The 139,385-nt window shown below is 50.7% G+C and overlaps 3 protein-coding genes and 1 long non-coding RNA gene across 10 annotated transcripts; 3 read left to right on the top strand and 1 right to left on the bottom strand.

Annotated features, from left to right (window-relative positions):
- Window positions 1-29,027: 29,027 nt before the first annotated feature.
- HMGXB4 (HMG-box containing 4) lies at window positions 29,028-68,195 on the top strand. Of its 5 annotated transcripts, XM_079142235.1 has the most exons (11): window positions 29,155-29,235; window positions 33,682-33,780; window positions 34,388-34,536; window positions 34,768-34,846; window positions 35,601-36,556; window positions 51,191-51,272; window positions 58,456-58,520; window positions 59,527-59,632; window positions 60,108-60,277; window positions 65,478-65,600; window positions 66,048-68,195. In XM_079142235.1, the coding sequence occupies exons 2-11, from the start codon at window positions 33,750-33,752 to the stop codon at window positions 66,090-66,092; spliced, it is 1,806 nt and encodes a 601-aa protein (XP_078998361.1). In that variant the 5' UTR covers window positions 29,155-29,235; window positions 33,682-33,749; the 3' UTR covers window positions 66,093-68,195. The 5 variants fall into 5 exon arrangements, with proteins under 5 accessions (XP_078998358.1, XP_078998359.1, XP_078998360.1 ...); XM_079142232.1 differs by lacking the exon at window positions 33,682-33,780 and having other exon boundaries at window positions 29,028-29,235; XM_079142233.1 differs by lacking the exon at window positions 33,682-33,780 and having other exon boundaries at window positions 29,120-29,235; window positions 51,200-51,272.
- Window positions 68,196-71,144: 2,949 nt separating this feature from the next.
- TOM1 (target of myb1 membrane trafficking protein) lies at window positions 71,145-101,241 on the top strand. Of its 2 annotated transcripts, XM_079140152.1 has the most exons (15): window positions 71,145-71,299; window positions 82,882-82,966; window positions 85,309-85,387; window positions 86,177-86,326; window positions 86,607-86,741; window positions 86,852-86,995; window positions 88,953-89,069; window positions 91,389-91,522; window positions 92,863-92,896; window positions 93,203-93,296; window positions 94,202-94,322; window positions 97,900-97,975; window positions 99,453-99,512; window positions 100,557-100,596; window positions 100,672-101,238. In XM_079140152.1, exons 1-15 carry the CDS (start codon window positions 71,248-71,250, stop codon window positions 100,824-100,826), a joined length of 1,476 nt encoding a protein of 491 aa, XP_078996278.1. In that variant the 5' UTR covers window positions 71,145-71,247; the 3' UTR covers window positions 100,827-101,238. The 2 variants fall into 2 exon arrangements, with proteins under 2 accessions (XP_078996278.1, XP_078996279.1); XM_079140153.1 differs by lacking the exons at window positions 71,145-71,299; window positions 82,882-82,966; window positions 85,309-85,387 and having other exon boundaries at window positions 86,187-86,326; window positions 86,630-86,741; window positions 100,672-101,241.
- Window positions 101,242-113,607: 12,366 nt separating this feature from the next.
- Window positions 113,608-115,446, bottom strand: LOC306661510. Its single transcript, XR_013763888.1, has 3 exons — window positions 114,938-115,446; window positions 114,177-114,237; window positions 113,608-113,748 (listed from the first exon to the last, which is right to left on the bottom strand). It is a non-coding gene; the product is annotated as an uncharacterized lncRNA (long non-coding RNA).
- Window positions 115,447-123,575: 8,129 nt separating this feature from the next.
- On the top strand, window positions 123,576-138,297 carry LOC306662113 (heme oxygenase 1-like). Of its 2 annotated transcripts, none has more exons than XM_079141674.1 (5): window positions 123,576-123,598; window positions 130,921-131,041; window positions 133,878-134,369; window positions 135,716-135,815; window positions 137,663-138,297. In XM_079141674.1, exons 2-5 carry the CDS (start codon window positions 130,922-130,924, stop codon window positions 137,791-137,793), a joined length of 843 nt encoding a protein of 280 aa, XP_078997800.1. In that variant the 5' UTR covers window positions 123,576-123,598; window position 130,921; the 3' UTR covers window positions 137,794-138,297. The 2 variants fall into 2 exon arrangements, with proteins under 2 accessions (XP_078997800.1, XP_078997799.1); XM_079141673.1 differs by lacking the exon at window positions 123,576-123,598 and adding an exon at window positions 129,602-129,639.
- The last annotated feature ends 1,088 nt before the right edge of the window (window positions 138,298-139,385 follow it).

Consider the following 139,385-nt stretch of genomic DNA (forward strand, 5'->3'; position numbering starts at 1 on the left):
TTCCTCAGCAAATTACCTGTTCACCGCAGGAGAAATGAGGCGAGATAATGTCGATGGGAGGAACCAAGTTACCCTGTGACCAGATCCTGAAGTTCCGAGATCAGGACACTTCCTCCTAACCACACCATCTGTAAGAATGTGTGGTTAAGAGTCCAGGTAGAGCTGGTCAGCGTGGGCCAGGTGGCCTAGAGCTCTTGTGGCAGTGGGGCCTGAAAGTCTGGAGCAACCCTGCTGTCAGTCAAAACTCAAGAGGCGGCCCTGGTCAGAACTCTCTGGAAACTTTCTGGGGTCCCTAATAAAACTGGAGGGCAGGAGAGGCACATCCCTCTCCTCTCTGAAAGGACCCTCTCTTTCCCTTGCGAGTGTCCCCTTTCCCTTGTCCTATCCCTTCAATAAACTCACTGCTGTTCCTTTGAGTGAAATCCTTCTGGCTTGATCGCAAGAATCGGGACTTGAAGGGGGGTCTTCCCTGTGCTTCAGTTTCTCAGGAGGCCCCAGCTCCGCAACACCCCGACGTCCTTACAGGTAGTGTGAGGCCGAGGAAGGACCTGGGCCCACGTGGTCTGAATCCAAACATGACGTCCATGCCACCGTCCAATGTCAACCAGAGGCAGGAGCGCTTCAGGCAGAGGAACCGGCGAGGGTCAAGACCTTGCAGTGAGTGTGTTGTGCCCAGGGTCAGGGACAAGGTCAGTGTGGCTGGGGCAGGGGACAAAGAGGAAGTAGTGTAACGTAAGGCCTCTGCCTTCATGAGTCAACTCAGAGACACCTTCCTGGGGAAACCGGCTGTAACCCAGCCAGTGACCATTGGGTGGGATTTGGAGAGGGGGCACAGAAATGGAGGGGGCCTTGACCATAGTCCACCTCACCGAGACAGCATCCCTCAGCGGTGGCGAGGCCCGTGGTGATGTTTTCTCAAAGAGCTGCTGGCCCCAGGGCTGCCTCTAGGAACACGTGGTGAGGGGCTGCCGGCTGGGGGCCCAGGGCCAAGGGGGAGTGCACCACACTCCCCTCGTTCATGGTGCCTTTGTCTAAAAAGGGGTTCCCCTTACATCAGCTCATCTGCTCCTCAGTGGAAGCCCAGAAGGTGGCCGCTAGGCACATCCCCATTTCACAGAGGAGGACAGAGAATCAGAACGTAGAGTGCTTGGCCCGGGGACGGAGCCAGGAGGCCTACGTGAGAATTTCCAGAAGGAAGATGGAGTTGCTTGTGCCAAACTCAGCAGAACGTCATGGTAAATAAACCCGGAGCTGAAGGAGAGGGTCAGCCCACCTGGACTTGGAAGGTCTGGCCTGCGCGAATGGAAGGGGGCTCCCTTCCTTCCACCCCCTTCTCAGCTGAGGCCCCCTGGACTTGACTTGCCACAAAGCACCCGCCACGCCCCAGCTCCACCTAGAGAATCGTGATCACCTGGAGGACCCAGGGAGTGAAGGTCCACCACGTTCGTCCTCCAGAGAGAAATGCGAGTCATCTTCTCTGGAAGAAAAGAGAAGACTGGCGACAGGAAGTGGGTTTTCAGGCCTCTGTTTCCAAATGCAGGGTTTGGGTTTGTTGTGGCCACTTGGGTAAAGTCCCCAGCAGGCCCTGCTGGAAACACTTGCAGGGTTCCTCGTGTTAGGGTAGCGGGCGCAAATATCCCGGAGGGACACAGTGCTGAGTCCAAGCCAAGGCTCACTGACGGAGAGTCTGCCAGGCTGCCCCTCTGCAAGGCCAGCAGCCTGCCAGAGAAAACTTCTCAACCATATAGTCATGTCCAACGGAGGAGATGAAAAATAACCCATCCGGTCCTGGACCGTTCCCTGGCATCTGTGTTGTGGTTTCGGTAGCTAGGGACTCTTTGGGGGTGGTCCTAACGGGAAGGTCATGCCTGGGTGAGCAGGTACTGATTTTCAAAATGGAGTCGCTTTGGCCCCAGGACCTAACACTTTGGAAAACCTCAGATCTCGACTTTAGAAGGATTTTTTTTTTCTTTTTAATTAATGATTGCCACAGACGAGTCAAAGGACTAAGCTTGGGGACATGGAGAGGTAGTGGGGGGTTGGGTGCCGCAGGAGCCCCTTCCCCTCTTAGCCCAAGCTGCTTCCTGGAGCATTTTTCGCATCACCCCACCATGGGAGCTGCCCCCTTCCCCAGCCTCTCTGCCCTGGAAGCCCTGACTCTGGGAGGGTCACAGAAGGAGTTCCCAGAGAAGGGACGCAGGACAAGCAAGGTCCTTGGCATACACGATAGAAAGGAATTTCAGCAGGTGCCAGGCGGAGACACAGACAGGCCTGTTTAGGTAGGCAGAGACCAGTTCAAGGGAGAACGTGGGTCAACTGCAGAGCAGAAGCTGGGTCCCCTGGGTCAGCGACCCCTGGGCCTTTGGTGTTGTAGAGGGACAGTCCTTGGGGGTGGGGAGGCTGGACTAGAGGTGGAATCGGGCAGAGTCGCACGAGTTCGGGCCAGTTCTTCCTGAGCTGGCCACTGCCCGCAGGTCACGTCACTTCTTGCATGCAAGGATGCCGCGGACGTGGGCCCAGGAGGACCAGGAGGCTCAAGGTTGCTTGCTTTGCCTTTCGAAGGTTCACGGGCACTTCTCCTTTGAGACCCGGTATCTCTTTCTTTTTCCACATCCCCAAATTCCTCAGTAGGACACACCCGCCTCAGCCGTGCCCTGGCTTTGACTCTGCTCACACAGGGCCAATCGGAACCTGTCTCTGGGATGTCAGGCCGAGCCAGGGAAGCAGATCTGTGTCCCCTTCTGGTGTGAAACTGAGCTCCGTGAGGACAGTGTCTGCAACGACGGTCCCTGCTACCCGGGTGGAGAGTCAGCCTAGAGGGTGAAGCTGAGGTACCAGTACACAAAGATGAGATGGGGAGAGGGACCTTGCAAACATCGAGACCCCCTTCCCATTGTCCCCAAATCACAGCTGTGCCTTCCCGTGCTTCAAGGTCATTTGAACCAAAACATCACCCCTTTTTTTTAATTTTGATTCATTGTACACAAATGGGGTGCAGCTATTGTTTCTCTGATTGTACATGAAGTAGATTCATACCATTTGCATAATCATATATGTACGTAGGGTAATGATGTTTGTCTCATCCTATTACCTTTCCTTCCCCTGCCCCTTCCCCACCCCTCATTTGTGCCTATACAACATCCTTCTTTCATTCTTCCCTTACCTCCTCCCCGCCCCCATGATGTATCATCATCCACTTATCAGAGAAATCATTCGGCCTTTGGTTTTTAAGGATTGGCTTATTTCACTTAGCAAGATATTCTCTAACTCCATCCATTTACCTGCAAATGCCAGAATCTTATTTTTCTTTATGACTGAATAATATTCCATTGTGTATATATACCACAGTTTCTTTATCCATTCATCTGTTGAAGGGCATCTAGCTATTGTGAATTCAACTGCTATGAACATTGATGTAGCTGCATCACTATAGTATGCTGATTTTAAGTCCTTTAGGTATAGGCCAGAACTATACTGCACAAAACTCAACTCAAAATGAATCAAGGACCTAGGAATTAGAGCAGAGACCCTTCATTTATAGGAGAAAAAGTAGGTCCAAATCTTCATCATGTCAGCTTAGGACCAGACTTCCTTAACGTGACTCCCAAAACACAAGAAATAAAAGCAGGAATCAATAATCAGGATAGATTCAAACTAAAAAGCTTTTTCTCAGCAAAGGAACCAATCAACAATGTGAAGAGAGCCTACAGAGTGGGAGAAAATCTTTGTCACACATACTTCAGATAGAGCACTAATCTCCGAATCTATAAAGAACTCAAAAAACTTTACACCACAAATACAAATAACCCAATCAACAAATGGGCTAAGAAATGAACAAACACTTCACAGAAGACCTACAATCAATCAACAGATATATGGGGCTGGGGAGATAGCTCAGCTGGTAGAGTGCTTGCCTTGCAAGCACAAGGGCCTGGGTTCAATCCCCAGCACCACCAAAAAAAAAAAAAACAAAAAAAAAAAAAACAAAAAAACAGATATATGAAAAAATGTTCACCATCTGTAATAAAAAGAGAAATGCAAATCAAAACTACCCTAAGATTCCATCTCACCCCGATTAGAATGGCAATTATCAAGAATACAAGCAACAATAGGTGTTGGAGAGAATGTGGGGAAAAGGCGCACTCATGCATTGCTGGTGGGGCTGCAAATCAGTGCAGCCACTCTGGAAAGCAGTGTGGAGAGTCCTCAGAAAGCTTGGAATGGAACCACCATTTGACCCAGTTATCCCACTCCTTGGCCTGTACCCAAAACATCCTGGTTTTGGTTCAAAAGAATGTTATCGAGTATGAAAGCGGTCAAAATCGAAATGGAGCCACTGGCGTCACATTAACAAAATAGATATATAAGGCTGGTCCCTGTGAAGGGGAGGGTCCTCACGCACGATCGCCTCATGGTAACTAAAGACTCCGCCATAACCACAGTCTTTCCCAAGGCCACCACAGCCCTACACAGGAAATGACTTCTGTACAACCATCCACCAGCATCTGTTCACCCCTGAGTTGCAAAAGGCAGACCCTGTCTGAAAGGGTCCCCTACGGACCAGAGCTCCCTCTGCCACACCCAAGCTGCAGCTTTCTTGGGCGGGACTCGGGAAGGAAAATGAAGAGTCCAAGGTATTCTGCTTTGATATCACAGGAAAGAGGGAAAAGCATGTGTTAGTCACGTTTCTGCAGCAGTAAACCCCAAACCCAGAGTCTTGCTGCAAGCATTTATTTGCACATGAGGTGACGCATTCTGATGAGATGAGTTGGATTAATGATCCCAATCCTGCACCCTCTCCTTGAGATAGAAGCACATGCCCTCTGCCATGTGACTCTGCAGTGCCTCCCTATGGAGTTGACGTTTCCCCCTGTGACTTGCCTGGCCAATGGAATGTGTGCAGACACGAGGCAAGAAGAGACTTGCAATGTACTTGATGATTTAACCTGGTTTTTGTTGTTGTTGTTGTTGTTGTGCTCTGTCGTTGGCCTGAGAAGAGCTTGTCCTAGGTAGCTGCTACTCCCAGAATAGACTTGAGAAGAAATCAGTGCCAGGAGCCATGCCCAGAAATAGCCCAGCAGAACCACAGCTGACCCTCTGGGCCAAGCAAGAAGTAAATGCTTGCTGTTGAGTGCTCGTGAGTTGAGGGACTTTTTGTTACTGAGCATTGTTTCAACAAACAACTGACTGATACAGGCAGCACAGGTGGTTCCCAACTTAACCGTCATTTGACTTAGTAGGTTTTTCAACTTTATGATTGTGCCAAAGTGACACACATTCCATAGGACCTGTACTTCATTTTGAATTTCCCTCTTTTCCTAGGTTAGCAAGCGCAGCATCACCAGCAGAGCCCTGGCTCCCCATCAGCCACAAGATCACGAGGGAAAGACAACCCGTACCTTCTGCGTTGCTAAGCTACCATGTTAGTAGGTCAGGTGTATCCAACACACTTTCCACTTACGACATTCGCAACTTAACATTGGGTTTACTGGGATGTGACCACATTTTAAGTGGAGGGACATCTGTGCTCACTACACGTTGCGTGCTGTGCTAGACATTCAGCGCCTGGCTTCTAATTTAATCCTCACGGTAACCCCGAGAAGTAGGTACTAGATCCCCATTTTACAGTTAAGGCGGTTGAAGCTCAAGGGGTTATTTTCCAAGGTAACACTGCAGATAACAACAGAACCAGAGTTGACACCCGGCTCATTATATCATGTGCACCAGCCTCTTGTGACCCTTGGGCATTTGTTCTATCTGAGTTAGAGGGGAATAAACATGTTCTGCCGGATCCCATCCCTGAGAATTGGACGTCAATTATTATCAGAAGCGTTACAATAGGGAAGAGAGGAGACCAGCAGGGGCAGGAGCTGTCAGCCAGAAGGAGAGGAAGTTCCTCCAGGCTCCTGCCCAAGTGCAGGCCCAGTGTGGAAAGGTCGCGTGTACCCCGTGGACAGGCAGTGAGGCCCGCAGGTCCTGAGGGCAGCCTATCTAGTGGCCATTCCTCCTCCTTCCTTGTTAATGAGGTATGAATATCATTGAAGTGGCCGGGCGGGAGGCTCAGGATAGAAACCGTGATGAGTCCAAGCTGGTTTTATTTTCCTTTGCCAGGTACTGGGTCCAGGTATGAGCACTTGGCCCAGTTCTACAAGGTGAGCTGCTCGGAGGTGCTGGGTGCTTCTGGGGAAGCGGATCCTTCCTAGTCAGAGAGCCACCCTCTTCCTCACTGCTTGGTCCTTGGGGTGAGACTTGTGCCCGAAGCAGAGGCCACCACGCTCCCATAGTAACAGAACTCATCCCCAACACGCTGGCAATGACAGAGCAGAAGGTAAAGGTTAGTACCCAGGATGCCATCACTAAACCCGTCACCAAATAGCCTTGCGACTAGTTTCCAGGTACACGAATGATAAATCCCTTCCTCTTCAGGCCACTGCTAGTTGGGTTTTCTGTTACCTGCAGCCGAGCACATCCTCACTGGTTAGTGACTGCATACAAATGACCACACACATAGCAACTGAAACCAGGACACATTTGCTATCTCTCGCCTTCTGTAGGTCAAGACGCCAGATCCTGTGCTCCAGGGTTTCTCAGAAGATGGAGTCCAGATGCCTGCCAGGCCTGAGCTCTCCCCTAAAGCACTCAGGTTGTGGCAGGATTCGGCTCCCAGCAGGCTCTTGAATGGAGGGCCCAGTCCCTTGCTGGCTGAGGACTGGAAGACACCCTCAACTCCTTGCCACTCCATTGGGAAAATTCGAAAACATGGCAGCTGCTTCATGGAAGCCAGCGGAGGAGAGAATCCACTAGCGTGGTAGGGCCAGGTTCTTAGGCAACCTAAGTGCAGCAGTGACGTCCCTGCACATTCGCTGTTAAAAGCAAATACTTTCGGTTAAAAGCAAGTACCAGACACTCATGCATTGCTGGTGGGGCTGCAAATTAGTGCAGCCACTCTGGAAAGCAGTGTGCAGATTCCTCAGAAAGCTTGGAATGGACCCTCCATCTGACCCAGCTATCCCACTCCTTGGCCTATACCCAAAGGACTTAAAATCAGCATACTACAGAGATACAGTCATATCAATGTTCATAGTTGCTCAATTCACAATAGCCAGACTGTGGAACCAACCTAGATGCCCTTCAATTGATGAATGGATAAAAAAACGGTGGCATATATATATATACAATGGAATATTACTCAGCTATAAAGAATAATAAAATTATGGCATTTGCAGGCAAATGGATGAAATTGGAGAATATCATGCTAAGTGAGATAAGCCAACATCAAAAAACCAAAGGACGAATGATCTCCCTGATAAGCAGATGATGACACATAATGGGGGTGGAAGGGGGGCAAGAATGGAGGAAGGAGGGACTGTATAGAGGGAAAAGAGGGGTGGGAGGGGTCGGGGGAAGGAAAAAAATAACAGAATGAATCAAACTCCATTACCCTATGTAAATGTATGATTACGCAAATGGTATGCTGTTACTCCATGTACAAACAGAAACAACATGTATCCTATTTGTTTACAATAAAAATAAATTTAAAAAATAAAATAAAATGTATGTTTGAATATAAAAACAAAAAACAAAAAAAGCAAGTACCAGGTCCTGCCCACTCAAGCGGAGGGGAATTAGACAGCACGTGGCTCCCAGGAGGTGGGACCACCAGGAGCCAGGACACCCTCGTGACCCATCTCTCTGTCTGATTCCCCAGATTAAGATGCTCCCGCCACCCTGCTGGGATCGAACAACCCAAGTCCCCAAAAATACTTTTGAGACTCATGCGAAACGTTTATTATAAACCAGGTATGAGATGAAGGAGAAAATCGTACTGATTTTACTAGGTGTATTGATGTTGTGACTATATAAGAAAATGACGTTTCTATTCTAGTGACACAAAATAAAGTATGTTGAGGTAAAAGGCCAGTGTGTCTGAGGTTTGCTTTAAGACACTTCAGGAGGAAGGGAAGGGAGGAAGCGTGGCCTCCTGGTAACCCTGAGCCGAATGGCAGATGTCTGAGGGGCTGTTGGACCTCCTCCTCTCGACCCTGTGGTATCTTCACATTTTTTGAGCCTTTTTTAAAGTCTGGCTACCCCTTGCCGATCTCCTGAAAGCCAGTAATTCCACATAAAACATAGGGAATAAAGTGAAATTTTTTGAGAATGCAAAAAGTGTCTCTGGGCTGCTGACAGGCGCGTCCCCTCCCATCTGCCGCTGCTGCCATCCTGTCACTCATCCACACGCTCCGTTATGGTTCGGAGGTGAGGTGCCCCCCAGAAGCTCATGCGTGAGACAACGCAAGAAAGTTTAGAGGTGAAATGACTGGGTTCGGAGCGCCTTGACCCAATCAGGGCTTTAATCCGCTTGAATGGACTAGCGGGGTGGTGCTGTGGGCAGATGGGGGGTGGCTAGAACAGGGGGTCACTGGGGCTGGGCCTTTGGAGTTTGCATTTTGTCCTTGGTGAGCAGAGCGCTCTCTCTCTCTCTCTCTGCTTCCTGATTGCCACATCCTGTGCTGCTTCCCTTCTCCATGCCCTTCCGCCATGATGTTCTGCCTCACCTCGGGCCCAGAGCTGTGGAGTCCACCGTCTATGGACTGGAACCTCTGAAATCATGACCATCGAGTGAACTTTTCCTCTTCTACTTTGTTCTTTTCGGGTCTTTGGGTTTCAGTGATGAAAACCTGACTGAAATACACCCTAAGCCCGCTGTACGTACGCACTGCCTCGTTCCCCCAGCAGATGGCTTTCACGCTAGCCCCGAGCTTTTGCTTTTTCTGGACCTTTTTCTTTCATAGGAATTTCTTCCAAGCCCTTTCTCAATACCATCCACCTGCTCTACCTCCAAAATCCAGTTCAAGTGTCAGTTCCTCAGTAAAGACTTCCCTGACATCATCTGCTAAGCAGCCTGGACCTTCCTCCCTGGGACACCCTCTGTGTCTGATGAAGATGACGTTTATGGTATGCATCTTGCTACACTGCGATTACTTATCTTTATGATGTCTCCTCCCCCAGGCTGAGGTTCTTGAGAAAAGGGGCTTCCCATTCATTAGTGTCACAATATTAATATAGGGCTTGGCACATGCGCTAAATAAATGATGAATGAATAAATGAATTTTTAAAATCTACCACTAGCAATGATATTTATGCACCCAATTGCAATCTAAGAATCAGATCATGGTGAGCCCTGGAGGACATTCAGCTGACTACAGAATTTCTCCAGCCCTGCCACTGCCTCCCCAGCCCTCTGAGTCTCCGTCAGTCCGAACATGGGATCACTACAAATCCAACACAGAGAAGACTCCAGAACGCTGATAGTAACACAACACACCAAGTTCAATTACTTGCTATGGCTAGGAAATAAACACCAAAATTAAATCCTAAAAGACGTTTCCAAAATTATCTTAGAATCCATCTGAGAAGCTGGGCGAGGTGGCGCATGCCGGTAATCCCAGCAATTTGGGAGCCTGAGGCAGGAGGATCATGAGTTTAAAGCCGGCCTCAGTCATTTAATGAGGCCCTAAGCAACTCAGAGAGACCCTGTCTCTAATAAAATATAAAAGAGACCTGGAGATGTGGCTCAGTGGTTAAGAAGCCCTGGTTCAATTCCCAGGACCAAAAAAAAAGAATCCATCTGCGAGAGAATCCATACCGCCGTTTACCGGTGACAGTTCTGCTCCTTCTAATGTTGAAGATTGAACACTAGAGAAGCAGCCAAGGCAAGCAGATTAAGCAGGTTTTATTTAAAGGTAATAATACAGACTTCTCCCAGCATGAAGAAGGGGGCCATGGCTGATGTTCTAACGTCCCAAGAAGTGAGCGCACCCCACATCTTTTATAGGTTAAATTCTCTTTTGTTCTCCAGTTCTCTCCCCCCTTATCTCCCCTTCCTGCCTAAGTGACTAGGCCTGGTTTTGCATTAAGTGAGAAGCCACGGGCAGGGGGAGGGCCAAGGTGATTCAGGCAGGCAAGGGCCCAGGGGCATCAATTAGCAGCTCCTGCCTAATAAAGGCAGGTGAATTTGGTAATCAATGGGCTCCGGAGATCCTCGACATTCCATTCTTCCAGGGGCAGTCTCCAACTTCCAGAGGCAGATGGCTTTATGGCTTCATTTCCTCGAATTGACCCGATTCCCTATTTCTACACTAACTACCTGTCCTTAATTCTGGCTTCAAGAGGACACCTGTGTCAGCAGCGTCATTACCAGGAGGTGGCGCTCAGAGCGATGAGGTCACCTTCTAGGAAGGCAGATGCGGGCTCCACACCAAGAACTGTCTGAAGGTCTACAGCAGCTGGGCTGTGGCTCAGTGGTAGAGCGCTTACATAGCAGGCGTGAGGTCCTGGTTCCATCGCTAGCGCTGCACCATGGCTTACCTTTAAAAGTTAGGGCTGTAACATATTGGAACAGGAAGTGTCCTAGAATCTGGAGTTCCCCATTCATAGCTTATTTACTGGGCACCTACTGGACACCCAGTGTTTCAGGTAAACCTCATCTTATTGCTCTTTACAGATACTGTGTCTTTACAAATTGAAGGTTGGTAGAAGTCCAACATTGGACAGTCTACCAACACCATTTTTTCAACAGCTCAAATGATCATTTGCATTTTCAAGTCATAAAGTATTTTGATTAAGGTATGTGCTTTTTTTAAAGATACAGCACACTGAACAGACCACTGTGCAGTATAAACGATACCTGTGTGTGCACTGGAAAACCTAGACGTTTGCACGACTTGCTTTATCGCAGGGGTCTGGAACTGAGTACACAATGTCCCTGAGGTATGTTCACACAGGAAAAGTCACAAGTCCCTGCAGGCGACGTGCTGGGTAAGCCAGAGCAAAGCCTGGTGCTTCCAAGAATACTGCAGAGGGGCCCTCACTGTCTAGATCCCCAGACACTGGCCAGATTTCCTAAGTTCCTTCCAAAATTGGATCTATTTTTTCTGTCCAAAAGATCCTTTCCAAGTTGTCAAGTCCATGTAGGACTAGGATCCTGGAGATCTTCAGGAGAGGGTGCAGAGGATACTGGATATCCACTACCAAAGGACATGAACTTGAGGAAGCCAGGACGATATGTCTGAGTCTAGCCATGGTTTCTCAGTTGTATACATTGGTCAAAACTCATCCAAGTAAGCACATTACCTATGTGCAGCTTACTGTGCATCCATCAAATTTCAATAAGGCTGCTGGGCGTGGTGGCACACACCTGCAATCCCAGGGGCTTGGAAGGCTGAGGCAGGAGAAGCGGGAGTCCTGAGTTCAAAGCCAGCCTCAGCAACTTAGCGAGGCCCTAAGCAACTTAGCAAGACTTTGTCTCTAAATAAAATAATTAAAAGGGCTAGGGAGCTGGGGAGATAGCACAGTCGGTAGAGTGCTTGCTTTGCAAGCATAAAGCCCTGGGTTCGATCCCCAGCACCATGAAAAAAGGGGGGGGGGTGCTGGGGATGTAATTTTGTAGTTAAGGACCACTGGGTACAAATTTTTTTTTCCAATAATGCTAGGGAAATTATGCAAAAAAAAAAAAAATCATGTGCCTCTGGTCTGCCATTTATTCACAGATCTTGACATATAGGAGAGACATAATGCAAATTTAGAAAAGTAAATAATTTAACTACATGGTGGGGGGGTAGGGCAAGAAAGCTCTGTCAGAGTGGGGAACACCAGTCTGGAGAAGAAACTAAGAGCATGCAAATCAGGATAAAGAAATTTTAAGTTTTTCTAGGCCTTCTATGTAAATTCCCTGCATCATTCTTAAAAGATCTACGAGAAAAATTTAAATTGTCTTTTCAATTATTTTTGGATCATGAACCGATATTTCTTTGCTTGGGGCTTGTGTTGGCCTGGGTGTGAACTGGCCTACAATTTAGATAGGTGATGATTTTTTTTTTTTAACATTCCGCGAGACCATAGGCATCAGTCAGCATTGACATGATCCAGATCTGGTCTGACTCCGGATGACGGACTCGGGCCATTCTGCACCCCTAGAGGTCATCCCTGGGGTTGATGTGTCTGTGATCAGCTTGCTGTCTGGTCTCCTTGGCTGTCTGGGTTTCCTTTCTGCGTTTCATTCACACATTGCTGAGGAAGAAGGCAGGCTGTACAGACTTGAGGAAGGACTCCCGAGAAGGTCAGGGTCCAGTTCTGAAGGGCTGGTGATGCATACCACATCTCGTGACACCAGAGATCTCCCCAGCTTTTGCAGTGTGGGTTGTCCCAAGTGCAGAAGTGGGAGTCATGGACAGATTCACTTACAGAGGTCAGACTTCTGCAGGCACCTGGGCACTGACCCCTCCAGAGTCTCCGAGACAGGTGACTGCTCTGCTCACGGGCACCAAAATGTCCCTGCACTCACGTTTGCCTTCTCCTCCATGTAGCCAAACCCTGCTCCATCGTATCACCAACTAACATTGGTGAAACAGTCTTCAGCATTTTCTTTCGCTCCAACACAACATAGGCCTGAATTAACCCAAGCAGAAGTCCCAAGAGGTGACCATTATTGACTGGTTTTATAGATCTTGATGTCACACCGCTGGGAAGGAAGGACACACTGGCATTGGACCCAGGTGCACAATGATTCTGGTAGACTAAATGAAAGGAAGAGACGCCAGCGATCACAATCTCTCTCTGCATGGGCACAGGGGAAAAGCTGTGGCAGGACATGGCAAGGTCATCTACCAGCCTCCAGAACTGTCTGTTGTTTAAACCACCCAGCCTGTGGTGTTTTGTTACAGCAACTGGAGCTAACTAATACAAACTCCAACACCCTCTCTGTAAGTGCACAGGCCCGGATGCAGACCTCAACAGATTCAGAGAAGCCATTTATTCACTGGGGCACCATAAGGGCTCATTTTCCAGATGCGAAAATGGTCATTGGTTACAGAGGGGATTTTAGTTTTATAGGGTACAATGATGATGGTTTACTCATTGGGAACTGTGGACATGCCATCTGGACAGTCAGGGGCTAGTTGTGCAGGTTAAAACATTAACTTAGGAAGATAGTTGTAAAACGGTTGAACCTCATTGTTATCTGGGAAGACAGCCCAGATCCCGAGGGATGGGTCCTCTAATCTTGCTCACTGCTTTTCTTTCTCTCGGGGATCCATTGTTTCCCAGAGTTTCGGATTTGCTGTGCCTCTGTTTAGGACTAATTTGCAATGGGGGAAGGTCAAAGTCCAGAGCTCAGCATTCAGTATCCGCCCCTTCCTTCAGGGCCCATTATTATTAGGGAAGGATTTACCTGGAGGTTAATGCTTGGCTAGTCCTCCCCTTCCCCACATTATCCAGGGGCTATCTTGTAGGAATATTATTTTCCATAGCCCTTCGCTCCCCAGGCTCCCCAGTGTGCCCTCTGTCTGAACCTCTGCTTATTTTACCTCCTTTGCACTTAAATCCCTTGCCTGACTTAACTGTCCCAGCTTCATCCAAATCTCTGAACAGCGTCATATTTTCCATGACAGTATCTTTGACCTTCTCTTACATTGAGCCCTGTACAGATGTCAGTAATAATGATGACAATAAATATTATTTACTGAGCACTTACTATAGCCTGCACTGAATGCACGATCTGTAACACAAGCACTCTGCTACCCATACTCTGCCATGTATGTGATCCTCACATCCACTCTCGGCTAGGTACCATTTTCTACACACATTTTACAGATAAAGAAACTGAGGTTAAGCATCTCACCCTGGTAAGTGGCAGGCTGGATTCCAGCACTGGCAGTCACTCCAGAGCCTATGACCTTGCCTGTGCTCATTACTTGTCACACTTCGTTGCCTGAACTGCTTGTCCCTCTGTCTGTCGCTCCCTCGCCACACTTCCAGGTATGATTTGTTTGACTATCTCTGTGCCTCCAATACCTAGAGCAAAGCCTGGCATGTTGTGAGCCTGCAGAGGCTTGGGGGATGGACGTATGGATGGATGGATGGATGGATGGACACTCCCACCCCACACTGGTAGCCACCTGTCACAGTGATCAGAAAACACGCAGTCACTTTGACTGTGGGATATTAACAAAGAATCCCAGTGTGGGATAATGAACATTACGGCATGCATCTGTCTGACCGCGCATGCCAGTCTGGGTGAACAGATAACTCATGCTGAGATTTACTTAAAAGGCATTTAACTCAGCTCACACGTCTGCCGACCGAGCCTATTGCTTGCAGAAATCTATTCCACGCATTTCCATTTTGATTGCCAGCACCGAGAGACAGTGGTGGGTTAGTAGGATCTTTTTTTTTTCCCCCCTCCTTCACCAGTTGAGTTACTGTCTGCTTTTGTGGAATAAATTGCTAAAAATTGAGTTACCAGTGCTCTAAAGTGGGGAAATATATTCTGGTTCTATATGGGCAGCTGACAGCATTACAGAAATCCACCAAGCGTGTGTGGAAGTTTATGTGGATGTTGATGGGCCCTGACGGATGTGGAGGAATGGGGCGGGTGGTGGTGGCCTTGGCCAGAGACACTCTCCTTACACCTTTCCCAAACTGCACCTGACCTCAGGGAGTTTCAGGGGTCCAACCCAAGGACCAGGATAAACAGGAGGCTCTGACTGTCGGCAAAAAAACAACCCGAACAATAAAACGGCCCCCAGAGCCCAGGAAAGATGGAGCTGGGGACACTGGCACTGCCCTATGGCAGCGCCCACCCCCTGCTTCCAGGTGCTTTGCTCCTACAGGCTGCCCTGCAGAGTCTCTCTGGCAGTCGGTCCTGGGGTGACTGGTGTGGCTTTGCAGCTTCACAGCCCCACAGGGGCAGTCCTTGGCCAGAGGCATGTTCCATGGGAATTCCAGAGCCCACAGCCGGAGTTGGGAGGAACTCTGGGGTCCAAGACACTGGCCGATCCTCCCCCATCCCGCCGCACGGGGTCTCACCTGAGCTGGCCGCCGCGCTCGCCCCTCCCTCCCCGCCCTTTCCTCCTTTCGCAGCCGCCCAGGGCTTCCTCCAGGAGCACCTCCCTAGGGAGCCACTTCCGTGAGCCTTCACCCAGGGCCAGCCCGTGGAGGGTCGCAGGTCTGCCGGCTGAGGGGGCGTGTGTGCGAGACTGCGGGGCTTCCGGAGGGATGCGAAGCCGGAGCCTGAGATGGAACTAGATTCTCTCGGCTTCACTCATTTCTTCCTGGGTTCTTGTCTCGCAAATTTAGAGAATAAAATCCACGGACAATAGCGGAAGGCGAGTGAACGGAGTAGGATTCGTTAAAGTGAGAAGGGGCGACCCTGGCAAGGCAGGAGGTGCGATGGAAAGTTTTCCCCTACACGTGCCAGCCCAGGGCTGGTGGGCAGGGCCCCCGGGCAGGCCCTGGTCCACTGCAGTTGGACACTATTGGGAAAGTTCCAAGGCTTTTGGCCTGTGACCTTCTGGTTGGCTCTGCCCTCCATTAGCCCTGGAGCTTGAACTTCCATTCAGGTTCGGCCGCTTTCCATTTTCCCTGCGGCTCCCGGACAGGCTGGAATGTTTGGAATGTTCCCACAGGTTGACCTCAGGGACTGGTCTTTACATTTGAAAAAAAATCTTAACTGGGGCCCACCCATCTCCCTGTGGGGCCTGACCACTGACTTTTCCTGTTCAGTGGGGCAGCAGGGCGCTAGGATGGGGGTTCAGGCGGCCGGGGAATCTTCAAAAAATCCACCCGGGGCCCGGCAGAGAGAGAGCAGGCCCCGAACTCATGCTAGGCCTCAACTATGAGGGCCTGATGACGTTGACCTTTATGGAAACCTTCTTGACCCTTCTTTTCTTCTTCCCTCCAGATCCCACTACCGAAGCTCCACAGCCCTGGGGGAGGAGAGAAAAGGGCTGTCCCCTTCCCCTGAGGGGAGGAGAGAAAAGGGCTGTCCCCTTCCGGAGCCAACACGCGCGGGTTGCTGCTTCCTGCCGCTCCTGCCCAGGGTCCTGGCCATCACAGAAGCCCCTGCGGGCAAGGAGGAGCCGGGGCTCCCTGGAAGCCAAGGGAGAGCCAAGGGATGTGGGCAGGAGGCCCAGGGCAGCCGCGGCAGACTTGGGAGTGACCAGGGGCAGGGAAGGCGTGTGGGCAGCAGCGGTCACTCCCACTGCAACACCAAGAGGAGGCAGGGGTTCCCCACAGGTGAAGAGAACATGCCTGGGACTGAGGTGCGGCTGTTCCCAGGCCCCACCTGCCATCGGGCCATTGCCAGGGTGACTGGCGCAGCAAGCAGCTGTGGGCCACCCTGAGAGTGATGGAGCCAAGGAGTGGCAGGGCCCCTAGGGGGGCCGAAGGGCCACCTCGAAGGGCAGGACAGGCAGGTCCACGGGGACCTGCGAGGACCCACGCGGGGCCCTCAGGGAGTTTCCCGCCATCCTCATCCGCCCCCAGCCCAGGTTCCTGGTGAATGAGGGTCATGGTCAGACCATCGGGTCAGGGGATTCAGTTAAGACTTTTTTTTTCAAATGTAAAGACCACTCCATGAGCTTAATCTGTAGAAACATTCCAAACATTCCAGTCAAGTCCTTTGTCCTGGAGCATCAGGGGAAACGGAAAAGTGGTGGCAGACCTGAATGGAAATTTCCAGAAAGCTCAGGCTCAAGTGCTAAAGGACCTAGGGTGGCAGACCAAGCCAGTCGCCTTGACACTTTTCCAGTACCATTGAGCATGGACTTTGATCAGTGCGCCTGCCTGGAAATTACCTATGTCCTTAGACCAGTGCATTCAGGCGGAGAAAACTTGCTATCAGCTCCCCTCTCACCTCGTGTGTGGAGTTCTCTCTCTTTTCCAAATAAATCCTGCTCCGTTCACTCTGGCCTTCCATTATTGTTCATTGGGTTTTTATTCTCCAAATTGGTGAGTCAGGAACCCAGAAAGAAATGGATGAAGCCAAGAATCTAGTTTCACCTTAAACTCCAGATTCAGAATTGAAGCCCTTGGCAGCAAATGGCCAACAAAGCTTCAGAACCAGCCCACAGTAGTAGACATAAGGTAGGGCGAATGTGCCCCCACCTGCTCCAGAAGGTTCCGTCCCTCCCTCCCTCGGGACAACTAGCTGTTGAGCACCAGATGCAGAGCTGGGTACCTCTCACAGGTGAGCTCACTGACTTCTCTGGACATCGTTAGGGGCGAGGGATTACTGTCCCTTGGAACGGCTGAGGGCCTGAGGCTTGGAGAAGCTGCAGGTTTGCTCCAGGCCACACCAAGCAATGCAGAGCAGACACCAAATTTAAATAGAGGCAAGTTTCCTTTGGAGCATCTTATTCATCCACTGGTAGATACGCACACAAAAATGGTGCATCCAAACAATGGGATACTACTCAGTGATAAAGGGAAGGAACAACTACCGGGGAAAAGACACGGACGAATTTCCAAAAATAGTACTCAGTGAAAGGAGGAAGACACGCAAGACCACCTTCTTTCTGTGGGATTCTGTTTGTGTGAAATTCTAGGAAAGGCAAAACAGTGTCAGAAAGCAGATTGGTACTTTGGGGAGGCACGAAGAGCCCCTTGGGAGTGATGGAACGTTCGATATCATCATGGCAGCCGTGGTGTCACGCTTCCAACTGTCCACTTTAAGTGGCCGATCGCACTGGACACTCTTGCACTGTGCACAGTACTTAGGCCTCGGTAAGCTAAAACATGTTAGAGGCCTTGAGCTGCAGGTACCAGGTGATGTGATGGTGGAAAGCGGGCGGGAGCTGAGAGGAGGCTCAGGGCTGCAGAGAGACTCTGCAGAAAGACTCGAAGTCCTCCCAGACACCCTGTGGGGGGGCTTCCAGGGAGAGAAGGAGGGTAGAGGGGAGGGGGCACAGCCCCGCAGAACCCCCAAATGCAGAGGAGCTCAGGAAGGGAACAGCAGGAGACCCGTCAGCAGGGGAAGGACAATCAGAAGCCCCAGGAGAGGACACAGGGCCCCTGTGTGAGTCCTGGCGTTCACAGGCCTCCCCTCTTCTGTCCACCCTGGCCACCCGGTGCTGTCTCTGGCTCCTGAAGCCCAGGAAGCACACACCACTGAAGACTCCATTCCTTCCCGGAGGCCACCAGAGGCTGGGCTGGAGGAGAGTGCAGAAGCAGGGGAAGAAAACTAACCAAATGACCCAAGTGGCAGGGTCAAGAAAGGGGAGGGGACCAGGAAGGAAGGCAGAGACAGGGTGACTGGAAGGAGCCTTGGAGAATCCAGCCCAACGGGCCCCCACCCTTAGGGTGGGAACCTGAAACGCAGAGAGGAGATTAAGTCACGACAGTGGCAGGAGGGGAGGGGACAGTGGCATTTCATTCATTGAGCAAACGTTTGCAGACAGCTGACAGGGATCTAACACAGCAGAGAGTCAAGGTCGAACAGGGCTGAGTCCAGGCTTTCCAGGAGCCTACAACCCAGAGGAGGAGATAGCCAGGTCCCCTGGAAATCCACCTAAGTAAGATCCAAGTTGCTCAGGACCCATAGGGTCCCAGCTTCCAACAGTTAACAAAATATTAGCATAAGCAAGGGAGAACACAGATTCAGGGGCCCAAAGCGTATTTGGGAAACCCTTCTGTGCAAAAAGACCACAAAATTATAAATGGAAAATTGGGTACAAAAGTATAAGTCAATGCAGGTGAGAGACCCTAAAGTTTTTCTTTTAGCTCTTACAGCAAAAACTACTCTCCAAAAACAAAATGTACTTTGGAACTGGGCCAGCAGCGCCCTCTAGTGGCTCCAGGGAGGAAGGAGGCACCCACCAGGTGTCCAAAGACCCAGTCCCGGCCTCCTGGAAGCCCCCATCCTGTAGCGCAGGAGGGTCAGAAGTCATCGTGCAGATTGGTTACTTGTAGTTTGGGGGTGAGTAACTGTATCTTTGTGAACTTCCCTTTCCCCACCTGTAAATAAATTGTATCTTTTTAAAAAAATTTTGTTGTAGTTGTAGATGGACAGCATGCCTTTATTTTGTTTATTCTTATGTGGTGCAGAGGATCAAACCCAGTGCCTCACACCTGCTAGGCAGGTGCTCTGCCCCTGAGCCCCAGCCCCAGCCCCAGCCCCAGCCCCAGCCCCAATGAGTTGTATCTTTATAGGTTTAAATAAGTAACTCCTCCCGAGGATGGTTCTCAGGATCAAATACCAGGACTCAGCAACGGCCTTCTGCAAAGGGCGCTGTAATATGCTGGTTTTTAAGGATCACTTATGGACCTTTTTCTGCTTCTGCATCAACTCACCTGAAGGACTTCCCCTTACTATGGATTGAGGAAGGACCACCCAAGGCAGGTGCTCTGGAGGGGAGAGGGGGCGTCCATCTCCTGCCACTCCCGACCCTCTGAGGCTGAGGGAGGAGCTTATCAGCTTTGCTGATCCCAGTACCTCCCTGGCTGGGGGACCATCATGGGTTTTAGAAAAAGTCACTGCACAAATAAATGGTGTGAGATGGACCAAACTAAATGAGCATTTTCTTGTTTTGCAGCCTACCTTTATTTGTTGACCTAGTTGAGAAAAGTTGAGACAATAACGAAGAATTTTCAGGTGCCCAAATTCCCACATGGGGAGGTTCCCACGTAAGCCCGTGTGTTTGCACCAACCACTGGACCAGGTCCCGTTCAGAAGTGTTCCTTCCTTGGTCCCTAAATCTTGACTACTAATTTTCTTAAAATAAAAACATGCACTTACATCATCACATTTCAAGGATCCAAAGCAGTGTTGTGGTTTAGAGATGAGGTGTCCCCCAAAGTGAGACACTGCAAGAGAGTTTGGAGGTGAAATGGTTGGGTCAGGAGAGCCTCTAACCTAATCAGCGCATTAACCACCTGATAGGGATTAACTGGGCGGTGACTGCAGGCAGGTAGGGTGTGGTGACTGTGCAGGAGGCGGGTCGCTGGGGGCAGGCCTGTGGGGTTTATATTTTGTCCTTGCAGACCTGGAGGTTTCTCTCTCTGCTTCCTGAAGCCATGTCCCCTGCTGCTTTCCTCTGCTACACCCTTCCGCCTTGACATCCTGCCTCACCTGGAGCCCTGAGCAATGGAGCCTGCTGGCTCTGGACTAAGACCTCTGGAACAGTGAGTGCCTAATTAACTTTTCCTCCTCTAAAATTGTTCTTGTCAGGTTTTTTGGTCACAGTGGTGAAAAAGCTGACTAAAACAGTCAGGAAATTAACAAAAACAGAGTAATATTCTTATTGACCCTATGAACCTGTTAGATTTCACCATTGTTCCAATAATGTTGGTCCCGGCACGTGGCGCATGCCTGTAATCCCAGCAACACGGGAGGCTGAGGCAGGAGGATCGAGGAGGATCGTGAGTTCAAAGCCACTAAAGCAACTTAGTGAGACCCTGTCTCAAGATTAAAAAATAAAATAAAAAGGGCTGGGAACGTGGCTCAGTAGTTAAGCGTTCCTGGATTAAATTCCTCGTACCAAAAAAAAATATATATATATATATATGTGTATATATATATATATATATATATATATATATATATATATCCGAGACCACGTGTTGTATTCAACAGTGAACTCTCTGTCTTTGTCGATCCGTTCCTTAGGGGTGTGTGTGCATGGGGCACGCTTCACGGCGGACAGGTTTAAGTCCGTGCTAGTTATACAGTAGGATGTCTTTCATCTGAGGTTTGCCTGAGTTTCCTCATAATTAGATTCAGATTGAGCACTTTGGGTAAAACACCATAGGATCAATGTCATCTCAGGTCCTTGTATCAGGAAATGCCTAGTGTCCAGATGTCCCATCCGAGGTGGTGGTAATGCTGATCCCTGGTGTACAGTGGTGTCTTCACTGTTATGTTGCTTTTTGGCACCAACCTCAGCTCCACTGAACCACATACATATGGGTCCACTGGATCTTGGAACATAATCCCCGCAGATGGGGCGGAGGGTACTGTAATTTTTTACTACATTATTTATTTTTATGCTCAGTTTGTCCTAGATTTGAGCAGCGAGAAAGACTGGGAGAGGCATAGGTGTGGAGGGCAGGGAACTAAGTAATTTCTTAATGTCACAGGAACTTGGTCCTCAGTAAACACCTAGAATTTAGAGACCTGCAGGAGAGTGGGTGATGGGATGTCTGCGGTCCGTCATCATGACACTTGATTTTTGCTTATGAGAAGCTCCTCCAGAGAGTATAGGGAAAGGAACTCTGATCCCTTCCATCTGAAGTTTAAAGAAATTAAAATACATCTTGCAGACTGGAATGATCTCAACTAAACCTGACTGCAAGAAAAGACAGACTTCGGGGGTGTGTTTGCCCTGGGATGGGGAGCTGGAAGTTAAGGCAGGATATTCACATCGATAAAACCAAAATATAGACTATTTCCCTCTCCCCGAGGATCCTCATATTGTTCTTTCTTTTTTTTTTTTTTTTTTTTTTTTTTTTTTTTTTTGCAGTGCTGGGGATTGAACCCAGGGCCTTGTGAACCTCTACCAACTGAGCTATCTCCCCAGCCCCCCTCATATTGTTCTTTCATGCCCTCCGCACTTCCTTCCCGACCCAGCTCCACCTTTAATTACTGGTAACCTCTAATGTGTCCTCCTTTTCCATAATTTTGCCATTTCAAGAGTGTAATTTCGGGCTGGGGTCGTGGCTCAGTGGTAAGCACTCGCCTAGCATGTGTGAGGCACTGGGTTTGATCCTCAGCACTGCATATAATAAAGAAAGGTATTATTTCCATCTACAACTAAAAAAAAATTTTTTAAAGAGTATAATTTAAATGGAATTGCATAGCCCGTCATCTTTTGGTATTGGCTTTCCTCTCTGGGGATCCATCCAGGTTGTCCTATCAGAATTCACTTCTTTGTACATCTGAATAGTGTTCCGTGGTGTGGGGGAACATCTAGGTGGCCTCCCGTTTGAACGACGGCAAGGAGACCTGCTATGCATGCGTGTGTATGTGTTTTTATGTGAACATAAATCTTCATTTTCCTGGGATAAATGCCCAGGAGTACAACCACTATGTCATTTGGTAGTTGCATGTTTATTTTTTCTAAGAAGCTGCCGGCCCTTTTCTGAGTGGCTGTGGCCAGTGACGGAGCCCCTCTGCATCTTCACCTGCATTTGGTGCCGTCGCCATTTTTTGATTTTTAACCACTCCAAGAGGTGTGTCGTGATATCTCACAACGGCTTTGGCTGGTGGCTGATGATGCGGCGCCTCTTGTTAAACACTTACCTACCACCTGCTAGTCCTCTTCAGTGACGTGCTCCTTCCTTCTTTTATCCATTTGCTCCTTGGATCGTGGGTGGGCTTACTTGGTTTTTACTATGGAGTTTTTCCACTATTGAGGTTTTCAAGTTTTCCCCATGATGCTCAGTACATGCAGCAAGATGCTGTGTGTCTCAAGCAAATGAACGCAGCTGTACCTCACCTAGTTTTGTGTATAGGAGAGAAAGAGAGGGGAAGACAGAAGGAGAGGGGGAGAGGACACTTAAAAATCTCTTGCCAAGGGTCAGTGTACGGTACAGCGAGATGAGGCACCCGTCAGAGCTCCCGTCAATCTTCCCTCATCGCTACAAGTGTGCATTCTTCCACCTTCACGCTTGTGGCCCATTCTCTCTGCTCTATGTACTCCAACTTTTCTGATTCGGGAGGTGAGGTCATGCAGTAGTTGCCTGTCCATGTCTTGTTCATTTCCCTTAATCTCACGACCCCCAGGCTCATGCATGCCATCAAGACGCCCCCGTTTAGGGCTAACCCATAGCCACAGACACCCCAGCTCCTCTGTGGGCTCCTCTGTGGATGAACCCGCAGGTGCTGGCACATCTCAGCTGCTGGGAAATAGCGCCACGGTGAACAGGGGCCCGGATGTCTCCGAGGGGCTGACTCCCTTCCCCATAGGTGTATGTCCAAAGGCGTTGCTGCTCACGTGGCCGCTCTGCATTCCCATACTGTTTCCCAACTGGCTCACCAGGTCTCCTGCCCAGCAGCAGCGCCCAGGGCCCCTTTCCCCCACGCCCTCACCCTTGGGTTCCCTTTGGTTACAGTAGTCATTGAACAGGTCCGGGGCGACAGGTCCTCATGGTTTTTGATTGATATTTCTCCTGATCGGAGATGTTTTGCACCTTTAAATATCTGTCGTATATCTTCTTTTGGAAAAATACCTATTGAGGTTCTTTGCTATTCTTTATTTTAGAGGTTTTTGCTCCTTGCTTGTTTGCTGCTGTTGAGCTGAATAAGTTTCTTATATACCTTGGATATTAACCCCTTATGCAATCTTGAGAGACAGAAAAACAAATGTAGGCATCATATTTCCTGATTCTGAGTTACATTTCAAAGCCATAGTAATCAAAACGGTATGGTACTAACATCAAAAACGAATACTTAAGCCAATGAAAGAGAACACAGAGCCGAGAAATAAACCCAAATATGTACAGTCAACTAATTTTTGACAAAGCTCTTAAGAACACAATGGGGGACAGGACGGTACCTTCATTAAACAGTGTTGGGAATTCTGGATTTCCACATGCAAAAGAATGACACTGGACCCTTATCTTACACCAGACACAAAATCAACTCAGAATGGATTAAAGTACTAAACATAGAAAAGGAGACAGAGAGGGAGGGAAGAGGGACTGAAAAGAAGAGAAAATGTAGGATGAATGTAACAAAAATCATGCTATGTGCACATATAAATCCACCACAGTGAATTCCATTTTTTTTTCTTTTTTTTTTTTTTTTTTTTTTTTTTTGGTACTGGGGATTGAACTCAGGGATTGAACTCAACAACCCAGCCACATCCCCAGCCCCTATTTCATGTTTTACTTAGACAGGGTCTCACTGAGTTGCTTAGCTTCACTTTTGCTGAGGCTGGCTTTGAACTATTGATACTCCTGCCTTAGCCTCCCCAGCCACTGGGATTAAAAGTGTGCACCACCACACCTGGCTCACTGAATTCCACCTTTATGTGTATGTATAAAGCACCAGTCAAAAGTATATCACTAAGGCTGGGGACATAGCTCAGTTGGTAGAGTGCTTGCCTAGTATATACAAGGCGCTGGGTTCAATCCCCAGCACCACCAAAAAAGGAAAAGTAAATCAATAAATGAGTGAAAGGGAGATCAGTAGAGTAGAAGAAGGAGAAAAGTGACAGGGAAGAGGGGAGGGAAAGCCTGCAGGGAACAGGAACTGAAAGGGAGTAAATCAAATTCCAGGTTAGTCTGACTTTGTCAAACTGAACCCAACTAGTACATATAACTATAATGTTCTAGTAAAAGATAAATGAACTAAACATAAGATGTAAGACTATAAACTCCTAGGAGAAAACATAGGAGGAAAAGATCCTTCATTTTGGCTTTGGCAATGATTTTTTTGGCTATCACACCAAAATCTCCATCAACACAGGCAAGAAGTGGAACCGCACACACCCAACCAAAAGGCTTCCATACAACAAAGGAAGTGATCAATGGAAAGGCAAACAGCCTACAGATTAGAAGAAAGTATTTATGATCATACACTGTTGAGTTTTGAGAAGTCTTTATCTATTGTAGGTACTAGTCCCTCTTGCTACTATTTTCTCCCACTGTAGATTGCCTCTCCATTCTCTTAATGGGTTCCTTTACAGGCAAGCGTTATTAATTTTGAAGAAGTCCCTTTAATCAGTTCTTTGCTCTTATAAATATTTTTGGTTTCAAGTTTAAGAACTCTGTGCCTAGACCTAGGTCCTGAAGATTTTCTCCTTATGTTTTTGTATGAGTTTTGTAGAGTTGCATTTTACATTTAAGTCTGTGATCTGTTGAGTTAATTTCTATAGATGGAGTGAGACTTAGTTCAAGATTTTCTTGTTATCATGACTAATGTTGCTGCTGCTTCTTTTGCTGATGATTGTTGTTGCTCCAGCAGGATTTGTTGAAAAGGCTATCTCCCTCATTAAGTCACTTTTCCACCTTTGTTAAAAATCTTATGGTATATTCCTTCCAGTTAATTTCTGGTTCTACAATCTGTTCTAATGATCTACGTGTCTCTCCTTCTGCCAATATCACAGAGTCCTGACTGATGTCTCTCTATGTCCTGAAATTAGACAGACTAATTCTTCTTCCTCTGTCATGTTCTTCTTTTTTTTTTTTTTTTTTTTTTTTTTTGTGTGTGGTACTGGGGATCGAACTCAGGGCCTTGTGCTTGCAAGGCAAGCACTCTACCAGCTGAGCTATCTCCCAGCCCTGTTCTTTTTTTTCAAAATTGTTTTACCATTCTAATTTGTTTGCCTTTCTACATAAACTCTAGAATAGTCTTTCTATATAAAAATAATATTGATGAGATTTTGATAGGAATTTCATTAAACTTACATATCATTTGGGGAAAACTGGCATCTTTACTACTATGTTGAGTCTTCCAAACTATGGATACATGTCTTTCCATTTATATATGTAGTTTTTAAAATCCTTCACCAGCATTTTTCACAAGTTTCATGAGATTTATACCTAAGGGTTTCTCTTTTTTTTTTTTTAACTATTGTAAATGGTACTTCATGAATGATTTTGAATTATTATTAATTGTATCATATTTTTAATTTCAGTATCTGCATGTCACTTGCTAGTATATAGAAATACAGTTTTTTGTATGTTGTATCCTGTGATGCTGATAGCCTATTAGTTTAAGAAATTTTTATACTGTCATATTTTTATGTAAATATCTTCAGATTTTCTTCATAAATAACCATGCCATCCTTCCTTTTATTTCCTTTTCTTCCCTTATTGCAGTGGCTACAGTTTCCAGCATTGATTTTTTTTAATGAGAATGATAAGAACAGCCATCTTTACCTGGCTCCCAATTTTAGGGGAAAAGTTTTAAGTAAGTTAGCTATAGGTTTTCTGTGAATGCTTTTAATCAAGTTGGGAAAGTTCTCTCTTCCTTACTTTTTAAATCACAAATGAGTATTAAATTTCATCAAAAGCTCTTCCTGCATTGACATAGGATCATGTGAATTTTCTTCTGTAACCTGTTATTTTGATAGATTATGTTGACTGATTTTCAAATACTGAAACAGCCGTACATCCCTGAAATAATTGTGCGATTATTTTATAGGTTACTGAATCCTCTCTGTTAATAGTATTTGTGTCTACACTCATCAGAGACATTGACCTGTAATTTTCTTTTTTGTACCGTCTGTTTGGTTTTGCAATGACAATAACACCAGCTTCATAAGACGAATTGGAAAGTGTTCCTTCCTCTTCTATTTACTGGAAGAGATTTTGGAGAGTTTGCTTTCGTTATCTTTAAATATTTGGGGAATTCTCCAGTAAAACCATCTGGGCCTGAATATTTCTTTTTGGCTTTTTTTTTTTTTTTTTTTTTTAATTTTAAAATTGTAAACCCAATTTCCTTAACAGTTGTAAAGTTAGTAGAACGATTTGTTGGTAGTTTGTGTTTTCTGAAGAATCGTTCTGCTTCATCTAAGTTGTCAAATGCTTAGTACTCTTGGAGAATACTATGAACAACAACACACACACAAGCACAGTGTTCTGCTCTCTCCCTCCCCTTCTTTCTTTCCATCTGCCCCTCCCCCTCTTTTATTAATCTTATTGAAGAGCTAGACTTTTTGTTTAATTGATTTTTCTGATTCTCAGGTCCCCCCCCCCCCCCATCTCAAGCTACCAAGAGGGTCCTCATTTCTCTCTCAAGTTTCAGAAATACAAAAGAATCGCTGTCGACCTCCTGGCTCCCACCACTAAGCCCCTCTTGTTGAGTTAGCCTCTAGCAGGTACCTGATCACTGTTTTAAAGAACATCCCTTCCTACCCTTCCGCCGCCTGGTGGTACTTTCTTATCTGACCTAGCATTATTTTTCTCCACTTCTGATCATCATCTCACATAGTGTCTTTTCTCCTTACAGTGATTATATTCAGCCTCCCAACCCAACTAGAATATTAGTTCCTGGGAGTCAAAGACTAGATTTTGCTCACTGTTCTATTTCCACCACCTAGGACAGTGCCTGATGTGTGCTGTGTCTTCAATACAGATTTGTTCAGTGAGTGAATGAACGAACAAATGAATGAGTGTGCCGCAATCCAAGATTAGGAGCAAGATAATAGTACTTTGTGATCCAGGGAGCAGGCTGTGGAGCCATGTGGAGTTTCAGATGAGCAACAACCTGATATGCCCTGTCCCTGGTGGGATGAAAGAAGAAATAGCACAGTGGGCACCCAGACACACTCTGGTCCACGCTGGTGGTGCATGGGGGGACAGCTACTCTTTTGCTCACTCAACATCCGTTCACCCTTCTAACCATACATCCTGATTTCCCTGGGTCCACCCCTACTCTACTTTTGGGGGTGAGTATCTGAGATAATTTAGTCACTCAGGACACCCCACATTGTTGCTCATGGTGATTGTTTTCTGTTTGGACACATGACCCGATTCAGGCAATAAAAGTCAATGTCCCATGACTTTTGCAAAAGCAAAGGGGGAAAAGTAACTCCCTCCCCAGGGACACTGTTGGCAGCAAAGATGAAGACTGGAGTTGTTGGAGTCACCACCCGAGTCTGAGCACAAAGCCAGCTCAGAGGAAAGCACCCCAAAGACTAACTTGAGTCTCTCCCTGGATCTAGCCATGCCTGAAGGCACTGGGCATTTCAATACCATGAACCAATAAATTCCCCTTTTCTAGTGAACTATTTTCAGTTGGGTTTCTGTCACTTAGAACTGCAAACATCCTGACCAGTACATCCAGAGTAATAAAGAACAAAAAAGAAACACAGTCCTAAGGCTAAGGCTCTTAAACATCTCCAAGGGAAGTCTAACATCAGACACGGTGTCCCAGAAATGCCATTTCTCACCCTTGCTTTTTTTTTTTTTTTTCCTTTTTTTGGTACAAGGGATTGCACCCAGGGGCACTTAACCACCCAGCCACATTTCTGGCCCTTTTTATGTTTTATTTTGAGACATGGCCTTGCTAAGTTGCTGAGGCTGGCTTTTAATTTGTAATCCTCCTGCCTCGGCCTCCAGAGCCACTGGGATTACAGGAGTAGGGCACCACACCTGGCCATTGCCTATCTTTTTGATGAATAGGACAAAGATGAAGGAAAATAAGGTCATGACATCAGTTTTAGTTATTATTTGTGTCTACATTTTTGAGAATAAACTCAGCAACTTTGTCACAGGTGTTTCAACATCTCAGCATCTGACAGATGAAAGAGCAGCAATTAAACAAATCCAGTCTTCTACTCCACACAGAGGCAGGTAGAGCAGGATAAGGCCAAAGAGGACAGAGTCAGAGTCCAATGTTCTGGTTTCTAATCCTCATCTGCTCACTCACTAGCTGTGAGGCCTGAGACCAGCTGCCTTTCTCTCCTCTTGGTCTTGGGGCTGCATCCTCCTCAAGTACTCATCCAGCTCTGGAATGGCTAGCCTGCTAGGACAGGATTTCTTAACTTTGATGGGGCCTAAGTCCCAGAAAAACATACAGGTGATTTTGCACAGTTTCATGGGGTTCACAACTCTAGAAGCCAGTGTGTATCTCTAACCCTGCTTTACAGTAACTAGGACCCCAGCGTCTGCTTGGACTCCTCCCATGATTGAGAGCTCACTACTCACAATGTAGTCCGTAATACTAGTGCTAGGAAAATAAAGTCTTCATATTAAAACAAGTTGTGTACACTGTAATGCCTAACCATCTGTCCATGTTCTTCACAGTAAATAAGAAAAATAAAGTTCTCTCCTGCATATGGCATCTCATCTCTCTGAAGACGGTTTCTAACTTTTAAGTGAACATAATTTATGGTGGGGAAACGTGGATGAATAGGCATGCAAATTATTTTACAGTGTGTCACTGCAAAGCTGTTCTTCCACCTCACCTCCCTGCCCTAATATCCAAATATAGATGCTAAATTACAAGTAAGTGGCATTGCTGTTACTCTGCATGACTCTGAGTTTTGCAAATTGGGGAATTACTGTTTAAAAATATCTCGAGAGAAATACTATAGTCTTTTGGAGAAAGCACTGAATTAAGAGTCAGAAGACTTGGAGTAGTATCCTGCCTCCATCTCATTCCATCATTGGGTAAGTCACTGAACCTCTCTGAACCTACTTCTCTTCTGCAAAATGCGACAAAACCGACCTTACAGGGTTGCAGTGCGTTTTGAACCATATACTATTCAGAAAGCTTCTAGCCCAAACCTGGCACAGAGCAAATTCTCACTCAACACCAGCGCTGGGCTCCGCAAGCGCAGATTCATTCGATGCGCTCGGCGCTCTTTCTGAGCGGGATTTCCCCCTCTGGAGTCGGAGTCTGCGCTCTGGGCTCGACTGAGGCTCCCTGGCCGCTCGCGCTTTTCTCTCCTTCTCCAAGATGGCGGCGGTCGGCGGCGCTGAGGCGGGATCCGGGCGAGCCGAGTGAAGGTAGCGGCGAGCGGAGCCCCCACGAGGCCGGGCTGGGCCCCCACCCCGAGGCGGCAGCGGTCCCGACCCGGCGCCACCCGCCGCCCTGAGCCCGCGACAGCGCCGCGGGGGCGCCCCAGGCCCGCCGCGGCCTAGCCCGGGGGCCGAGCCGGGGACTGGAGTAGCGGCCGCAGCCGCCCCCGGGAAGGGGCTGGAGCGGGCCGAAGGAGGAAGGCGGGCGCGAGCTGTTCAAACGGGGAAGGCGGGAAAGCTGCGGGGCCGGGAGGGGGCGTGCGGCCGCCCCGGGGGCCTGCGGGCCGCGGCCGCCCCTCCCCCTGCCCGCGGCTCCGCCCTCGGGGGCGCCGGGCGCGCGGGAACCGGGCCGGGTCGGGCGGGAGGGCGGCGGGGCGCGGGGTCCCGGCGCCCGGGGGAGAGGGGCGCCGGCGGCGACGGGAGGGCCGTGTCCGGGCCGGCGGGAGAGGCTGCGCGGAGCTCCTCGTCGCCTCTTCACAGAGCTTTGTTGAACTAGCTGTTGCTGCACAGCTGCCGGGAGAACCCCATGGGTTTGCCGTGCGGACCCCACAACTGGTGGTCCTGGGGCGCAGTTTGCATAAATTCCCTGGTACTGTGTGCATCCTTTGCGTGCCACCTAAGGTGTGCCTTCGTAGCGGGAATCTTCTCCATACAGGCCCCTTTTCCCTCCGCAATTACTACTCGTAGGTTCACTTTATTTTAAATCCTGCAAAAGAGAAGAAACGTCTTCCCCTCTCCTCTCCGCCGGCCGAGTCGGTGACTGTTTCGCCTCGTAGCAGAATAAATAAAATACTCAATCCAAAATAAAGCCTGTTGATCGCACAGGGCTTGTCAAAATTTGTATCGCTGGTCTCATGGAAATGTGTCTTGTCAGCCGATCTGTGCGGTGGTCCTGGTTCTGCTAAATTGCACTGCAATGAGAGAATTCAATCCTCATCCCGGGCTGTGGGATCTGCAGCTTCCAGAGCTGGCAGGGGCTGTGAGTGCTGCATAGGTAGGTTCTTGGACAAGGGAGTGGCAAGAATTCCGAGCGACTGGGTTCCAGAGATCGGAGGAAACCTCCTGAAAATAAGAAGACATCTGCTGCTTCTATCCTCCAACCAATGGCAATAAAATTTCTGCAACTGGCAACAACTGGATGTGCATCTGTCTGCTTTTACCTGCAGGGAGTTCCTGAAAGGCGTGTTGGAGGAAGAGGAAAAGGAGAACAATCCTGGACAAAGTGCTCACCGTGGACTAGACCTGGATCTTAGGGTTTCACCTCCTGCCCAGTTCACAGTGCTTAATTTGTTTCCTTTTTTCAGTTCTTATTTATAACCTGGGATGATGAAGCTTGGGGCTCAGATTATTTCAAAAGATCACCTTCTGAAACTTTGTATTTACAACTTTGAATTTTCCAAAATAACAAAATGTTGCATCTGATGACTTTGATTTTTTTTTTTTTCATAAATACTTTGGTCATCCAGAAAACCTGTGCCTGAATGCAAGTTGAATCTTTATCTCCAAGTGGAAAAAGCAACTCCACCTCCCCCGTGTCCATGGACTGAAGAAAGTCCCAGCAGAGCCAGTGAACAGTTTGAACGTTTCCTGCATGTGCATTTTTAACAGTGGCATGCTTACTTCCATAAACAGTATAAAATAATGAACTTTTACTTATGTTGTCATTCCTTAGCACACTGAGACGAACGTAATTGTAAAACTGTCCCTATCTCCTGAAATTGACAACATTAAATTTTAAAGTCCTAAATCGTGGAATTCAGGAGAATGTGTTTTAGCACCTATTTTACATTTGCCAACATTTAATGTAGTTATGTTTTCTAATGTAAAAAGCAAAGTTAATTTTTTCTTTTTCATTAATCTCACACTCTCCTCCCTCCCCCTGAACCCTGAATTTATCTTGGATAATATTCAAAACCAGGAAGAAACATCAGGGGTTCATCCAACCTTGTATAAATGTTGCCTGAACTCTGCCTCTCTTTCATCCTGTTGCTTGAGACTTCTTTATCTGATATCATCTTTCTTTTATGAGTCAGCAACCACAACTAACCCCTGAGCTGCAATAATACCCTGATTTTAAAGAGCCTAGAAATTCAGGGCCAATCAGTTTTCCCAGTCTGTGAGTACTGTAGTCCAAGGTGTTTTTCAAGCTCTTGGCTGCCCCAACCCATTTTGGATTGGGTTTGTGTTCAGGTCCCATTCAATTTTTTCTATATTTAATCCTATAATTATAAAGTGCTCTTCAGTATCTTTCAGAAGATTTAGGACTGGAAGTATAGCTCAGTGCTAGAACACTTGCCTAGCATGCTCTAAGACCCTGGGTTCAATTCCCAGTACCAAAAAAAAAAAAAAAAAAGATTTAAACAATAGCAGGCCTAATTCTCACACATAATATAAACAACAGCATGTTTTTTATGTTGGCCTACCTCTGAGGGACAGTTCCCAATTTTCTGTTCCTTTTTGCAGCTTTTTTTTTTTTTTTTTTTTTTTTATTGCACTAGTTTTTCAGAGCACTCCGGTGTGAGACAAGGAGGGCTTTTTCATACCCATGAAGTCTCAGTCACATTTCTATACTATCTGCAGAGCCACCACCTGCTCCTATTCTGACCAGATTTCTCAACTCTTCTGTTTTGATTGCCAAGGGCAGGCCAGCTCATAAGTCTCAGAACCTGCCTTTGCTTAAATTTAAAAGTGCATTTTGTTATTGACCAGAGATGAAGTCTGTGTTTATGAGATTGAATAAGTGTTTTTTATTTTTGCCATTATTTCTCAAACATTATTTGCCAAAAACCCATTAGACATGAAAAGCATTTAACTGGAGGTCTCAAGCTGTTGTAATTCTTTGGCATCATCAGTCTGTGAAAACCAATGTGATCTGTATATTTTTCTAATAAACTCAATGTTGTGGTGCCAGTGAGAGAATGTTCCATTTTCAAATGGGGAGATATAATTCCCTGTGACACATCTTCACCCCTTTTGGAGACAGCACCACTTGGGTGGGAAGGAGAGGATAGTGATTCCCATTCAAGAAAAATTAGTATTTAAATGCAGTTACATGAACAACTGGCCAGGCCACGTTACCTATCTTGTCTCCTCACATTTTTACACAAGGCCTGACCTTATATCCCCTTTGCATCCTCTAAAAAAGCCTTTTGAGCAAGCAGTTTTTCAGTTTGCTTTTGGCCAACTAATTTCTTTACTTCACTCTAGTTTCTCTTAATTAAGCAAGTCCGTTCGTCAGTTCACTTTTCAGGGAGTGGATAAATACTTTTTGTACTTCTTTTCTTGATCTTGTAAATCATTCTTGTCAATCTTCTGTTTTAAATTTAGACCTACTTGTGTATTGTATTTTATCTAAGTGTACAAATAAGTTTTTTTAATGTTGACTTGTGAACATTTCCCCTATAAATCCAGTTCACCTTTTCATTCACAAAAGCAACTTACTTATTATTTGTACCTACCTGAAGGAATTAGTACTGTGTCATGGAAGTATCCTTCAGTATTTCTAAATGGAAATAAATGACTAATCAAGTCAACTTTTAAGCATTTGACTAACTGTATGAGAACTTTTTCAAATTATTTAATACTTTAAATATCCTGCAAAGACCTTTCCTGGAGGACTTGTGACCCTGCTTGTCCTAAGGTCTTTGAAGAACCTCACCTTCCAGTGCCACATATAGCAAAGTCATCTTCACAGACAAATGCATATCTAAACTTCTGAAGACGTTCTAAAACCTCAATATGATATATAGAACACTTAAATTATACTAATTGTAATCAATAAAGATCTAAAAATTATACAGATCGACAAATGAAAATTCTCTGTATTTTTCACCTAGCCTTTAAGAAAGGCTTATTGGTGTTAAACTCTCATATGTCCAACTACCATGAGAAGTGCACCTACTTTTACACACTTTGTGAATCAAATAATTTAAGTTTTTAAATATCTCTATGCTGTTACTATTTCTGTTGCAATAAATTTTACTGTTTCTCCCATCCAGTTGGTAGGATTTTGTGGTCTTCAAGCATTTGGTGTAATCTGTCTTCCTTTGCATCTTGCTTTACCTGTGCATCTTGTAACCACGATCGAACCTACTCCTCTGACTTCATGTCAGTTCCTACCCTGTCTCTATGTTGTTGGTCCTGTTGGCATTTCAGAAATTCTCATTAATTTTGGAAGTAATTTTTATCTAGGAAGTATTTTATATACTTCTCCAAATGACAACTTTAATTCATGACTCAAATCTAATTAACTTTAACATACCTCCTGCAGTTTCAACCCCAGTATATTTACAACCAGAATGAGGAGGTGACAAGACACTCCTTTATTTCTTGCTGCCCTTCCAGTCGGCCCTTGGATCGCTACACATTCCACCTGGAAGGTTGCTTCTCCACAGATTTCGCATTACAGAAGGGTTTTCCTTCTTTATTTCTCAGACCTGGTCCTGTAGACGAGAAGGAGCCTGGACACAGTGACACATTCTCAAAGGCCCTGCAGGACCACCATGGCTTATGATGACTCCGTGAAGAAAGAAGGTATGGCCCCTTTATCTGAGAAGCATTCCAAAGGGGGTATCCTCTTCAATACTTGCAGCCCGTGGATGTAGGAACCAGCACTGGGCGTCCCAGCCTAGGCTCCCAAGTGATGGTCCAGAGCACTGTTATGACACTCAGCCTCCACGTCATCCCCAGACTGGGCCCGTGGAAATGAAAACCAGGACAGGGGTTCCAACATGAGAGTCTGAAATGAGTCTTGGTTTGTTGGGGAGATCCCCTGCAGCACTCTTGGTCCTTGCCAGCTCCAGTGTGCAGGAGTCTGGGGATAGGAATCATATTGGACTCCCACAGAGCAGCGCAGCACATGAATCATTACTTTCAGCCTTACCTCCGCAAGTCTGTGTCTACCTGTCAAATCACAACTAGGAAACCATGTCTGAGGATGCAGCTTTGGGCCTTGCATAGCATGGAAACATTGTTTCTTCAAGTTTGATTCTTGTATTTGCAGCCAGGTCGCCTGAGTTTTTAGCCCTGTATTCCAGTGGACTTACTGAAACAATTGTAACTTGGGAATGGAGAGACTGTTACATTTAGTTGCTACTTATTTGACATTCTCACTTCCTTTCCCAAATTAACCTTTGCTCAGATTGCTTTGATGGTGACCACAGCTTTGAGGACATAGGACTTGCAGCTGGCCGAAGCCAACGAGAAAAGAAACGTTCTTACAAAGATTTCTTAAGGGAAGAGGAAGAAATTGCTGCTCAGGTCAGGAATTCTTCCAAGAAGAAGTTTAAGGTAAGTTGTAAACATTTAAGTTAGAAAAATTGTTACACTTCTTATCATAATTCCTAATATTTGAAAATGAAAGTATCTTCTTAAAATTTTAGAACAGAATAATAAACATCTTGACATCTGATTATTTTCCATGCTTTACTTTGTTTTCCAAAGTCAAAAACCATCAAAGTGTAGTTCCAAACTGCCTTGCCTCATCTCTTCTTATTGGCCAATTCTTCCTTTTAATTGCAGGATAGTGAACTTTACTTCTTGGGGACGGACACACACAAGAAGAAGAGGAAGCACTCCTCTGATGATTACTACTATGCAGGTATGGAGGGGGAGGGGCAACACACTTCTCTGGTTCTTGGAGTCGGGGTAGGGGAAAAGGATCCAGATGTTGCTGACTCAGTGGCCTATTTAACAGGACAGTGGTTCTTGTTCTGAGTGCCGATAAACCAGTGTGAAGGAGGAGAGAGGTGGAGGGCTGGTATTTTGGAGGATTCAGCATAGAAGAACAGTCTTCATTTGTGATATACCAGGTACCAGGTTCCTTCTCCCCCATCATCCACTTATCTTGTGCCATGTTATCTAGCCTCCCTTTTGCCAATGTGGTCCTTGGGCCCTCTGGCCTGCATCTGTGGGTCTTTTCTCAACCAGTGTGTATCCACTCACAAAACCAGTGTCTTAGCTGTGTCATGCACATAGCTGATGGGACAAATGCTTTACCGTAATGAGTTTTCCCGAACACAGAAACAAATGCTACTTGATCTGCAATCTAATCTAAATTGTAACTACCCCTAATCCACAGCCATAGTCGATTCTTCTGGGTTTGCTCTCTGGTTGCTTGTGAAGACTCAGTGAAGAGAAACGACTTTAGTGACAAGGATGGTCGCGAGGGTCGCAGGCAGACTACCAAACCAGGAAGCACACGGGCGCCTCACTGAGCTAGGAGTCAAAGGGTGTCCCTTCACGCCACTCCTGTCAGCCTCTTCCTCTTACTAGTTGGGTGTTCTGGTGAAAGAAGAAACTTGATGGACGTTGCTTCCTGTCTTATTGACAGTACTTCTCTTGATTATTTCCAGACATTTCGTCTTTGGAATCATCACAGAAGAAAAAGAAGAAGTCCAGCCCACAACCTGCCGATACAGCTATGGACCTGTTGAAAGCCATCACTTCCCCACTGGCAACAGGCTCCAAGTCCTCCAAGAAGGCTGGGGAGAAGTCCTCCGGCTCCTCAGGCCACTCGGAAAGCAGGAAAGAACACCACCGGAAGAAAGGAAGCGGAAGCGGCGGGGAGCTCTCATTGGAGGACAGCAGCTCCCACAAATCCAAAAAAATGAAGCCTCTCTATGTGAACACAGAGACACTGACCCTTCGTGAGCCTGATGGCTTGAAGATGAAGCTTATTCTCTCACCAAAGGAGAAGGGAAGCAGCTCAGTTGATGAGGAGTCTTTTCAGTACCCCTCTCAGCAAGCAACTGTGAAAAAATCCTCTAAGAAGTCAGCTCGGGATGAGCAAGGTGCTTTACTCCTAGGACACGAGTTACAGAGCTTTCTGAAAACGGCCCGGAAGAAGCACAAGTCATCCTCAGACCCACGCTCATCCCCTGGCCCTGAAGGCTGCCCGCCTGATGCTGCCCAGGTTCCAGAACCCCACAGTGCTAACCTTGATCTTTCAGGGCTTGAACCTATTCTAGTAGAATCAGACTCGTCCTCTGGTGGGGAGCTAGAGGCTGGCGAGTTAGTGATAGATGATTCTTACCGGGAAATCAAGAAGAAAAAGAAGTCAAAGAAGAGCAAAAAGAAGAAGGACAAGGAGAAGCACAAAGAAAAGAGGCACTCAAAGTCCAAGAGAAGTTCAGGACTGTCTGCTGCCACAGTGGGAGAGGCCGCAGTGACACCCGGCCCTCCGCCCAGCGTCCCGCACGCTGGAGTCGCCACCCCTGCCCCACCACTTCCCAGCTTCCACACAGACGGGCACGCTGAGAAAAAAAAGAAGAAAGAAGAGAAAGACAGAGAGAGAGAGAGGGGGGAAAAGGTAACATGTTTTTTGCGGGGGGGGGGCGGGCAGCGGGTAGGAGATGAACTAGGTTCTTCCACGTGGGAAGTGGCCTTGGAGTCCAGCAGCCAAGGTGCACCTCTGTGGATTTAGGGGATCAGGGCTTCTGTGGAACGATAGAGCTTCAGGTATTGCCAGTGGCCAAGTCTGTCTGTTCACAAAGAAGAGCCCATTGCAGTCTGAATTACTCCTGGTTTTTCTTAGTAGAGTTGCTCTCCCATTGTGTGGATCTGGGCTTGGGGTTACTGTGGCTTATTCTGGCCACTTCTTAGAGTTCATGGGAGGAGCTGAAGCCAGCTTCTTTCCTTGCCCTTAGCAGCACTGTCTGGCAGTTGAGCATAGAAAGGTGTCCTCTGAGTTCATTTTAAAAGACCATTTTTTAAAAGTAGCCTTTCAAAATTAGAACAATGACTGGTTAACAGTAAGCTAACACGTTTCCACTGGCTGGTGCCGGCCATTTCTCGGTGCCCTCTTTGGGTGCTCGCTGCGTGCACTGCTGTGGGTCTTGCCAGAAGGTTCAGAGATGAACAAGACATGGTTCTTCCCCTTGGGAAGGTTGCTGTCCACTGGGGAGTGGGAGAAATCATTCACCTGGGTTTGATAAGTTTTCCAGCAGTTGGATTTTAGGGTCTGAGGGCTATGTAGCTAAAGGTTTTCTTTTAAAAATGGGCTTTTTGTCCATAAGTAATAATGAGAAATTTACAAACTAATAAAACATTCTTATTCTGAAAATATCCCATGAGTAAATTACCAGAATTGCAAAAAAAAAAAAAGAAAAGAAAGAAATTTATAAACTCTGAATGGTAGAAAGGAAAAGAAATCATAGTTTTGCCACTTAGGAATAAGTATTTGCTTCCTCTGTTTATACTTCTGCAAGATGAAATATCTGAAAAACTCTAACAGATAATCAGATGCATTAAGAATTTGAGAGTGGGGATTTCATTTTTGTCTGTGAGGTATAAGTTATTTTCCCCACTTACATGGTGCCTTTTAAGATAGAGAAGAGAGCGTGTGTGTACACTTCAGAGTGGGGAGGGTGGGTAAAAACTACCCTTTGAGCCAAGATTCAGTGTGAGCCTGAAGGTCTGGATATTTAAACACTAAGGCAGGTTTTATCCATTTGTCTGAATATTGCTTCATGAAATACAAAGTGTATATTCTGTGTCTGATTCTGTTTATCCCAAGAATTTCCATTCTAGTGATCTATGATAATGCTATAAACTAATCGCACAGTGCTGGAGGTGGAGGGTCAGGGGTGGCAGAGAAAACTGGAAAGGAAGGATGCAGGTGGGAGGGAACACCCAGAGGTAGAGAGATGTTTTGGAACCAGCCTAGAAAAATACCTGACCTCCAGGCCTGTGTTTCCATCTCCCTGGCAAATATCTCTGCATGGATGCCTTGGGCACCTCAAACCCCTGTGTGTAACTGAGTTTGTCCGCCAGGCTCCAGACCGCCATCTCCTCCATTTCCTTCTAGGTTCCCTGTGTCCTGCCAAACAACCCAAACTTCATCCTGTACACTTAGATTTTTCTCAACATTTTATTATGAAATTTTTCAAATAGTAAGAATTGAAAGATTGTATAGTGAACACCATAAACTCTCCTTTGAGGGTCTGTAGTCAATATTTTACTTTCTGCTCTATCATCAGTCCATCTTAGTTTTTTTAATGTATCTCACAGTAAGCTGTAGGTATCATACACTTTACCCCTAAGCCCTTCAGCTTGGGTTCTGTGTGTTTTCAGGGTTTCTTTGTTCTATAAAATTTGCATATGGTAAAATGCAGAGAGGTTAGGTGAACATTTGTTGCGTTTTGGTAAATGCACGCACCTGTGTGACCAAGCCTCTGTCAGGGTATGGACAAGACTATCATCCAGAGAGCTCCCTCACACTCCTTCCTGGTCAGTCCCCACCCCCAGAGCCAGCTGCCGCTCAGATTCATTTTCTAACTCTATGGTTCACTTTTGTTTTTCCCTCTTTGCTCCCCTCCACTTGTTTCCACTCAAGTGTCAGGCCTGTCGTCTTCCTCGATAACTTTTAAGCCTTTATTCGCTGCCACTGTCAGTTGGCTTCCTTTCTGCTGCTTCCCTTATGCAGTTCATCTGACACGTGATTCCAGAATTCCATCGTAGGTACGCCTGCGAGGACGACAGTCTTCTGTGGGACCCTTAGTACCTTATGTTAGACTGTGAGCTGCTCTCCCTGTGCTTAATCCAGCCTCTGGCCTTTTGTAGACAGTCAGTAAACACTTGCTGAATAAATAAACACCAAGGTCCAGACCTTGGCAACCATTTGTAATTATCTGGATTTAGCCCTAAACCTGCCTTTGCAGCTTCCCCTCTTCTTGGTCTATTTGATATACAGTGTGTGAAAATTGAACTCTTCCTCCCACATTCTCATTTCTGTTATTTTCCTCACTTTTGCAGTGACCTTCCCCTTCTGACATATCCAAGCTCTGCCTTCCCTTGAGACCTTAGCACATGCCACCTTATCTGAGATGTCCCAAACCCATGTCAGGGTTAGCTCCTGAACTCCCGGGACAACTTGCTTTCTTGTTGGACTTCCTTATATTAGAGCTGTTGTTAAGTTAAACACCAAAAGCTCCTCAATGATAGGCACTATTTTAGTCAACGTAATATTACCTAAACACCTCAGGTTCCGTAATAAGCATTTGGTAAGTTTATGTTAAGTGAACGAACATGTGGATGAAACATGGCGTTGAAAAGGCCAGGTAGGAGCGAATTGTAGAGAGACCTACATGCCGAAATGAGGCACTTGGCAAGGGTGCTTTGTGGCTTATGAGCAAGCTTTAGATGTGATCCAAATGTCAATTTAAAGATAAAATGATAGAACTGTACAAGATGGATTAGACTGGCAGCACTAAGGAGCTGCAATAGTCAGAAGGTCACGGGGGAAGGTTGAAGAGACAGATTCAGAAAGGATCTACAGAGCGTGGACGAGGTCAGGCCCGGGGCTTGCGTGAGTCTGAGGGAGGCCCTTAATGCTTAGAACCTGGGCGGGCGCCTTGGAGAGCAGTAAGCTCCTCCAGTCTGGAGACCTGCTCTCCTGTGCTGCCCTGTGTACGGGCTAGCAAGAACCTTGTATGATAATGACTATCTTACTCTGAGTCTAATCATTTATTCATTCAACAAATATTTACGGTGCATATATCATGTTTTCTAAGCCCAACTTGAGCATAAAATTTTCCTTTGATGTTTTTAAAGAGTATTCTTTCCAGGATTTGTTTCATATTAAAAAAAAAAAAAAAAGTCTCTAAAAGTCAGGGACAGAGACCAGAGAGAGAGGAACTGCTCAGGGATAGTGTTCCCCCAGCCTGCAGGGAGCAGAGACTGAAGAGCCACCTGGTAGAAATGCTGGTGGCCAGAACTGAGGAAAAGGGAGAAGCTGAGGAGTGGAGCTGGCGTGGCAGAGAGAATGTAGATTCAGTTCTGAGGAGGAAGCACCAGGAGAGCTGCCTGGCTGAGTGGTTGAGGCAGACTGTGGAGCCATGGGTCCAGACCCGGCTCTGTGTGTGTATGTGTGGGTTGAGGATTGTACCCAGAAGACTTTACCACTAAACTGTACCCCAGCCCTTTTTATTTTATTTTGAGACAGGGTCTCACTAAGTTGCACAGGCTGGCCTTGAACTTGCCATCCTGCTATGGCCTCCTGAGTAGCTGAGATAACAGTGATGCACCACTACACCCAGCTGAAAGTAGATTTCAGTTTGTGGAGAATAGAGGATCTTGGTGTCTGAGATTTGTCCTCTTGAAGAGAAGTGTGAAGGATTTTTTTTTTTTTTTAAACAGAGTGTAATAAAGTGGTGAAAAACTTGGACTGGAATTCAGCAGACTTGAATTCTTCTCTGTCTGCTTCTTGGCAGCTTTGTTCCTTGAGAATGCTCCCCCACTTATCTGCTCATTAGTAAAATGGGGTTATTTAGGTTAAATTAGCAATACATGTTAACACTTAGCACAGGGCATGACTCAGTAAATGGTAGCTGCTGTTAGAATTGCTGTTGCTTGCTTCTCAAGTTCTGCAAAAAACATAAAAGTATGTGTGAAAGTGTCTTTAAAACTTCTTTTCCAGCCACTCATTCCGCATACTGGTGGACTAAGCAAGGAGACTGCTTATGCTCCTGCTGCCCTCCTCAGTGCAACACCCCAAACTCTACAAGATCTTATTTGAAAAGCTGTTAAGAGCAAAAAGAAAACAGAGACTCTAAAGAGCAAAAGCAGATGTTATAAAATGATTTTTCTTTTTTTTAGTAATTTCTTTTTTAAACATTTTACTTATTTATATATTTATTCTTATATGTTGACAGACCTTTATTTTATTCATTCATTTTTATGTGGTACTGAGACTTGAACCCAGTTCCTCACACATGCTAGGCAAGTGCTCTGCTACTGAGCCACAACCCCAGCCATAAAATGATTTTTCTACCACACATCAGAGCTCACTGGAGAGCTTCATGGTCTCGGGGTCGGGGGGTGGACTGTGATCCCTCTGGCCTGTTCCTTTTTTCTTGAAGTGGGTAACTAGCAACCAGTGTACTTCACGTACAAAGTTGTGATGAAAATCAGCTGAGGTAGGGCTGGGGTTGTGGCTCAGTGGTAGAGCACTTGCCCAGCTTGTGTGAGGTGCTAGGTTCAATCCTCAGCATCGCATAAAAACAAATAAAATAAAGGTATCATGTCCATCCCCAACTAAGAAAAAATATTAAAAAGTCAGGTGAGGTGACAGCAGGGCACAAATGCTCTGGCCTCTATTCTGAGGCTTTGATATTCATCCAGTACAGATTTATTCTGCCAGGCACTTGCCAGCTGCCATGGGTACAAAAAGAAATAAGATACAGTGTCTGTTGTCAAAGATCTTCAGGTCTCTTAAAAGAGTTTGGAACATGTTCCATATTGAACTGCGGCAGAGGCATGAGGAGGCAGGAGCCTGCGTGGTAGGTTCCCTGGGTTAGGTACCATCAGGACCAGGTCTTAAGGCCAAGTAGCGATTATCAGGTGGAAAAAGGGGTAGGCACTTCGGTCAGCAGTTGGAAAACATCTGTGAGGAGCTGAGGCATGAGTGGGCATGGGGTGGCCAGAGAACCCCAAGAAGTGGGTGCACCTAATGGAAAGCCAGCAGGTCAGAAGTCCCCGTGTAGAAGGCAGGAGGGACTAGGTAGGAATCAGGAAGTCCTGGCCTCCATGGCTACGTGTATGGAGCTCTTGATTATGTTTTAGGCATTTTCATCCCATTTCAGAGAAAGGGTCAGAGAAGTGAAATAACCTGCCCCAGGATGCCCACCTCTACATGAAGAATGGGAACTTGGACTCACATTTTTCTAACTAGGATCCATTCACTTTTCACTGCAGAAAGAGTGTTTCAAGTTATATTCAGTGATGTATTGTGAGAGATCCAGAAGTATAGTGTGCATTTTAGAAATTTCCGTAAATTGGCTAAAATAAAAGATTTGAAATAAAAACCTCACTTATTTAGTAGCATCTCCCTAGCCAGGTTGGATTAATCAAGTTCGGTTAGAAGAGCATCAGACGGTTTGGTGGGTAACTGTTAATCTTTCAATTAATGGAAGAAAGCTAACTTTTATTTTTTAAAGATTCATAAGCAGCATTGTTCCTTTACCCTTAGATGTTTTATCTTTCAAAACTGGACCGTAGAGTTCATAGAGGAATTTTCATCTATTTCTGATCCAAGAAAGTTAAGCAAGAAAGAGCATTAAGAAGTTGCTATTTTTTGTGGGGGGTGCAGGGTGGGGGGCAGTACCGGTTATTGAACTCAGGGGCAGTGAACCACATCCCCAGCCCTATTTTGTATTTTATTTAGAGACAGGGCTTCCCTGAGTTGCTTAGCACCTCAATTTTGCTGAGGCTGGTTTTGAACTCAAGATTCTCCTGCCTCAGTCTCCTGAGCCGCTGAGATTACAGGTGTGCAGCACCATGCCAAGAAGTTGCTTTTTGAAACATCTTAATACTGTTAGTATATATCATCAAATATTTTAAAGTAGATTCTGACTATAAAATTACATCAAGAGTCACATTTAGTAAGTAGTCAATAGGCTTGTTGCTAACAGTTTGCTACTAGTAAAAAAGTATCCAAGTTTTCAGAATGATAACATCTTTTACAGCACAGTCCATGTATTCCAACTGTGATTGACTTGCCATCTTGTATGTTTTCTTGCATGAGAAAGCCTGAACTAGTTACCTTGCATTTGAAATCTTATAGAAATGTGTTGTATGTATAGCTGTGTGTCATCCACCATTTGTGTTTTTTTGTCTGTGCCTTGGAAAACTTTTAAGCCTTCACTTTGAAGTCTGAACTTGATCCACAGACTAGAGTTGTCTTACACAGTGTCCATGTTCTAAGGCCATATTTTAAGTAGTCAGAGTTTCCTTTGGAAATCCCTTGGGAGGGCTCCACTTTAAAGGCAGGCAGATTCTCAGTCCAATAGAATGTTAGTCCAGTGCAGCTAAATTTTTCTGAATTCTCAATATCACATGATGCCATTGGTATATGTTTAAGAGCCATACGTCTATTTTTTAAGAAAATTATGTTATAGACATCAGAATCCCACTTCAGTAGTGAGTTGCACACACTGAGATCTATAGAAACTATTTAGGAAAAGCAAATCTGTAAATTTATATCCGCTGGTCGTAGAGTAGAATGAATGACAGAATCACCCACTTTCCATACCTCTGTGCCCTCCCTGTCACTACCTCCTCCCCAACAAATGGCCAGATATAAAACTTACATGAGCTCGTGTGTGTGTGTGTGTGTGTGTGTGTGTGTGTTAAGGCCACTCTGTTGTATTCTCTGTTGTATTATTGTGGGCCCAGTAAAGGGGGTTTAAAAAGGAAGGATCCTTAATTAGGATACCTAAACACTTTGGGATATAAAGCTGCTATTAAGTTAATAAAGAAGATATAGCACCCAAAACTCACTTCTGTAGCATCTCTGAACAACTTTACTAGAAAAATACTAAGAAATTGTATGTTTATTATTTTAATGAAAAAAAATTAAAGGGCTTGCAGCTCTTTTGTCTCGTGTAGTTCAGATGATTTCACCCTGTTCTCCTCTACCCGTTCTTAATGTAAAAGAGCTTGTATTGGTTTTTTGGGTGCCACAACTTCTGTTTTGAAAACTAAAGAGGGAAAAAAGAATTCATATGAATATTCTGTTGTGGCATAACAAATCATCATAAGCTTAGCAGTTTAAAATAACATGTTGTTGCCGTGTAGATTGGAAGTCCAGGTGATTTTCAGCCACTTCCTCCACGCAGGGACTCACAGAACTGAAGTCGTGTTGGCCTGGGCAGGGTCCACATCTGAGGCTCAGGCCTCTTCCAGGTTCCTTGCAGTTGTAGAATTCATAGAAACTTGTTTTCTTCAAGTTCAAGGCCAGCAGTTGCTTTTTGTCTCTTTTTTGGTTTGGTTTTGGGGAGTGTTGTGGTTGTTTTGTTCCTGGGAATTGAAACCAGGGATCTTGCACTGAGCCATGTTGGTCCCTGGCCCTTTTTTTTTTTTTTGGTACAGAGAATTTAACCCAGGGTTGCTTAACCACTGAGCCACATTCCCAGCCCTTTTTAATATTTTATTTAAAGACAGGGTTTTGCTAAGGTGCTTAGGGCCTTTCTAAGTTGCTGAACTGGCTTTGAACTCACAGTCCTCTTGCCTCTGCCTTACAAGCCACTGGGATTACAGGTGCATGCCACCACACCTGGCTCTTTTTATTTTTTGAGACAGGAGCTCACCAAGTTGCCTAAGGCCCCACTGAGTTGCTGAGAATGACTTTAAACTTGGAATACTCCTGCCTCAACCTCCTGAGTTGCTGAGATTACAGGAGTGCACCACTACATTGGGCTTTGCTTTGTTTTTTTTCCTCAATTCTCATTTAATATGGTTTCTATTACATCCGAAATTGTTTCAGGAAACATTTCTAAGATTTTATTTTTGTAAAGCAAAATTTTTAGAGTTTTAAATTCACAGCAAAACTGAGAAGTAGCAATCTCCCATGTATCCCACCCCACCTGTGCGTGGCCTGCTCCATTATCAACATGGGTTGCAGCAGATGAACCCAAATTATATCTACACGTCACCACCACAGAAGTCCAGAGTGCTCTGTGGCGTTGTCCTCTGTGAGTTTGACCAGTGTGTCATGATGCTATGTGTCTACTGTTGGAGCGTCTTACAGAGACTTCCCTACCTTGGAAGTCTGTGCTCCACCCGTTCATCCATCCCCTGGCAGCCATGGGGCTTTCCAGTGTCTGCCTGCACACATGGCCTTTTCTGTCGTCACATGTTAGAATCACATACCCTGTAGCCTTACAGCCTCCACCTCCCTCACTTGTCACGTTCTTCAGTTCCCTCCAAGGCTTTTCACGGCTTAATAGCTTTTTCTTTTAGTGCTGGATAATGTTGCATGGTGTGAAGTACCACAGTTGATTCCTTCCCTGGCAGCAGAACATCTTGGTTGCTTTCAAGTGTTGGCAATTAATAAAGCTTCTATAAATATCTGTGTGCAGGTTTTGCTTGGAGATAAGTTTTCAGCTCATTTGGGCAAATATCAAGGAGCATGAATCGTATGATAAAAATGTCTTATTCTGTAAGAAACCACGCAACCATCTTCCCAGGTGCCTCTGCTCTTTTGCACTCCCACCAGAAGTGAGGGTTCTTATTGCTTCACATCCTCACCAGCACTTGGTGCTGTTGGTATTCTGGATTTGGGACATTCTAGAGGGACATTTAATGGTATCGCAATGTTTTAATTTATCTGATGACATGATGTGGATCATTTGTTCATGTTTGTTTACCATCTGGTTTGTTTGTTTGGTACTGGGGGATTGAACCCAGGGGCACAGCCCTTTCTATATTTTATTTTGAGAGGTTCTCGCTAAGTTGTTGAGGCTGGCTTTGAACTTGTGATCCTCCTGAGCCACTGGGATTATAGACATGTGCCACCACACCTGGCTCATCTGTGTATCTTTTTTGATGAGGTATTTCTTATAGTCTTTGACCCAGTTTTTACTGTGTTGTTTATTATTGAGTTTTAAGAATTCCTCATGAGTGTTGGTAGAGCCCTTGCCTAGCACATTTAAGGCCCTGAACTCAATCCCCAGCATTGCCAAAAAAAGAAAAAAGGATTTTTTATTTTGTATAACGATCTTTTTTCCCATATGTCTTTTGCAAGTATTTTCTCTCAGTCTGTGGATTGTCTTTTCATTGTCTCAACAGTGTCTTTCAGAGTGGAAGTTTTTAATGAAGTCCTGCTCATCAGTTCTTTGTGTTATGGATTGTGCCGGTGTGTTACATCTGAAGAGTCGTTGCCAAACCCAAGCTCATCTAGATTTTTCTCCTATGTTGCTTTCCAGGAGTTATATAGTTTTGCATTTGTCTGTTTGTTTGTGTGTTTTCTGCAGTGCTGGGGATTGAACCCAGGGCCTTGCACATGCTAGGCAAGCGCTCTACCGCTGAGCCACATCCCCAGGCCCTTCTGATTTTTCTGCCCTATGTGTGTCCACTCGTTCCAGTGCTGTTTGTTGAAAAGGTGTCTCCTGTAGCTCTTCTCCATTGTGTTGCCTCTGCTCCTTTGTGAAAACCAGTTGGTTGTATTTATACCAACTGTCTCTGGGTCTCCATTGTATTCCATTGGTGTATTATCTGTTCTCTCACCAGTAACCCACTGTAGCTTGATTACTCTAGCTTTTTAAAAAAGTCAATATTGAAAGTGGAGTGAGACCAGTCCTTCAACTTTGTTCTTATTCAATACTGTGTTAGCTATTCTGGGTTATTTGTCTCTCCATGTAAACTTTAGTTCCATAGAAACTTTAGTTCCTCCAAAGAAACTTTAGTTTGCTGATGTCTACAAAGTAACCTGCTATGCTATCTTGTGGTTTTGAAGCCCTCACCTGATGAGGTCAGGTCCAGTCAGGATAATCTCTTTTTTTTTTCCCGATACTAGGGGTTGAACCCAGGAAACACGGTCTCACCAAGTTGCTGAGACTGGCTTTGAATTTGCAGTTTTCCTGCCTTGACCTCCCGAGTTGCTGGGATTACAGCTGTGTACCAGTGTACCCAGCCAGAATGATCTCCTTTTCATTAACTCTCTTGAGCTCACCAGAACCTGACAAAATTCCCTTTACCTAATAGCAAAACATGAAGTTGGGACTGGTAACCTTCATATTCACCAGGCTCACCCATACTTAATGGGCAGACATGATATAAGAACATACATACCAGGGAGCTAAATCTTTGGAACCATGTTGGAATTCTGTCTGCCACAAAAATAATGTCACTGAGTACCTACCAAAGTGCGAAACACCATTTGATTAACTCCACCTTCGAGTTAAATGATACCATCCAGGATTTACTTACAAGGAAAGGAAGCCATTTGCATAACTAGTAATTACTAGTGTCAAGATTCTAACTCAGCTCTGGTGGTATTCAGAGCCCAGGTACTTCCTGTTTTGCTGCATTTCCCCATTAAATCCTGTCACTTCCCCTTCCCCTCTGGTGTGTGCACCTGCCTTTCTCTAGGCCACTGTCTTGTCTGCAGGCTGTCATCCTCCTTCCCAGCTCTCTGGCGGCAGCCCCTGGATTGGCCCTCCTGCCTCTGCTCTTGCTGCTCTCTAGTCCATTCTCCACAGTCTTAAAGCACGGCCCCGCCTGTGAAGCTGCCTGCTGCAGACCCGAGACCTGCCCCTCCCACCTCAAGTCCATGCTGTGTAGTAAGGGTCACCGAGCCTCAGTTGGTGATCTCTGCCTGTGCTCTGACGTCATCTCTTGCAGCTGTCTTAGAGTATACCAAGGTTCCCTCTGCCTAGAATGTTTTTTTGTTGAGTTTTGTTTTCTTTCCTCTTTCTTTCTAGTACTGGGGAGTGAATCCAGGGGCTTAGCACAGAGCAGCATCCCCAGTCCTTTTTAGGTTTTACTTTGAGACAGGTTCTTGCTAAGTGGCTTAGGCTGGCCTCAAATTTATGATCTTTCTACCTCAGCCTCCTGTGTAGCTGGGATTACAGACATGTGCCACCATACCCAGTTTGCCTACTTTCTTAGCTGCTCTCCATCTGCCTAGTTCTACCCAGCTCTCAGGTCTAAATTAAATTCCACTTCCCCCAGAAGTCTCCCTTGGCTCCTTGACATGAAGGAGGTCTCCTGTCCTGCCCCCATGGCACCCAATATCTTCCCTATAATAGCGTTGCCTTTTATTAAAATGACATATTTGTCTTTTCTGTTGTATGTCTCATTCTTGGCTCTATCCCGATATCTGGTACATAGTGGATGCTCAGTAAATATTTATCAATGAATAAATGCCAGAGTACTTTAATAGGTAACTTTTTTCTTTTACCTTTGAAATATTTCTTTTTAGTCTCTGCTTTTCCTTCTTTGCCATTACATATCAGAAAAGCTACCCATTTCTCATGTGTTTTATTAAGATCAAATAATTAGTATATGCTATAGGTAAGAGAAGATAGTGGGCCTTAGACTTTAGATTTCCTGCTTTCTACAGTTTATGCTCTTAAGTTCCTGAGGAGATGATCTGAACCTTTAAACTCATACTCTTAATACTTACTGTACCATCACCCTGTTTAATTATTCAGTAAATGCTAGTTTATTTTCTATATAGTTGAATAAAGTCATTTATAAGAGGTATGAGGAGATCCCCTTTCTTCAGTAGGAAAATTGGGATCTAGTATATTGACAAAAAATTGTGATTAATTTTATAAAAGTAGTTTTAGGACCGGGGTTGTGGCTCAGTGGTAGAGCGCTTACCTGGCATGTGTGAGACCCTAGGTTTGATCCTCAGCACCACATATAAATAAATAAAAGATCCATTGACAACTAAACAATAATTTTTTTAAAAAGTAGTTTTAACTTTATGTTACAGCTATAGATAGCTTTGTGAATACGGAGTTAACATTATAGAGCCTTGTATCACATTTGGGAAACCTTGTTAAAATGCCTCTCTTGCAGGTTTTCTAATATGGCAAACGAGTTGTGGAATCTTGTGCTCACATGCTCTCTGATGTTCTCAGTGTTTAGTAGTGACGGATTCAACAGTGGGGAAAGACTTGCAGATGTGTAGATTATTGTACTTTAGTAAATGCTAAGCCTGTAGATAAGCCATTTTTAAAAGATTAGCATAAAAATTTGAAACTCAGTTTTCAATAAATATCCACAATTTTCCAAATAAATGCAATCTCATTCAATGCATTTACTTTGGAAGGTATCCTAGGAATGTTTCCATTCTACAAAATGATTTTAGAATTCCTTTTGGAATTAAAGTCAGAGCCATCACACATGCTTTTCATTGAGCAAGTTATTTTATGGAAACACTGTTTGAGGATGGTTATTTTATGAAAATTACTTTAAGAACTGAGTCAGTCAGGTAAACAGTATGTGATCAAGCTTTATTCAAAACACCATGCAACTCTGAAGTTACGAGACAGGACTGTGGTGTTTGTTAGTTCGGGGTCCTGAATCTAACTCTTAAGGCAAACAAAGGTTCTCAGTAACTTTTTTCATTTCTTTCTTTCTTTTTTTACTATTATTTTTTTTAAATGCAGGATTGAGCCCTGGGTCACTTAACTCACTAAGTTGCTGAGGCTGGCCTTGAACTTGTAACCCTCTGCCTCAGCCTCCTGAGTCTCTGGGATTACAGGTGTGCACCACCAGGCCCAGCTTCGTAACTTTTTTCCTTGGCATCACTGGTGATGAACCAGAAGCCTTTCACATGCTGGACAAGCACTTCCCTCACTGAGCTACAGCCCCAGCCCCGCCCACAGTAGCTTGAAGCATGGAATGTTTATGTCATTACAGGAACTAGAGGACCAAAAAGGATTCTCAGAGAAGGAGAAGGAAAACTAATCATTTTATTTTGATGCTTACAGATGAGGAAAGTTTGATTTTCTTTTCTTTTTCTTTTTTTTTTTTTTTTTTTTTTTTTGAGGAAAGCCATTTTGAAAACATCTCAGTTTGTTAGATTAGGATTATATTATAAAGCGATAATTCTTTGTTTTAAATAATAACATTTTCTGTGAGGAGGCATCTTACCAGCTGAGCACAGTGGAGCACACCTATAATCCCAGTGACTCAAACTAAAGCAGGAGAATTACAAGTTCAAAGCCAGCCTCAGCAATTTAGGCCCTAAGCAACTTAGCAAAACTCTGTCTCAAAAAATAAAAAGGCTGGGGATGTAGCTCAGAGGTAAAACACCCTGGGTTCAGTCCCCAGTACCCAAAAACAAACTAAAAGCATCATATTTTCTTCGGCCCACAGTGCATAACCCTAAGAGTCAGAACTACTCTACACTCCAGTAGTCTTGGACACTAGTTCTTAAAGCTATTCCTCTGAGTTTATTTTTTCTCATCCTCAAAATGAGAGATTTGGACTGATACCTAACCTAATACCCTTTTCTGGATAGGAAAACTTACATTTTTCCCCCCAGTCAATGGAAAGCTGTACAGTGGTAGGTAATAATGTAATCACTTGTCTTCTATAACCTTGCTGAATTGGCTTTGAAAGTTATTTGATGTCATCTGGAAAAGCATGGGTTGCTTGTGGCATTGTCATGGTACAGTGAGGAACAACATGCTTCAGTTGGTACAGAGTAGCAAGTTAACATTAAAGAGTTTTGTCAAGGGGGCTGGAGATACAGCTCAGTGGGTAGAGTGTTTGCCTCACAAGCACAAGGCCCTGGGTTCAATCCTCAGCACTGCAAAAAAAAAAAAAAAAAAAAAAAAGTTTTGTCAAGGACTACCAAAATGTTGTCTTCAATTATTTATTTGCTTCTTACCTTGAACCACAGGAGTATGGACAGTAAAATAATGGTAGACTACAAATGACAGTAAAACAGGATCAGGAAATTTCAGGATTAGAAATCAATATCAGAGAAACAGAAAAAACATAGATTTGGCTCTGATTTTCAAAGATGAGAAAAATAGATACCCCAGGAAAGGTCAAGATTTTCTTAGCACTGAGTTCTATAAGAACTAGCAGTGTGTGATTATAGACATGAAGAGTGAAAGGCTTTAGGAAGAGTTAGCACGGAGCTGCAGCAACCTGGAGAATCTAAAAGTAGGGCAGCATATGACTTTTACCTACTAAAAGTAAAACTGATACTCATCTCCTAAGTGATAAGTAACAGGATTAAAAAGTAATTATCTTGCTAGGCATTGCAGCACATGCCTGTAATCTCAGCTGCTCAAGAGACTGAGGGAGGAGGATTGCAAGTTCAAGACCAACCTGAGCAATTTAGCAAGTCCCTAAGGACTTAGCAAGACCCTGTCCCAAACTGTCCCAAAAATAAATCATAAAAAGGGGGCTGGGGATGTGGCTCAGTGTTAGTGTGCCCCTAAGTTCAATCCTCTGTACCAAAAAAAAAAAAAACATACACACACACACACATATATATACATATATACATATACATATTTATATATATATGTATATATATATGTATATATGTTTGTTTAGGAATACTGTTTAGTAGCATGGACCTTTCCTATGAATGAGAAAGTTTAGGTATCCTTTCTATTTTGTTACCTTAGATTGAATTTAAACTTGAGTTCTAATCAAGTCTTGCCTTATTCTTTTTTCTGTGTGGCACTAGCCAAAAAAGAAGAACATGTCGGCTTACCAAGTATTCTGTAAAGAATATCGTGTAACCATTGTGGCTGACCATCCAGGGATAGGTAAGGACATTTCTGATCTTTAGTTTGTTCACTTTATCTCTGAAGCAGTACAGTTAATTAATTCAGTCAGCAAGCAGCTTCTTCCCATAGTGTTAGAATACCAATCACATTTTTTTCCTCAGATCTGCAGATCACTTCAGATTCTGCCCTATGCCTAAAGATAGAAGCTTTCTATACATACCTCTTAACCTGATAAAATGAGGAACTTTGTAAAATTAAATGTTATAAACTACAATACATATATATGTGCATAAATACACAATTACTTCCATGATCCTATGTCGACCTTTTCCTTAAACTGCCCTTGGGTGTAGAGTTACAATGAGGTGACTTTGTTATGTTGTTCCTGTTTGTGTCTATATTAGAAGTCAGTGAAAAGAGAGTACTATGCCACAGACCTCAGACAGGTCACTGAACATCTGCATACCTCACTGACCTTCTGTGTAAAGTGGCTGCCCTGCCCTCCCCTGCCCACTCCATCAGGTTGCTGCAAGGTGCACATGGGTAGGTCTCACAGCCTAAATTTGCCATACAGATAATATCACACTTTTGGACTGCTACAGGAAAATGCTTCTTGGCTTCTGATCTCAGAAATTTGGTAGAAATTTAGCATCTTTTATCAAATTCTATGTAACATATTGTCATCAACCTACCGTGGTTGGTCTTCTATTGCGAAGTTAAATGAAAGGACACCAAAAAGATCCCTAAGGAGCAAACCCCTAGAGAGTAGATGTGTGAGGATTCGAGCCTGTCTCATGGCCACAAGAACACCCCACTTCTTCAGGGAAAGTCAGAAGAAAAGTGACAGGTCTGGTTGGGTTTCCTAAAGGAGCCCAGCATTATTTAAGTGTGGCATTCAAACCCCTTTCCAGTTTTCGCTCCCCTCAGTCTTCTGTTTTGTTAGAGTTAACCCTACTCTGTGTTAAAGTTAACCCTACTCTGTGTTAAAGTTAACCCTACTCTGTGTTAAAGTTAACCCTACTCTGTGTTAAAGTTAACCCTATTCTGTTTTAAAGTTGACCCTATTCTGTGTTAAAGTTAACCCTACTCTGTGTTAGAGTTAACCCTATTCTGTTTTAAAGTTAACCCTATTCTGTGTTAAAGTCAACCCTATTCTGTGTTAAAGTTAACCCTATTCTGTGTTAAAGTTAACTTTATTCAGTGTTAAAGTTAACTCTATTCTGTGTTAAAGTTAACTCTATTCTGTGTTAAAGTTAACCCTATTCTGTGTTAAAGTTAACTCTATTCTGTTTTAAAGTTAACCCTATTCTGTTTTAAAGTTAACTCTATTCTGTGTTAAAGTCAACTCTATTCTGTGTTAAAGTTAACCCTATTCTGTGTTAAAGTTAACCCTACTCTGTGTTAAATTTAACCCTATTCTGTTTTAAAGTTAACCCTATTCTGTTTTAAAGTTAACTCTATTCTGTGTTAAAGTTGACCCTATTCTGTGTTAAAGTTAACCCTATTCTGTGTTAAAGTTAACCCTATTCTGTTTTAAAGTTAACCCTATTCTGTTTTAAAGTTAACCCTATTCTGTTTTAAAGTTAACCCTATTCTGTGTTAAAGTCAACCCTATTCTGTTTTAAAGTTAACCCTATTCTGTTTTAAAGTTAACCCTATTCTGTTTTAAAGTTAACCCTATTCTGTGTTAAAGTCAACCCTATTCTGTGTTAAAGTTAACCCTATTCTGTGTTAAAGTTAACCCTATTCTGTGTTAAAGTTAACCCTATTCTGTTTTGTTAAAGTTAACCCTATTCTGTGTTAAAGTCAACCCTATTCTGTGTTAAAGTTAACCCTATTCTGTTTTAAAGTTAACCCTATTCTGTTTTGTTAAAGTCAACCCTATTCTGTTTTGTTAAAGTCAACCCTATTCTGTGTTAAAGTTAACCCTACTCTGTGTTAAAGTTAACCCTATTCTGTTTTAAAGTTGACCCTATTCTGTTTTAAAGTTAACCCTATTCTGTTTTAAAGTTAACCCTATTCTGTTTTAAAGTTAACCCTATTCTGTGTTAAAGTCAACCCTATTCTGTGTTAAAGTTAACCCTATTCTGTTTTAAAGTTAACCCTATTCTGTTTTGTTAAAGTCAACCCTATTCTGTGTTAAAGTTAACCCTACTCTGTGTTAAATTTAACCCTATTCTGTTTTAAAGTTAACCCTATTCTGTTTTAAAGTTAACTCTATTCTGTGTCAAAGTTGACCCTATTCTGTGTTAAAGTTAACCCTATTCTGTGTTAAAGTTAACCCTATTCTGTTTTAAAGTTGACCCTATTCTGTGTTAAAGTTAACCCTATTCTGTGTTAAAGTTAACCCTATTCTGTTTTGTTAAAGTTAACCCTATTCTGTGTTAAAGTCAACCCTATTCTGTGTTAAAGTTAACCCTACTCTGTGTTAAAGTTAACCCTATTCTGTGTTAAAGTCAACCCTATTCTGTGTTAAAGTTAACCCTATTCTGTGTTAAAGTTAACCCTAATCTGTTTTAAAGTTAACCCTATTCTGTGTTAAAGTTAATCCTATTCTGTTTTAAAGTTGACCCTATTCTGTGTTAAAGTTAACCCTATTCTGTGTTAAAGTTAATCCTATTCTGTTTTAAAGTTGACCCTATTCTGTGTTAAAGTCAACCCTATTCTGTGTTAAAGTTAACCCTATTCTGTTTTAAAGTTAACCCTATTCTGTGTTAAAGTTAATCCTATTCTGTTTTAAAGTTGACCCTATTCTGTGTTAAAGTCAACCCTATTCTGTGTTAAAGTTAACCCTATTCTGTGTTAAAGTTAACCCTATTCTGTTTTAAAGTTAACCCTATTCTGTGTTAAAGTTAACCCTATTCTGTTTTAAAGTTGACCCTATTCTGTGTTAAAGTTAACCCTATTCTGTGTTAAAGTTAACCCTATTCTGTTTTGTTAAAGTTAACCCTATTCTGTGTTAAAGTCAACCCTATTCTGTGTTAAAGTTAACCCTATTCTGTTTTAAAGTTAACCCTATTCTGTTTTGTTAAAGTCAACCCTATTCTGTTTTGTTAAAGTCAACCCTATTCTGTGTTAAAGTTAACCCTACTCTGTGTTAAAGTTAACCCTATTCTGTTTTAAAGTTGACCCTATTCTGTTTTAAAGTTAACCCTATTCTGTTTTAAAGTTAACCCTATTCTGTTTTAAAGTTAACCCTATTCTGTGTTAAAGTTAACCCTATTCTGTTTTAAAGTTAACCCTATTCTGTGTTAAAGTCAACTCTATTCTGTGTTAAAGTTAACCCTATTCTGTTTTAAAGTTGACCCTATTCTGTGTTAAAGTTAACCCTATTCTGTGTTAAAGTTAACCCTATTCTGTTTTAAAGTTGACCCTATTCTGTGTTAAAGTCAACTCTATTCTGTGTTAAAGTTAACCCTATTCTGTTTTAAAGTTGACCCTATTCTGTGTTAAAGTCAACCCTATTCTGTGTTAAAGTTAACCCTATTCTGTTTTAAAGTTAACCCTATTCTGTTTTGTTAAAGTCAACCCTATTCTGTGTTAAAGTTAACCCTACTCTGTGTTAAATTTAACCCTATTCTGTTTTAAAGTTAACCCTATTCTGTTTTAAAGTTAACTCTATTCTGTGTTAAAGTTGACCCTATTCTGTGTTAAAGTTAACCCTATTCTGTGTTAAAGTTAACCCTATTCTGTTTTAAAGTTGACCCTATTCTGTGTTAAAGTTAACCCTATTCTGTGTTAAAGTTAACCCTATTCTGTTTTGTTAAAGTTAACCCTATTCTGTGTTAAAGTCAACCCTATTCTGTGTTAAAGTTAACCCTACTCTGTGTTAAAGTTAACCCTATTCTGTGTTAAAGTCAACCCTATTCTGTGTTAAAGTTAACCCTATTCTGTGTTAAAGTTAACCCTAATCTGTTTTAAAGTTAACCCTATTCTGTGTTAAAGTTAATCCTATTCTGTTTTAAAGTTGACCCTATTCTGTGTTAAAGTTAACCCTATTCTGTGTTAAAGTTAATCCTATTCTGTTTTAAAGTTGACCCTATTCTGTGTTAAAGTCAACCCTATTCTGTGTTAAAGTTAACCCTATTCTGTTTTAAAGTTGACCCTATTCTGTGTTAAAGTTAATCCTATTCTGTTTTAAAGTTGACCCTATTCTGTGTTAAAGTCAACCCTATTCTGTGTTAAAGTTAACCCTATTCTGTGTTAAAGTTAACCCTATTCTGTTTTAAAGTTGACCCTATTCTGTGTTAAAGTTAACCCTATTCTGTGTTAAAGTTAACCCTATTCTGTTTTGTTAAAGTTAACCCTATTCTGTGTTAAAGTCAACCCTATTCTGTGTTAAAGTTAACCCTATTCTGTTTTAAAGTTAACCCTATTCTGTGTTAAAGTCAACTCTATTCTGTGTTAAAGTTAACCCTATTCTGTTTTAAAGTTGACCCTATTCTGTGTTAAAGTTAACCCTATTCTGTGTTAAAGTTAACCCTATTCTGTTTTAAAGTTAACCCTATTCTGTGTTAAAGTCAACCCTATTCTGTGTTAAAGTTAACCCTATTCTGTGTTAAAGTTAACCCTACTCTGTGTTAAAGTTAACCCTATTCTGTTTTGTTAAAGTCAACCCTATTCTGTGTTAAAGTTAACCCTACTCTGTGTTAAAGTTAATCCTATTCTGTTTTAAAGTTGACCCTATTCTGTTTTAAAGTTAACCCTATTCTGTGTTAAAGTCAACCCTATTCTGTGTTAAAGTTAACCCTATTCTGTGTTAAAGTTAACCCTATTCTGTGTTAAAGTTAATCCTATTCTGTTTTAAAGTTGACCCTATTCTGTGTTAAAGTTAACCCTATTCTGTGTTAAAGTTAACCCTATTCTGTGTTAAAGTTAACCCTATTCTGTGTTAAAGTTAACCCTATTCTGTTTTAAAGTTAACCCTATTCTGTGTTAAAGTTAATCCTATTCTGTTTTAAAGTTGACCCTATTCTGTGTTAAAGTTAACCCTATTCTGTTTTGTTAAAGTTAACCCTATTCTGTGTTAAAGTTAACCCTATTCTGTTTTAAAGTTAACCCTATTCTGTGTTAAAGTTAATCCTATTCTGTTTTAAAGTTGACCCTATTCTGTGTTAAAGTTAACCCTATTCTGTTTTGTTAAAGTCAACCCTATTCTGTGTTAAAGTTAACCCTATTCTGTGTTAAAGTCAACCCTATTCTGTTTTAAAGTTAACCCTATTCTGTGTTAAAGTCAACCCTATTCTGTGTTAAAGTTAACCCTATTCTGTTTTAAAGTTGACCCTATTCTGTGTTAAAGTTAACCCTATTCTGTGTTAAAGTTAACCCTATTCTGTTTTAAAGTCAACCCTATTCTGTTTTGTTAAAGTCAACCCTATTCTGTGTTAAAGTTAACCCTATTCTGTTTTAAAGTTGACCCTATTCTGTGTTAAAGTTAACCCTATTCTGTGTTAAAGTCAACCCTATTCTGTGTTAAAGTTAACCCTATTCTGTTTTAAAGTTAACCCTATTCTGTTTTGTTAAAGTCAACCCTATTCTGTTTTAAATTAACCCTATTCTGTTTTAAAGTTAACCCTATTCTGTGTTAAAGTCAACCCTATTCTGTGTTAAAGTTAACCCTATTCTGTTTTAAAGTTGACCCTATTCTGTGTTAAAGTTAACCCTATTCTGTGTTAAAGTTAACCCTATTCTGTTTTGTTAAAGTCAACCCTATTCTGTGTTAAAGTTAACCCTATTCTGTGTTAAAGTTAACCCTATTCTGTTTTAAAGTTAACCCTATTCTGTGTTAAAGTTAACCCTATTCTGTTTTAAAGTTAACCCTATTCTGTGTTAAAGTCAACCCTATTCTGTGTTAAAGTTAACCCTATTCTGTGTTAAAGTTAACCCTACTCTGTGTTAAAGTTAACCCTATTCTGTTTTGTTAAAGTCAACCCTATTCTGTGTTAAAGTTAACCCTATTCTGTGTTAAAGTTAATCCTATTCTGTTTTAAAGTTGACCCTATTCTGTTTTAAAGTTAACCCTATTCTGTGTTAAAGTTAATCCTATTCTGTTTTAAAGTTGACCCTATTCTGTGTTAAAGTTAACCCTATTCTGTGTTAAAGTTAACCCTATTCTGTTTTGTTAAAGTTAACCCTATTCTGTTTTAAAGTTAACCCTATTCTGTGTTAAAGTTAACCCTATTCTGTTTTAAAGTCAACCCCATTCTGTTTTGTTAAAGTCAACCCTATTCTGTGTTAAAGTTAACCCTACTCTGTGTTAAAGTTAACCCTATTCTGTTTTGTTAAAGTTAACCCTATTCTGTGTTAAAGTCAACCCTATTCTGTGTTAAAGTTAACCCTATTCTGTGTTAAAGTTAACCCTATTCTGTGTTAAAGTTAATCCTATTCTGTTTTAAAGTTGACCCTATTCTGTGTTAAAGTTAACCCTATTCTGTGTTAAAGTTAACCCTATTCTGTGTTAAAGTTAACCCTATTCTGTGTTAAAGTTAACCCTATTCTGTTTTAAAGTTAACCCTATTCTGTGTTAAAGTTAATCCTATTCTGTTTTAAAGTTGACCCTATTCTGTGTTAAAGTTAACCCTATTCTGTTTTGTTAAAGTTAACCCTATTCTGTGTTAAAGTTAACCCTATTCTGTTTTAAAGTTAACCCTATTCTGTGTTAAAGTTAATCCTATTCTGTTTTAAAGTTGACCCTATTCTGTGTTAAAGTTAACCCTATTCTGTTTTGTTAAAGTCAACCCTATTCTGTGTTAAAGTTAACCCTATTCTGTGTTAAAGTCAACCCTATTCTGTGTTAAAGTTAACCCTATTCTGTTTTAAAGTTGACCCTATTCTGTGTTAAAGTTAACCCTATTCTGTGTTAAAGTTAACCCTATTCTGTTTTAAAGTCAACCCTATTCTGTTTTGTTAAAGTCAACCCTATTCTGTGTTAAAGTTAACCCTATTCTGTTTTAAAGTTGACCCTATTCTGTGTTAAAGTTGACCCTATTCTGTTTTAAAGTCAACCCTATTCTGTGTTAAAGTTAACCCTATTCTGTGTTAAAGTCAACCCTATTCTGTGTTAAAGTTAACCCTATTCTGTTTTAAAGTTAACCCTATTCTGTGTTAAAGTTGACCCTATTCTGTGTTAAAGTCGACCCTATTCTGTGTTAAAGTCGACCCTATTCTGTGTTAAAGTTAACTCTATTCTGTTTTGATTTCTTTCTTTCAACTCTTATGCCAGATTTTGGAGAACTTAGTAAAAAACTGGCTGAGGTATGGAAGCAATTGCCAGAAAAGGACAAATTGGTAAGTATACTTTCTTATAAACATATTTTTCTTTGCCTTTTGCCTTCCCAAATGTAGTTCTCCCAAAACCATCCAGCCACACATTGTAGGAAAAAAATCACAAATTCATGGAAAACGATTTAGCAGGGGGCACTGGCAGTGCTGGTATCAAGTTACTCCAGGTAAGCAGTTAGCTAAAGGGAGGTGATGTTTTTTAACTTTATTCAATTTTTTTCCCAAAAAATTTTACACTGGGCCAGGCACAGTGGCACACAACTATAATACCAGCAGCTTGGGAGGCTGAGACAGAAGGATCGTGAGTTCAAAGCCAGCCTCAGCAAGTTAGTGAGGCCCTGTCTCTAAATTACAAAACAGGACCGGGGGTGTGTCTGAGTGGTTAAGCACCCCTGGGTTCAATCCCAGCACTGAAGAGCTCTCCGCTACAAGCACCGTGGTTGGCCATGGTCTGAGAACCGAGGAGCCTCATCCTCAGACAGGAATGCCCTTAGCCATGTCCCCATCCTCATCAGGCAGCTCAGAAGGCCTTAGTAAATTCATGTCCGAGTCGTGCACAGTCACTTTCCAGTTGGGTGATCCGTAGGTGGTATGGGAACAGGAATTGCTGTCTCACTGTAAAGTACAACTCTCCAGATGAAACAGTTGATTTTCACCCAGATAAATTAACCTTTAGTTGCTGTTTTCCTTGACATTTTTGTCCTATTGGTATTGTCAACCAGGTGACAGGAAATATTTAAACACCTGGACACTACACAGAACCACAGGTTTACAAGTTGGTAGTGAAATTTGACCATTAGCACTGAGGGACATTTATGATTCTCCACATAAATATCAATACAGTCAACAGTCCAAGGCCAGTTCAGTGGCACTCAGCTTAAAGGTTAGCATGAACCCCCACTTTCCCCTCCACTGTTACCCCTCTTCTTTTTGTTCCACCATGACTGCTTTCCATTTTACTTTTTTGTCCTTTTAATTTATTTTAATCTGTTGGACACTGATCTGATTGCAGATTTGGAAACAAAAAGCTCAGTATCTGCAGCACAAACAGAACAAAGCAGAAGCTACAACTGTGAAAAGAAAGGCATCCAGCTCAGAAGGTCCCATGAAGGTCAAAGGTAGCACCCACTCCCCTTCCCGCTTTTAATTCTTTTCTCTACAGTGATGTGAATTTTGCTCCCTTACCAGGAAATTGTGAAAGCAGCTTTTACTAGAAGCAGACCTTTATACCCAGGTATTATTACTGAATAGTACAGGCAGAGGAGAAAAAAAAGATGTTCAGTTTCAGAAAATGTACATCAAAGGTTTGCAAACTTTTCTCTAAAGGCCAGAAAGAAAGTAAATATAGGCCTCATGTGCAGTGTGCATTCTCTTGTCACATAGTCTTGGTTTTTTCTCCAACTCTTTCTAAATGTGAAATTGTTTTTAACTTCCAAGTCACACAAAAAGTGGTTGTGGGCTAGATTTAGTCCACAGGCCATAGTTTTGCTATAGTTGATATGATTCATAAAAAGGCAAAACCAGGAGTCATGTTTTTGTGGTGTTCTAGACTGTAGGCAAATTTTATCTCTAATTTCATCCCTCTGTTCTCAGCTGCTTCTGTGGGAGTACTATCACCCCAAAAGAAGTCCCCACCTACCACCATGCTGTTACCAGCTTCACCAGCCAAAGCCCCTGAGACAGAGCCCATCGATGTTGCAGCTCATCTTCAGCTGTTGGGAGAGTCTCTCAGCCTCATTGGGCACCGCCTGCAGGAGACTGAGGTGAGCACAGCCCTTGGTAGAAGGACTCGGGTTGGGTACAGCGATTGTATACACCCATCATTTTCGCCTTCATTCACAGTTCCAGGTACTCAGGATACAGTAAAAAGAAGACATGGTGGTAATAGAAGCATCCAGAAACATGGAATCCACCTGTGTCTCCATACTAATATCATGCAGTTGAAACAGTGGCACAAAAAGAAGTTAGATATCCTTTAGCTGATTTTTATTCTTCAAAAATGTTATGTAAAAGATGAGTGCAAATCCATAGACATTTATCATTAGTAACTTCTAAAGGAGTTTGAATTTTTCCGTGCATTTGCGGTAAAGATCTGAGTAGACAGACTGCATTGTAAAGGGAATTAAGACTTCCTCTTCTTTGAAAATAGGTAGCAAATTGGGAAGTCATGGTTCCCAAGCTCTTTGTTACTGTGCACTTGAATTATACAGTGCTATGTGCTCAAGGGAGATTTTTTCTTTTTTTTTTTTTTTTTTTTTATGTGGAACATTTTTTTTTTTTTTTTTTATTGTAAACAAATGGGATACATGTTGTTTCTCTGTTTGTACATGGCGTACAGGCATACCATTTGTATGATCATAAATTTACATAGGGTAATGTTGTTTGATTCATTCTGTTATTTTTTCCCTTCCCCCCACCCCTCCCACCCCTCTTTACCCTCTATACAGCCCTTCCTTCCTCCATACTTGCCCCCCTCCCTAACCCTAACTCTAACCCTAACACTAACCCTTCCCTCCCCGCCCTCAAGGGAGATTTTTGTCCTTTTAAGCTAAATTTCAGAATCACTTAGCCTGTGAGGCTGCTGTGCTCCATCCGCATCTCACCATTCTGCCTGCTGGCTAGTGCAGTAGCACAGCAGTCCATCTTTCAGTTCCAGGAAGACATTTCTGCAACGGACTCTAAGCTACTAACGCCACTCCTAAGATACAAAATCAGTGCAGGAAATAAAGCTGATCACTTGCTTCTATGTGGGAGTGGAATTATTATTCAATAAATAAATGCCAAAGGCCACAAGAGATGAAACTGTATCTGAGTTCTAGTTCTTTGGCTAATTTCTAAGAATTCAGCAGGTATCAAAATAACCTGAGCACTCTCATGGAGACTTATATATGTGAATAGTTGGAGGGATTTCCAGAATATATTCTCTGGTGCTCATTTATGTTTTTCATATTTAATCATTCTTATGTTTCCTAAAAAGCTAGAAGTAAAAGTGGTTTTGTTTTTTTTTTTGTTTTGTTTTGTTTTTTGCAGTGCTAGGGATCGAACCCAGGGCCTTGTGCTTGCAAGACAAGCACTCTACCAACTGCGCTATCTCCCCAGCCCAAAGTGGTTTGTTTTGAGCACCTTCCATATTCCAGGTTTTCCCAGGTAATTCCACTTAGTTTAGCAGATATTTGTTGAATACCTAGGCATTCTTCCAAGAACTTGGGGAGTAGAAAATCTAAATAGCACAGTATGCCAGTCATCAGGAAACTTATAGTACAATTGGAAAGAGAATATTTACATAATCAACCAATTGAAACGGGTTGGGGATTTAGCTCAGTGACAGAGTGCTTCCCTAGCACGGCGAAAGGCCCCCCTGAGTTCAGTCATCGGCCCTAAAAAAAAAAAGTGAGGAAAAAAAGTCCAAAAGAAAACAAAGTAACAAACTGAAACAAACTACCTTCTATGAAGTGTTGCTATGAAAGTTGTATACCCAGCACAGTGGTCCCTACCTGTGGGGGATATGTTCTAAGACCCCTGAGGATTCCTGAAACTGTGGATGGTACCAACAGCCGGATGACTGAGGTGCCTGCTGAGTGTAGTAACAAGTGGGCGGTGTACACAGTGCGGATACTCAACAAATGGTTGGTTCACACCCTGGGCAGGACTGAGTGGAACACAGATGTCATCATACTATTCAGAACGACCTGAATCAAAAACTTATGAATTGTTTTGGGGTTTGTTTGTTTTGGCTTTGCCTTTTGTTGTTTGTTTGCTCTGGTTTTGGTTTTGGTTTGCAGTACTGGTGAACCCAGGGCCTTATGCAAACTGGGCAAGTGGTCTACCACTGAGCCCTGATAATTCAGCCCTGGATTATTTATTTATTTTTTGAATTTTCCATCTTTTTTTTTTTTTTTTTTTTAACAAGGTTGACTGTGGATAACAGAAACCATGGAAAGGGAAACTGGAGACCACAGAAAAGAGGCAACCACTGTACCAGAAAAGGAAAAGAACTTTGCAGATTCTCTAGTCTGCTTATTTTTATAACAGTTGTATTGAGATATAATTCATATATCATAAATTTCACCCTTTTAAAGTAGAGAATTTAGTGGCTTTTAGTATATTCTCAGAATTGTGGGCCATCACTATTATCCAATTCCAAAACATTTTCACTACCCCCCTAAAAAAACCATACCCACCGGGAGTCATTCCCCATTCCCTCTCTAATCGGCTTTTTCCCCAATTTAATTACTTGGATATAATTTTGCAATTTCTATGTGTCATTTACTATTATTACTTTATAGATTAATCTGTCCGTGCTTTTCTAATGGCGTCCTTGAAATCACAAGAATGATCTAATTTTTTGCTAATGCACATCATAATGGATATATAACTATCAAAATAACGTTCCCTGAGCATGGTGGGCACACTTATAATCCAAGTGAGTTGGGAGGCTAAGGCAGGAGGATCGCAAGTTCAAGGCCAGCCTCAGCAACTTAGTGAGACTCTGTCTCAAAATATAAAGGACTGGGGGTGTTGCTCAGTAGTAGAGTGCCCTTGGGTTCAATCCCCAGTACCTCAAAAATAATCATCCTTAATGTTCATCTGTATGCCACCTAAAATCATGTATCACAACTTCAGGGAACAGTGATGTGTATGGTCTGCTAACTTAGCCTCATGAAGTTCACTGAGTCGCACAAGTTGACACAGCTGCTGGCAACAGAGCTGGAGTGGCAGCCCCGCCAGCCTTGCCTCCACCTGCCTTCCCATCTTGCCACCCAGTGCTTGCTTGAGCAATTAGGAGACTGATGAGGACAAGAGGAGGCAGGAGAGGCCTTGTGAAGGGAGGTGGCGTTCAGATTCGACCTTAATGGATGGGAGGACCGCGTCCTGCAGAGGTCCTGGAGAGAATTCCAGTCAAGGACCTGGGGGCTTTCCAGAGAAGGATGAAAGGCCCTTGGAGGCTCGGGAACCCCATACCCACTTTAACCAGCTGTTTTATGTATTGGGGTTCCATAGAAGGTTTTATTTGAAAAAGAGTTGTACTACTAAAGTGTTGAAAGCACAGGTTTTATTACTTTAGCAGTAAATCTGGATCGTACAGTACATTCAGTGGGAAGAAAAGGCTGGAACCCAAATTGCAGCAGGTCTTCAGCGACACTGAGCGTCTCTCCTCTGCTGTTCAGGAACAGGAGGGTGTGATCAAATCAGAGGTTTTCTCTGAGAACATCTTCTGTTTTAATTTACAAATGAAAAGACACCAGAACTGGGGAGGTTATAATAGTTTAGACCTGACAGAGATTTTAACTTAATTCAGCAGATTATTGCAAGCGAGCTCAGTGGCATGTGAATGAACAGGAGTTGCTGATGGGCCACCCTCCCACAGCCTCTCCCAACTCCCTGTGGCTGACTCTTACTGTCTGTGGGACAGCAGCCGTTATTGAGAGGACTTTAGAAGGTGTAGGCTGTGGTCCCTGCCCTCGAGGGACTTAGAATCCACCCAGAGACAGAGTCATAAAGTCTTAGCCATGGGCGCAGATCCTAAGTACTGTTGCTGGCTGCTGACTCGCACTGAGGCTGCTCAGCCAGCTTTGGTTCAGAGCACTTTATGTAGATCAGTTCTTCAATTCACACTGCAACCTGGGAAGCAGCATTATTGTGTCACGAAAGAAAAAAACAGAGACGTAGGTTGAGTTGCAGTTAGCCCCTAAGCGTTGAATCAGACTTGGATTTGAAGAGTGGCTTCAAGGTGCAAGCTCTTAACCTTCTGAAGAAATGTGCCCCAGAAAGTAGAGAGGGGAAGGAAGAGTCAGCAGTGGATGAGGCCTTGGCACTGGGCAGCTGTGGAATGGTGAGGATTTGGGCAGAGATATGGAAGCTGAGAGGAGGGCGGGTTTGGCTCTTCATGCTTGTTGACATTGAGCAGTGGCCATCAGGAGAGACCAGCAGGCTGCCAGAGCATGGTTCTGGAGATGAAGATGTTGGTAGTAGTAGTAATAACTTCTGATGTGTTTTGAGTACTTAGCAGCTACCAGCTACTACCCCAGGTACATCCCTTATCTCAACCCCTTGCTGTTAGCACTCCATTCTGCAGGCACAGCAACTTGCCCAGGTTCCAGAAGCCGCAAGTGTGGGGCCAGGATCTTGACCCAGGCAGGCCAAGTCCAGAGCCATTCTCTAAAAGACTCCACTGTGCTGCCTCTTGATGATTTCATGTCCTCACAGTGCTTCTGATTAAAGCAGACTGTGCAGGAACTGGGAAGTCATATTTGCAGCAAGCAGTCTTAACAGTTATATAAACAATAGGAATTAAACAAAGTGTTAAATTTTGAAATTAATCAAATGCACTTCTTTTTGAGAGTGAACAATTCAACCTAGAATAACATTACCAGCTATCAAAAGCCACATGTGGGGCTGGGATATAGCTCAGTGCTAAAGTGCTTGCCTCACAGGTATGAAGCCCTGGGTTCGCTCCCCAGTGCCACAGAAGGAAAGGCCAAAACAAAACGAAGAAACAACCTCCCCGCCCCGCCGCCCGCAAAAAAGAAAAAGCCACATATGTAGAGAAGCACATATATCCTCATGTAAATGGTACTGTGTCGGGTTATAGGTAATCACATTTGAGCTGTATTCATGGAGTTCATAACAGATAAGCTTTTGCATTTATGATCTCACAGACCTTCCCAGTTGCTCTCTGCAGTAGGTGAGGCATATTTCACCAGGGGAGAAGAAAGCCCAGCGACTTTCCCAGGACCATCGAAGATAAGATGGATTAGGAATATAGAAAGAAACCCTGAAAATGTGTAGTAAGAATTGTCCTTTTAAGCAACTTAGAGTGATTAAAGGAGAAACCTTCCATTTGTGCTGTAGTTCTCATATCATGACTAGAAGTGCCCAAATTTTAAAAGCCATGTGAGAAGTTAACCAGAAAACAGAGAGAGCATCGAGAGCGTGATTTGAGTTAGTGTCTTCTCCTTTCAGGGCATGGTGGCAGTGTCTGGCAGTTTGTCAGTGCTTCTGGATTCCATTATCTGTGCCCTTGGCCCCTTGGCATGTCTGACGACACAACTACCTGAATTGAATGGCTGCCCCAAACAAGTCTTGGTGAGTTTTCCTTGGATTTTTTAGGGCGAGGCCCCTGGAGATCAGAGCGGCCCTGCCTTAACGGGTGCTGTCAGGTAGACTGCCAGGGCATTCTGGTTCGCTGCACATGGCCGGTGGAATGTAATGCTGCATTATCAAACGCATGTCGTGCTCAGTAAAACTAGAAAACGTGCCATTTCCCTAAAGGGTACTTTGGAAAGAAGCAGTCTAGCCCTTGAGGTGCTGCGACTCCTGCACAGGCCATTCGCTCTTCTCCACACAGACAGTGCAGGCGCTTCACTGGGATTAGTGGGAGAAGTCATCAGGAAAGCCCACCACCAGTCCTTCTCACCCTGTGTTCCTTGACTTCACTCTCTCTATCGCATCTCTCTCCCCTGAACAAAGAGACATGTCTCAAGAAGCCACAGAGAGTGCTCTTCAGCTGAACCTTTCTTCCTTGTTTTGCAGTCAAACACACTAGACAACATTGCTTACATCATGCCTGGACTGTGACAGCAAGACCCTGGGACAGAAACCTTACCTACCCTTCGTGTATAGGTTTGTGTATATGTGAACTGTCCAGACCCCTTCACTGGCCTCTGGCTGTGGGTTTTACATTTTTATATCTATACATACATATATATGTATATCTGTATATATATAATGTACAATATATACATAGGACTGTAACTATTTAGCTTTTAATAATTTTATGAAATGGCAAAGGTTTAGCCAAGAGGAATCTTTGGCACAAAGTATGGGCTTGGGATCTTTATTCTCTTGTGGTGGATAAATCTGCCTTAAAAATCAGTGTAACTCGGGACTGGGGGCTTGTTCTGGGTGCCAAGTGCATCTCCTTGTGGATAGCTAAAATGTGATTTTTTTTTTTTTTTCCAAACTCAGTCGTACCTCCAGACCCATCACTGACCATTTGCCTTACCTGTCTAACAGTCAGAAATATAATAGGATAGATTATGGGAGGATGCCAGCTGACCTGAGGTACAGCCTTTCAGCCTGCAGTGACTGAGGTGGGAGTGATGAGGTCATTCCCACTGTAGCAGTTGGGATGGGGTAGGTGGACTGAGTAGGGGGGTTCATTCCAGTTCCTACTACACAAGTGTCCGTGTCTCAAACTTTATTGTAATCATTGGTACCATTGGCAGCCTCAGCGGAGGCCAAGGAGTTATGTGATTCCTGGCAGCAAAAATACTGTTAATGCTGCCAGTGCCACCAGTTGAACCTGCATGTATTCTCTCAGCTGACCCAGAGTCTGTGGTCTGCAAAGCCAAGAGCTGGTATCTTTCATTGGCAGCATTAGGTTGGCCACGAAGTCCTCACGAATTCTGCTGCTTAGTTGGTTGGTGGTAATGGAAGATAGACTTTGCCCAGCATGGTTCTTGGGTTCATCTTTACAGTTCCCCTGGTGGGCAGATACACAGTGTTCTGCATTCCACGTGTAAGTGAATTGCAAAGAAAGTACTCGATTCTCATGTAGGTTTATTTATGTGTGTGTGTGAATGTGTATTTTAATTATGTATATTTAACTCTTTAAAATTTCTTAGATTTTAATTTATCCTGTAAATTTCTGTATATATAATTTAATAACAAAAACCTTCCACCAGCAACAGCATGTGGAAAATTTAGATTTATCATTTCTCCCTCCCTTCCTCTGGGCTGTTCCAAAAACTCCAAATCATCTATATTTTAAGGTATTGTACCTCAAAAAGGAATCATTATGTTGGGATTCTAATTCTCTATAAAGAACTTCATGGCCTTCAATAATGTTGAGAAAATGAAATTTAAAAAAAAAAAAAGTTGCCATTCCTAGCTCCCCTTATTTCCAAAAACCCAGACCTTCCCAGTTGCAAAGAAGACAGTCAGATACTTCAAGGAGGGTTTTATAGTTGGTATGAGATTCGCTACCAAAGCCAAGCTCTGAGGCAGCTGTGCTCTCCTCCCTGGCCTAGTCAGAGCAGGACAGCACCACAGTTACCTCTGGGGACAGTGCGGCCAGCAGGCATCCTGTTCATTCCCCCCTTTCTCCACCAGTGTCGCATCACTGTGCTCCCCAGAGGCATCCGGCTGCCGAGGCCCTTTCTCAGCTTAGAACAGTTTTAAGATTTAATCCAGGAAACAGAGAAAGAAACAGGAATGTTTAGGAACTAAAATCAAGAGAAGCAGAAGTCTTAGATTGATTTCATGTGTCAGAACCTCGTCCCATGCCTCATCGTCCAGCGGAAGTTTCCTGTCCGACACAGGGTGTGGGAGCAGCAGGGAGACTCGGTAGTACAGCAGAGCTCGCTCCTGCCACTGTCGTTTGTGTACCTGAATGAAATCCCACTGAGGACCTGCTTTTTGTTTGTTTTCCTTTGAAACCCAGTCCTATTGTATTTGTATTTAAGATTTGTACACATTTGTATAATAATCTGTACCTTGTCGTATTTGGTACTATTAGAGGAAAAACTTTGGATTCAGGCCTTCTTGCAGTTTTTATATCATTGTTTCATTTTGTTTTTTAAATAAATTCTAGTGGTTTCATCCAAATCCCATTACAGTTGTATAAAGAGATAAAATTTTGTACTTATATTATTAAAAATCACATTTTTAATATTTGTAGTTCAGTCTCAGGTGTCTTTTCCCTAATTGTGCTAATCATAGTTGCTACAAAATCATAAAACTTCTTTCACACTCTACCCTATTATAATATTTAAAAAAAAAAAAAAAACGAATACAAGTCGTTTCTAATCTCAACCATTAACATACAAAACCACAGATAGCTGTGGCTCTGTTTATTGGCAATGAAACTATATTCTTTGGTGTCGACCTAATTCAAGAAAAGATCCATCAGTCTTGGGTAAGGGTCATATCTATATTCATTTGCTAAAGATGATACATTTCATGCTGTTTCACTACTGTCTGGTCTTAGTGATGTTGGCTAAGTCACTTAACTTTTATATAGGTTTCCAAAGTCTCATCTGTAAAACAGTAATTTCACTCCCTGTCTCCAACCCGAGCATGCAGCCAGCCAGCCTGATGTCAATGTTTAGTAATATTACAAACATTGAATAAATGGAAATTTGACTTTCAAGGTAACACACAAGGTATTAAAAGTCATAAGTAGGTCTTAGGGTGTAGCTCAGCACTTGCCTACCATATGCAAGGTGCTGGGTTCAGTCCCCAGCACCCGCACACACAAGGACATTTTAAAGGTGACATCTTATGGAGAAACAGCAAGAATGACTATCAGGCTGACTACACACTTCATCTCTCTTCACCTTCCCAAAAGCCTTTGAATAGTATTCCCCTTTACTGTCTTTGAGGAGAAGGATGCAGGAAAGTACCTTTCCTAAGTTCATATAGCTAGTAAATGGCAAAGTGAGAATGATACTGGTATAGCTGCCCCAAAACCTAGGCTCTTTCTACCCTTTACCTACTTTCAAACTCAAATCCTGCATATGATTCATCAAGATCCTGTTTCCTACGATCCTGATTGCAGGAACGCTGAGATCTTTTCCTTGTCCAGATGTCCAGCAGGCTCTCGCTTTTCTCATTCTGTTGGCTTCAGATGTTAGAGGCAGTGTATATTGAGTAGTCTCGAAGTACATGAAGGGTGTGGATTGCATTTATGCAGTATGTCAGTCTTACGGTGCTTGACATTTTTACCTTAGTGAAGCTTGGTATTAATGTAACACACACCTAGAGGAAAGATTAATTTAAATTGAAACAGATTTTTTTTGTGGGTTGGTGGTCGGTACTAGAGATTTAACCCTGAGGCACTTTACCACTAAACTACATCCTCAGCCGTTTTTGTTTTTTATTTTGAGACAGTCTCCCTAAGTTGTTTAGGACCTTGCTAAGTTGTAGGAACTGGCCTTAAATTTGTAATCTTCCTGCCTCAGACTTCCATGCTACTGGATTACAGACATGCCCCTGCGCTCGGCTGAAACAAGACTTTTTACTGGATGAATTTGTTCCTTATTAGTATACTTTTAAAAAACAATTTTGATCAGTTTAATAATATACTCAATTTTTACCATGTATATCCCTATCTGCTGTTTTGATAAAATTGATGTATTTCCATTTCTGTAGGAATAGCTATATGGAATGCATGGAGTTAATGTGATTCTGCTTCCTATTTGGGAATATTTGTTTTTTTTTTTTTCTGATTTTCTGTCATGAAGAATAAAGCTTAGGAGAACTTCAAGCAAATCACCATCGAATAGGGCTATATTAATGGAAGAACCCAAAAGTTCATGTTCAATATACTCCATCCAACCAAGCAGTATGCTTGAATGCAGAAAGACAGAAAGTAACTGACATGCAGTTAAGTGTACACACACCCTTTACAACCCAAAGACCACTACTGAAAGGCAGACTGGCCTATTCAGATTTTAATATGCTCTTCATGGGGTTAAACAGGAGTAGCCATCAAAATAGACACAGTATCCCAGTCGTCATGGAACATCTATCCTAATAGGGGGAAGGGCACTTGTTTACAAGTCTTAAGAACATTATTGAAACACTTCAAAAGTTTTATATTATACAGAAAAAATGTCCCATGGCAGCTCAAACAAGTGAATGCATAAATCACAGAAGTGACTGACATAGTCCTAATTTAGGTTTTCGGTCATCCAAAATTTGTGCAAAATCAATTCAGCATTTTGGATTTGAAAGTCACAAACGTCAGTATCAATAAATTCTAAAGCTCCCTGCAGTAGACCAAACTACCAATTGTATGTTTTGGAGTGGTCAGAAGAAAAGGTTAACAGCCAACAGTTCAGGTGTCTGGTGTGTAAGCATAACGGATACATGCACAGCAAGGAAAGCTGAAGAAGACAGTAGAATCACAGAGCTGGCAATGCCCTTGGGGATTCTTGAGGTCTACTGTTGTAACTCTCACAAACTCCCTGGTGTTTTAAGCAAAATTGGATCACTGCCTTTTTTTTTTGTCTTCAATTTTTCAAAGGAGCCTGTGACCTAAAAAAGTAAAATGAATTGGTTAAGAGACCTTGATCTAACTCCTGTATCCAGAGAAAATGAGCTTGTTGTTTGGATCACAGGGTAAATTAATGGTAGATATGAGTGCCACCTGCCCCATTCATGACTGCATCAGTGTTCACTAGCCCATCAGTCATAAGGGACAAATTCAAGTCCTTGCCGCCTAGTGGAAACAGGTGAAACGGATGCCCATTTGGAGCAGAGAAAACCCGACATCAAATAGGAGTAGTCTTATCGGGCAGGGGCAGGCAGAACCCCATTCTCAGGTTAGGTGTGTACTCTCAGCGAGGTCAGGACTAGAGATAGTGACATTCGCACTAGAGTTGGAGTTTACGCTTAAACTTCAGGTCATTCCCCGACCACAGACCAGTCTTCCAAAGATGTTGACACCTTTAGGCCACGCCCCTAAACGCCTGCTGAAAGCGCCGGGGGCGTGGCTTGGGAACCCGCGTCCCAGGCCCCGCCCCAGCCCTCCGACGTGCGTGACGTCCGCGACGCCGAGGGGCTGCAGCGAGGTTGTTGCCCTCAGACTCAGGGCACCCGCCTCGCCGTCAGCCCCGCCCCCGTCGGCACCTCCCCGCGGGCGGTCCGCCGCGTCACGTGACGGGTCGGCGGCGCTGGCGGTTGCTGTCAGCTGATTCCCGGGTTGGTCGCAGCGGCAGCCGCGGCGATGGACTTTCTCTTGGGGAACCCGTTCAGCTCTCCGGTGGGACAGCGCATCGGTGAGTCCCTGGAGCCCCGAACAGCCCCTCCCCCATGCTCCTCACTCGGCTTTGGTCCCCGAGGAGCCTCCAGGTCCCCAGTCTCGGCTCTGGGAGGCTAGGAGGGCAGTGAGTCTGGCGTGTCGTTGTCCCGCCCACTGCCCCGCCCACTCTTGATTGACAAGAACTCAGGCCACTAGGAAGCCGGGCTAGAGATGGATGCTTGCGAGTGCCAATAGGAAAGGAGAGAGGACGGGTCCAGCGGCCGCGGCTCAGCCAATGTGCGCGTGCTGGGGTCCCGAGCGGAGGGAGAAAGTTTTCAGGATTAAAGGGACAGAGTGGTTGAGCAGGAGTTGGTCGATGGGCTGCCTCCCCGGCGTGCTCTCCTGGGGGCTCCGCTGCCGGCCGCTTTCTGGCTCGCCATGCTGCCGGGACATGGATATCTTAGCGGGATCTGATGTCCCTTCTCCCTAGACCCAGGAGGCTAGGACTTGGCACCTGGGGCGACCTGACGGAGGGACTCCGAGACCTGTCGGCCGGTCTCGCAGACCCGGGGCGGGCTGCGGCACGGAGCGACCTCGCCTCCAGAGCCCTTCTCTGGCGCGATCTCGGAAACCACGGGTCGGCCTCCCTGGCCCCCAAGTGGCTGTGCAACAGGCACCTGCCGAAACGTGCCGTTCGCGGGAGCCCAGAGCTTCAGGCCCCGCCGCATGATGGTGTCTCCGCGCCCTGTCGACAGGACACAGAGTTCTGTGCCAGAGCCCCTGTGCTGAGGGCTCCTCGCCTGTCGTTAGGGGTAACAATCCCTTCTTGGACTTGTGCAGATTAAACTCGTTAATAACGTGAGAACAGAGAGCAGTGCCCAGCGCGCGGCCAGTGCTATGTAAAAGAAAGTCCCGGTACCTTTTATCGTTGTTACTGAGATACCACCAAGTGGGGATTGTGAATCCCTGGAAACCACCCGGCAGTAGGTCTCTAGGTACCCATTCCCGATCACACGCCAAACCGTCACTTCAGGGACAGTCTGGGTGTGGTCCTGTATTGTATGAAGCAACTCTAACGACCGAAGTTCTCTCATCTTCTTGATAACTTTTAAACTTAATCCGTATTGAGAAAGTGGCATCTTTTAAGTAACACCATCTTTCCATTCTTAATGTTTCACTGACTCAGCTGTGTTGTAATGGCCACAGGATTACGTAATGGCCACAGGAGTGAAATCAACTCAGGTCTACGGACTAGTGTGCCCTTTCAAGAGTAAAGCTTACAGGACTGGCATCCCTGAGGACATGGCTTCTAATGATACCAGTAGGACGAGAGTCACTTGACTCTCAAAGTTACCCAGCCACACACATGCCTTGGTGCTTGCCTGTCGCTCTGCTCCTGCTTTCCCTCTGAGCAGCTCTACTCATCCTTCAGGACATGTGGCGTCACCTCCTTCCTGAGGCCTTCCCTGACCCTTCAGGTCCAGCCACTGCTCCCTGCTCTCCCAGGCTCCTGCCTGCCAGACTCCCTTAAGCTGTGGCTGTCAGTGTGGAGCAGGCTAGTCCCCAATAGCGCCTGCACAGCGCAAGCAGACGTAGCCTCAGCGCTGGTCGCCGTCATCATTTGCTTTATTTCTGCCATCGTCACATAGATGCACTCACCGTGTCAGCTCCTGGAGAGCTTCCCAAGGGCAGCAGCCCATGGCCAAGAGAAGCCCAGATTCTTAGTAATAGGTAAGGCGGACGCCGCCCTCTTCCTTCCAGGTATTCCCTGAGGACAAGTCTTACTGTATATTTTATAGACAGACGTCACAAGTCTACCCAGGAATCCCATTTTTCATCTCTGGCTGTCAGCTCACCCTGGCACTTTGAGTCCAAATCCCAGCAGCTTGCTGTCATGGAGCTGCGGAGACGGAACACAGGCAGCCCCGGGGCCCGCCCTGGTAGTCTGGGTGCTGGATACTGGGCGTCAGGAGAGAAGAGTGCAGACCTGAGACAGCCCTGGAGCCGAGGGAGGTCAGAAATGCCCCAGTCCACTAACTGCTCCCCAGGGGACCCTCAGAAAGGAATCAGAACCGAGGGACCCTCAGGGGGCCCTTTGGGGAAGATGGACTGGAAGCCAGAGCGGCAGTCAAGCCACGTGATGGAGGCAGGAGAGCAGCTCCAGTTCGGGTCCTCCTGTGCCTCGCACCCTGTCCTTTGCCCTTCTCCTACCTGTGACCTGAAGGCACCACCACTGACCCTGTCCTTCCCAGAGGACTGGTGAGGAACAGGAGGTAGGCGAGGAAGGACGATGCTAGGAGAAGAAAGAAACTGACGATGTTGAGAGGAGAGAGCTGAGTGCACAAGGCCCAGTGACAGAGATCAGAGCCTGCGCCGCCAGCCCTCCAGGGTGCGCTGGGGGCGAGCGCCCCACCACCCTGGGGTTGTGAAAGCAGGGAGCCAAGGGCAGGGAGCTGCGCAGGGGACTCCTGCCCAACTCTCTGGGCAGACCTGACCAGGTCTGCACACTTTTTCCATAAAGGGCCCCCTAGTAAGCTCTTGTGACTGTGAGCTGTGTGGTCGCTGTTGCAGCTGCTCCACGTGGCGGTGATTGCATAAGAGCCCTACACAGCAGGTAAATCAGCGGGCCGGCTGTGCTCCAGTTAAGACTTCATTTATGACGCAGGAATACAAAGTTGGCGTAATTCTCACATCAGGAAATATTGTCCTTTGGCTTTTGTTTCGTCCATTTAAAATTGTAAAGACCGTCTGTAACTCTCAGAGGGTACAAAGATGCACCGAATTTGAACTCTGGATCCGAGCCCCGGCTGAGGCAGAAGAGTGGAAGGCTGTGTTCCTCAAATGGGATCAGAGCACCCATGCAGGTGCTAAGGCCCTGGGCCCTGAGTCTGAACCTGCACCTTTATCTGCAGTGTGCCCTGGGTGTCCTCTTAAAGCTTTTGTTTCCAACTCACAGATGCAGGAGCCAGATTGGAGCCCAGGTCTGTCTTGAGGCTGGCGGCAGAATGTCGGGACAGACTTAGTAGTAATACCCAAGGTGAACTTGACCCAGGGACCCTCACCAGCTCTGTTAATGGGGCAGGTTACTTAACCAATCTGTTCTTCAGTTTCTCATCTGTAAAATGAGACTAATAATGGCACCTGCCTGAGGGAATTGCCGTGTGCTGCCTCGCAGGGCCCTTGAGCTGGGACCTGCAAAGGTGGGTCTGCTGCCGTGGTGATGCTCGCTGCTGCTGCTGCTGCTGTCAACTCCTCAGCACAGCTGGAGTTAGTGGCAGAGCTGAAGTGCCAGTCCAGGGCCCTGACTCCAGTGTAGCCCTGTGTTGGTTTCTCTCTGGGTCTTTGTGTCCCTGGGAAGGAGCCACAGGCTAGTGGCAGCCGCATTCATGGACAGGTCAGGTTTCAGCCTGTGGGGTGGAGCTGATTCTCACTTGGGAATTAAGGCCTTTGCCTGATGGAACTGGTGAATAGGTTTTGTTCCTTCACTGAGCTCAGAGAAATAAGAATCCTAGGAAGGATTTCCGCTCTTCTGGTTTTAGAAAAAGCAAAAACAAAGCCCCTCAGTGTCTTCTAATTAGCTCGGGGCACCCCGTGAGAAGCAGGGGGTTGGGGCAGGTTAACGCTCCCCCTCCTCATCGAGAGGCCCAGCCAGCGCATCCTTTGTGTGCGACTGGCGATCCATCTGTGGACCTGCATGCCACCTGTTTTATGGTACCTCTTTGCTTTGATTGCCTCACCTATTTTAATTTGACCTGGTCCTGTGTGGTTATATCCCTGAAATCATGGCTTCCATGAGCCAGTTCATGTTTTTTCTATCCTACGTTTAAGTAAACATGTCAGTCTGTGTCTTTGTGTTTGCCCGTGAGCCAGCCTGCCGTGTTCCAGGGTGACATGTTTTGATGCCTTGGTCCTAGTAGCTCCACGTGGGGTCCAAGCTTGGCCTCTACCTCAGAGGAGCAGGGCTAGGTACAGTCCCTCCCCTTCCCATCTGTGTACCCAAGACAGGTGACAAAACCTCAGAGGGTCTTACACCTCACAGGACACAGGAAACCTGACCGTTGATAGAGCACTAAAAAGTGCTACTGTACAAGACCCCAGGGGGCAGCCAGGCTGTGCTCCTAAGGGCGAGGAGGGACCGGAGAGGGCCAGCAGGCCACGGGCTGAGACAGAACAGAGGGCAGACAGTGGTGTTCACTGCTCAACTTGAACTCATTTGGGTACAGTACAGCCACTGTCGTGGTCAACTTTATGTGTCAACCTGGCTAGGTCATGTACCCAAATATTTAGTGAAACATTCCAGATGCTTCTGGAAAGATATTTTTAGATGAGATTAACATTGAAATCAGTAGACTTTGAAGCAGCTCACCCTCCGTAATGAGGGTAAGCCTTGTCCAGTCACTTGAAGGCCTTAGTAGAAACAGGCTGACTCCCCAAACAAGAGGGGATTCTGCAGGCAGCTGCCCTTGCACTTGAACTGCGCCTGGCCCTGGTCTCCAACCTGCCAGCCTACCTGGCAAATTTTGGACCTGCCAAGTCATTACAATTACTTGAGCCAATACCCCCAGTCAATCAGTACCCCCCACCCCTGCAGAGAGACAGCAGAAGCCTAACACAAGCCCCTTCTCCTCCCTGCACCCAGGTGGCTGGTTGTGCCTCTTGCACTCGGGGGCAGCCCTCAGACCCGGCCTGCACAGCCTTCTCCCTCTTAGGTGCGTAGTTTTAGAAAACCCTCCTTTGTCTCACTGAAATTTTCTTCATTTGGGTCCTATAGTTAGTTACATCGAATTGAAAATTGTGGATTACAAAAGTAATACCCTCTGCAGGGTATTTTAGGGCTCTCTTGTGGTCCGTGGTTAAAGAATGACAGGGCAGAGGCAGCCAGAGTTTTGAGGAAGGACGGCTCACTGACGTAGGAAGCTGGTGGAACTTTCCAGGCTAGGTCTGGAAAGAACTCTTCATGTGGGAAATAGCCTTGAAGACAAGTTGCTGGCTGAAAAAAAAGAAGTCTGCCACTGTATGTGTTGACTTTTTTCCTGTAGTTTTAATTTCGTGTTTATTTATTTATTTACTTAGTGGTAGAGTTTGAACCCAGAGCCTTGTACATGCTAGGCAGGTGCTCTACTCCTGAGCTACAGGCCCAGCTGTGTGTAGAAAGTCTTTTTGGGGGAAGTACTTGAAATTTTCAAAAGCCCATTTGATATTTTTGTAGCAGATAACACTGATTTGGGTGCTTCCTTTGTGCTCATTGGACACAATGTGCTTAAAATGCATCCTCCTGTCTCACTACTCTGGAAGGTGAGTGACTAGTTACATATTCTGCACAAGGACTGAGACAGAGGCTGAGGCATTCACCCGGGGCCACATAACTAGTGGGTGCTCCGGCCAGGACTTGAGGTGGCATTGGTCTGGGTCCACGTCTCCTGCTGCTCACTCTTGCTCTCACTGCTACCCTCGGGATCGAAGGGCCTCTGGGCTTCCCTTGGTGGAAACGTGTCCATCCAGAGTGAGTCTGTTCGGTAACAGCTCCTTCTGCGTCCCTGTTCCCTTACGAATTTGTTCCATCCTGACAACCAGAAGCTTAACGGACAGCACAGTGGCCTGGGTCTCTTACCAGGAGAGAAACCTCCCCAGGAGCCACCTGAGGGGTAGGTGCCCCCTGCGTCCAGGGGCTGGAAGTAGCTGCAAGGGAGACTGGAAAAGCGGAATACTGAGAGCTAGCAGCATGTCTGTAAGGGTGACCAGCCCCCTGCAGCTAGTCTTTATGGGGGGTGGGGGGAGCTACTAAAAGTCCAATGTCCAGCAGAGGCAGGTGGGTCCCCATGCTGCCTTTCCTGGTGGCCAGCACAGCTAGCCTGTGTCCAAGGAGTCAGAAGGTCACATCACCTCAAAGTGGAGTGGTCCCAGTTCTGAGGGTATTAATTTGGAGGACAGATGAAGGAGGGACATGGAACTTTTAAAAATATTCCAAGGTCAGTCAGTTGAAAGGAAGACTAGAATTTCTACCCTGCGGCTACCAAGGAATCGACGAGTATCCTAAGGCATAAGAACTTGATCTAAATAAATTTTCTAAAGGCATATGGTGCTGGCGAGTCCCTCAGTCGCCTTCAGCCACTCGGCAAACAGGTACTACAGGTTTACCTGGGCCAGGTCCATCTGGTGTGGAGGGCTGGGCAACTGGTGAGGAGCCTGCAGCTCGATGGGACAGAGTCCTTCTGAGGAGTCCACTAAGCAGGACTGGCAGCTGTGCCTGAGCAGCAAGCTGCTGGCCACCGAGGGAGGAGCAGGAGGGGAAGGGCCTCCACCAGACCCCACCTCAAGCTGGCGAGGAGCCTGGGGGAGGGTGGGAAGCGGGGACACGCTCCTAGGACAGGACAGGTTTGAGGGGTCGCAGCCTGGCAGGAAGCAGAGCTGTGGGAAGAAGAAGGAGAAGGGCCAGGCCACCCCACACCTGCGCCTGGCCCCCACTTCAGGGAAGCTGTGTCACCTAGGTCCTTGCCAGAGTACCCACAGCTGGCATCCTGTGGGTGGACAGAGGATGTGATCAGGGCCACTTTCAGCAGCAAGTACCAGGAAAGCCCTGGAACAGAGGCTCAAGCCTCTGCCCTGTTCTCCTAGCAAGAAGTCTGAGGCTTCGGGGCTGGTGTGACCGCTCACCCATGCCCTTAAACGCCCAGTCCCTTCTTGCTGCGTCCCTGCGTGGTGGTTGGTGGAATGCAGCCGACAGTACAGGGGAGGCTGGGGTTTGGCCCCCACGTTGCATTGAGGCTCAGTCCCGCATTCCACACCCAGTGACCCTCCCCTCTGTGCCTCCTGGGAGTGGTGGGGAGCAGGGAGGAGCCCTTGGCTGCCCTGCCGCCAGCCAGTCCATCTCGGCAGCTGGCTGATCTCTCAGGCAGGGCTCGGTGAGTGCTGGTCCTCACGTCATTGTTTGCAGTGTTGTCAGGGCGGGTGAGGAGGGACCCAGTCAGGGGAGGAGGCCAGCCCTGGAGAGCTGACACAGACGGGTGGGGTGGGTGTGGTGGCCCGTTCCTCTTCTGCACCCTGGCCTCCCACTGACTCAGCACCTGCCCCCTCGGCCCTGGCTTCACCTCCTGCATATGTAGGGCATATAACTGAGGGTGAGGCCACTTCGGTTTTGTCCCCCGTGTCGTCTTGGGTCCTAACACAGTTCAAGAGGCACACGACGTGGTGGTGAGGTGTGTGGACTTGAGACCCAGGTCTCTCGGGGCTCAAACCTCTGCAGCTCACGCACTGTGGCTGCGGACAGGTTGCCAGCTCCCTGTGCCCCAGCTCGGCGTCCGTCCCTGGTGCGCTGAGCGCCTGTGTGTGAGCTGGTGCCCGCCTGCAGGAAGGGGGCATGCCGGGCAGAGTCCAAGGCGAGGAGCAGGCCCCAGGAGGTGGGCAGCAGCCCCTGAGGAGCCCAGGTCTGAGGGTCACAGTCAGGTTCAAGCAGAGAACGCTGGTCAGCTGATGTTCGAGAAGAGCTTGGAGGTGGTGGTCCCGCCAGGCGGGTCATGAGCCCTGTCCAGAGCCACCCTGTGGGGAGGGGCCCGGCGACGGCTGGAGTGGTCAGGCTGCAGGGAAGGCCCGCAGCACCACAGAGACAGGAGAGCCGGCTCCTGGGGCCCGCGGGCTGGCCGTCTTGCCCAGGATTCCGGGCACTGCTCAGGAGGAGCAGACCAGGACGGGGTGCCCAGCAACTGCCTGGAGCAAAGCCAGGTGTGACTTGGCCGTGGTGGCACTCGCTCCTCCTCTGGGCCCACGTCACAGCCGTACCTGCCCTGCCCGCCAGTGCCCTCAGCACCGAGGTAGGCCGCTCCACCCCGATTTGACACGGGCAGAGTCAGGCTGGAGGGTCAGACCTTTGCCCACGAGGCACAGGCCTCTGCTCCGTCTGATCTCCGTGAGGGGAGGCGATGTCACCCTCACGCTAGGCAGAACCCCCAGAGCCCTCTGAGCGGGAGAGTCTGCAGCAGGCCCACCGCAGAGAGGGCAGGCTGCCAGACAGGCGCCCAGACCTGAAACCACAGGACGCCGGGTCTGGCTCCCCCATCAGGAGCTGGGGGACAAGGCCCACCTGCTGCTCGTCTGTCCTTGAAGCGTGGCCAGCAGGTCAGGGTCAGGGTCAGGAGTCAGTGTTTTTATTGCCCCTTCTTAAAATAGCTGGGTCACTGTCACAGTTAAAAACAAAACATGACAGATAGCCTCAGATTCCCGTGGTCAGAATTCCGCCCTGACCGGACACGCCTGCTTGGCGGGAGCCAAAGTAGTCCGCACGTGGGCCCTGCTGCCCACGTCTGGGCCCGGACCTGAGCAAGCCAGCCAGCGGTGGCCTGGGCAGCCAGTCTCCACCTGGACTGGTCAGGTATCAGGTGCTCTGGTGTCACCTGGGCCTCATCCTTCTTTTCCTTTTCCCACTTCCTCTGTGTGCCACAGTCCTGCACCTGGCCTCTCAAAATCTCCATCATTGAGGGGCGGCGAGGTGCGGCCTGTGGGGCGGGTGCGCGCACGAGCGGGCACGTGGGGCCCTTTTGTCCCCGGCGTCCCGGGCACCCCGCGCCAGCCCCCACCCCTGCCCCGGCCCCACGGAGGTGGCCGAGGAGGACACTTAAACCCAGAGAAATGAGGTGATCAATTCAAGGTTCTACATTGTCGGGGATGGAATCCAGACCTTCTGATTTCCTTACTGCTGGGTTGCCCTAACCCTATAGAATGTAAGTCCTGTGCTGCCGGGGACCATCTTGCCACCCCAAGGAGAACATTGTCCAAGAGCGAAGGCAACGTAGATGACGGCTGAGCTGTGAGATGGAGAAAACTGGAGACCAGATGGTGTCTTGAGTACCTGGACCTAACCACGCATTAAATTGGTGTAACCCTGAACATTTCCTTTGCATGGACCCAGACTTTCCCTTTTGTCCCCCTTATAAAAGTTTGATTTGATGAAGGAGAGGTTGATGCTGTTAAATAAAGATTGCTTTATTATTGGACCTGAAAAGAAAAAAAAAAAAATCTCCATCATTATCTTTCTTTTTTTTTTTTTTTCTTCTCCATACTGGGGATTAAACTGAGGGGCTCTTAGCCACTGAGCCACATCTCCAGCCCTTTTTTATATTTTATTTAGAGACAGGGTCTCGCTGAGTTGCTTAGGGCCTTGCTAAATTGCTGAGGCTGGCTTTGACTTTGAACTCACGATCCTCCTGCCTCAGCCTCCCTAGCTGCTGGGATTGCACCCAGCTGAAATGTCTGTCTTCTTAATGGCTCCGCCCCCTGGGAGAGCTTCAGACTGGCGCTCCAGGCCTTCAGCTCCCACCTGCCGCCCAGTGTGATTCCCCTTGTCTGTAGGTGCCCAGCTGCCGCTTCGCAGCCACTCTTTCCAAAGTGCCTCCATCACATCCAGAACCTCAGTGCTCTGTCCCCAGGACAAGAGTGCTCATCACTTTCAGGGTGTGCTGGGGGTCCCAAGAGGCTCCAGCTGGGGGGCCGCTGGGAAGCAGAGGTCAAGAGAGAGCGAGTGCCTGGCAATGCAGAGCCCCCAACCCAGCGAGAGGGCAGCGAGCTCAGGGTGGGCGCCCCTCCCCCAGGAGGCTGACACTACACGCAGCTTCGCTGGTCAGGTGAGGGTGGTGACGTGCACCCGCAGAGCGAGGGTCCAACCTCGTTCTTCCTGTGAACAGCCGGCGGCGGTGCGGCAGGGTCGCTCTGGAGATGGACCATCACTGCGGAAGGGCCTGTAGGCCAGGCTGAGGACTGGGAGCCTTGCAAGGTCGCAGGTCCCGAGAAACGGGGGCACTTTCCAGTTTCAGTTCCCTCTGGGCAGCGTGGGGATGGGTGGGGCCAAGCCGGCAGGAAGCAGGGAGAGGCAGGTGGGCTGCTTGGGGACAGTGGGAAAGGAATGGTGTGACAGAAGGGGACTGGGAACTGGAATTGGCAGGATTCATAAGCCTGGAGTCAGGAGTGACTCCAAGACTTCTGGCCCATGGGACAGAGGGTCGCGGGGACATGGCCTGTGGGACACACGTCCTCTCTGCCTGCGCTCCCTGGCAGGCCTCCCGGTGGCCTCCCAGTTTTGGTCAGCTTTTTCGCTGCCGTGATGAAAGGGCCTGACCAGAACAACTTTAGGGGAAAAACGTATTTGGGGCTCACAGTTCCAGGGGTCTCAGCCCACAGACCGCAGGCTCCGTTCCTCGGGACTCGAGGTAAGGCAGGAGCTCATGGCGGAAGAGGGCGGCAGAGGGAAGCAGCTCACATGGTGATCAGGAGGCTGAGAGACAGGTCTCCACTCACCAGATACAAACACTTACCCAAGGCCATGGCCAGTGCCCACCTCCTCCAGCCACAGCCCCCTCCAGTCACCATTCAGCTGATTCCAGGGATTGACTCACGATTAGACTGAGTTTCTCCTCAGTCTTCATGGTCTCCCAGGTGCGCTCCTGGGGACACCTCACCTCCAAACCCTGATGACCCCCAGCACGGCCTGCACATGACAGCCACTCCCTTACCCTGGGAGCAGGCACCAGGGTTTGGGAAGTGTCGGAGTCACGTCTGAGTGTTCACTGCCCCCCCGAAGCAGGCAGGACCCTCTGCTCAAAGGGACACTTGCTCAGCTCCCTCGGCTTCTCCCCATGTGGCTCTCGGGGTGAGAGTCCTCAAGGTGGCACATAAAGCCACCGCAGTAAGCAGTCGTGGGAGGCACGAGTCCGGCTGTCAGCCCTTTCAAAGGGAGCCCTCCGTCTCCCTGCCCCTGGCCACAGTCCAGGAGTAGCGCTAACGCCCTCCCACCTCCGCCACCTGACCATGTCCTGGGCCACCAGCATCTGTCTGGCTGCAGGACCCAGGGGTGGCACTGAGGTCAGGTCAGTTTAAAACCCAGAGTCTGGGAAGGCACAGTTTGAGAGCAGGAGTGTCCCCGGCCCAGCATGGGCATGTCCTGAAAGACCGGCCTGCCAGCCACAGAGGTGCCCTCCCGGCCCGCAACAGGCCTGGTGGAAAACGTGCTGAGGCCGGTCTCGGGCCGCAGGGCAGGGCCTTCGTGCACCCTGCCACCACCGTATCCCAGTGCAGTTAGCCCAGTCGGGAGCACAAACAGTGGCTCGAAAGGGACAGCCTGCATCACCTGTCGGTAATGCAGCCTTCGCTTCCTACATAAAGAAGGTCCCTGGGAGATGACAGAGGAAGCTGGTTTCAGTGGGTCCCTCTAGGAGGTGAGGGGCTGGGGCAGGGACAGAGATTTACTCTCCTTTTAACTGACTTGGAACTGTTTACATTTTGGACCTCGTGAATGGTTACCAATCCAAAGATAAAATAAAGCAGTCCTGGCCCTGTTACCCTGTCAAAGACGAACAACCCGAGACCAGGCCCATCTAGATTGCTGACCCTGCTCCATTTGGTAGACTCCAGGCCCAGGTTTCCTCTCTTCCATCAAAGGACAGGGGTGCCCCTGGCCTTAGATGGCCACTATAAGTATCAAGTGACAACCAGCTAACGTGTCAAACTGGCCCATCTTGGGTGCCAGAGAAGTGCCATCCTCTTGTCCTCTCCCATGTCTTCCCACCTTGTGCCTCCTCCCCGCTTACCCACTCAGGCCCTCGCACCCCTCTGACTGTGTCTTCTTCTCCCCAGAGAAGGCTACAGATGGCTCCCTGCAGAGCGAGGACTGGGCCCTCAACATGGAGATCTGCGACATCATCAATGAGACCGAGGAGGGGTAAGGACCCATGGGGGGTGCAGCCTGTGGACCCGCCACAGAACCGCCCACACCCGCGTTGACCCTCACCTGCATCCTGCCCTCTAGCTGATGGCCTGGGTGTGGGAGGGGCTTCAGAGTTCCTCTGAACCCCCCTAGGCAAGAATGTGACCTTTAAACACTTCTGGACCATGATCCAGGCCAAACCCTTTCCCCAGGGGATGAGAGGCAGAGGTGTAAAGCAGCGTCCAGCAGCTGCCACCCTGCACTGCCTCCACTGCACGTACACAGCAGCTCCCGGGACAAGGCCAGCTGGAGACGCCCAGCAAGGAGGTGGCCTGCCGCCTCTCTGCATCCCGAGAGCTGGGCCGTGTGTCGGGGCCAGCGGCCCCACTGAGCAGGAACACACCTGGGCCCCTGTTCGCTCCCCTGAGACTTGGACAGGGCAGGTGCAGGGCATGGAGAGGCAGGTCCTGCGGCCATGACGTGGGGTGCTGGGGACTCAGCTTCTCACCTCTGACTAGTGTTTGTCGGCCAGCTGTGTGACGTGACCTTGGACAGGCCATTACCTCTTCAGGTCTTTGTCCTCTGTGGCACAGCTATTAAATCCTTCTAGTAGTAGTCCCTAAAGGGAGCAGAGGGGGGATGCCAGGGTCACTGTCCTCAGGAAAAACCAGTAGGGACAGTGGGGGAGGGGTGTGGTGGCCACAGCCAGTGGGAAGTGCAGCCAGATGAGGCCAGCGTTCAGCAAATCAGGGCCAGCAGCTGGAGCAGCTCTCATGTCCCTCTCCAGTCTTCACGGGGTGACCCAGTGAGCCCTCAGCCAGTGTAGAGAGCTCCTCTCAGCTGGGTGGTGCTCTGCATGGAGAGAGGAGGGAGGCTGTGGGTGTCCAGGCCCAGAGTCGAGGCCCTGTTGGGAGAGGCAGAGGCTGCCAGGGCCTTCCAGCGTCCCCTCAACCATGCTCCAGGGCTTGATGCTCACGTCACATCTGGACTTGTCAAAATGAGGTGGGTGAGAATGGTGGGCAGGTGGCAGGCCACCAGGAGAGAAGCGGGCAGAAAGCCTCATGGAGCCTCTAGAAGGGCTGGAGCTCTGTGGGTGTCGTGCTGGAGGTGCCTGGGAGTCCTTGGAGACAGCACGCTCCACCTTCCGGATGATGCAGACAGGAGCTGAGTCCTTCCGGCGTGTGGCCATTTGAGCCCCTGAATGTCCCGGCACCACACGAGCCACCGGGCCGGCAGTGAGCAAGGCAGCGGCCCCTGGCCTGCGTTTGTTGTCATCTCAGTGTCCTCACCACACAGTCTCCCCATCAGATTGTGGCCTCAGTGACGTGCACCTGGCTCCGCAGGGCGCTGGACACCAGGGTGCACAGCCTGTGCCCGGAGCTGTGTCCCTTCCTCCGGGCTGCCCTGCAAGAAGTGGAAACAGGTCCCTCTGGAGCCCTAGAGTGGCCCACAGGACAGCAGCCGTGCCGCCTGCCTTCCAGCACTGTGAACAGTACCCAGATGCTCAGCTCACGGAGAGAAGCTGGGGTCTCCAGGCTGGGCGAGAAGGCAGCCAGGGAACCCAGTCCCCTTCCGGGCAGCCCAGTGACCTAAAGACCTCCGCTAGGCCACCTCTCAGCTTCTGTAGCTTCCAGTAGCACCACCCTGGGGACCAAGCCTTAATACCTGGGCCTTTACGGGACATTCCACATTCCAAGTTTAGCAGTGGCCACACAAGGGCCCAGGAAGGCGGGCAGCCAGCCCAGGTTCCAATGCGTGGAACTGCTATCCCCAGCTGTGCCAGGCCCTCCCTCCCTGCCCTGTCCTCTCCACTGGCCCTGATCCAGCTCCACCCCACACCTGATCTGCCCTGGAGGCCTTGCCCACGCCTTCACTCCTGCCCAGCATCCATGCCAGGCTCCCAGGCTCCTCGGTGTAGCCCTTGATGGGTCAGCACTACTGGCAGGTCCTTGCTTGGTCAGACTTGAAGGACAGATGGACAGATAGAGCACCGGCCAGGCGGGGCATGAGAGCACAGCTGCAGGGCTTGCACGCGTGCAGAGCCAGGGCTGTGCCGCAGTGCTGCCAGGCGAGGCCTGAGGTCCGCCTTCGGACAGGCGCTCACACCTCTCCCCAGAGGGATTCCCAGCAAGAGGCCTGGGCCACCCGAGGGGAAGCCCTGCTGGGCAGCCCGTCTGCTGGGCAGGCTTCAGAGGACTGCATACAGTGCTTGACCAGGGCCTGGACACTCGTGGACACAGCTCAGGCACAGGGAGGAGGGAATTCCGAGGCCGTGCCAGCATTCCAGGGCCTCCTGGCACAGCCTCTGCCAGGAAAGGGGCCTGCCTGAGCCTCTCTTCCTTATTCCTTCTGCTCAGCCCCAAAGATGCCTTCCGCGCAGTAAAAAAGAGAATCGTGGGGAACAAGAACTTCCACGAGGTGATGCTGGCTCTCACGGTGAGTGCCCGTCTGTCCATCTGTCCACCCCTCCATCAGGCACGGGGCAGGACCAGTCTGCTTCAGGCCACCTCCCCTCAGGCCCAGTGGAATGTCACCCTTGGGCTCCTCTTCAGAGGGCAGAGTGATGGCAGTGTGGGAGCAGAGGCCTCCTCCCCGGAGCCACGGCACGGAGCCTGGGCCAGAGAACCGCAGGCGCTTAGGAAGCCCAGGCCCAGGGAGGAGGTACAGCAGGAAAGCAGGTGCTGCCTGGCACTTGTCACCATGAAAAATGAGCTCAGAACAGTGCCAGGCGCTGAGAACAGGTTTGCCACCATCCTGAGGCCATCCAGGCCCAGGATGGGCAGGCATAGGTGGGCATCCTGCTTCAGGGTGGTTTGGCTGGTGGGGAGGAGCGTGCTGTGTCCCATCTTCCCAGCAAGTGGCTCTATACCCAGGAGGGTCTGGCTAAACGGACAAGCAAGGGCAACCCCCAGGGGAGGGAGGGGGCTAAGCGCTGGTCCTGGACCAGCGTCCCCAGGGTGGTGGGAGCTCAGGTTCTGGTTTCTCCCTGGAGAGCCGCCTCCGCTCTAGACTGGTCGGCTAAGGTACGGCCGCAGGATCGGGGACACTGACCCGGGGAGGAGGTGCTATAGCAACCCCTGCGCTTCCCCGCCCCCAGGAGACAGCCCGAGTGCTGGCGTTGCCCCCGGTGTTCCCCTCCCACGTGGGACGCAGGACCAGCCTGGGCGGGAGAGTGGGACTTCCCTTCCTCTAACCGGGAGCTCCCGGGCCCCTCTCGCCCTCCAGGTCTTGGAAACCTGTGTAAAGAACTGCGGGCACCGCTTCCACGTGCTGGTGGCCAGCCAGGACTTTGTAGAGAGTGTGCTGGTGAGGACCATCTTGCCCAGGAACAACCCGCCCACCGTCGTGCACGACAAGGTGCTGAGCCTCATCCAGGTGAGTCCTGGCCAGGGAGAGGAGGCCAGGGCTTTCCTTCCCAGAGCCCCGCCCGCCTGGGCTGCCCCAGGCCCTGCTGCCCTCGGAGAGCTTGGTCATCGGCAATGGTGTGGAACATGGGCGGCGAGGCAGGTCACTGTCCTTCACTGGCTGCAGGTGGTCATGGAGGACCAGCAAGTCAGGGGAAGGCTTTCTGTTCCCTTTTGGGTGCCAGGTGGGGCGGCTCACAGGGAAGAAGGTGAGCAGTAGTTACCGGCCATGTCCCCTTGTCCCCTCTCAGTCCTGGGCTGACGCGTTCCGCAGCTCCCCGGATTTGACAGGTGTCGTTGCCGTCTACGAGGACCTGCGGAGAAAGGGCCTGGAGTTCCCCATGACCGACCTGGACATGCTGTCGCCCATCCACACGCCCCAAAGGGTGAGGAGGACCCCGACTTGGAAACCATGGGCAGGGCGGGTGTTACCCAGGGTCCTGCAGCTCCTGCTGTGGACTGACCTGGGTGGCCTGCTCCACCGTCTTCTCCCCAGACCGTGTTCAATTCAGAGACATCAGGACAGAATTCCCTGGGCTCCAACAGCAGTCAGCGAGGGGACCTGAGCCAGCACAGCACCCCTCTGCCCACCCCAGCCCTGCTGCCCGGCGATGCGCCCATCACACCAACCCCGGAGCAGGTAGGCAGACAAGCCCCAGCAGAGCCGGCAGATGCGGGGGCAGAGCCCCCATCGGTATGGAAATCACTGTGGTGTTACAGTTCCTGCTTTAGAGGTAAAGTCCAGAGAGCCATCACTCGCCCGGAGGCCCACAGCTCAGGAGGCAGTTCAGGCCTATCTGACCCCTGGCTCTTCCCAAACCATGCTGTCCCTGGAGCCCTCGGGCAGCACCAGAGAAGAAATGCGCAGCAGGCGGCCCTCAGCCAGAGGGCCCCTTTATCTGGGTGGTAACATGCGTACTGCAGGTCTCGTCCCAGCTGAGGCTCTGACCAGAACACCTGCACAAGAACCGAAACGGCCGCGCACGGTGCCGTCCTGCTTCAGTGTCCTCCCACCGGGCTCTGAGTGGAGCGTGGGTTCTAGGGCGGTTCTCCCAGGCCACGTCCATGCGGCGTCCTCCCTCTGAAGCTGGTCTGCGGCGGCTTGCCCGCTAGCTGGGAGCTCTGCAGGCTGAGGCCGTGCGGGGTGTAGCTGCTCCTGTCAGATGGGTTCCCATCTGCACAGTGGGGTGCCAGCTCTGGGAAGTTTAGACTCCGCTGAGCGGAGGCCTCTGCTTTGTTATCTCTTGGCAAGTGATGAAACCACCCCGAGTATAGATGTTACCAGAAAAGTTTTGCCAACTGGACAAAATAATTGAAGCCACATAAAAAATGGTAAAACCACCCTATGATACACAAAAATTATCTACCTTACTTGAGATTTCAGCCAGCTTGCCTAAAGTCTAGCAGCTGCATGGATTAAGACTGATTACCTCTAAGTACCAGAAGGTTCTCGCTAAGCAACACTGGAGTTTTTGTTGAGTTTCAGTCTGCTTTTGTCCCCTGGAACATGTTAAGACGGTCAGGAGCGTGGCAGGTGACGCCCTCCCCCACTCCCTTGTGGTTAGGTCCCTCTGGGTGGGATGCCTCGAGTTCCCCACCCACTCACCATGGCGCTGGTTAAAAGGCCAGTGGCCAGGCATGTTGTGGGCTTCGGTGCTCGTGAACCAGCGTGGATATGCAGAGGGTCTCTGGGCTCAGTTTCTCATGGTGAAAGCTGGGCCGTGGATGCCATCCACCTGTGGCCGAGGCCCAGTTAGCAGCCTGTGCGCTAGGCAGTCATGCAGTGGCCCGTAAACGGCATAAACGGCAGCAGCTCACAGTCATCCTGATTTGCATAGTGGCGTTCTCATTCTGAAATCACCCGTAACTGGTCACACTATTGAGAGTACGTCAGCATCTCTTTCTCAAAACGTCGTCCTCTGGCTGCCACACCACAGCTGCCCCGAGAGGAAAGGGTTCTGCAGCCAGGTCTTGGGCATCAGCGTGCGCAGCAGCGTGGGGAGCAAAGTGCCCGGGTCCCGCCTCACGGCTCATCCGTTTGTGGCTCCTGTGAAACTTCCTGACGCCGTCCCTGAGCCCAAGCCCTTGGCTCCCTTTGGTCATTGAGACAACTGCCAAAGCCGAGTTTAAGCTCAAGGTGGTGGCAGGGCTGGGACACTAAAGCAGACCAAGGTCAAGAAGGAATCCAGTGGGGATAGTCCCTGTCCTCCTAGGGGAGAGAGGGACACAAAGCCGGCTCTCCCAGGAGAGAGAGGGCCTGCAGCCACTGCTCCCCAGGGGAGCCTCGGCCCCGGGGCCTCGTTAGCTCCACCCTGGACCCAGGGGACGCTGGCGTGCTCCAGCCGCACAGCGGGCGCTGCCTTCCCCTCAGCCTGTCGCCTTTCAGCCTCTGCCTGCCAGGCCTGGCTCCCGGGTTTGGAGATGGCAATGGTTAGTAGCACCCCTGTAAGTGGCCTGTGGGGGTCGGGGACAAGCCCATCACAGGCCTCTGAGGCCGGGCTGCATCTCGGGAGCCAGGAGCGAGGCTGCCTGGAGAGGGTGCTGCCAGGCAGCAGGGGCCCCAGACGCTGCTCGCCTCACTCAGCCGTGGGTTTCAGATCGGGAAGCTGCGCAGCGAGCTGGAGATGGTGAGTGGGAACGTGCGGGTGATGTCGGAGATGCTGACGGAGCTGGTGCCCACCCAGGCGGAGCCTGCGGACCTGGAGCTGCTACAGGTGAGCCCAGGGCCCTGCCCAGGTGCCCCGTGCTCCTTCACCCACTCACATGCCTTCCCAGTCCACGAGTCACCTTCGTGACTCGCTGGGAACTTCCAGGTCACAGCAGGGCATGTGACGGCCAGGGGCTCTGGACTCCTGAGACTGGAACTCAGACCTCAGCTCTGTCTCCTCTGGTTTGACCCGAGTAGCCCTCTTGCCTTGACCGCCTGGTACAGGCTGGGCGTGAGCATTACGTGAGGAATGGCATGGAAGATGCCAGCCCTGTGCCCGAGGTCAGCTCCCGTGAGTGGCCCTGGGATGAGCTGGAAGGTTCGAGCCGCCGTTGAGGACAGTTGGGGTCAGGGCAATGTGGGCTTTGAGGTGGGGTGGGTCTCAGGAGCCAGGCGAGTGAGAGCCGTGGAGTTCCGCTCCTGCGTGCTGTGAGCCAGGTGCCGCCGGGGCAGAGGGGCTGTGGCTGGGGAAAGGCCCCTCCCTGAGGCAGTCAGCCATGAGGGTGCCAAGAAGGCTGGGAACCCCTGAGGCCCAGGAGTCAGCGGGATCCATGAGGGGGCGGAGCCTCGGGTGCTTGACTGACTGTCACTCTCCCCTCAGCCTCAAGCCCCCCAGGGCAGGTCTCCGTGTCCCTATGCCTAAGGAGCTGTGCTCAGGGATCCTCCCCATGAGGGTGGGCCGAGCGTGGGAGCTGAGGGGACACGTGAGTGTGACGGCTGGCAGGGGTCTCGCAGTGCAGTTAGCCTGAGTGTCCAGCCATGGCAGGTGTGAGTGGTCTGTGACTCAGGAGGGAGAAGCTGGCCAGGTAGTGACAACGCCCACGCTTTGGGACCAGGCTCCTGGTCCCAGGCTCTGTGTGGACTCGATTGTGTTCACCAGAACCCTCACCACACCCATTCTGCAGGTCAGGAAACTGAGGCAAAGAACGGTCAGGTGATGTGCCTGGGGCGATCTGGCTGGTCAGTAGCGAGCTGGGTTTGACCAGGAGGCCTGACTTGGAGCGCTACTCTCGTGCGGGCAGGCGGGGAAGCGGAAAGCACGCACGCAGAGCACTGGGTCTCGGAGGGAAGAGCAGAGGCCACAGATGTCGAAAGCCAGCTGAGGTGCCCTTGCCTGTGCTGGTGTGACCAGGAGGTCCCGGGAGGCCCGGCCAAGGCGGATGGGCGGCGAGGCGCTCAGGAGCCAGACCCAACAAGGGAGCGTGCTCTGTCCGCCATGCCTGTGGCACTCTGGACCCCATTCCATCCCCAAGGCAGCCGTCCACCTGGCGGCTGAGCAAAGAAACAGTCTTGCAAGTCAAACCTGTAAAGCTGGGGGCTTTAATTTCTTTATTTTCCCCAAGTAAGTTTAAACACGACACTCATGATTAAAGTGAGCTGTGACGTGTGGCCAAGAGCCAAGTGGGTAGGCTTCTGGAACAGAGCAGAAGGCGGCAGAACGGGTGAGACCAGCCAAGGGACGGTTGATCTATCGGCCCACCCAGTGTAACCGCCTTGGATTTACAGGTGTGGGACGGGGTGCCGGCACACAAGAGCTCCCTGCGACTCTGGAACTCTGAAATTATTCCCCAGTTTAGAAAGTCGGATAACGAGGCAGGGATTCATAACTAGCATACATGGATAACGGCCTGCATCCGGTTGTTGTCTTTTCTTTATATATATATATATATATATATATATATATATATATATATATATATTTTAGTTGTTGATGGACCTTTATATCTATTTAAATGCAGGGCTGAGAATCGAACTCAGTGCCTCACACATGCTAGGCAAGTGCTTTACCACTGAGCCACGACCCCAACCCCAATCCTTGTCTTTTCTACACCCAGAGGAGCGTGACCCTGTGTTCAGCCCTCACCCTCACGCCCCGCAGTCTGTTTTTTCAACTAAGAAAGACGGTGGCAGAGACTTCCTTTGGAACCCTGCCCGCCCCGAGCTAGACCAGCAGCACAGTTAACATGCTGGGAATTTTCTGTATTTTGAATTTTAAGGTAGAGCCAGGCAGGGTGGCGGGTGCGTCTCAGTGTCCCAGCTACTGGGGAGGCTAAGGCAGAAGGATTGCTTGAACACAGGGGTCCAGGGCAGCCTGGGTAAAATATCAAGACCCCATAGTGAAACTAATTAGTTAATTTAATTCGTTAAGCATAGAAACCAGGAAGTAAAATCCGCACTCATGTTTGCAGAGCCCGAAAGCCTCCCCACAGAGACTTGAGGTCCTTGGAAACCACTCCCTCGGGCAAGGCCAGGCCAGGCCCGGTGCACTACCCACGAGGGACAGCCTTGCTGGGCCAGTGACCGTGTCTCGCTTCCGCCCCGGCAGGAGCTCCACCGGACGTGCCGGGCCATGCAGCAGCGGGTCCTGGAGCTCATCCCGCACGTCTCCAACGAGCAGCTGACCGAGGAGCTGCTGGTGGTGAACGACAACCTCAACAACGTGTTCCTGCGCCACGAACGGTAGCCCCTGCCCAGAGCCCGAAAGCCGCCCTTCACCCCAGCGCCCCCCAGTCCAGCCCCGGGTGGGGGCAGGTGGCGCCCAAGCTCGGGCCCGCTGCTGCGCGCCTGCAGCCCAGGGCCCATGGGCGATGACCCGGCGTGCTTAGGCCTGCTGGAGGCCACACAGCCTTGCCAGAGAAGCGCAGCAGAAGAGAACCTTCTAGGCCTTATTAAAGAGGTGTTTTCAGAATCCAAAGAAGAGCAAGACAGTGAAGCCACCAATAAGCAGGCAGGATGGCCCCGGGGCAGCTCTGGGGTCTGGGGTGGATGTGGGGACACAGAACCCTGGACTGTGTCCCAGGTGCCCTGTCAGAAAATGCTTCAGCTCCAGACACTGGTCCAGCTTGTGTCTTCCTGAGTCAGAAGCCCCCAGAGACTGGCTTGGCTTCATCATGCCACCAGATGGGGAGGGAAAGGGTCCTTGGTGACAGCTCACCAGGATAGGATCACATGACATTGGGGAGCACGGGGTGCTGCTGAGAAAGAGTGGCAAGGGCTACCGGGCTTGTGCAGGCAGTGGCCCTCCACGCCCCACCTCCAGCTGGCGGTGACCGAGTCCGTGCAGCAGTGCCTGGAGACCCCGCACAGGGGCCTGGTGTGCAGTGCCCGTCCCACTCCTCCAGCCAGGGGCGTGCACGGGTACCGGGGATTGACTGAGAGGGGCCCCAGGCCCCGCCCACTCTCCTGCTGGAGGCCCAGGGGAATGCAAAGCACTCCTGTCAGTGCAGGCAGCGGGCGTGCGGTGGTCCCGGACACCATCCCCAGGTCGCTCAGTGTGCGGTGCTTCCTGTTCCCAGCCCCTTCCACCCAGTGTCTTCGCCCCTCCTCTCCCATCTGGGAGGCAGGTGCCCGGACACTAGGCATAGTTATGCCACCTCTCAAGTCTCCAGACCAAGGCCGCCTCCCTCCACTCCCCAACCCCTTGGCCTGCAGTGGCTCCGTAGGGCAGGCTCAGACCCCCTGCCTTTCCCACACCATCAGCGTGAGAGGAGAAGGTGGGGGAGGAGCGGCACCAGCCCCCTGCGGGCCATGCGCCCTGTCCTCTCCTCTGTCTTGCCTTGCTGGTTGGTTTGCTGGTTGTGACTAAGGGGCCTTTGACTGCCATTGAAATTGGGACACTTCAGCCAGTGGAGAAGGGGCCCTGCTAACAAGCACATGCAAACAGCAGGCACTCACTGGGCAGACCAGGACATCTGGGCACCCTGATGACCCACCGAGTTGATTCTGAGACCTGCGGTTTGGAAAGCTCTTCTGGAGCAGTGCCATCTCTCCTCTTGACTGGGATCTTTTCCGTCTTGTAGGTTTGAACGGTTCCGAACAGGCCAAACTGCCAAGGTAAAGGTCGTGTTTGCTGCAACAGGGACAGGAGCGTGTGTCTCAGTGGGAAGCGGGAAGTCTTCCCCTCCCCCTGCATCCCAGACAGGCCGGAGCTGCTCACCGGGCTCCTAGGGAGGGCTCCTGACTTCTCATGTGCCAAATAGGGCTCTGCCACCAGCAAGTGCCCAGGGCCTTCCCTGAACAGGAGCTCAAGTGGAAGAGAGCCTCCCAGTCAGAGCCTCGGGGGCCGAGCGCGCGGGCCAGCGCTTCAGAAGGGAATAGGGCTGCAGGCCAGGAGGTCACTGGGGCCTCTCCTTCCTCCAGGCCCCAAGTGAGGCTGAGCCGGCCGCTGACCTGATCGACATGGGCCCTGACACTGCGGCCACCAGCGACCTCTCACCCCAGCTGGCGGGAATGAGTAAGTACCTTGGGGGCTCAGCCAGGGCACCTCACGTGCTGCAGGCAGCCCTGTGGTTCTGGGGGCTTTCCACTGTGCACGGCTTAGAACGGGGTCCCTCCAAACCAACCTGCCAAGGTAAAGGTCGTGTTTGCTGCGACAGGAGTGTGTGTCTCAATGGGAAGCAGGAAGTCTTCCCCTCCCCCTGCACCCCAGACAGGACGGAGCTGCTCACCCAGGCTCCTAGGGAGGGCCAACGCTTACTGAAAGGTTGGCACTCGGGACAAAACACTGGGGCTGTCCTGGGGGTCCCCCCGGTCCTGGCCCCTGCATCTCAGAGACCCACTGCTCTGTGATTGTCCCTCTGCACTGATGCCCAGGGCCTAAGTCATCTGGGTGAGTTTGGGCAAGTGACTCAGACTCACTGTGCCTCTCCCTGGGCCCGCCTCATGGGTCAGGAGGATGGGACAAGCTCACTGACGCAGGCCAGTGCCAGGCCTGGAGGATACTCTGGGTTTGTGAGTGGTACTGAAGATGGAACCCAGGGCCTTCTCGTGCTGGGCACTGAGCTACCCCCAGCCCATCATCGCTGTCACTGCGGCTGCCCGCTACGTGCCCAGCCCAGGAGTTCATTCAGCCGTTCAGGTCTGGTCACTGCCCTGCTCCACCACCTCCCCAGCAGAGGTTAGGGGTGGCCTCTTCTCCATTCTGTGACCCTCATTGCAGTCCCCAGGGGGTGACAGTGCCTGCACCGTGGGTGTCAGCAGACTGCAGCTGGAGAGAGGAGTGGCCTGCTGGCTCCCCACCTGTCTTCCCCACCTGCCGCCCACACCCCTGCCCTGCTGCTCCCCAGCACCAACCCCAGGCCTGGCAGAGAGGCACAGGGAGAACAGGCAGATCCCTCATGTGGCCTTTCTGTCCTGCAGACCTGGGCTCCAGCAGCGTGAGGCCTGGCCTGCAGTCTCTGGATGCCCCAAGCCGCCTGGAGGACGAGTTTGACATGTTTGCACTGACCCGGGGCAGCTCGCTGGCTGACCAGCGGAAAGAGTGAGTGGCCTGGCCCTGCTGTGGTCCCCTGCAGGCAGGGCCTCTGTCAGGGGAGGGACTCTCAAGACCCCCCAAACCTGGCATGGCGGTGGGCACACAGTGAGGAAAGGCATGTGGCCGCTCAGTCTAGTATGGCCAGAGAGCCCTGTGGTCAAGGGACAGACTGATGTCAGCAGGGATGGGCCGGGAAGGGATGCTGCATTCAGTGACCAGCTCTGCCTGGACCTTACACATGTCGTCAGAGGGGAACGGAGGCACCGAGAGACAGGTCAGGCTGGGAAGCTGGTGTTTGGCATCACAAGGTTGGGAGCCCAGGGCTGTCTGGTTCCAAAACAGTCTCTCTAGCCCCACCACCCCTCCAGAGGCCAGGGAGGTTTCCTAACGAATCCTCGGGACTTTGAAGCCCCAGCCACTTACTCCAGAGGAGTCCCTGTGGCCCGCCCAGGCCTGCTGCCTTGCACCACCAGTGGGCTGTCCTTCCCACAAGCGGTCCGTTTTCGGGGACCTGCTTTCAGCAGTAGAGGCAGGTGGCACGTGTGTCTGAGGGCCCACACCTGACCTCGGTTTCTCCAAAACTGGCTCCATACGTGCTTGTCAGGGAAACAGTTCACTTAGTGTTTTCTTCATCCCTTTGCCTGTGACCACCTGGGCTAAGCTGTGGGCCACCAGGATTCTTACAGCCAAGGAAAGTTCTAGATTAAAGGATCCTCCCAGCTGCTGCCACTTGGCTTTGGGTGCTCTGTGTCGATCCCCTGTCCGCACCCGCAAATCCAGGCCCAGTCACAGGCCACGGCCAGCAGGATGGGCCCTTTCTCCCAGTCAGGATTCCATAACCAGGATCCAGGTGTGCCCTGCCCTGCCCGCAACCAGAGCCAGCCCTGGACTGTGAACCGGCTCTCTCTTTTTTCCTTTTTCTGTTTTTGTTTTGTTTTGATTTGGGTACTGGGCTTTGAACCCAGCATGTGCAAGGCAGGTACTCTGTGGTTGAGCTACAGAGCTACATCCCAGTCCTTGTTTAAAATTTGAGACACTAAGTTGTCAAGGCTGGCCTTGAACTTTCAATCCTCTTGCCTCAGCCTCCAGAGTAGCCCTAATTGGAGGTGCAGACCGCCATGCCCGGCGGGCCATCTTCGCCCTGAGCAGAGTGCGCACTCCCAAGCCCCGGTGCTCCGAGGCCTGTAGCTCACGGTTGCTGTGGAGTTAGGGACGCTGCTGAGGCTGCTGTGCAGGTGGAAGCTAATGGGTCAGGGGGGACTTGCCTGCTGCTGGGCGGGCCATCCACACAAGCCCCAGAGGTGGCAGTTCAGCCCACTGGAGAACGCAGAGGGCGCTCTTGCTGGGCTGCTTCTCCCCAGCGCAGCCCCAGAGGACAGGAAAGCTCCACCCGGAGCTTGCTCTCGGGGCTGCAGTCTCCTGGCAGGTTGGCCCACACTGGGGCTGCTGTGCCGCAGGGAGCACTTGCGGAGGGGCAGGCAGCTTGGAGAGGGTTCCCGCACTGGACAGTGAGGGGCTGGGGGACGGTCAGGAAGCACCCTGGGCCCGGAGCACTTGGATGAGTGTCCTACCACATGACCCAGTCTGTCCCTGCCCAGCAGCCTCACTGGGACCATCTGAGGAGAGGCCCTCCTCCGTCCTGCACTGGAGTAGGACAGCCAGCCGCTGGCCAGGAGGTCGTGGGGGCCCTCCAAGGCAGGCTGCCCTGTGCGGCTGCAGGCCCGGTGCAGGGCTCCTCCCTGGGCAGGAGAGAGGCAGGGCAGGAAGGACCAGGAAGGAGCACAGTGAGGGGAAGCAGGGCCTCTGAGTCTCCCAGCGCCGCTGCCTGCTTAGCCAGGGACCGAGGGGAGCGCACTCCCCAGCCGTTCTGGCTTGAAGGTGGCTCAGCATGGCCCCACAAAGCCGCACTCACGGGGACAGGAGCCTCGGGACAGGATTCACGGCCACAGTCGCGCTCTGCCATCTCCTGTGCCTTCTGGGGAGGTGTGTCACGGTGCTTCTCGGACACGGGGTCTACTCAGGAAGCCCCCTTCAGCCAGGCACATAATCCTAGCGGCTCGGGAGGCTGAGGCAGGAGGATTGCCAGTTCAAAGCGAGCCTCTGAAGTTTAACAAGGCCCTAAGCAACTCAGCGAGACCTTGTCTCTAAATTAAATATAAAAAGGGCTGGGGGTGTGGTCAGTAGTTAAGCACCCTGGGTTCAATCCCCAGTTCCAAAAATAAAAACTAAAAAAAACTTTTTTTAATTTAAAAAAGAAGTCCCTTTCAAGCCAGGCCTGTTGGCACAGGTCTGAAACCCCAGCAACTCGGAGGCTGAGGCGGGAAAGTCACAAGTTTGAGCCGGCCTGGACAATTTAGCCAGACCCTGTCTCAAAATTTTTTTGAATTGAAAGAAAAGAGCTAGGGATGCAGCTCCGTGGTAGAGTTCCATCCCCAGCACCAAAAAAAAAAAACCCTTTCAGTGACGCCCACCGATTCCTGGGAGGGCATCTTGGGTCGCACCCATTCCACGTGTTGTGGTCCCAGTTCCGAGTCCCCAGCCTCAGCAGAGTAACAGCGGCCCCCACCTGGGGCGACCCGAGCCCTCCCTGTGCCAGGCTCTCCCTGGCTGGAACCCCTGGCTCGCCGCCTCCCCTCCGCGAGCCAGCCCAGGCCACGTCCCACCTTTTCAGCCTGCCGTTAAGCTGGGAATCGCCACCCTCCCCACGTCAGGGCACGGTCCAGGGCCTGCCTGGGCGGCCGCCCTGCTGACCCAACTCCCCTCCACTCTGGGGTGACGCTCTGGGTCCCGCTGAGGCTGCACCTGGGTCACAGCACACACGCCTCCCGCCCTTTCCTCATCTGCCAGCAGCTGAGTGGCATCCCCTTACCTTCCACCCTGCCGGGCTGGTTGACCTCCCCAGGGACATCTAGAAGAGCAGGGTGGGTCATCAGGGAGGCGTGTGCCTGTGCAGGGTATGCCGCCCCGGGCAGCCCACGCGCTTGCTTTCAGCAGCAGCCCAGTGGCGCCCTTCAGAGCAGCCTTTCCCGGCCAGTTGGAATTGTGAGATGGAAGTGCTCAGAAGAGGGCTCCGTGGGTAACTGCCCGAGGGCGTGGGGTCAGTGAGCGTGGGGTCAGTGAGAGCGTGGGGTCAGTGAGCGTGGGGTCAGTGAGAGTGTGGGGTCAGTGAGGGTGTGGGGTCAGTGAGAGCGTGGGGTCAGTGAGGGCGTGGGGTCAGTGAGAGCGTGGGGTCAGTGCAGCTGTTCCTTAGCGTGGCCGAATCCAGCCATCGCCCTTGGTGATCTTGTTCTGGGTCTGGACAAAGACCCGTTGAGTCCTCCAGCCTTTGCTGACACCTGTCACGGAGGTCATGGGCCTGAGCCTGGTTCCAGAGGCAGACAGTGGGATCCTTCCGTTCCCAGACAGGCCTGGAGAGGGGGCCCTCAGCCCCTGCCCGTCCTGTGGTCTGCGTTGCCCTTGCCCAGGTCCCACCCGAGTCCACACAGGGACTCCGGAGTCCTGCTCATCCCCCAAACCCTTGCATCCCCTCCAGGCCTGGTGTGGCCAGGGCAGCAACTGATGGACGACTACCTCTGCATTTCAGGGTCAAGTATGAAGCCCCCCAAGCAACAGATGGCCTGGCTGGAGCCCTGGACGCCCGGCAGCAGAGCACTGGAGGGGTAAGCGGAGGGCCTGTTCCGAGGCGGGGCCCTAGACCCAGGCGTCCACAGCCCTTTCCCCGTCCGGCTCTCCGGTTGGTCCTGCAGCTGAGGACGTGGCTCCAGGCACCCTGTAGCTCTGCCTGCTCCTGGCACCGTGAGGGGCCTCCAGCACCGAGGGCGGGGCTCCGTGGGCATGTGTGGCCCGGGTCACGGCGGCTCCCCAGGCCGTGGGGCTGAGTGGTGGGAGAGGAAGCACAAGGGTGCGGGGCCAGGGCGGCTGGATGGCTGCCTTCTGCCCCCACTGAGGCAGAAGCCACTGGAAGGTGCTGGGCACAGGAGGGACGTTTATACTGACTTTAATCACACAGGGATTGAGAAGGGACCCGGGACACAGGCTCTAAAGTCATCAGCCCGACTCCGGGTAGGGGAAAGGCAGAGCCTGTGACTTCTGGGGACTGCCTGCTCCCTGCTGCGTCTCTCAGCTTCTGGGTTGCTCTCGAGTCAGCCCAGAGCCAGGCAGAGGGCCGGGGCACCCAGTACCTCGGGTCTGTGCTCGGCACCTGCCACCACTCGGCACTTCTGCACCCCCAGGGGCTGCGGCTTAGGCCACACATGGCTGGACTGGCCGCCATCCAGCACGTCCTGCTGTCTGCTCTGGCTGCCAGGGTTGCACAGGCAGAACAGCCGGCAGGGAGCTGGAGCCCTTGCTGCGGCTGCGAAGCCGGCCCCCGCCCTCTCTGGGCAGCGCCACCCATGGGGTCTGGCACTGGGCCACAGACTTAGAGACCATGCGGGCTTGGCTGGAGAGACTTCTCCCCCTCTTTCTGGAAATGGCTAAGCAGCAACTCCGCGCCTGCACCTCCGCTCTGCGCAGGCGCTGTGTGCGCCCTCTGCAGGTGGCCAGGAGTCACGCTGCCTCAGGACAGTCTGTGCCCGTGACCTCCAGCTGGAGAGTGGTTAGAGAAGGAAGCCACTCCCATCGTGGCAGAGACCATGTCCTTGAGGCCCAAAGTGAAATGACCCCATGGAATGGCACCCTCTGAGACCGCTGCCTGGTCCACCCAGCACCTCCCTCCCCTCAGGCCTTTCTGCACCCTTTTGTCATCAACCGAGTCTGTGCAGGTGCCGGAAGACAGGACCTGCGGTCCCTCCCTGGGCCTCTGCATGCTGCCCTGTCCTCAGCCAGGAGCCCCACTGCACTCGGCGCGTCAGAACTCAGGGCGCCGCTCCCCCTGCCCTGACCCTAATCCAGCTTCCAGTATCCCCGTGCCACCCCCTGCGTGGTCTCTGGGTGCTGCACCCCCTCACCGCCAGGCACAGTGCCTGCCTGAAAGAGGGAATCCCAAGGCCTCTTCCTCAGCAGGAGGTGCCCATCCCAAAGAGGAAGCTCGGGCAGGCACGGGCAGCCACTGCCACCCAGCTGGCGAACCTGAGGCTTCTGCCTGGTCACCCAGGGCGCTGCCCCTCACTGCCTCGCCCCTGCCTCTCCTTCCAGATCCCTGTCACCCAGGCCTGCCTCATGGAGGACATAGAGCAGTGGCTGTCCACCGATGTGGTAAGTCGGGGCTCACCCCTCGCCCACCAGGCAGGAAATCCCATTTCCTCCTGAAAAATGAATGGCCACAACCACAGTGCTGTTCTGTCGTGTGCGTGTGCAGAACAGATTCCACCGCTGTGCACACTGGGCGCACCGATAAAAGAAAGAGTGCACAAGATCAGGGTAGAGCTGTCCCTAGAGGGACCAGGCAAGGAGATGGTGAGGAGGGAATGGTGAAGGCCATCCTGACCACCAGCTGCTCCTGGTTGAGGCCAGGGGGTATCAGCCCCGTAGGGGAGACAGGATCAGCTTGAGACCAACAGGGAACCACAGCCGTGCTGGTCATGTCCCTGCAACTCATGGCGATCTCCAGCCACCGTCAGGGGACACTGTCGTCCCTCTTGCACAGACAGAAGACTGCCAGGCAGCTGCAGGGGCCCAGGCCCAGGGCACTAGCCACTCTTCCCTAAGGGAGGCACCCAGGACAGGCAGTCCAAGCCCCAAGCCCTGCTGCCCTGCCCCCAGAGACCAGAAGGCACAGGAGCAACCAGGGCTCCTAACCCAGTATCTGTCACCCACCTCTCTGAGCACCAAGGACCAAACAAGAACTGGAACTTCCAGGCCAGTTCCTGCCTCTGCCAGCTGAGAGACAGGCTTGTGCCCAGTCAGCCTCCCCAGCCCCCAGCTTCAGCACAGTGCCTGTGTCTGGGGGTCAGCCTTCCCTCCACGGGCCAGACTGTCCGCCTGATTGGACCCTGGAGGAGCTAGCCCCGTCGAGGGTCCCTGGGCAGCACACCTATGCTGGACATCCGCATGCAGCCCGCCAAGTTAGCCTCAGCCTCTCTGTTCTAAAGGAAGGAGAAACCAAGGCTCAGGGAAGTCACAGGACACCCAAGACCTGCAACTCAGTGGGAGGGGGACCACGGTCCAGGTCCTGGGCTAGCCAGGCTGAGCCCAAGCGTGTCACCAAGGCTGGGTCCACAGGGGCCGAGCCACACTCCACCACGCAGGATGGACAAGTCCTGGTGGCCCTCTGACCTCTGTCTCCTTCTGCTTCTTCAGGGGAATAATGCTGAGGAGCCCACGGGTGTCACCAGTGAAGGTAGTAGCCCCTCCTGCCCACCCCTGACCCTGGACTCTGCCTCCCAGCCCACCCTCTCTCTCTCTCTCCCGCTAGAATTTGACAAGTTCCTGGAAGAACGGGCCAAAGCTGCCGATCGGCTGCCCAACCTCGCCAGCCCCTCAGGTGAGGGGCCCCCAGGACCCCCTCCTGCCACAGCCCCTCGGAAGAAGACCCAGGAGAAGGACGACGACATGCTGTTTGCCTTATGAGCCGGGGCCTGGCGCCCCTCTGCCCAGGCCTGCTGCCCCAGCCCTGGGCTCTCCCACCCTTAGCACTGCGGCTGCTTAGTGGGTGGCTGGGTGCCCTTTCCAGGAGGATGGAGCTGGGCCATGCTGCCCTGGGAGGTAGGACAGGGGTGACCTGGGGAGGGTCAGCTCTCCACTGGACCCTGGCTGCCCCTCCTGCCGCTGCCGGGAACCGGGAGGCTCCAGGCAGCTGCCTGGCTGCTTCCTGCTGTGACTCTGCTCTCCTGGGGTCCCACCTGGTCCCTTCCTGGAGGCGCCTCAGCCCACACTGCCTGGCAAGCCCTTACCCAGGCCTGGCCCTGCCTGGGGGCCTGGAGGCTTTGGCTTGCTGTGTGAGGCTGGGGCGGAGGCTGCGCCGCGCTGCTGTCTGGGTAGACCACCCCTGGGAGGCAAGACCTCGCCAGCCCCCAGCTGCAAGGCCCGGGGCCACCAGGGCCCCCGCCTCCCCTGCCTTTCCCCCCTTTCCCAGTTCTCCTGGCAGGCTGCACACCCTGCTGGACAATCACCTTGGACAGGGAGAGGTGCCCTTTGTGTCCCCCAATAAAGACAGAAACCACCTTGCCGGCTGCGTCCTTCTGAGCAGCACAGCACCTGGGTCTTGGGGCACCTCCTTTTTGAGTCCAGACTCCACCCCAGGTGCCCAGGAGGGTCTGCTCTGGGCTCTAGGCACCCCGAGTCCAGCCCTTTTTGGTGGTGGTGAGAAGAAACCCAGAGGTTCACCTGCCCAAGAGGGCAGCCAGGGAGGAAAACAGTGGCCAGCACACCCAGGTCCACGGGGCTAGGCGCCTGGAGTGAGCATCTCTGGGTGGCACCTGTGCTTTGAGGCGTGGCTTGGAGCTAGGCCCATGGGAGACCAGGCCCAGCCCGGCCCTCCAGGTACAGCGGGGGCAAAGAAAGCAGCTTAGAGGCAGGCACCAAGGACCCTCTCCCACCCATGCCCAAGGAGGGGACGGCCCGAAGTGCTGCCCCCAGGATGGTGGGCCAGGCCAAGCTTGATGAGGGCTTGCGGACAAGCCAGGCCCATCACACCTGGCCTGCCCGAGCCACACCCCAGACATCCCTGTGGGGCCCCAGCTTCCAGCCCCACTCACAGGTGGGGAGAAGGCCCTGGTGGAGGGTGGAGTTACACACCGAGACGGGGCCCATCCCCGCTGCTGCCCACTCCCCACGGCTGCTCCCTCCTCTCCACACGAGGCCTTTAGGGGAATCGTGACTTCATAAGGACCAAAGCCAAGGCCAGCTCTTCCCTGTGGCCACCAGGAAGCCCCAGGAACTTTCCACGGATGCTCCAGGGGCTCCCAGCCCTGCCAGGGTAAAACTGCTGGTGGTTGGTGCCACCTGTGAGCAGGTTCCTGAGCACCGCTGAGCCAGGCGCCGCACTGGGGCTGGAGGGAAGCCCGAGGTGCCGTGGCTCCTGCGGGGTGGAGGCGATGAAGACGCCCGACAGCTGTGTCCCGCGTGAGATGAAGGTCAGGGCCACCGGCTGGATACCAAGCCAGGGAGAGATGGAGCCAGAGGCCCTGGGGTGCAGACCGGAAGGGCCCTGGGAGGTCCCTGGGCTCCGCTGGCTAGGACAGCACCGGCCGCAGGGAGCTTTCCTCCTCCAGAAAAGAGGCTGCTGGGCCAGGCGGTGGGTGAGGGAGGCCCTGGCAGGAAGCCGTTGGGGCAGGCAGGCCACCGTGGCGGTGAACACAGGAGCAGCAGCCTGGTGCTTGGGGTGGCAGAGGGGCCTCCCCCCGGTGCCACGGGCAGCATGGAGTCTGACTGCTCCTGCTGGGACTGGCCACCCTGGAAGGTCACTGCAGGCCAGGGACATCAAGGCTTCAGGGCGGGGCCAGAGCAGAGCCAGGCCAGGTGGGCAGAGGAGCACCTGGGAGAAGCCCAGCCTGCAGGAAAGTGCTGGCCCGAGCCGCCGGGAGCTCTGCAGAACCTCCGCCTCTCTCCCTTCCTGCCTTGCCTGGGTGGGTGGAGTCCCAGCCTGGAGCTGGACACTGACCCTCCACCTCCTGCACAGCGTCAGCGTCCACATCCCTGACCTCTCCAGCTGTCACACCACAGTCAATCCTAATGCAGCCTCTTCTGAGCTGTGTGTCATCAGGTGAAGGACCTGACCTCTCTGCCTCAGTTTCCTCACTTGTAAAATGGGCTGATAACAGTTGCTCAGTCACAGGGCATTGTGGGTTCCACTGGACGGACAGGTAGCACGGCGCTGGCCAGAGTGCCATCTGAGTTGTGTCCGCTTCAGGGCAGCCTTGGCTGCAGACCCCAGTTCAGCGCACCACCCCCCGGCTCAATGTCCAGTGTGATCTTCCCGGCCCCCCTCTGTGGTCTCTCCCTTCAGGGCCACTTCTCTGCCTTAATCCCCGGCAGATGAGAACTAGAGCCTGTCCCTCCTCGTCTGGGCTGCTCCAAGGGTGGCCAGGGCCGCCTTGATCCCAGCAATGGGAGCAGACAGAACGGCCATGCAATGTGCGCTCCAGGAAGCCCTGCCTCTCCAAGGTGGCCATATGCGCTCTGGCTGGGTGGTGCAGGCCTTGGGCCTGTCCCGGGCGTCAGTGTCCCGTGATGACCACACGGTGGCAGCAGTGCTGCATGTGCCCATCCCACCAGGACTCGGGGATGGGGACCACTATCCTATAATGACCCTGGGAGGTGAGGGTGGCTGCCAGCTCAGGCTCTGCCTCACACAGGCTCCTTGCCCTCCACCCTTTGCCCCTTATGCTCGCATGCACGCCTTACTGGTGGGGCTGTTTTTTTCAGTACCGGGATTGAACCCAGGGAGACTACACTGAGCTACATCTCCAGCCCTTTTTATTCTTTATTTTGGACAGTGTCTTGCTAAGTTGCCCAAGCTGGCCTTGAACTTGCCATCCTCCTGTCTTGGCCTCCTGAGTTGCTGGGATTACAGGCTCCCCGAGAGGCTGAGAAATAGTGGTCGAGGTCTGAGCGCTGGAGGCTGAAGGGCCTGGCCGCACACCTTGGGTCAGCCGGGAGACTGGTGAGGGACTTCAACAGAAGCGCCCGGTCTCTGTGTGGAAGTCGTGCGCTCCAGGCAGTAGCTCCAGCTGCGTTCCGGCACCGCAGACCCCCACTCTTCTCCTCTCCTCTCTCTCTACATCTGTGACGCCCTGCTCCTGCGCTCAGTCTCCACCGTAACCAGTCCATTGCTGCCCCTGCCCAGCCTCTGCTGACGTCCTCCCTGCCATCCTCCAGTGGCCCGGTGGCCTCTGCTTGGACAGCCACTCCTCACTGGGCCCAGGTCCCCATCCCCACTCTGGGCCACTGCAGCCCCCACCCCACCCCTTGAAGCAACCCTGCCAGGCTCAGCCCTCCCACGGCCTTGGGATGGGAAGATGGTCAGGGCAAGCGTCTTGAAGTGCCGTCCCCCAAGCCCCACCGTCCCCACAAACCATCCAGGTGTTTGTCTGATCCTAGGATTTGCACCTCCAAACGACCCGCCCACCTCAGAAGTCCCCCGTCGGTGTGTCTGTGAAGACTGCCAAGCCAAGAGCCCCCAGCAGGGGCTGAGACAGCAGAAATGGGTCCTCTCCAGTCTGCAGCCCAGGGGGCCATGAGCAGGAGTGGGTGGCAGGGTGCTTCCTGAGGCCTCCCTGGGCGGCTTGCAGGTGGCCTTATCTCCCAGTGTCCTCATGTGGCCGCCCCTGTGTGACACATCCCTGACCTCTTCCTCTTAAAAGGACATCAGTGGTGTTGGATTAGGACCCGGCTAGTGACCTCATTTTACCTTAATCACCTGTTCAAAGGCCCTGTCTACAGTCCCATGCTGAGAGCCGGGGCTCTGCGGACTAGGGCCTCAGCATGACTCTGTGGGGACACACATGCCCTCCAGGCCTGCTGCCTGTCCCCCCCCCCCCCCCCACCCCCGGGGAACTAGCTCGCCAGAGGGCGGGGCATGTAACACCAGCCTCCACCCCAACCCCTGCGGTGGCTGGTAGACCCTGCGCTTGGCCTACGGAGGCAGCCCAACGCCCACCTGCACCCCAACTCCCCGGTGCATCCGCGTCAAGCCAGCAGGGTACTTAGGCGCCAGAGGTCACTGGAGTGTACCAGACAGGGAAGAGAGGAGGCCCTCGGCCGATGGGCCCCCCTACCCCGTCCCAGGAGGCTCCGGGTCCCCGGCTGCCTGAGAACGAGGGAGCCCCCACCCAGCCCACAAGCACAGAGGGGGCAGCGCAGGGCACAGGGGGAGACTCCGCCAGGTCCAGCTCCCAGCCCACGTGGCCACCCACATCCTGCTCGATCTGGGGCCGGCCCTCTCCTCTTGCCAGACCTCATCTGTGCAGCAGGGAAGTGAACTCAGGATTCTAAGGTCGCCTCCCGCTTTGCTATTCATCCTGTCTCCAAATCCCCCATCCCCCTCCGAGAAGAATGGAGTGGCAGGAGAGAAACCCACACATCCGGAGGTGGGGCAGCAGGGCCCTGGGTGTGTCCCCCTCCCCAGGACCAGCAGGGGACTCAGCCGGACAAGCTTGGGAAGCAGGAGGAAGCGAAACCCAGGCGGGGGACACCCTCCCACCCCCAGCCTGCCCCAGAAAGGGAAGCAGGCGGGACGACAGGGGTAGCGTGGCCCCTGCCCGCACACCAGCCCTCACCTCAGCCGGGGAAGCCCCGTGTCACAGAGGAGGTAAGTCGGGAAGGTCCCCGGCGGTCAGGTGCTGGGAAGGGCAGGCAGTCTGGCCCCTCTCTGGAAAGAGAGGGAACCTGGCTACAGGGTTGGGGGCAGTCAGGTGCCGTGCATCTCACTCTAGGGCTGAGGCTAGCAAAGGCCCCACGTGTGCCTGCCTGCACACGTGTGTGCATGTGTTCACACGCACAGATGTGCCAGGAGCCTGCTGCATCTGCTGGGCTGCGAGGTGCTGTTCAGTCGCCAGCAGCCGCAGGGCAGAGGCAGCTGCAGGGGCGGGGCGGGTGGCCCCAGTGGAGACGGAAGTGTCAGAGCTGTGACCTTTCTTAGGCCCAGAGAAGTGCAGAGACTTGCCCAAGACCACACAGCAAGCTGGCAAGAGAAGCAGGAGAGAATCCAGGATTTGCAGGGAGCGCCGCTGGCCAGATGCAGACACAAGGGCCGAGGGGCGTCTCCTCGGCACCCTCCGGTCTGCGCCGCCATCTGCAGGGCCCTGAGCTTGTTCCTGAGGAGCTCCACCACCAGGCTCTCCTGGTTCCTGGATGTAGGCTGCAGGTGCTTTGTGGACAAGACTTTGTCCAGGTGTGGAGCAGCAGTCCTGTCCCTTGCCTCTGTGCTCAGACTTACCCAAGGTGTCGCAGGTACCTCTTTCCAGCTCTGGGCTCGTCACCCAGCAGCCTTGTCCCAAGAACTGACCCCCAGCCGCTGATGGCACAGCCCCCAGGCTCCCTGGCTTGGAGCAGAACCCTCAGCCCAAAAGCACAGGAGCAAAGGGTAGGGGCTCTCACCGCCAGCCAGGGGCCCTGCGTGTTCCTGCCCACCTGGCCTTCTGCTCCTGGGGACCCCAGTGACCCCTGGCCCCACATTGGCCCCACAGGAAAATGGCTTTGCTCTCGACTCTGCAGACGCAGCCTTGGAGCAGCCCCTGGGCGCTCAAACTGGCTTCCTGTTCCAGCCCCGCTCGTTCTGCCGCCCTGGTACTTGGTGATTCAGGCCTTCAGACCACTGCTCCCCGTGGGAAGTCCCACTGTCCCCTCGCCCCAGCTCCTCTCCAGCCAGGAGTCCACCCGTCGCCCACGGAGCTGGTGCGGCAGAGCGTCCTCACACACGCCAGGGAGGAGGCTCCGGCGGGGGCCACCTGGGGCCCAGGCCCTGCTCCTTCCTCCCGTCCTGCCCAGTGGCCCACCTGCCACCCTGCCCTTTGTTCACCCGACACGTGTGCCCTCACGCCATCCCTTCTGTCCCCGGAGCAGACAGCGGCCTGGAGGTGCCCGGGAGGGGCGGGAGGGAGGTGTTAAATTGGAGGTGAGATTAAATTTGAAACTGCCCAGGTCTCAAAATGCTCCGGTGTGGTGGCCATACCGGTAATCCCAGCTCCTCGGAGGCCGAGGTAGGAGGATTGCCAAGTTCAAAGCCAGCCTGGGCCACTTAGTGAGAACCTGTGTCAAAATAAAAGAGAAAGGGAGCTGGGATTGTGACTCAGTGACAGAGCGACCCGGGTACAACCCCAGTACTGAAAAAAAAATTAAGGCTGGAGTTTTTCATGCTTGAAAGTGACAAGAAAGTTAGCAAAACAGCCTGAGTGGGAGCTGAAGAAAGAGCTCCTTTTGGAGAGCGCTCGCCTAGCATGCGCAAGGACCACGGTTCGAATCCCCGGGCCGCTCAAACGAGAAAAAAATAAAATAAAAAAAAAAACGGCCTGAGTGGTCACAAAGGGGGCGGGGGAGGGCCCAAAGCAGCACTGGAGGTAACAGCCACCCTTCAGTTAGGTCTGCCATTAGGACGGCTGCGTGGGCCCCAGGAGGGCCCCGGGGAGGGCTCGAGACTGGCACTGGGCAGAGGGCTGGGGAAGATCAGAGATGAACTTCCTGTGGGCGGGGGTTCCAGCCACAGGGAGGAGGGGGCGGCACATTAAAGCCTTTCCCCAATGGCGCCTGGTGCCAGCCCTCCCTGAAACCCCAGGATCTTTAGAAAATGCCCTGTTCACACTTATTTGTCAAGAGCAAGGCTTTGCGGGAATGGAGAAGGGCTGAGGTTTCACAGGAGTCAGCAGAAGACCGAGCAGAAATACCCTGGAGGAAGCACAGGCGCTGGGGGCGGGAACATGATGGGAACATCCAACTCGAGTCTTCAGGGGGACTTCGGACTTTCACTGGACCTGGCTTAAAGCACAGACACTGCCCACCCCGCAGCATCGTCCCACAAGCAGCCAGAATAAATTTTAAAGGACAAATCTAACCGCACTTCGCGATAGGGCACCTGGAGCCTCAACCCGCACAACTGAACCGTGCTCCCAGGTCTGGGAGCCACTCCTGGCCTGACCTCTAAGGTCCCCAGGATCTGGCCCCCATCGCACTCAGGCACACGGGCTCGTTCATACCTCAAAAGTTCCAACCCCTGACCACAGGGCCTTTGTACGTGTCCTGCAGGACACCCTCAAACTAACTCACTCATCCTTCAGGCTCAGCTCCAATGTCACCTCCTCAGGCGGCCGCTCTTGGTCTCCTGACAGATCATTCATCCATCATGGGATTCACGTCTCAATGACACAGGCAAAGAGGAATGGAATAATCACGGGATGTCTTAGAGTCTACACCTTAGACCAAAGGTCTAAGACTCTTGGCGCTGGGCCCGCTGGGACCTGCCTTCCCTGGATCTGCGTTTCCACCTGGATCCAGAGCAAGTTGGGGGTCGGCATCAAGGGGCGGGGGAGGGCAGTTGGTAGACAGCCAACAGCGTCAGCCGCTTCACCCAGCTACCCCCAACATGCCCACGCTGGCCCAGGGCGAAGGAGGGGGTGCTGTTTCTAGAAGGCAGAGCCAGCCGGGCGGGAACCAACTTGCCAGTGTGGGCTCTGAACCCGGACAACTCGGAGCTGGCAGGGCGAGCAGCAGAGGTGCTTTATAATTAGCTTGTTTGTAAGGCAGGTCAACTGCAGGTCACGTCACCTCTCCTGGGGCACACAAAACACAACCCCACCAGACATCCCCTCAATCTGCAGTGCATCAGCCTGGGGCCACGCCCGCTGCCAACCACCAATGGAGACTCCCGGCTGAGAGCGTGCCTTCCGGCCAGCAGAGCTCACACTGGCCCTAACCCCAACCCTAACCCTAATCCTAACCCAACCCTAACCCTAACCCTGACCTCAACCCTAACCCCAACCCTAACACTAATCCTAACCTCAACCTTAACCCCAATCCTAACCCAACCCTAACCCTACAAAAAACCCTTTTTTTGGGGGGGGGGGGGGAGTGCTGGGGATGCTTACAAGGCAAGCACTCTACCGACTGAGCTATCTCCCCAGCCCCCCAACCCTAATCTTAACCTCAACCCTAACCCTAATCCTAATCCCAACCCTAACCCCAAACCAACCTCAACCCCAACACTGACCATAACCCTAACCCCAACCCTAACCCCAAACCAACCTCAACCCTAACCCCAACCTTCACCCTATCCCCAAACCTGACCTGAACCCTAACCCTAACCCTAACTCTAACTCCAACCCCAACCCTAGGCTTCACCCTAACCGTGCACACTCCAGAGGAGGGGGCTGGCCCCTCCCTGGGGGTCATTTCACCTGGCCAGCGCCAGCACCAGCCCTCAAGCCGTCGCCGGGCTGGCCTAGCGCTCGATGGGTACAGAGTGGCAGCGTGAGATCATTGAACCCTTCCAGAGCTCAGCGAGACCCTCAGCGACTGAGCGAGAGCCTGTCTCAAAACTGGGAAGGGCTGGGGCCAGGCCCGGGGCGCACGCCCGAGATTCCAGCGACTCCAGCCTGTGATCCTTGGGAGGTTGAGGCAGGAGGCTCACAAGGTCAAGGCCAGCCTCCACAACTGACTGAGGTCCTAAGCAACTTAGCGAGACCCCGTCTGTGAATAAAAATAGAGGGCGGGCAGTGTGGCTCAGTGGTGAAAGGTCCTGGGCTCAATCCCTAGGACCAAAAAAAAAATATATATATATATAGTGATGGGCCTTCCTTCAGCCTCCTCTCTCTGGCCTCTGGCTCAGCGACGTGGGCGCAGTGTCCCCTGTAGGACTGTGGTCACTGTCACCTTTCCCACCATGACCCTAGTGTGCCCTGCTCTGAAGCTAAAGGGAGGACTAAGCCACAGCCCCTGTTCTCCCAGACACAGGAGCCATCAGGGGAAAGCAGCCTTGGTTGATTTTTGGTTGACTGAAAGCCCCCGACCTTCATGACACCCAGCCCAGCAGCTGAGCTGGAACCCACAGGCCACCCATGAAGGCCTGGCTGGGGTGGAATGATGAGACTGGCCCCGGATCTCCCGGCACAGACTGTCGGGTGGACACTGTGTCCTTGGGAATGTCAGGTGACACAGGACGGCAGGTGACGCAGGAGAGGAGGCAGGTGCCAGTCACGTCTCCTGAGACACCCAAAAAACAACCCACACAGGAGGCAGAGACACAGCCAGCCGTCAGTGCCAGCCGGGCGGCGGGAGGGAACGGAGACCCAGCGAAGCCAGAGGTCTCAGGCTGGTGGCCCCGGAGCCAAGCCAGGTCTTACAGAGGGATTCACTTTTAATTCAGTTTATTGTCAATGTCTAAAAATGATAATAAACTGGGCGCAGTGGCACACGCCTGTGATCCCAGTGGCTCAGGAGGCTGAGGCAGGAGGACCATGAGTTCAAAGTCAGCCTCAGCTCTTTAGCAAGGCCCTAAGCAACTCAGTGAGACCCTGTCTCTAAATAAAATATAAAAAGGGCTGGAGGTGTGCTCAGTGGTAAAGCACCCCTGGGCTCAATCCCTAGTACCAAAATAATAATAATTACAGTAGTAGTAGTAATAGTAGTAATAGTAATAATAACGGAGGTATTATTTGTGGCAACATTTGGGGAAGCTGAGGTCTGTCTCCCCTTTGAGGCACATTTGGGCTCCGGCTGGCCTCAGGCCCCACCCACCAGCTCCATCTCCCACTCAGACTGCCTGTCAGCCCCTGGCCGCCTCGGAGTTCAGGATTTCTGATCCAATCCAACATCCAGAGGGATGACATAGGTCACAGATGACTTTCAGCAGACCCAGAGAGGACAAATGACTTTCCCACGGTCACACAGCTAGTAAGTAACTCAGCTGGAACCAGAAAAATTTTAAAACCCCCTGGGGCCACCCAGCGCCTCAAATCCTTCAAGCAACCTCTGGGGTCCTGCTGAGGGGCAGCAGGCCTGCTCACCTGTGTGGGGAAGAGGCTGCTTGCAAGCCAGAGGAGGGGCAGTCGGCCACCCCAGCCTACAGAGAGATACAGGAGCGGGTCCTCGCCCGCCACCACGGTCCACTCCCAGGACGCACGCAGCCCACACCCCAGGCTCCGGCCGCCTCTTCATCTGTGGAGGGGTCTCCTAGTGCGGGAAGAGCTGAGGTCCCGGCATGCTCCACTGCTGAGCTGTGCAGGGTGGGGATAGGGCGGCCTGGGAGGGGCGGCAGCCACCCAAGGCCAGGAACCTGGGGAGACGGTCAGGATGAGCGCACCGCGCACACCGGGAGCCCTGCTCCCAGCTGCCCCGTCCACCCTGCAGCACAGGGGCCCCAGGCTGGCTCTCAGGCCCAGCCGCCCAGCCAGAGGGCAGAGAGCTCTGGGGACAAGAATCCCTCCACCACCGTCACTGGTCTGCCACCACCATAAAGCTGAAGCCAGAATCGGGGACAGGCAGTTAGTGTAGAAATGGGGATGGGGTCAAATTGAGGAAATGAAGCCGTGAAGCCACCTGCCTCTGGAAGTTGGAGACTGTCCCTGGGAGAATGGAGTGTCAAGGATCTCCGGAGCCCATTGATGACCAAATTCACCTGCCTTATCAAGGACTGCAGGCAGGAGCTGCTAATTGATGGCCTGGGCCCTTGCCTGCCTGAATCACCTTGGCCCTCCCCCTGCCCATGGCTTCTCACTTAATGCAAAACCAGGCCTAGTCACATAGGCAGGAAGGGGAGATAAGGGGGAGAGGACTGGAGAACAAAGGAGACCCTAACCTATAAAAGATGTAGGGTGGGTGCGCTCACTTCTGGGGGCTTTAGAACATCAGCCATGGCCCCTTCTCCCTCCCAGGAGAAGTCTGTATTATTACCTTTAAATAAAACCTGCGTAATACGCTTGCCTTGGCTGCTTCTCTCGTGTTCAAACTTCAACATTAGGGGGAGCAGAACTTGTCACTGGTCAACGGTGGTATCACAGCCACCGTCCTGCAGTACCTGGGCTGGCGGGCCCTGAGCCCCTCCTCCCTGCCTGCGCCTCAGCACAGCCGGGGGCAGACAGAGCGGGGGCCACAGGGCTCGGCCACCGGTGTCCCCACCTGCACTCCCCCTTCTCAGGTCAACAGCCATCGGGTCCGTGTGACAGGCACCACCGCAGGGCAGCACCCGGACCAAGCGCTGGCTTCTGGAGCCCCTGAAGACCAGAGCCGGGCAGGTGGCCCCTGGACTCCCGCCGTGGCCTGGAAGGCAGGCGCTGACATCAGCCCCATCCCAGAAAGAAGTCTGAAGCGCAGCCTCCGCTCACCTTCCCACGGTCGGACAGCTAGAGGCCTGAGCCGCAGGGACCCACAGGGACCCACACCGGCTGCCCGAGAACTGAGAGGGACCAGTCTGGGCAGCATGGCCGCTGTCACAGCTGCTACTGTCACTATTATTATGATTACACTGGGGACTGAACCCCAGGGCGCTCTACCACTGAGCCACAACCCAGCCCTTTTGTTATATTTGAGGCAGGCCTTGCTAAGTTGCTGAGGCTGGCCTTGAACTTGTGATCCTCCTGTCTCAGCCTCGAGTCCCTGGATTACAGTCCCGCATCATCGTACTTGCTCATTATGGCTGTTATTGATTATTCAATATTATTGATTATTCAATATGAATAATCCCTTGGGAAGAGAAGCAGGGTCCCCGACTAGGCACCTACCACGCACCACACGCCGCACCAATCAGACTCCTACCCGTGTTCTCATTTGACCCTGGCTAGTTGAGACCATCAGTCCCATTTTCCTGAGGAAACTGAGGCTCTGTGAAACGGAAAGGTCAGGATGTGAGTAACTGGCAGAGCCCAGCACCCAGCTGTCTGATGCCAAAGACCCGATGCCATCTACCCCTCAGCCCCAGACCACCGTCCCAGGCTGATGCCCCCTCTGTAAAAAGCTGGGCTCCTCTGGAATTTCTTAAGAAGGCCCTCAGACCCTTATAGAGACCCTTTCAAAGAGCTGCAGGGGGGGAGGCCCGGGAACCAAATGCCTCCTGGCACTTGACAGTCGGTGCAGAAGGTCACAGACACGGTTATGAGCGGCACCAAAGTCCAAGAGGCAGTTTTAATCAGCTCCGATTCAGAGAGGAGGACAGAGCGGCTCAGCCCAGACCTCGGGCCCCGGTGCCCCTTCTTAGAAACCTTTCTCTCCTGCCGTGGAAACTGGCAGGGCAGGTGGGAGATGAGGGTCCGGCCCCACTCTGCCACTGGCCCCCTCCCCCTGTTAGTAGGTCCCCCTTCCTCTCTACTGCCTCAGTTTCCTCACCTGTACAGCGAGGGGGGAGGAAAAGCAGGCGCTGGGCTGCCGCGGGGTGGATTCACCCTGCCCTGCTGGGCCACTTGGACGGCGGGCAGGCTCTGCGCTGCCCAGTGCAGGGGCCATTCACAAGTTCCAGGGGTGCATGGAGCCTCCTCAGGGCAGCCCAGGGCTCCCGGGGCCTCCGGTGTGGGCTGGTCAGACCCTTCCCACCTCTGCCCCCTGCTCAGGTGCTCTGGGGAGCGGGAAGAAGACAGGTGCCAGGGTCAGGGCACTTTTATTTGCCAATGATCCTGAGTAAAACCAACAATTCCTTTCTTCTGAACAATCACAGAGAGCGAGGCAGATGTTAAACATTTAATGTGAATTCTTTCATTTAACCGTCACACAAGCCTAGGAGGGAAGTACCATTATTAGCCCCATTTTATGGATAAGGAAACTGAAGCCCAGAGACATTAAAAGTTTATGACTAGTGGAATCGAAGCCAGGCCTAGGAACATTTCAAGCAACCAGGCTTCGTGAGGAAGAGACGGCATCCTGACTAATAGAGCCCGCTGGCCTGTGCTTGATGACAATCCACGTCGCACAAGGGCACTTCTCCTGCCTTTCATGATCAGTCACCAGCCTGGGCAACTGGGAATGTGGCGCTGGGACGCGTGGAGCCTGCCGCCGACTCCAGGGCGCCGTTTCCCCATCTCCTTTACCATCACCATGCGGTATTCTGGCCTCGCGTGTTCAGCCAGGATCTAACCTGGAGGAGAAGGACAGATGCAGAGCACAAGACATTTTCAGGTGACTAACCTCTGCCTCCAAAATAATTTTTTTTCAGTACTAGGGGTTGAACCCAGGGCCCCGTGCATGCTAGCCAAGTGCTCCAGCACTGAGCTACGCCCCGCTCTTTTTTTTTTTTTCTGAGACAGGGTCACACTAAACTGCCCAGGCTGGCCTTGACCTTGAGCTCCTCCTGCTTTACAGTCATGCGCCACAACACCCAGCAAAGCAAACCTTCCATGTAAGGGAAGACAGTGGCAGGACGCAGCCACGGAGGGCGAGACGGGACCCCGGATTGCGGATGGGTAGGGGGGTCTCCTGGGTGCCAGGTGGGAATGGGGTGGGTCCCAGATACTGCAGGACAGGACAGAGTGTGGCTGGGCTGTGGCTCAGTGGCTGAGTGCTCACCTGGTGTGCACCGGGCCTGGGGTTCCATCCCTCAGCACTGGACGCCCCGGGTTGAAGGGTTCTGGAAAATAAGATTCCTATTGTTAGGTCGGAATTTGGGCGACTATAGGAGGGAGAGTGGAGCAGCTGAGGCAGAGGGCAGCGCGCCACACGGCGACCAATCAAATGGCAGGAAAACTCCACTGACCCTTACCTCCACCTGTCACTCAGCAGGACCACGCCCATTCCAGCCTATAAAGACCCTGGGCAGCCGGCCACATGCGATTTTCTCCCCGTCCCTACAGTGACCTGTACCCTGGAGGGCTGGGGATTGCTTCCCCTCTTTCTGCCCGATTTTATTTGGCCACTAGCAGTGGCCCCAGCTTACACCTGTAAGACAGTTCCCCAAGAAAATGGAGGGAGGGTGCGGCTCAGGAGAAGGGACGGGGAAATCGGCCAGACCTTGAACCTCTCCCAGTGCCTTCCTAACAATGGGCCCTGGGGGAAAGGGGCGGGTATGGAGTGCCAGGCCCTAAACCTTGGCCTTCGCTTTGTCAACTTAGTCCTGAATAACCATGGGCAAGATTTGAGTACTTGTCCCTCAGGGACAACTGGCCCCTGACGGTCAAGACTGGAAGTGCGTGGTTTCCGGTGATTATATCCTCCTCCTTGCACCCTATAAAACCAGAACCCTCCTGCCATTTTCCCATCTGGAATGTGGACCCAAATGCGCTCGAGTCCGCCAGGGAATAAAGGTCTGCTTCCCGTGTTTTTGCGCTTACAGGGGTGAGAGTGGCCGTGTGCACGGTGGCCTTGCCTTAGTGGGGAAGAGTCCTGCTGTCTACAACCTGTTCCCAAGTGGTTCCCGTCGGAGGAGTGAATAGAAGCGGGAGCCACACACCGCAGGCCTAGGGAAGGATGCCGTCCTTTAGGCGGCCCTTTAGGAATCTGAAAATTTTCACATTACAGGGGAGACAGCAAGCAGTGGGGAGTCTGGGTGGGCTCGGCTCTCCAGCTGTGGAGCCTAGGACACTGGAGCAGCCCTGGAAGCTCTGTGACACAGCCCCGCAGACCAGGTGGCTTGGACAGCAGCCTCTTCTCCTGGTGCAGAGGCTGGAAGCCCGAGGCCCAGGAGCAGCAGGCCTGGTTTCCTCCCAGCTGCTCTCCTTGGCTTGCACGTGGCTGACTTCTCATGGCCACCCCCCTGTGCCCGGCCATGTCCTCCCCGCTCCTATCAGGGTGCCAGCCAGGTGGCGTCGGGCTCACCCTAACGGCCTGGTTTGGCTTCCTCTATAAGGGCCCTGACACAGTCTCCACGTAGACGGAGGTGTGAGAGGTCAGGGCTTTCACGTGAGAGCTTTGAGGGACTAATTCTGCCTGGGACACGAGGGCTGCTCCACCCACAAGCCCACAGGGGCAGAGAGGCCTTTTTCAGCCAGATCTACACAGACCAGAGGCTGGGAGCAGAGGGCCGGCCAGACAGGGGCCATGCACACGTTCCTGGCTCTGCAGTTCAGAGTCCACCAGGCCTGGGCAGGGCCTCAGCGCCCTCCTTGTCCACCCCTTGCTGTCTCCCCTGCTCACGCCCCTTTCTGTCCCTGCTCTCAGCTGAGCAGCTGCTCAGGGGCCCAGGTCTGTCAACTGCCCTCCAGGAGACCCTCTCAGCCTCTCCTCTGGAGGTAGTAGAACAGGCCTCTTCCTGGCGCCCCAGGGTCCTTCCTTCCTTCCCTAATAGGTGGCTCCCTGACCCTCCTCTGTCGTCACCCCTACCCACACAGCCCACATCCTTGCAGGATGCTGACAGGGTCCTTCCTCCTGGCTGTCACTCAAGAAAAGCCAAGCTAGCACATGCACATACACTCCAGTTAGGAGAGGTGTTTGCTATAGGAAACAGGGAAACTTCAAAGTTGAAAAATAATGCAGGGGACTGGGGCTGTGGCTCAGTGGTAGAGTGCTTGCCTAGCATGTGTGAAACACTGGGTTCAATCCTCAGCACCATATATAAATAAATGAATAAAATAAAGATCTATCAACATCTAAAAAATTTTTTTTAAAATGCAGGGGTCTAAATGCCTTCTACCTATAATTAAGCAACAGACTCAATAAGACTTAAAAATATTTCTGCTCTTTCACCTAGTCATTCTGCTTTTTGGGTTTGTTTCTATTTAAAATCAAAAATGCAGGAGGACAGTTTTTGCCTGGAGAGGAGGTCTCTGCTGTCCGCAGTGATGTGTGGCCCTGTCCCACCTCCCCGACCAAGGCTTCCAATCCAGGGAAACGCCCTGCCTTTCATTTCTCAGGTGAGGACTGAGGCCCCTCCTCCCCCAGGGCAGCTCTGCTTGGGGGCTCCCAGCCCGGCTCCTGCTTGCATCTCGCTCTGGGAGGCCCTCCCTCTCCACGGATCCCTGCCCAGTCTCACAGGGCCACGTTCTGACTTCCATGGGCCCAAAGCATCTTTGTCTTTCAAGAACTTTTCCTGCATTAAAAAAATAATACAAATAAAGTGTTGTTGAAAGCTAGGTCCTCGTCCCCGATGCCAACCCAATAACAAGGACGGAGTGTTGAGAAAAAGGAAAAGGAAAGTTTATTGCTTTGCTAGCAAAGGAGAAGCACAGGGGACTGTCCCAGAGGCTGAGATTCTGCCTGTTGGCAGGAACAGGGGCTTTTAAAGAGGTGACTTGGTCCCACAGGTTCTCTGTTTAGTCGTCATTCACCTGTTCATCTGGGAGGGGGTCGTCTCTGAGACCTTCCGGTGCCATCCCCAGAGTTTGACTCACCTTGTCCCTGGGGGTAGGTGTGCTCAAGACAGGTAACTCCGCCTGAAGTGGGAAGCAGGGTGATCCTGCTCTCCTGAGGTCAGGGAGGGGGGCAGATCAGGGAGGAGCAGGGGTTACATTCAAAACATAAAGTGGACCACGGTTACAAAAGTACATTTTGGGACCATGATAAACTCCAGAGAGGACTCATTATTATATATTTAATATTATTGTATCAATTTTTCTTCCGAAAGTTTTTTTCTCTTTATCAGTAGTGAGGATTAAACCAAGGGTACTCTCCCCTTGAGCCACATCCCCAACCCTTTCTATTTTATTTTGAGACAGGGCCTCACTAAGTTGCTGAGGCTGACCTTGAATTTGTGATCCCCTTGCCTCAGCCCCCCAAGGAGCTGACATATGTTGAGGGTCAAACCCAGTGCCTGACACATGCTAGGCAAGTGCTCTACCACTGAGCTACAACCCCAGCCCAATTCAATGGATTTCTTTGCAACATTTTTGAATGATGATTACAAGGAGTTTTTAAGGGCTGGGGCTATAGCTCTGTGGCAGAGTGCTTGCCTAGCATGTGTGAGGCACTGGGTTCAAGCCTCAGCACCACATAAAAATAAGCAAAATGGGGCTGGGGATACAGCTCAGTTGGTAGAGTGCTTGCCTCACAAGTCCAAGGCCCTGGGTTCAATCCTCAGCACCACAAAAAAAGAAAAAAAATAAACAAAATAAAGGCATTCTATCCATCTACAACTGCAAGAAAGTTTTTTTTTTTTTTTTAAAAGGAGCTTTTAATAATTTGGGGGCTGGGAATAAAGCTCAGTTGGTAGAGTGCTTGCCTTGCAAGCACAAGGGCCTGGGTTCAATCCTCAGCACCACAAAAAAAAAAATAATAATAATAATAATAATAATTTGGGAAAACACAAGCTAAAGAAAAAAGTATACAAAATATGCATTACGATTGCAGTGATATAAATTTCCATAGAAAAAGATTACCTAAAGTCAGGCCCCAATTTCTTAAGCTAGATTCGTTATTTTGTATATAAAATTTACTGTATATATACACTTCTTTCTATGATAAAATTCATATTTTTTTTTTCGTAGTGCTGGGGATTGAACCCAGGGCATTGTGCTTGCAAGGCGAGCACTCTACCAACTGAGCTATCTCCCCAGCTCCACAATTGGTTTGAATTTTTGAATTCTAAGAAATACTCTAAAATTGGGCATGGTGGTACACACCTATAATCCCAGTGGATCAGAAGGCTGAGGCAGGAGGAATGCAAGTTCAAGGCCAGCCTCAGCAACTCCGCGAGGCCCTAAGCAACTCGGCAAGACCCTGCGTCTAAATAAAATACAAAAAAGGGCTGAGGATGGTGCTCACTTGTTTAAGCCTGGCTTCAATCCCCGATACCAAGATAGGGATGGGAGGCTGGGGATGTAGACTGTGGTAAAGCGACCCTGGGTTTAATACCCAGTACCAAATAAAAAAGAAAGATAGATGTGAAAAAGAAGCCTCTAAAACGTTAACGGTTGTCTGGGGCTTGCGGGGCGGGGTGACTGAGACAGAAGGATCCCAAGTTCAAAGCCAGCCTCAGCAACTCAGTGAGACCTTGTCTCAACATAAAATATAGAAAGGGTTGGGGACGCGGCCCAATGGTTAAGCTCCCCTGGGCTCAATCCCTGATAACCTCCCCGATTTTTTTAAGTATTATTTTTAAGTTTTATTTAATAGTCAAGGAAAATGGACCCATGGAATGTTAAGTGGAAGGGAAATTGTTCTTATTCTTCAGTTTCCAGTGGGGACACAGAGGCCTCGGAGGGCCAGCCAGGTGAGCGCTGAACTGAGCTGGAGGCGACGGCCCGATTAGCAGCCACGATGAGGACGACCGGCCACCGGCTCGCCGCCCTGCGTCAAGGTGCCAGGTGACACGTACAGTGATCGGCGGGCCAGAGTCTGCAGCAGCCGGGAGCGGCGCCCGCGGGGCGGGGGCGTGGCCGGCGGGAGGGGCGTGGCCTGGTGGGAGGGGCGGGGCGGCCGCTGGTGGCTGCGAACTCGTCTGGCAGGGCCGGCTGAGTAATCCTTGCCGAGCGCGCTGCCCTCCCCTGAGTCACGTCTGCGCAGCTTTCTGCTGAGTCACGGTCTCGAGGTCCTTTTTTGCTGAGTCACGGTTCCCGCTCAGGCTTTAATCCCTTGGGGCCAAGTCCGCCGCCGGCCCGGGACGTGTGGTGGGGAGAGGGACTGCAGGCCGGCGTCCTCTCCTCCCGAGCCGCAGGGCCGCTCAACCCCGCTCCTGCCTGCGCCCTGCCCTGGGGAGCTCAGCCTCTACTAGGCTTCACACTTCAAATCCGGGTGCGTGGGGTGGGCGTCACGAACCCACTTAAAGGTGGGGATCTGCCAGAAGCTGGCCTGTGTGTTCGTAAAACATAAAGGTCATGAAACAAAGGCTGCAGAGACCACAGAGGCTGGGGACTGTCCCCTGGGAACCGCTGCAAAAGGTCTTAGTTGGTGGCATTTGAATACAGTAATGGATTTTATATTGAAGGAGTTTGGAATATGCCAATTGGGCATAAGGACTAATTTGGGGAATAGGCATATTTTCAAATCTGGTGCAAGAAGGTGGCTCCTACTTCAGTTTTTGTTCCTAAACGCAGCAGACCCAGCCAGGTAGTGGCTCATGCTTGTAATCCCAGCTACCTGGGAGGCTGAGGCAGAAAGATCACAAGTTTAAGGCCAGCCTGGGCAACTTAGCAAGACCCTATCTCAAAATAAAACAAAGAACTGGGGACTGCCTATCTCTCACCCTGCACAAGACTCAACTCAAAATGGATCAAGGATCTAGGCATTAGACCCGACACACTTCACCAAATAGAATAAAAAGTAGGCCCAAATCTCCATCATGTTGGCTTAGGACGACTTCCTTAACAAGACCTCCATAGCGCAAGAAATAAAAGCAAGAATCAATAACTGGGATAGATTTAAACTAAACAATCTCAGCAAGGGAAACAATCAATAATGTGAAAAGAGAGCCTAGAAACAGGGAGAAAATCTTTTCCACACACACTTCAGATAGAGGACTAATCTCCAAAATTTATAAAGAACTTTTAAAAAGTTTACACCCAAAATACAAAGAAACCAATCAATAAATGGGCTAAGGAACTGGGCAGACATTTCACAGAAGAAGATATACAGGTGATCAACAAATATATGAAAAAGCGCTTATCATTCCTAGTAATTAGAGAAATGCCAATTAAAACTAAGGAATCCAGCCTCCCCACCACCTGTCAATCTGCACTCCACCCCCCTCTCCCGTTGCAGGAATTTACGGCTTATGCTGCCTGCCATAATCTTCCTGTCTCCCACATTACGATCTAACCTGTCATTGGTCCATCAGTCAGTCTGTAAGAAGTCTACTCCGCGATTGGTTCCTCCCAGCCCGCGAAATTCCAATATCTGAGAGAAACCAGGCGCGCCTTGTTCTTTTCTTCTTTCCTCCCCCCAGCAGGTGTGAATGGTCTGCATAAAATAAAGTCCCTTGTGTGAGACCTCATGTCTGCGGAGCATTTTTCTGGGAGCTATCGATGAGCCACAACTGCCCCTAACAAAAACCACCTAAGATTCCATCTCACTCCAATTAGAATGGCTCTTATCAAGAACACGAGCAAGAATAACAGTTAGGATGTGGGGGAAAAGGCACACTCATACATTGCTGGTGGAGTTGGAGTTGCAATTTGGTGCAACCACTCTGGAAAGCAGTGTGGAGATTCCTCAGAAATCGTGGAATGAACACACCATTTGACCCAGCTATCCCACTCCTCCGTTTATACCCAAAGGACTTAAAATCAGCATGCTACAGTGACGCAGCCACATCCATGTTCATAGCTGCTCAATTCACAATAGCTAGATTGTGGAACCAACCGAGATGCCCTTCAACTGATGAATGGATAAAGAAACTGTGGTACATATACACAATGGAATATTAGCCTTAAAGGAGAATAAAATTATGGCATTTGCTGGTAAATGGATGGAGTTGGAGAATATCATGCTAAGTGAAATAGGCCAAGCCCAAAAACCCAAAGGCCAAATGTTTTCCCTGATAAGTGGATGAGGATACATAATAGGAAGGGGGGGGGGGGCGGTAAAGGGGGGAGCAAGAGAAGAATGGAGGAACTTTGGATGGTGTAGAGGAAAATGGGGTGGGAGGGGGTGGGGGAGGGAAAGGCAGTAGACCAAGACAGTATCACCCTATGTGTATGTGTGAGTATGTGAATGATGTGAATCTACATTGTGTACAACCATAGAGATGAAAAGTTGTACCCCATTTGTGTACAGTGAACCAAAATGCAGTCTGTAGGGCTGGGGAGATAGCTCAGTTGTTAGTGCTCGCCTGGCAAGCACAAGGTCCTGAGTTCGATCCCCAGCACCGAAAAAAAAAAAAAAAAAAAAAAAAGTCTGTAAAAATCAAAAAATTTAATTAAAATAAATAAATAAATAAGAACTGGGGACTATAGCTCAGTGGTAGAGCTCTGCTCGGGTTCAATCCCCCAGAGCTGCAAAAGCTACAAAAACAATTAGTGACGAAGAATAACATCTGTCAGCTGTTAATGACCCTTCACCCCCATGAGTGCAGAACCCTCCAGAAATTTCTACTTAGGAAGAAGGCTCTGGCTGACTCATGAAAGGGGAACTGGCTGTCTCTGACCAAACATAACAGCTAAGCTTCCTGTGTACTTCCTCTGTGCTGGGCCCATTTTTAAGCTCCTTACACATATTAAACTGATTTAATCCCACCACATCCCCTTCAGCCTCTGCTGTTTTTGATCCTCATTTTGTCAAATGAGGAAATAGAAGCTTATAGGAGGTTCAAGTGCACATAGCTGATAAGTCATGATCCTGAATTTGCCTGAAATCCTTTGCTTAAGAGTTCATTGCATTAGCCAGTCTACTGGAGGAGTCCGCCACCAAATGGAACCAGGTCTTAGAGCTGTAGTCAGCCTCTGTATTGGCAGAGGTGTCCTGGTGGCCTGCCCTTCCCAGACTGGACCGTGGTCACCTTGCCTGGCTGCAGGCCTCAGTTCCCCGGGCCCATGTGCTGGAGGTGGACAGTGCTTGAAAAAAGCATCTCTTTCTGCCCCTGCTGCCAGGCCCAGGGGCTCATAGGCCACAGGGAGCAAGAACATGAGTGAGCTTGAGCTTGACCTCAAATACCAGGGGAGCCTATGACCTTAGGCGGGGAATTTAACCTTGCTCGCCAAGCCTCATCCATCAGATATGTAGTGAATGCCTGCCCAGTGCCAGCTCTGGGCCTAGGAATGAATCCACCGTGGTCCTCCCTGCCTTCAGGGGCTCAGTCAGGGGTGGGTGGGGGCAGCTGGGCACAGGTGGCTCAGTGGAGGGTGAACAGAAGAACTTCAGGAAAGCCTGGGCTGAGTCTATCTTACAGCTTTATGGAGATAAAAACGACATATGACAAACTACAGATCTAAAGTACATGTTGTGACCAGTTTTGACATACTACATCATCAGCAAGCCTCACCCTCAAGATCATGAACTTGCTGGGCACGGTGGCACACGTCTGTAATCCCAGCAGCTCCGGAGGCTGAGGCAGGAGGATCGTGAATTCAAAGCCAGCCTCAGCAATTTAGTAAGGCCCTAAGCAACTTAGTGAGACCCTGTTTCAAAATAAAATATAAAAAACAGGCTAGGGATGTGGCTCTGCGGTTAAGAGCCCCTGGGTCCAATCCCTGGTACCAAAAAGAAAGAAAGGAAGAAAAAAGATTATGAACTTACTCATGACTCCCCAAAATTTTCTCATGACCTTGGCAATCCCTACCCTCTACTAGATCACCACTGATCTGATTAGCTTACCTTGCATTTTCTAGAGTTCTCTGTAATCCTATGCGCATTTTATACGCCGTCTTTTTATAAATGAAAGATGTCATATGCACTGTTTCCTGTAGCATTATCCTTTTGAGAGTCATCCATGTTGCATGGATCAATACTTATTCATCATCCCAAAGTTTTCTCAGGGTCTTGAATTTTCATGACCTTATTCCTGAACATCCATTGTATATTTGCACCACAATTTGCTTATTTATTCATCAGCCGGTGGATGGGTTATTTCCATCTTAGGACTATTCCAGATATGGCCGTAGGGAACATTCCTGAACAGGTCTGTGTATGTGGACATAGACTTTCGTTTCTCGTGGATAAATGCCTGGGAATAGAACCCCTGATTGGATGGGAGGTGAATTATTAACCTTTCAAGAAATCGCCAGCCAAGCCCATGGCACAGGCTATAATGCCAGTAGCTTGTGAGGCAGAGGTGGGAGAACTGCGTGTTTGAGGTCAGCCTGGGCACTGAGATCCCTCCTGCCTCAGTTTCCTAGGTAGCTGGGGTGACAGGTGTGGACCACCTTGCCGGGCCAAGACCCTTTCTTCAACTAAAAAACAAAAGAACTGGAGGCGGGGTCCAGTGGAGGTGCAGCCTGCGTCCAGTCCCAGTACTGCCCAAGACACAGGAGAGAGTTCCTGAGCGCTGCACGGGGCGGCCGCCCTTTTCCTTCTGCCCTCCTACTTCTCTGGCTGGGGGCCTGGAAGTTGTGGGGACAGGTGACAGGTGATCAGGACAATAACCGCTGATGAACACGTCAGCCGGCCTGCACCTGGGAGAGACTGGGGTGAGTAGCCCCAGGCCTGGTTGGAATCCGGACTTGGGGAGCAGCCCAGGGAAGACTGACGGGAGCACAGGAGCGAAGGGCCGGCTATGGGAAGAAAGGCATCGTGGGAACGAAGCAAGCGAAGGGTCAGCCTTGCAGAATCCCTGGGCCGGGAGTCTGAGTCTCCTTCTAGGCAAGAGGGGGAGAGGCGGGATGGGGGCACAGAGCCGTCCTGGGCGTCTGCTCCCGGTGCTCTCCAGCTGGAACACCCCTGTGCCCACATGGCGTGTCCTGGGGTGGCGTGTCTGATGCCTCCAGTACCGTTTTACGTTCCTGGCAGCAGTACGTTTGAGCTGCTGCACAGCCTCAGTGATAACGGGCTGGCACACCTTTTTACCGTGATCCATCGTGGCTTTAATTTGCATTCCGTAATGACCTGCGTAGTTACCACTCACGCATCTTCCTGGGTGAATCTCTCATTCAAACTTGTTACCCATTTTCTAATTTGCTTCTTTGTCTTGTATCGAACCGTGTAGGTTTTAACTGTGTGAGATAGAAGTCCTTTGTTGACAATGTTTTACGAATATTTTCTTCTAGTTTCTGGTTTGCTTCTTATTTTCTCTAAGGGGATCTTTCAAAGAGCAAAAGAGCTTAAGTTTATAAAATCTATTTACTTTTTCCTTTCCTTTTATTTTTTTGGTACTGGAGACAACCCAGGGCCACTCTACCACTGAGCTCCATTCCTCATCTTTTTAAAAATCTTTAATTTTTTTGTAATTTTGAAACAGGATCTGGTTAAATTGCTGAGGCTAGTCTCCAACTTGCCATCCTCCTTCCTCAGCCTCCTGAGTAGCTGGGATTACAGGCGTGTGCCACCACACCCATTTTGTGTATGTCTTTTGGGAAATCTTTGCCAAATCTTAAGGTCACTAAGTTCTCTCCTATGATTGATGCTGTGTATTGTATAAGATTAACTTTTTCATTTATGTCTCTGATCTGTTTCTGAGCAGCATCTTGAAAGATAAGCAGCTTGGGCTGGGGTTGTGGCTAAGTGGTAGAGCACTTGCCTGGGACATGTCAGGCCCTTGGTTCGATCCTCAGCACCATATAAAAATAAACGAATAAAATAAAGGTCTATCAACATCTAAAAAAAAGAATGTTAAAAAAAAAAAAAAAAAGATAAGCAGCTTGGCAAAGAGCAGGCTTCTTCCACCCATCAGAGGCCCAGAGGCTAGTAGCCCTTCCTTTGAGGGTGGCACACACGGGTGTGAGGGAGCCAGCGGGCCAGGTGGGCCAGGATGAAGAGCTTGCTCTGCATCTCAGGGGCAGTGGGGAGCTATTGAAGAACATTGAGTAGAGGAGAAGCCCAGCAACCTGTGCTTTATCTGCAAAATCTGGGGGCAGGAGGAGTACATGAGAGGAGGAGTGGAAAGGTGTCCGGCAGGGCTGCCCTCTTCTGCCCCCCGCACCCTTCTCTCTCCCAGGACTGTGCCAGGTGCCAAATAACTGTGGCACTCTTGCCTTACTGCTTTGGGGGACTCTTATTAGGAATGTCCATCTCTTGTCCATCATGTGCATGGCAAGCACGTATCTGCCGTTAGTGGGGTTGGGCCTCTAGCCATTGAGGGTCCTCAATTCACCCTGCAGTCTCCGGGTATCCTCCCTAGGATTTGGGCTGGACTACATCCCCTTCCCTTTCAGCTGCGGATCAATCATCTCTGGGGTCCCTGACTGGCAGGGGTCTGCACGAGGCGTGGTGTAGTCAGGACACCCTCTGTGAGGTCCCCTACTTGAGACCACCCAGGCAAGATAGCTGTTGAGGTGGCGCAGGCCTGTAATCCCAGCAGCTTGGGAGGCTGAGGCAGGAGGATCACGAGTTCAAAGCCAGCCTCAGCAATTTAGTAAGACCCTGTCTCAAAATGAAATGTAAAAAGGGCTGGGGATGTGGTTCAGTGGTGAAGCACCCGGGTTCAATCCCCAGGACCAAAGGAAAAAGAGAGCGAGAGAGAATACCCGGGCAAGGGTCCCCATTCTCCTGGGGAAGAAGACCTCCTCCCAGATCCCCCGCCAGGTCCCCGGCCTCAGGGGCGCCACGTCTTGGTTTTTCACGTCTTTGTTTTTCCTGGGAGCTGCTGGCCCCCTCCCTGCAGCCCAAACCACTTCTGTTTCCCGGAGGGAGGGCGGCGTCAGGTTTCCGCCAGCCCTGCAGCTGCGATTCTGCTGTGTCATGGTTGGGAGGGGGACCGGAGACGGGGAGGGCAGGTTTTGCTGAGTCACGGCGGCTTTCCGGCCTCTGGGGGCCGGTGGCAAAGGGCAGCCTGTCAGCAGGAGGAAGCGAAACTTCCAGAAAAGAGCAAGAGACCTCTTGTTTATCTCTGGCTCTGTGCACGTTCTGTGCAAAGCCCTGCCTCATGGATTTCAAAACTGACACGTCTGCCGGAGCCACTGTCCCCGCTGCAGTAACCCTGGAGCGTGGAGCAAAAACGCTGGGTCCCCCGTGACACTCCTGTCCTTACACTGTCCCTGTCCTTCTGAGATCGTCGAGGGCTCTGCCTGTGAAATCTGAATGAATATGTGCCAGATAGTCGGGCTCCGGGCACTAGGCTTGGGCGGCTTTTGGGGGTCTTGGTCCTTGTCCCTGATGCCAATCCAATAACTAGGGCAGGATTTTGAGAAAAAGGAAAAGGAAAGTTTATTGCTTTGGGAGCAAAGGAGAAGCACAGGGACTCCTGTCCTGGAGGCTGAGATTCTGCCCAGCAGCAGGAACAGGGGCTTTTAAAGAGGTGACCAAAGGCTCCGGCCCGCGGGTTCTCTGTTGAGTCGTCATTCACCTGTTCATCTGGCGGGCGGTCGTCTCTGAGACCTTCCGGTGCCATCCCCAAAGTCTGGCTCACCTTGTCCCTGGGGGTGGGGGCGCTCAAGGACAGATAACTCAGCGATGGCGGGTGGCGGGGGGAAGAGAAGAATGAAGGAACGTCGGAGGGTGTAGAGGAAGAGGGGTGGGGACGGAGACAGTGGAACGAAGCAGTCCCACCCGGCATGGTGGTACTACGTGGATGGCGTGAGTCTACACTGGGCACACCCGTAGAATGACAAGCTGTGCCCCGTTTGTGTACAATGAACCAAAATGTGTCTGTAAAAATAAAAAATATTTTAATAGTAATAAAAAAATAGAACAGATAACTCTGCCTGAAATGGGAAGCAGGGTGATCCTGCTCTCCTGAGGTCAGGGACCGGGAGAGAAAGACCGTCCATCCTAAAACGCAGGCGCGGTGACGGAGCAGTACTCAGCCCAGAGTGGACACGGTTCTGGAAGGACCCGTGACGCCGTGCTGCGGGGGTGCACCCTCCAGTGAAGTGTCTTCCCAGCTGTGCACCCCCTGTCCCCTGTGCGCCTGTCCCTTTCTGGGTCACTTCCCAGATTTCCTCCATTCGGATCCTGAGCGCACGTGTGTCCCGTGGAGCTGGACGCTGTGGGCTTCAGCTGCAGAGGACCGTGGCCAGAGGGCAGAGGAGGGCAGCGGTGTCCCCACAGACACGCTCCAGTGGGGAGCAACAGGCCTCATGCCGGGGGCGCATGGGGGTGCAGGAGGGTCCCCAGGGCCCCTGCCCGTCCTTCCCTCTTCCCAAAGCTGAGCATCTGCCCTGCTTCCGGTGAGGCAGGCGTTGGGGGTGTATTAGTGTCCTATGCTGCCGTCACAAACCGCCACAGGTTGTAGCTCAGAAGAGCCCCGTTGTATTCTCTGGGAGGCTGGAGGTCAGAAGACCCCAGGTGGGCCGCAGGGCTGTGTCTCTGTCCCCACTGCAGCTCGGGGAAAACTGCAACCCCGCCAGGACCAGCTCTCCGAGCCCCCTCCTCAGCCCCCATCTGCAGAGCCAGCGGCCCAGCACCTCCAGGCTCTCTGTCCCTCTTGCCTCCTTTGTCACATCACCTCCTGCATCTGGAGCCATCCAGCCTAGCTCTTGTGACATCAGGCCCCGAGGATAATCCAGGATAATCTCCCATCTCAAGATCCTTAACGTAATCCCATCCTCAAAATCCTCTTGTCACATAGGCAACGTATCTGCAGGTCCTGGGGACAGGGCGTCTTCCGAGGGCCTGGTTGGGCCCACCGCCGTAGGAAGAAGGGCATTTGGTGCCTTGTGTTGCCGAGAAAAGGGAAGGGGAAGTCCGGAGCTAAGCCCGCCCCGGGCAAGGTTCAGGGGCTCAGAACCGCGGCGAGCTGGCACCAGAACAGCCTGCGAGACCTCCCCAGCTCCCGGGTTCCCTGTGTGGTCTCTGTTCTGGCAAAGGCTGGGGCTCCGGGGGAATAAGCTGGGACCAGGAGCCAGGAACCCTGGGTCACTGAAGACTCCATCCCCAAATGGGGGCATAGTCTGGGCAAGTCCCTCCTCCTCTGAGGCCCCTGCTCCCTGGGTGCTTAATAAGATGACTTTGACCTTCTGGGGTCCCTGAATTGACAGGCTCTGGAACTGCAGGTGGCCAGCTTTCAAACCTCTACCCTCTTCTGCCTGAACTCCTGGACCCTCTGTGAGTGTGGAACAGGAGGGTAGGGCCTGGCTTCTCACTGCTGGAATTCTGGCTCTGTCACATCTGGCTGTGTGACATAGGAACATTACTTAACCTCTCTGTGCCATGGTATCTTGGGGGGTGGGGGAGTGGCAGCTGTCAGGATTGGACGCAGTGGTGCACGTCTGCATGTGGTAAGCATTCCACAGAGGCTGGCTAGGACATAGCGTGTGACTAGCTTGGTAGGGCCCCTCCTATCAGCCCAGCAATTTACAGCCATTTGTTTGCACTCTTGTTACCCGAAAGCTCGGTCCTTGTCCCCGATGCCAATTCAATAACAAGGACATGGGTTTGAGAAAAAGGGAAAAGAAGTTTTATTGCTTTGCTAGCAAAGGAGAAGCACAGGGACTACTGTCCTGAAGGCTGAGATTCTGCCCAGCAGCAGGAACAGGGACTTTTAAAGAGGTGACCAAAGGCTCCATCCCGCGGGTTCTCTGTTGAGTTGTCATTCACCTGTTCATCTGCGAGGCGGTCATTTCTGAGATCTTCTGGTGCCATCCCCAAAGTCTGGCTCACCTTGTCCCTGGGGGGAGGTGTGCTCAAGGACAGATAACTCCGCCTGAAGTGGGAAGCAGGGTGATCCTGCTCTCCTGAGGTCAGGGAGGGGGGCAGATCAGGGAGGAGCAGGGCAGAGCAGCCGGGGCTACATTCAAAGCAGAGAGGACCGACTTGCATTCTGAGCTCACCCAAGGGCCCTGTCTGCCCCCAGTCCAAGGGTCCGCCTTATGCAGAACCAATTCGACAGGTGACCAGTGCTGGGCCAGCTCTGCTCCAGGCCCCGCGGCACTGAGGATAAGGAGTCAGCCCCATGTCCCGTGGAAGCAGTCCCTGTGTGTGCCAGGATGGAGGGCCACTGGGTCTGCTCCTGTGGTATGCACCATCCCAGGCTCACCACTCCTCCTCGCAGCCTCACTTTCCCACCCGTAAAATGGGGGCGGATTTACCCCACAGGACAGACCCACAGAATCACAGTGGTAGGCCTTGGCATGTTCTGGAAACCAGGCCCCAAAGGTGCATTTCCAGGGGTGAGGCGGCAGCCCGTGTTCGCGGGTTCTGGGATGAGACAAAGATGGGTCAGTCCCTGGCTTTGCTGCCCCAGGCTCTCCGGGACCCTCGAGGACTCCGGGGTGCCCCAGGCCCCATGACTGGGTGGCAGCGTTGGGGGGCTCTGGAAGGGACCCAGTGGCCCCCAGAGCCCTGCAGCAGCTCAAAGTCCCTGATTTTAAAAAAAAAAGAAGTGTGTCCGGGCTTTGTTCCCTGGGTCATATGACCGCCCCCTCCGCAGCCGCGGCGGGGCGAGGGGCGGGCGCGGTGTCGCAACGGGCGGGAGCGTGGGCCTGTGCTGGGCGCGGCCACGTGACGCCCGCGCATAAAAGGCCGCGGTCGCGCCTCGCAGTCACCGCCGCCCCTGGTCCTCGCCGCAGCCGGAGTCGCTCGCCGCCCTCCAGCCAGCCAGCCCGCAGCCCGCCATGGACCGCCCGCAGCGCGACAGGCAAGTGCGGCGGGGCGGGACTCGGGGACCGCGGACGGGGCGGGGTGCGCGGGGCACGGGGCGCCGAGCCCGGGCGTAGCGGGAGGCAGACAGTGAGTGACAGGCGCGGCCGGCGCCCGGGAGCAGCTTCAGGAGCGGCCGGGGCTCTGCCCAGGCTCCCTCCCTGGGGCTCCCATGCCGGCCGAGTGCTCGGTTCTCGGTGGCAGGGCGGCAATCACCTGAGCGGGACAGCACCTGTCCCCACGTCCCTGGCGTCCCTGGCATGGTGCTCAGTGTAGGGAGGCAGCGCCCCCTGGTCGGGCCGCTGACAGGTGTCAGCTGGGATTCGAACCCGTGTGCCGCTTCTCAGGCTCCCGCGTTCCCTTCTCCAGAGAGATTGCTCAGCCTGGGTCGGGCTGTGAGGAGAGAGGAAGGACCACGGGGTGGGATGGCAGGAATACCCCAGAAAGGGCGCTTAGCCACGGAGCCACATCCCAGCCCTTTTTATATTTTATGTAGACACAAGGTCTCACTAAGTTGCTGAGGCTGGCCTCCAACTTGCGATCCTCGCTCCTCCGCTTCGGATCTGCTGGGGTTACAGGTGTGCGACACCGCCCAGCAGTAAGGGACTTTTGGATAAAGCGGAGTTTCTCAGGCTTTTTAACATAGCTGCTTTTATGAGCCTAACATTACAGGGTGTCATCCTGAAATTTGTATCTGGAGCTTCAACCAAATAAATGAATTAGATATTGGGTGGAAAACACATTAAAGCAGCCGGCGCAGCGGTGATCGCCTGTAATCCCCACTACAGAGTCTGAGGCAGGAGGACACCAAGTTCAAAGTCAACGTCAGCAACTTAGCCAGGCCCTAGGCAACTCAGCAAAACCCTAGCTCTAAATAAAATATAAGAGGGCCAGGGATGTGGCTTCGGTAAAGTGCTCCTGGGTTCCACCCCAAGACCTAGATAAGTAACCAGCCGAAGCAGACAGCGCGAGGGCCAGCGATCTTGCTGGTGAGGCTCCTCCTGGTTCCTCCTTCCCTCTCCTTCATTGGGGTTGCCTGGGGACAGGCATTTCCCGCTGGTTTGGGGACACCGTTGCATGGTGTTTTAATGACGGCAGGGTGTTTGCAGGCTGGGGGGGGTGGCCTGTGTCCGATTGGCAGCTGGACTGACATCTACAGACCCCGTGGGAGAAGTGGCCTGAATCCCTGCGGACAGGCGGGCGGCCTCCAGCTCAGCGGCCAGCAGGGAGGACCCTGCCCCAGCCACCCTTCACTTACCCTCCCCACTTGCCTCTGCAGCATGCCCCAGGATCTGTCCGAGGCCCTGAAGGAGGCCACCAAGGAGGTGCACACCCAGGCGGAGAATGCTGAGTTCATGAGGAACTTCCAGAAGGGCCAGGTGACCCGAAAGGGCTTTAAGGTACGTGTGGACTGGTGGGAAGAGCTGCCGTGGAGGGGTGGCAGGTGTGAGTGCTCCCCGGGCTCAGGCCAGCGGGGTTAGGGCCAGAGATGCTGAGGGACCAGAGAGGCTTGTCCAAGGACATGGTGACACTGTCTGAGGCTCAGACAGAAGGGACTTACAGAGGTCACCCAGCAAGTTCATGGCCTACTGAGTAGTGTTGTGGAGCAGCTCAGACAGCAGTGCCATCAGCGAAAATCTTTCTGCCTTAGGCACCTTTTATACATTTGTGCCTCAATCCGGATGAAAAGATAAAGGAAAGTCTCAGAGAGGTTTAGTGACTAACAGACAGTCACACAGCTGTAAATAAGTGGAAAAGTCCAAGATCAAACCAAGACTGATCTCATTTTAGACCTTGTGCTTCTATCCTGATTCTAATTGAAGACAAGGGGGCAGTGTGGATTCAAGCCCTGGCATGACCATTTCCCAGTAGGATCCGGGACATGTCCTCAAACCTCCCAAGCCAATTTTTCCTCATCTGTGAAATGGAATTTCTTTTTTCCTTTTTTATAGGTACTGGGGATTGAACTTGGGCACTCGACCACTGAGCCACATCCCCAGCCCTGTTTTGTATTTTATTTAGAGACAGGGTCTCACTGCATTGCCTAGGGCCTCACTAAGTTGCCGAGACTGGCTTTGAACTCTTGATCCTCCTGCCTCAGCCGGAATTTCAACAGCAAGATTTTCTTTTCTTTTTATTTATTTATTTGGATACTTTTGGATACTTTTCTGAATACTTTTGGAGATTTAGCCCAAGGGCAGTTTACCACTGAGCTACATTCCCTGTCCTTTTTAACTTTTTTTTTTTGAAAAAGGGTCTTACTAAATTGTTTAGGGCCTTGCTAAATTGCTGAGGCTGGCCTTAAACTTCCGACCCTCCTGTCTTGGCCTCCCAAGCTGCTGGAATTATAGACGTGCACCACCACTCATGATTCAACAGTAGGATTCTTTTTTTTTTAAAGCACCCCATGAACTTTGGGCACTGATTTTGCTATTTCCTGGCATGGTTGTGAAATCCATGCAATTCGAAGGTGCTTGACAAGTAACTGGCAGGTACTGGGTGTTAGACCGGCAGTGCCAGGAAAAGCTGATTCGGGGTAACCCGAGAGTGGGGGGTCGGGTCTGACCACGCCTGACCGCCATCTTGCTTGCAGTCTGGACCCTCCCCAACCCCACTTCTAACACAGGAGATTCCACGTGCAGTTCTGTCTGGGGGGCCCAGTGTCCTGGGTGGTGCACACCCAGTTGCTATACTGTGGCTGAGGCTGTAGGCAGGAGGTGACTGCTGGAAGAGGCCAGCCCCCAGCCACTGTAGACTTGGTTTGAGCCTATAAGTCACAGAGTGCCAGTGGGCACTGGAACTATGCAGGGACCCAGCACCGCATCCCTTAGGCTGTAGGGTGGCGCTTAGCCCTGCCTCTGCTTGGAGTGCTGGCTAAGTCCTGCCTGGACCGTCCCTTAACCCCATGCCCGCTCCGTGCAGCGTGTCATGGACTCCCCTTTGGCAGGAGAGGGATGAGCTTGACCTTCAGAGTCCCTCAGGCCCTGGATTACCTCCTGCCCAGGTTTGGGACACTGAGGCCAGAAAGGGCTAGGGACTGGCCCATGGTCACACAGCTGAGGACTGGCCGAGCTGGAGAGAGAGCCAGGTCTGTTACATGGGAAGGCCCAGCCGTTTCGTAGCAGACTTCCTGGCTTTCTGCCTTGCGGAAGGGACAGTCCATCAATGTTTAAGGTTGAGAAATAGCTTCCGGACCTCAACCTGAGCCTCTTAACTTTGTCCCCAGGCCACTCGACCTGGAGTGTAACACGTAACAGGAGGGAGGAGGCGGGGGAAGGAGACGTACTGGGATGAGCCAAACCTCATCACCCTGCGCACATGTGCGGTTACGCACGTGGTGTGACTCTACTTCGGTGCAACCAGAGAAACGAAGTTGCACCCCATTTGTAGACAATGAATCAAAAAAAACCCAACCTAACATAGATATTATTAAATAAAAGCATATTCACAAAGTTAAAAGGAAAATACGTAACAGGAGTTCACTGAGCCACGGTGCCAGGCTTTTGCCCCGCTCAGCTGGGTGCAGAGTGAGCCACCAGGAAGGGGAGTTCCCTCTGCAATGATCACGGGGCTAATGCCAGGGGCGCCTGCCAGTCTCCGGTGAGCGCTTTCGTTTGGTTTCCTTCTGTTCCAGAGTGTTCTAGCATCGTCATAGCCTGGACTTCAGTTTCATTTCTCATTTGCTGGGCAGCCTCAGTGTCTCAGCCTCTCTGAGCCTTCATTTTCTTCTCTGTAATATTGGAAAAGGAACTGCCTTTGGATTTTTATAAGAATTAAATTAGCTGGACACAGTGGCACAGGCCTGTAATCCCAGTTACTCCAGAAGCTGAGGCAGGAGGATCACAAGTTTGAGGTCAGCCTTAGCCACTAGGGGAGAGCCTGTCTCAAGATAAAGAATAGAAAGGGCTGGGGGTGTCTCCTTGGTGGAGCACCCCTGGGTTCCATCCCCAGTGCCAAGCAAGAAAACAGCCAGAATCACCACCACCCGGTTCTTCTGCCGGGTGAGACGGCTGCAGGCTGCGGCTGCAGGGGAGGCTTCCCCTGTCGCCGGCCCTGGGTTGATCCTGGCACTGCTTCAGGTGGAGAAAGTGCACGGTCACATTTTTCTCTTCTGAAACCTCTGGCTGCTGTGCAGGAGGACTGGAGAGAGCGGCGGGGGGTGGAGTGGAGAGGCCCGAGGCCACGGCTGGGCCTGGATGGGGCTTCTGCAGCCTGATCCGTGTGCCCTGGTTTCAGCTGGCAATGGCGTCCCTGTACCACGTCTACTCGGCCCTGGAGGAGGAGATCGAGCGCAACAAGGATGACCCCGTCTACACCCCGCTCTACTTCCCCGAGGAGCTGCACCGCAGGGCTGCCCTGGAGCAGGACATGGCCTTCTGGTACGGGCCGCACTGGCAGGAGGAGATCCCCTACTCGCCAGCCACGCAGCGCTATGTGGGGCGGCTCCGGCAGGTGGGGCGCTGGGAGCCCGAGCTGCTGGTGGCCCACGCCTACGCCCGCTACCTGGGCGACCTGTCGGGGGGCCAGGTCCTCAAGAAGATCGCTCAGAAGGCCCTGGACCTGCCCAGCTCCGGCGAGGGCCTGGCCTTCTTCACCTTCCCCAACATCGCCAGCGCCACCAAATTCAAGCAGCTCTACCGCTCGCGCATGAACGCTCTGGAGATGACCCCCGAGGTCAGGCGGAGGGTCATCGAGGAGGCCAAGACTGCATTCCTGCTCAACATTCAGGTGCGGGTCTGGCAGCCCTGGGTGGCCATTGCTGCCTCCAGTGACACCCCAGTGACACTCCTGTCACCGGGGGAGAGGATGCTGTGGCTCAGTGTGGGGACTCAGCCAGGCTCCTAGCACTGCCACTTGGTAGCTGGGTAATTCTGGGTAAATCCCTTCCTCTCTCTGTTCCTCAGTTTCCCCGTCTGCAAACTTGGGTAACGACAGCACCTGTGTCAGGGTGGTCATGAGGGCGAGTGAGTATCGGTGACGTTCCTGCCGGCGTGCCAGGCGCGGGGAGCCCTCAGTGTTAGTGGCTGTCATAAGTGTGTGGCGGTCACGTGGAGGCACCCGCAGCAGCATCTGAGGTGTGCTCGCACTTGTGTGTAGCCAGGTGGCAGGCGCTGAGCTGCTCAGCCCAGCCACATCTTTGTAACTGCCTTGAACCCAGGAGCAGTGACACGGCGTGCAGCAGGCTCGGAACGGTGATTCAGTGCAGCCGGAGGGCCGGGGTCACTGCAGGAGGCAGCACCCTGTGGCTGTCCCCACCCCCTGGAGGCACTCTGGGGACAGAGGCTCTCAGCCTGGGCTCATGTGCCCCTCCCTCACACCCCCAAATCCAGTTACTCCCCCTAGAAAGTCTTCTCTTTCAGAGAGGGGTAGTGGACTGAGGGCAAGATTCAGCCCATCAAGGGCTGGCTCTCCATCCTGACCTCTGCATCCTGATCCTCCATCCTGACCTCTGCATCCTGATCCTTCATCCTGATTTCTGCAAACTGATCCTCCATCCTGCTCTTTGTATCCTGATCCTCCATCCTGATTTCTGTATCCTGATCCTCCATCTGATCTTCAAATCCTGATTCTTCATCCTGCTCTTTGTATCCTGATCCTCCATCCTGATCTCTGCATCCTGATTCTTCATCCTGATTTCTGCAGCCTGTTCCTCCAGGAGCTACAGATGCCTCCTCTGCAAACTCAGCCAAATGAACACCCCAAAATACACCTTGCTTAGGATGGAGCTTCAAGTATGAAGTCACATGAAGAAAGCAGGCTGCAAAAGAACACATACACGAAGATTCCACTCTCTTTTCAAAACAAGCAGAGTGGTGCTTTGCGTAGGGACACTGAACTCTAAACCCAGGACAGCTGTCATGGGGGACAGGGTGGAGGTGAGAGAGTGCTTGGGAAGAGCAGGCAGGGGAGCCAGATGTGCCTGTGACATCTTGCCCTGGAGATGGGTGAAAGACACTCGATGTTTAAAATCTCCTTATTTTGTCATTTGAGACACGTTTCGTGACAACTTACCCTGTCTTCTGCTGGGACCAGCAGCACATCTCACTGAGTGGCACGTGCCTCTTGTCTTCCAGCTGTTTGAGGAGTTGCAGGAGCTGCTGACCCAGGACCCGGAGGACCACAGCCCCTCACAGACCGCAGGGCTTCGCCACCGAGCCGGCAGCCACGCACAAGGTGAGGGCCTCGGGGGCGTCTCTCCTGGGCCCGTCAGGACATGGCGGGATTTCTGGCTCTGTATTTCTTTTCTGCTTTCCCAATGGTTTTTTGTTTGTTTTTTGTACTGGGAAGTGAACCCAGGGGCACTTAACCACGGGGCCACACCCCCAGCCCTTATTCATGTTGTATTTAGAGTCAGGGTCTCACTGAGTTGCTTAGGGCCGTGCTGTTGCTGAGGCTGGCTTTGAACTTTCCATCCTCCTGCCTCAGCCTCCTGAGCCGCTGGGCTTGCAGGCCTGCGCCACCATGCCTGGCTTCCCAGTGGTTTTAGGTGAGAAACGGAGCGCAGGCCGGAGGGCCTGGGTCACCTTCAGTGTGACCCCGGGTGAGCCAGGGAACTTCTCCGCACCTCTGCATCACCTTGGCGGTCGCGTTTGAGGCAGTCCTAGTGCGCTGGCTCAGGTGCGCAGGACCCCTTTGAAGTCGGGGCAACCCCCATCCCCGCCTGATTTAGGCTCCTGGAGGCCGGCTCAAGGCAGGCCCTGTGATGGGAGGCGGGGACTTGGGGTCCTCTTTCCAGCTGTTGACCCGCCAGGGGGGCTAGGAAGAGATGGGACTTCTGGGTCTTGTGTGTCAGCCCCTGTCAGCGTGTTGGGACACTGGGGACTTCCAGCATGACCAAAGGGCTCCTTACGGGGTGCCAGCTGCCTGGGGTGGGGGTTGGCCAGTTGCCTTAGGTTGCCTCAGGCTGTCCCTCTCAGTGCCACCCCAGGCCACCTGGCCTGTGGCTTCCCCAGCTGTGCCAGGACCACGTGGAGCCCCCTGCTGGCAGTCCTGGGGAATGAGCTACCTGGCTGGTGAGGGACTTTACCCGCCTGCTGCAGTTCTCAAACTGGGGTCCAGCACCCTTGGGGGTCTGAGGTCAAAGCTGTTGTTACGATAGTCCTGATACATTTTGGGGTTTGTTCTTGGCCTTCTGAGACTCATTTTCTCATGAACGTGTGTTGGAGTTTCCCAAAGGTCACGCACACACCACGCCTCTCGGTCTGGTGGCCGATGGGATGTGTGTCCCCGTGTCTCCTGTGCAGACAGTTCCTTGGTTTGGGGGCCTGGGGTGTAACTCAGGCATTGCAGGCCCTGGGTTCCATCTAAAAAAGCACTAAAAAAGTTCCCTCTTGGCTTTAAATTCTAACACGCAAGGGCAGGCGCTGTACTCCGTGAGCAGAGGCTCCTTCTGCTCCTTGACCCCGAGCAGAAGGGGGCATGGGGCCACAGCCTGAGCGCTTCCGCGCCTCAGAGGCTGCTCCTGTGAGCACCCAGAGCGTGAGCTGGCCCGTGCCTGCCACCGCGGTGACCTGGCCACCAGCCCCGAGGCCTCTCCAGGGTCCCCTGTCACTCTTCTGCATGTGCAGGATGGGGCCAGGCTGCCCAGGCAGCTGTCTGGCTCCAGAGGCCTGCCTGTCCTGCCCACCCAGGCCGCCTGGCTGGCTGTGACTTGCCCCGTAAATGATGGGGGTGGGACTGAATCTGGACTCCTAGCTTCCTAGCTTCTGCCCTGTTGCCCTCGTTCAGAGAATGAGTCTGAGATGAGAAAGTACAGCTCGAGCTCCTGGTCAGTGGTAAAAAGCCTCCGAGAACCTCCTGGCCACACGCAGATGCTGAAAGCCACGCCTGGGCCCTGGGCTCCCTCAGGATAGCCTGCCGAGCACAGAGGAGCCACCTGGGGAAGCCAGGCATTCCAGCGGTGGCCCGGCAGAGTCCTGGCCTGGCAGGGCCTGTCCTGGAGACTAAGGGCCTCTGCTGTCTCAGGATCGTCAGATGCCACATCCGACGCGTTGCTGACCTTGTCTTCCTTTCCCTTTCAGACCCCATCCCTGTGGAGACTCCCAGAGGGAAGCCCCTGCTGGGCGGCCTCTCCCGGGCGCCGCTGCTGCGATGGGTGTTGACTCTCGGCTTCGTGGTGGCCACGGTGGCCATGGGGTTTTACACCTTGTGACGCAAGCGTGCGGCCCCAGGCCTGAACTCTGCCCAGCAAGGGCCTTCTTTCTGGAGAGGGGCCCTCTTGGCCGCCTCCTCGTCTTGGACACCAGAGGCCTCAGGGGCTCCCGATGCCTCCCTGCGTCCTCCTTCCTGGAGGCCTCTTCCCCGACGGGAGCTCACCCAGTGCCGAACCTCCAGATCTGGCATCCCCAGTGCCTGCAGTGGAGCCAGGAGGCCTGGCCGGAGTGGCAGCCCTCTCCACCCTCCCGGTGCCCTTGGTTGCGTGTCCTGGGTGACTCCGCCCGGTGGCTTTCCCGTGGGCCGTGGCAGCTTTTACATCAACATGCAGAGAGATGTTGTGTCTTGTGTTTGTCTTATTTTTGTTGGAGCCACTCTGTGTTCACGGTTTGGCCTGAGCCGTGGTGTTTGTCTCATCCTGTTGTTTTCATGGCAGGGTGGGGGCTGACGGCACTGTGGCCTTGCTCTCTAACTCTGTAATAATAAATGGCGCTGTCTCACGGCTGAGGCTTTTCCTTGGGCTGCTACCCTGGGAGAGCTGCCCTCTTCCCCACTTGTTTCTGGAATGCCTGGCGGGAGGGCGGTGACAGGGGATTGGCAGCAGCTGGTTTGGGATGTTGGCTGTGCGGCGACGGGTGAGCTTGAAGCGGTTGGCAAAGCACGGAGATGAGCCCTGCCGGCTGCGAGGTTTGCAGAGGATGGGGCTGCCCTGCTGGGCGGCGGGCAGATTCAAGGGTGCCGCGTACTGTGGACAGTGACTCGGGGAACGGAGGGGAGTCCCCGGGTTCAAATGCTGCCGCTCTTTGAGGTAGTTACTTGGCCTCGCCTGTCAGAAGCAACCAAGATGCGTACTAAATGCCAGCACCCTCAGCCCTGAGGTCACGGTGCAGGTGACTTCACCTGTCATCTGATATTTCCTACGGCTAACCAGACCGAGGATCAGGAAGGATGTCAACCAGCCCTGTGGGGTTCTAACACAAGCCCTTTCCCCTGAAAGCTGCGTGAAATGCTGAACACAGGGAAAGTGAAACCCCACCTGGAGGCACATAGGGCAGGGGGCCCTTGGGAGTCAAGGCCTCATTCCTGCTGTGCCACTAAGTTGAACCTTGGGGCAAATCACTTCAAATCTCATTTTCTTTGCTGAGAAAAGGAGTGTCGGGCAGTAGCGTTCAGTGGTGACCCGCGACCAGGGCAGCATTGGGTGCACCTGGAGCCAGATGCGGAAGCATCCGCCTGTCATCCCAGAGACTCGGAAGGCTGAGGCAGGAGGACTGCAGGCTCAAGGTCAGCCTCAGCAACCAAGCGAGGCCCTAAGCAATTTAGTGAGACCCTGTCTCAAAAAAAAAAAAAAAAAAAAATGGGGAGAAGGGGATCTCGAGGCAGCCCTGGTGGGTTCTTGAATTATGCCACAGAGGGGAATTTCACGACGTCAGTAGAGGCACAAGCCGAGATCTACCAGCAAGGCAAGCAGCGGGGCAGAGCAGCCCCAGGGAGTGCGGAGCTCAGGAGTGGGCTGTGCTTGGGGACCTGGGCCCTTCCTTGAAGGAATCCTGTAAATGTAAACCTGAGAAACACGGGGGTGGCATCAGC

This window comes from Sciurus vulgaris (assembly GCF_902686455.1).
Source record: "Sciurus vulgaris genome assembly, chromosome: 5".
NCBI classification, from domain to species: domain Eukaryota; kingdom Metazoa; phylum Chordata; class Mammalia; order Rodentia; family Sciuridae; genus Sciurus; species Sciurus vulgaris.

What these genes read in the sequence shown, in the direction of transcription:
- HMGXB4 (XM_079142232.1), top strand. Translation starts at nt 29,076, where the DNA reads ATGCGCTCGGCGCTCTTTCTGAGCGGGATTTCCCCCTCTGGAGTCGGA. An exon ending in GGCTGACCATCCAGGGATAG is followed by an intron (nt 51,273 to 58,455) that starts GTAAGGACATTT and finishes CTCTTATGCCAG; the next exon opens with ATTTTGGAGAACTTAGTAAA. An exon ending in TGCCAGAAAAGGACAAATTG is followed by an intron (nt 58,521 to 59,526) that starts GTAAGTATACTT and finishes ATCTGATTGCAG; the next exon opens with ATTTGGAAACAAAAAGCTCA.
- LOC306662113 (XM_079141673.1), top strand. Translation starts at nt 129,617, where the DNA reads ATGGACCGCCCGCAGCGCGACAG. An exon ending in CATTCCTGCTCAACATTCAG is followed by an intron (nt 134,370 to 135,715) that starts GTGCGGGTCTGG and finishes CTTGTCTTCCAG; the next exon opens with CTGTTTGAGGAGTTGCAGGA. An exon ending in AGCCGGCAGCCACGCACAAG is followed by an intron (nt 135,816 to 137,662) that starts GTGAGGGCCTCG and finishes TTTCCCTTTCAG; the next exon opens with ACCCCATCCCTGTGGAGACT.
- TOM1 (XM_079140152.1), top strand. Translation starts at nt 71,248, where the DNA reads ATGGACTTTCTCTTGGGGAACCCGTTCAGCTCTCCGGTGGGACAGCGC. An exon ending in GAACAGGCCAAACTGCCAAG is followed by an intron (nt 92,897 to 93,202) that starts GTAAAGGTCGTG and finishes TCCTTCCTCCAG; the next exon opens with GCCCCAAGTGAGGCTGAGCC. An exon ending in CACGGGTGTCACCAGTGAAG is followed by an intron (nt 100,597 to 100,671) that starts GTAGTAGCCCCT and finishes CTCTCCCGCTAG; the next exon opens with AATTTGACAAGTTCCTGGAA.